The sequence below is a fragment of the Zootoca vivipara genome, chromosome 2 (genome assembly GCF_963506605.1).
Source record: "Zootoca vivipara chromosome 2, rZooViv1.1, whole genome shotgun sequence".
NCBI lineage: Eukaryota > Metazoa > Chordata > Lepidosauria > Squamata > Lacertidae > Zootoca > Zootoca vivipara.
The window spans coordinates 18,940,332-19,081,920 of NC_083277.1; the positions used below are offsets into that span (position 1 = coordinate 18,940,332).

At 47.5% G+C, this 141,589-nt stretch overlaps 7 protein-coding genes and 1 long non-coding RNA gene across 9 annotated transcripts in view; 2 read left to right on the plus strand and 6 right to left on the minus strand.

Annotated features, from left to right (window-relative positions):
- Positions 1–6,043: 6,043 nt before the first annotated feature.
- On the minus strand, positions 6,044–11,143 carry LOC118077425 (kyphoscoliosis peptidase-like). The gene is made up of 6 exons (XM_060271019.1): positions 11,134–11,143; positions 10,003–10,085; positions 8,348–8,456; positions 8,060–8,177; positions 7,241–7,426; positions 6,044–6,167 (listed from the first exon to the last, which is right to left on the minus strand). The coding sequence occupies exons 1-6, from the start codon at positions 11,141–11,143 to the stop codon at positions 6,044–6,046; spliced, it is 630 nt and encodes a 209-aa protein (XP_060127002.1).
- Positions 11,144–18,731: 7,588 nt separating this feature from the next.
- Positions 18,732–25,608, minus strand: LOC118080075 (kyphoscoliosis peptidase-like). Its single transcript, XM_060271020.1, has 7 exons — positions 25,602–25,608; positions 23,217–23,299; positions 22,473–22,581; positions 21,456–21,573; positions 20,104–20,238; positions 18,865–18,955; positions 18,732–18,743 (listed from the first exon to the last, which is right to left on the minus strand). The coding sequence occupies exons 1-7, from the start codon at positions 25,606–25,608 to the stop codon at positions 18,732–18,734; spliced, it is 555 nt and encodes a 184-aa protein (XP_060127003.1).
- An 11,053-nt stretch (positions 25,609–36,661) lies between these two features.
- Positions 36,662–41,302, minus strand: LOC118080905 (zinc finger protein 501). The gene is made up of 2 exons (XM_035106924.2): positions 40,832–41,302; positions 36,662–38,801 (listed from the first exon to the last, which is right to left on the minus strand). Exon 2 carries the CDS (start codon positions 38,736–38,738, stop codon positions 37,716–37,718), a length of 1,023 nt encoding a protein of 340 aa, XP_034962815.1. The 5' UTR covers positions 38,739–38,801; positions 40,832–41,302; the 3' UTR covers positions 36,662–37,715.
- A 7,140-nt stretch (positions 41,303–48,442) lies between these two features.
- On the minus strand, positions 48,443–60,720 carry LOC118080073 (zinc finger protein 883). The gene is made up of 4 exons (XM_035105005.2): positions 60,705–60,720; positions 59,521–59,564; positions 57,004–57,432; positions 48,443–55,328 (listed from the first exon to the last, which is right to left on the minus strand). Exons 1-4 carry the CDS (start codon positions 60,718–60,720, stop codon positions 54,291–54,293), a joined length of 1,527 nt encoding a protein of 508 aa, XP_034960896.2. The 3' UTR covers positions 48,443–54,290.
- Positions 58,683–69,675, minus strand: LOC118075978 (zinc finger protein 79-like). Its single transcript, XM_035098428.2, has 2 exons — positions 69,303–69,675; positions 58,683–66,315 (listed from the first exon to the last, which is right to left on the minus strand). The coding sequence occupies exon 2, from the start codon at positions 66,234–66,236 to the stop codon at positions 65,271–65,273; it is 966 nt and encodes a 321-aa protein (XP_034954319.2). The 5' UTR covers positions 66,237–66,315; positions 69,303–69,675; the 3' UTR covers positions 58,683–65,270.
- A 5,390-nt stretch (positions 69,676–75,065) lies between these two features.
- Positions 75,066–80,147, minus strand: LOC118075976 (uncharacterized). Its single transcript, XR_004691459.2, has 4 exons — positions 79,999–80,147; positions 78,392–78,447; positions 77,742–77,829; positions 75,066–75,249 (listed from the first exon to the last, which is right to left on the minus strand). It is a non-coding gene; the product is annotated as an uncharacterized LOC118075976 (long non-coding RNA).
- Positions 80,148–80,556: 409 nt separating this feature from the next.
- Positions 80,557–95,209, plus strand: CCDC51 (coiled-coil domain containing 51). Of its 2 annotated transcripts, none has more exons than XM_035106917.2 (4): positions 80,557–80,678; positions 82,692–83,043; positions 84,184–84,348; positions 94,384–95,209. In XM_035106917.2, the coding sequence occupies exons 2-4, from the start codon at positions 82,774–82,776 to the stop codon at positions 95,152–95,154; spliced, it is 1,206 nt and encodes a 401-aa protein (XP_034962808.2). In that variant the 5' UTR covers positions 80,557–80,678; positions 82,692–82,773; the 3' UTR covers positions 95,155–95,209. The 2 variants fall into 2 exon arrangements, with proteins under 2 accessions (XP_034962808.2, XP_060127222.1); XM_060271239.1 differs by having other exon boundaries at positions 80,585–80,671.
- A 39,103-nt stretch (positions 95,210–134,312) lies between these two features.
- The window catches only part of PLXNB1 (plexin B1), a 136,585-nt gene continuing 129,308 nt past the window's right edge, over positions 134,313–141,589 (plus strand). The window contains 1 exon segment of the mRNA XM_060271238.1: positions 134,313–134,868. The gene's annotated coding sequence lies outside the window, so the exon portion shown is untranslated.

Consider the following 141,589-nt stretch of genomic DNA (forward strand, 5'->3'; position numbering starts at 1 on the left):
TGGCGTTAGGATAAGAATAGCAGGAAGAGCATCCATGAAGTCAAAACAAAGGGGAAACCATAACATGTTTTAGCAAACCAGCGCTGGAGTGTGTCAAAGTTCCCTGTGTGGGGAAGCGCAGATCCAGAAGGTGTCCCCATTGCTCATTTCCTTTCCTCTCCTGTGCTTCCCAGAAACTGGTATTCTTCAGAAGCATTTTGGCCTCCAGCTGTGGAGGCAGAGCATAGCCATCAACAGGGCCTTCTTAAGCGTATCTGGCGCCCTGGCGCCGTGGTGCGAAGATCCCTCCGGCGCCCACCCCCACCCCGTTTCGCAGCACGGCTGTCTGGCGGGCGCAGCACGCAGTGCGGCTGCCATGGGCGCAGCAGCACAGCGTCCCCCCTGGCGGCCCGGTGCCCTGGCGCATTGCGCCACCCCAGCCTTGCCTTAGAGCCGGCCCTGGCCATCAGTGCTAATACTGTAGCCCTCTCCTCCAAGGATGTGTCTAATGCTCTTTTAAAGCCATCCAAGTTTTGGGAACAAGTTCCATAGTTTAACTATGTGCTCCATGGAAAAAGTACTATCTTCTATCTTTCTTGAATCTAGTGTTATAAGGGGCGGGAGGCAGGGGCGTAGCTAGCTCCCCCAGTACCCGGTGCGGCGGGGACGGAGTGACCCACCCACAGGGCTGCCACCACAGCAATCCTCGCACAGCGCCAGAGGAGGGTGAAAGGTTGTTTTCTGCTGCTCTAGAGAAGCGGACACGGAGCAATGGATTCAAACTACAAGAAAGAAGATTCCACCTAAACATTAGCAAGAACTTCCTGACAGTAAGAGCTGTTCGGCAGTGGAATTTGCTACCAAGGAGTGTGGTGGAGTCTCCTTCTTTGGAGGTATTTAAGCAGAGGCTTGACAGGCATATGTCAAGAATGCTTTGATGGTGTTTCCTGCTTGGCAGGGGGTTGGACTGGATGGCCCTTGTGGTCTCTTCCAACTCTATGATTCTATGGGAGTGCCCGCCGCCTGTGCGACTGCACACCGCCCAGGGTGCAAGCACTGACCACCGGGGGTGTGTGAAAGCACTGCCTGCTAAGTGTATTTGCACAATCGTGGGCAGGTTTTCACGGCGGCGATCACGCTGATTGCGAAAATACACCCACCGGGGGGGGGGCGGTGTGAGCGCCACAACTCAGATCCGCTCAGGAGGGAGTGCACCGCTCCCCACGCCCCCACATTGCTATGCTCCTGGCAGGAGGGGGAAGGACTTTGTCCTATCCACTTTCTCCCAACCACGCATAAATTTTATAAACTTTTTCCAGATAGATTATGGTAAGTCTTAGTCTATGTTCCTGTGTCCTTGTTTGCTTTTTTCACACACACACACACACACACACACACACACACACACACACACACACACCTATAATTGCTATCTATACCTATAATTGCTATTAGGAAGAGAAAGTACTGTTTAATAATTTTGATAGTAAAAAAAGGTAATCCATGTTTATTCATTCATTCCTGCTTTTAACTCCACTATATTTTCAGACAGTCATGTTTATTTAGGGGAACAAAAAGAATTGCACCATTCCATGAAAATGTCAATGCAGAGACACTCTCCCCACCCCCCAATTTTCATGCAGAGTGAACATGTTCTGTATCATTTTAAAGATAAACTTTCACAGTTTCATTATCTGGCAAGGTTGTGTTTTTTTAATGATGTTTTATACATAAGTAAAAATCACTGAGCCTAGGGCTTGCTGATCAGAAGGTCGGCGGTTCGAATCCCTGTGATGGGGTGAGCTCCCATTGCTTGGTCCCAGCTCCTGCCAACCTAGCAGTTCGAAAGCACGTCAAAATGCAAGTAGATAAATAGGAACCGCTACAGCGGGAAGGTAAACGGTGTTTCCATGTGCTGCTCTGGTTTGCCAGAAGCAGCTTTGTCATGCTGGCCACATGACCGGAAGCTATACGCCGGCTCCCTCGGCCAATAATGCGAGATGAGCGCGCAACCCCAGAGTCGGTCACGACTGGACCTAATGGTCAGGGGTCCCTTTACCTTTACCTTTTAAAGCAGTCAGAAGCATGACATCCGGATGACTCAGAATTTATCTATTTTGCCCTAAAGTTTAGTTAAATATGTCTCTAAGAAAACAGACTAATGGACGTTTATTTGTTGATAGTTTGATTTCCTCGTTTTGTTAACTGACAAGAAATTATATGAAAATCCAATGAGCTTAATACAATAAAACTTAACATTGGTTGTGTGTGTTAAGTTGGTCACAAAACACTTTTTTCTCCCTCAGCAAAGAAGAAAAAACCTTCACGTTTTAACTCTTTCCTTTGAGTTTCTTAGCATTAAAAAAAAAGTGATGTGATGCTCTGTGAAATGTGTTTTACAGTCAACATTTATTATGACCAATGTAACAATACAATGCGCAACTCATATAGCATAAATGTTTTGTCATGTGTATCATGAAAGCCTCTTTTTAGGACAGTCCTATTTTCTTCCCTGAGAATCTGATCAGGCCTATTATTTGTACTATACCATCAATGTAGGCATCTTACAGAGTTTTTTTTAAAAAACAACAACAACAACAACAACAACACACAAGGCAGGTGCTTGCCCTCAACAATCTTAAAATCTTAAAGACAAGTCAGACAGGGGGCTTGGTGGTCGTAAGTTAATGTTTTTAGAATATATATTTAGTAATTGGATGCTTTTTTTAGGTTAGCTATCAGACACATCTGCCTTGATAGAATTTATATTTTGCTGCCAGGCCTCCACCCTATTTCTTGAAGCATCTAGAACAGGCATCCCCAAACTTTGGCCCTCCAGATGTTTTGGACTACAATTCCCATCTTCCCCGACCACTGGTCCTGTTAGCTAGGGATCATGGGAGTTGTAGGCCAAAACATCTGGAGGGCCGCAGTTTGGGGATGCCTGATCTAGAAGCTTCTACCAGCTTCTTCAAGCTGGCTTTCTCCAGCTAGGCTGAATAGGTGAGAAACCTTTTGACTTCAGGTGCCAGATCCTTATTGGGTCAAATTTGACCGGACTGCCCCCTGTCAAAATCCCTTTCACTACCAACAAAGAGAAATCAGGCTTAAAAGTTAGGAGGAAAGAGGACTATCAAGCCTAATATCACTACAGTTTTGGAGAGTCTCGCCCTTTTAGTGCAGTGAGATCAGGCTTAACAGGAAGGAGGGGAAGACTTTGGGAGCCCCCATCTCTCTCATTAAGAGCTCAGCAAGCTTGCGCTTCACAGGGAAGGGAAGAAAATTCTCCCTCCTTTTTTAGTGCTCAGAAGGATCGCCCCCTCTCCTGAAGGGATGGGCAATTCTACTTAGTACTGTGTTTCTGCTCACCATAGAGCTCTATGCCAGGAGTGCCATGGCTGCTCAGCCCAACTGAACGGGATGTTCTGTGTTGATATGAAGGGGGAGCCATCCTGCTTAGCAATGGGTCTCTGGTTTCTGCATTTCTTCAGAGGCTCCTGACAACTAGTCCCATGCTTTGAGGGCTGTGCAAAGCAGTTTTGGAAAGCCATGTCCTATCAGTCAAGCCTCACCCCTTACCTGATGTGAGAATAGCCTCATGGACCAAATGGGGAAGACTCTGGGAGGGGGCAAGATGTGCTCAGAGGTCAGACATTCCCCACCCCCAAAATTTTACCTCAGGAACTGATGGACTCTTACTTTGCCTCACAATAGTTTTGAATAGGGGCATCTAGATCAAGGGAAAGTAATAGTACCACTGTATTCTGCTCTGGTCAGACCTCACCTGGAGTACTGTGTCCAGTTCTGGGCACCACAGTTCAAGAACGGTACTGACAAGCTGGAACGTGTCCAGAAGAGGGCAACCAAAATGGTCAAAGGCCTGGAAACGATGCCTTATGAGGAACGGCTATGGGAGCTGGGTATGTTTAGCCTGGAGAAGAGAAGGTTAAGGGGTGATATGATAGCCATGTTCAAATATATGAAAGGATGTCATATGGAGGAGGGGAAAAGGTTGTTTTCTGCTGCTCCAGAGAAGCGGACACGGACCCAGTCGCTGCTTTGTTTTGCAAACACTGTTTTTATAAGCGACCCAAATGAGTCAGCATATTCTCTGTACCCAAAGTGGATTTCAAGACACCAGGATAACCAAGCAGACAAAAAATAAAAGTTCAAATCTTTATTTCCTAACCAAATGTTACACAACTTAGGATATTTTCTTCCTTGTGAAGAGAAACCCTGAAAAAGGGGGGTGGAAAGGGGCAGGGGGTGTACTCACACAAAAGAACTGGGCTATGGATCCTTACAGTATAACAAGCAAAAATTGGGAAAGGTGATGCCCTAGAGAAGGAGATGCCTCTTTGGATTTCTGCTGTTTAAGTCTTCCCCGGATTGTTGGCCTTTCTTCACATTGTGACCTTTCTCCAAATTGGTCTTCTCTTCCCATGGGCCTTCTCCTTCAAATTGCCTTCCCAAATTCCTTCTCCAAAAATGGGCCTTAATATGACACATGGAACGAAAAATCATCGTCATCATCATCATTTTAAATTTGTATGTCTTTCTAACTTACAATACTCAAGGCGGTTTACAAGCTGAAGAAACAGAAAATGTACATCTTATAACAATCTAATGCAATACAAAAATGTGATAATAAAACAAAACTTTAAAATAAGCAACCCGCATCAAAAAGTAACCTTTAACCATCATTAGAATAGTATAAAATAATATCAACATATAAAGGTTAAGCAGAAATCCACTCAACAGTTACAATAAATAATTTCTAAACTATAATCAATAAAACAACGGCACGCCACAGTACATAATACAATACAAATTGAGAAGCAAGGGACTAGAAGGTGGAGCGAGGCAGTTGGAAGGAGGCCTTGCTGGACAAAGTCTCTCCCCTCACATTTCTCCCTCCAGAACCAGCTCCCTTATGAGGACGCCTAGGGCCAGAGGGTGGGGCAAGGCAGGAGGAAGGAGGTGGAAATAAAGTTCTATCACACGGGATCTTAGAACGTCATCCCAAAACAAAGTTTGTCCTCAATACTGTCCTCTTCACATATATGGGGACATCCACCACCAGCACAGGCTCAAAGTTTCCACATATTAAAGTAGCAAAAGTCCACATTAGCAGTGAATGTGAATTGCCGAAAGCAATCTTGATTGCTTCTTAGCCCTCTCTAAGCAACATACAAACAGTACACTAATGTAATTATTCTGTTCTGGTTGGCAAGCGGCTGCTAAGGTCACTTTGGTTTGACATCAAGGTTTCTATATATCGGGGTGTGTGTGTGTGTGTGTATAAAGGTAAAGGGACCCCTGACCATTAGGTCCAGTCGTGACCGACTCTGGGGTTGCGGTGCTCACCTCGCTCTATAGGCTGAGGGAGCCAGCATTTGTCCGCAGACAGCTTCCGGGTCATGTGGCCAGCATGACAAAGCCGCTTCTGGCGAACCAGAGCAGCGCATGGAAACACCGTTTACCTTCCCGCCGGAGCGGTCCCTATTTATCTACTCGCACTTTAATGTGCTTTCGAACTGCTAGGTTGGCAGGAGCTGGGACCGAGCAACGGGTGCTCACCCCGTCGTGGGGATTCGAACTGCCGACCTTCTGATCAGCAAGCTCTAGGCCAGGAGACCCCAAACTAAGGCCCGGGGGCCGGATGCGGCCCAATCGCCTTCTAAATCCGGCCTGCGGACGGTCTGGGAATCAGCATGTTTTTACATGAGTAGAATGTGTCCTTTTATTTAAGGACCCCTATATATATATAGAATTATTTAAATTTTGTGTGTGTGTGTGTGTGTGTGTGTGTGTGTCATAAGTGCAATTGTCTCTAAAAACATTAACTTGCCAAATACACAGATTTCCCCCAGTGCTCCTGTTTTGTTAGGGTATTGGCTTGTGTGACGCAGTCCTTCCCTTTTGAAAAACGTGAGACTGATTGCCAATGCAACTGTGTTCTGGATAGACCCAGTCTATCTAGTCAATTTTACATGTTTCAGCAGGTGATGTTTCTGTGGATGTTCCAGGCAGTCAGTCCTACTGAATGAAACTCAGGCATATTTTAGCCATCACATCCGTCCCCCTTCAGCCTTAATGTCTGTTTCAGAAGCTGCCATCTGGGGTCATCTGGGAAGTGATCCTCAATAAACAGAGCAGGGTGGGTAAAGAAGTAAAACTCATTGTATCTGCAAAAGAAGACCGTGGGGGTCATGCAGTCTTTCATAACATTTCTGAAATCAGAACCGGGGTGAAGCAGGCAAAGCTGTCAAAGAATGAGTATGGAATATTTACATGCCCAATTCAGATTTCAAGTAGAACTATAATTTAGCACAGGCATCCCCAAACTTCGGCTCTCCAGATGTTTTGGACTACAATTCCCATCGTGCCTGACCACTGGTCCTCTTAGCTAGGGATCATGGGAGTTGTAGGCCAAAACATCTGGAGGGCCGCAGTTTGGGGATGCCTGATTTAGCATGTTGAGAATGAGCCATAGCGGGCCACAGGCTCACACTCTTCCCGCCCCCCCTCCATCCCTGCCCACCTGCAAAGAGTTTGGAAATGACCTCCTAGTTTAGATTAACCAAAGTTTGTTGTCTTACCCAAATCTGACAAACATTGCTTTATGTTAACTATGGTTTGACAAGCCATCTTCAAACAATAGCTGATCTATCTAGCTCAGGCATAGGCAACCTTGGCTCTCCAGATGTTTTGGGACTACAACTCCCATGATCCCTAGCTAACAGGGCCAGTGGTCAGGGATCGTGGGAGGTGTAGTTCCAAAACATCTGGAAAGCCAATGTTGCCTATGCCTGATCTAGCTTGTTTAAACAAACCATGGCTAACGTTAGTTAAAGGTCTGTATGACCCTTCCTTGATCTGATTCGCTCTAGATGTTGCCAAACTCTAAATCCCATCAGACCCAGCTAGGGACAGTGGGAGTTGTAGTCCAACACAGCACTAGGTTGACAAACAACAACCCAGCTTCCAGGATCCCCAAGGTAAACGTAACACTCCAGAACCACTCAAGAGGATAAATGGATGGTTGGAGGAGTTTACATAATCTCCCTCCCACCATGACACGCCATGCCAATGGCTTAATTCTAGCCACACCAGAATATAATAGTCAGCCCTGTGGCTGTCAAATCACCAACTCTGAGATGTGGTCCAAGGGGGGGGGGAGTTCTCTAGACGCAACAGAATCAAGCTATGCCTTTGTTGTGTCCCACACTATCGCTGGGCTTTCTGCCTAACAACATACCTGAAAGTGAAGTTGCCCTTGTCATCCACAGAGCCGCTTCCCCACGTACTGTCCAAAAGGTGCCACCTTCCATCGAGATGCACAGTGCTCCAGACATGGCTGTTATTTTCCGCAATGACCTCTTCTGCTTTGTATCCATACCCTATGCAGTAGCCCGACAACGTCTTGCACTGTATCCCTGCAAGACTGAGAAAGAAAGAAAGGTATTCAGGAACAGCATTGTCATCAAGGGACTGTGGCTGCTTTCACTGATTTTCTTTCTGAACAAGGTCCTCCTTCACCTTGCTGCTTTCAGAAGCAGCAAACAAGAAGCCTTGCCAGCTCATTGCCTTTCGCACTTGTTCTGTCTTCTCCGGTCTGCCTCATTAGGGATGTGCATTGAACATGAGTTTGACCAAACTGTGGGAGGCAGTGCAAGACAGGAGTGCCTGGCGTGCTGTGGTCCATGGGGTCATGAAGAGTCGGACACGACTAAACGACTAAACAACAACAACAATTGTGGGATTTTGATGGAGAAAATAGAATTATTTTGAGTGTCGCCTGGGCAGCGGCAGAGCAAAGCCGATCGGGCGCCTGGGGCGGTGTGCATTCCCTGTGTCCAAGGAGCGGGGCCAGCCACCCATGGGGCGGGGCCAGCCACCCATGGGGCGGGGCCAGCCGGGGCAGGACACTCCACAGGGCCTCCGAGGAGTCTGCCCTGCCTCCTCCAACTCAGCCACCCTACAGCTGTGAGGGAGGCAGCGGGCAGACTGTTTGGGGCAGCGCAGAGCCTGCGAGCACCCAAGCCACCGCGTCACTCCCAGGAGTGAAAGGAGTCACCTGCACATTTCTTTGAAGAGGCCACAATATCCTGTACAAATTCCTTTTCCTGACTGTAGGACATCTGCTGCCTCTGAAGCCCTCTTGGCTCCGTCATAGAAGGCTTCCATATCATATTCTGGAGAAATAAACACATTTGTGAAACATCACCCCAAAGCATGAAACGCATAGTGAACAAGGGTCTGCAAGAGTTACAAATGTTCAGAAGATCCGAGGGTTCAATCAAGTCAATGAACGTACTTATTTCTCCTTAATGAAATAACAAAAGTTTATTGTGTAACAAATCACCTATATGATGGCAAATCCACATCCAAATGGCTCTGACTTTCTCCAGGTCACTGTGGGCTTTTTGGAGCAAGACACTCACCAGGTTTTCCACGCTATCCTTGACATTTACCTGTTTCACAAAAGGGAAAGAGATTTGGTATGGTAGCATTTAGTGTGGGTCAGTGTCGGGATGCAGTGGTGGACTGGCTGGGGGACAATAAACTGAGTTTATTGGGGCGATGGAGTATCTTGGTGGGTTGTTCACATATTCCAGAAATTGACAGGTTTCCTATTCTGGATGGGGTTGCACCCCTGAATACCGCAGGGGTGGCCAACTCCCAAGAGACTCCGATCTACTCACAGAGTTAAAAACTGGCGGTGATCTACCCCCTTTTGGGGGGTTCAGGTCAAAATTGTTGAGCCTTTTTTTAGGAAGGAGGAAGGCCCGTTTCTTTGGGGTGCAGGGCAAAAATGAAAAATGTTGAGCTTTTTTCAGGGGAGTCAAAGTTGTTGAGCTTCTTTGGGGAGAGCCAGTGATCTACCAGTGATCTACCACAGACGTCCAGTGATCTACCGGTAGATCACGATCTACCTGTTGGATGTGCCTGAGTTAGGACATAGTTAGAGGTACTCCTGGATACATTATCATCATCATCATCATTTATTTATACCCCTCCCATCCGTGTTTCCCCAGCCATTCTGGGTGGCTCCCAACAAAATATTAAAAACACGATAAAACATCCAACATTAAAAACTTCCCTAAACAGGCCTGCCTCTGTCAGGAGAATGGGCAGGAGTCAGGCTCTGGGGCCTGTAGTGCTTTGCAGGACTGGGGTCTGCCTCAGCTTGTGCTGGAGAAGCAAGGAGTGGCCACTCAGGTGAAGACCTCAGCTTGTGCTGGAGAGGCAAGGAGTGGTCGCTCAGGTGAGGCCACTTGATACCTCACTGCACCTGGTGGCAGGAGCTGGGAGGGATAAAAGCTCAGCATTTCCTTTCAGCTCTTTGCCACAGCAATGCTATCCCTGCCTGGTTACCTCTGGCCTCTTGCTCCTTGCTCCTTGGACTCTTGCCTTGCTGACACCTTGATCCTCGACCCTTGGACCCTTGCCGGCGCCTTGTTCCTTGGACCCCTGCCTCGCCAACGCCTTGCTCCGTGGACCCTCGCCTTGCTGACACCTTGCTCCGTGGACCCTCGCCTTGCTGACAACTTGATCCTCGACCCTTGGACCTCTGCCTTGCCGACGCCTTGATCCTCAACCCTTGGACCTTTGCCTTGCCGACGCCTTGCTCCTTGACTCCCAGACCTTCGCCTCTACCCTGCGACTGCCTGCTGCTGGACCCTCAGCCCTGCACCTGTTCCTGCTTCTACATCACCATCTTGCCTCTGGTCCTGACGTCCTCAGTCAGGGCTACAACCGCCCGCCGACTGGACCGTGACAGCCTCCAAGTGTCTTCTAAAAGTCAGGTGGTTGCTTATTTCCTTGACATCTTATGGGAGGGCATTCCACAGGGCGGGCGCCACCACCGAGAAGGCCCTCCGCCTGGTTCCCTGTAACTTCGCTTCTTGCAGTGAGGGAACCGTCACAATTAAAAAAAAAACCTAATTGGCATCCTAGCAGATTCTTTGCAGAACTATTACTCCACTTGTAAATACATCACAGTAAGAGACAGCATACCTTCCTTGCATAGGCATCGAGTTCCTCGAACTGCGTCAAGTCTATTTCTATCGATTTCTCATTGGATTCATCCCAAGGATAATCTAGGAAGACACATGGAAGACGTTGGTTTTGATCTGTTCTCATAGGGCGGTTTTAGAGTAGGCAAATCTACCAAAGGGAGTGGTGTGGTTTGCACCTCACAACCAAACCTCTAGTTACTGGTAGGAAGCTGTGTTGGTCTGACGTAGTCGAAACAAAATATAAAAAATCCTTCCAGTAGCACCTTAGAGACACCTTAGAAACATACCATCTCAGGACTATTTAATTGCTCATCTTCAAACATTGTGTATGCCATCAAATGCCAACAGGGCCCTTTAGCTCTCTATATTGGACAAACAGGCCAAACCCTACGTCAAAGGATAAATGGACATAAATCTGACATCAGGAATCACAAGACAGAGAAACCAGCAGGAGAACACTTCAGTCTCCCAGGACATTCTATACAAGATCTCAAAGTAGCTGTCCTATTACAAAAGAATTTCAGAAATAGACTGGAAAGAGAAGTTGCTGAATTGCAACTTATTACCAAACGTAGGAGAAGGGGACGACAGAGGACAAGATGGTTGGACAGTGTTCTCGAAGCTACGAACATGAGTTTGACCAAACTGCGGGAGGCAGTGGAAGACAGGAGTGCCTGGCGTGCTATGGTCCATGGGGTCACGAAGAGTCAGACACGACTAAACGACTAAACAACAACAACCAAACGTAAACCCACAGAGAGACCGGTCTGAATAGGAGACACTGGATTCTTATCTCATTATACATGATAAAGCTATTTTTAGCTCTTGCTTTTTTCCTGTAAGACCAATTGCAGTTGTCAGTCGTCCACAGGTTTACCACTCCTATCAGCCAATCACCCATTCCCACCACCCTTCTGAGTAATGCCCCTCCCCACCCTCTCACTATATATAAGGGTCTGGTGACTTCTGTTTCAGTGTATCTGAAGAAGTGTGCATGCACACGAAAGCTCATACCAATCAATGACATACTTAGTTGGTCTCTAAGGTGCTACTGGAAGGATTTTTTTTAAATCATGATAGTGTAACAGTGACACAAACAGGGCTGCTTGAGGTGATGGACAAAATGTACCTGCCCACATGCCACATATAGAAACCCCATTTCACAGTGGTGATGGGACAGAATCCTTTACCATACCTGAGGAGAGCAGGCTAACCTAGTTGGACATAGGGCAAACAGCATAGTATGCAAGGATGTGCTTTCTCTTCCCTCTACCCGCCCGAGATGGCCCTCTCACTGCCTAACATTAGGGCCGGCCTTGGTAAATCTACGGTGCATCTAATTTTCACCATGCAAGCCTTGTTCCCAGAACATCTCAAGAGGTGTGGAAGGGCTCTCATGAAAACTGCTTTCTCTACTACTATGATATACAACTCCCATCATTCCTCGCGACTGGTCATTCTCACTGAGGCTGTTGGCATTTGTAGTCTAACAACATCTGGAGGGCGGAACGTTCCCCACACCTAATATATAGCCATATATAGCCATAACAAAGAAGTTATATTTACCGTACAGATATTTTTTCTTAAGCGCCATTGATCTTTCTCCTCCTCCTGGAAAGCCTACAAAATTGCTACTTTGGGGATGAGGCAAGATGCACATTAAAGCATTAATAATAATAATAGTAATAATAATAATAATAATAATAATAATAATAATAATAATTTATTTATACCCCGCCCATCTGGCTGGGTTTCCCCAGCCACTCTGGGCAGCTTCCAACAGAAGAATAAAATAATCGATTAAAGATTAAACGCCTCTCTAAACATGGCTGCCTTCAGATGTCTTCTAAAAATCTGATAGCTGTTGTTCTCTTTGACATCTGATGGGAGAGTGTTCCGCAGGGCGGGCGCCACTACCGAGAAGGCCCTCTGCCTGGTTCCCTGCAACTTGGCTTCTCGCAACGAGGGAACCGCCAGAAGGCCCTCGGCACTGGACCTCAGTGTCCGGGCAGAACGATGGGGGTGGAGACACTCCTTCAGGTATACTGGGTGTAGCCCTGAAGTAGCCAATCACGCAACGCCCATTGTGTAAATAATGTATATAAGCAGATGGTTTTGGGAAAGGGGCATTCTTCTCTTCTTCTCCTTGATGACTACGAGCTGAATAAAGAGCATGAAATTCACTCTCGACTCCGAGTATATTTCACCCCCCCCCATCCTGGAGCATATCCATTTTTATTAATTGGGTTTATGAAGTTTATATACCGCTTGACTGTAAAGGTAAATATCAAAGCCATTTACAAAAATGAATGAATACAGTGGTACCTTGGTTCTCCAACTTAATCCGTTCCGGAAGTCCGTTCCAAAACCAAGGCGCGCTTTCCCATAGAAAGTAATGCAAAATGGATTAATCCATTCCAGACTTTTAAAAACAACCCCTAAAACGGCAATTTAACATGAATTTTACTATCTAACGAGATCATTGATCCATAAAATGAAAGCAATAAACAATGTACTGCGGTCACACACACACACAATCAATCAATCAGTAGCTGAACTGGGTTCCGCACAGTCACAAAAACAAAACAAAAAGAGCCCCCAAAACAAAACACAAAATAAATAGCAAAAACAGACAGACCTCAGCCTAACACTCGAAACGGAAGTGTGGAACTTAAAACGGAAGTGTAACACTCAAAACGGAGCACGTTGGGCTTCTGAAAAAAGTTCGCAAACCAGAACACTTATTTCTGGGTTTGCAGTGTTTGGGTTCCAAGTTGTTTGAGTACCATGGCGTTTGAGAACCAAGGTACCACTGTACTTCTTTTTAAACAAAGCAGCACCCAAACACCTATTTTTCTTCCTATTGGCCACAAGATGGCAATGGAAGGTGGCCTGAAATCTTACGGCACCATCCCTAGGAGTGGAAACACCCTGCAAGCAGAAGCTGCAAAATGGGGTTTCTTCATTTGTGCAGGAGGGGCCCTAGAAACACCTCATGTTCATTCCCATGTCATTTCCCCCCTATGTTTCCCCCCCTTCTTATAAACCCCAAGCAGATGCGGAGTAGGGACTTTCTAGGGCAGGTCTAGAGAGAGGTCCTTCTTAACCCTTTCTCTCCTGGCAGTTTCCCTACTCAAAACGACCCCCTTGATGCTCTTCAATCCGTAGGGGAGTAGATAACAAGTGCATCTATAATTGCCCCTATGAGGCCAAAAAACAACAACACACCCCAGAAATAAATGTGGGTGCGGGTGTGAGTGTAGAATAACTGTGAAATGAGTTGAAAAGCTTCACTTTTCTTCACCCTGGTGCTGGTCTTTGGACTGCTGGTTTCCTGTGGCTACTTTAGGTACAAAAAAGGATGTTGCAGAGGGGAAGGCAATTGCCTGAGCATCGTGTTGTCGTCTGAGCCTCAGACACTGCACTGAATTCTGCCTTTAGGGAAAGGTTTGTAGCTTAGTGGCAGAGCAGAAGATCCCTAGTTCAGTCCCAAACAGAGAGGACAGTTGTAACAGGTGAAATTCAGAAGATGAAAAACACAACGATAAAACAGGCATGTAGAATGAGGAGTTGCGCGTGAGTTAAAATAACGAAGTCCAAGTAAAGGCTCTCGATTTTATCAGATCACCAGGTATTAGTTCCAGATTTACTAGGCTTGTGTCTTGAAAATGATGGTTTTGCTAGTCAACGTCATGAAAAAATGCCAAATCGCCTATGAATTTAATCATGTACGGTATAAGGTGCCTTACTTTCAGATATTTTATTTTGTATTAATTCCCACGAATTCCATTTACTATATAACATCAGTGTAAGTTCTACACCGTACACTCAAATATCATTTAATGATCCTATTAAGTTTTGTACATTAATAAGACAAGAGATTTGTTTTAGTTACAGTCAGAAGTCTGCTTTTTTAAAAAAAAATTGTGTAAGCGTCAACCCCTTTTCCACTGGGTTGTTACAAGGTGGTTGTCCCCCCCCCCCGGTCTGTGCCTGAAATCAGCTCCTGCCTAGAATCCCAGTCTTCAAATTTTACTAGTTACTAGTAATTAGACAGTTCCCAACCCCAGTCGGTTGTTGAGTTTCCCAAACCCTCTTTCTAAGAAATGGAAGCAAATTAAAATGCCCTGGTTACCTTTTTGGGGTGCAGATGCTGAGCGGAGACGTCCGGGTGGTTATTTTTCTGCTTTGGAGAAAAAGTATTGCCGCAGGACGAACAATTAAGCGCTTCCAGCCAGGAGCAAAGTGCCAAAGTGAGGGTGAGGGGAGAGCATGGTTTGATCTGAGGTTGCCACCACCAACCCCCCTCCTTGAGACCTTGGCATTGGGTAGAGGATAGCAGGAATAGCACCCGGGAAGTGAAAACAAACGGAAATCATAAGATGTTTTTAGCTGGAGTGTGTCCAAGCTCCCTGCGTGGGGGACCACAGATACGGCAGGTGTCTCGGTTGCTCATTTCCTCTCCTCCATAAGAACAGCATCTTGTTCTCACAGTGGCCCGTGGGATAGCAGCAAGCAGGATCCGAGCACAAGAGCCCTCTCCCCTCCTGTGATTTCCAGCAGCTGGTATTCAGAGGCATTGCTGCCTCCTTGGCTTGTAGCCATGGACAGCTCTCTTCTCCATGAATTTGCCTAACCTTCTATTAATACCTCTGTCGTCCCCTTCTCCTAGTGCCCTCAATCTTTTCCAACATCAGGGTCTTTTCCAAGGATTCTTCTCTTCTCATGAGGTGGCCAAAGTACTAGGAGAAGGGGACGACAGAGGACGAGATGGTTGGACAGTGTTCTTGAAGCTACGAACATGAGTTTGACCAAACTGCGGGAGGCAGTGCAAGACAGGAGTGCCTGGCGTGCTATGGTCCATGGGGTCACGAAGAGTCGGACACGACTAAATGACTAAACAACAACAACTATTAATACCATCCAAATTGGAGGCAATCACAATATGTTAGTTACAGGTAGGTAGCCGTGTTGGTCTGACGCAGTCAAAACAAAATAAAAAAAATCCTTCGAGTAGCACCTTAGAGACCAACTAAATTTGTCATAGGTATTAGTTTTCGTGTGCATGCACACTTCTTCAGTTGATCTCTAAGGTGCTACTGGAAGGATTTTTTTTTTTATTTTGTTTGGGCAATATGTTAGGTTAGGTTAGGTTATGAACCAACTCAGATGAGCTTCCAGGGTTCAGCAAACTTTTTCAGCAGGGGGCCAGTCCACTGTCCTTCAGACCTTGTGGGGGGCCGGACTATATTTTGAACAAAAAAAATGAACGAATTCCTATGCCCCACAAATAACCCAGAGATGCATTTTAAATCAAAGGACACATTCTACTCATGTAAAAACACACCGATTCCCGGACCCTCCGTGGGCCAGATTTAGAAAGCGATTGGGCCGGATCCGGACCCAGGCCTTAGTTTGCCTACCCATGGCTTAGGGCGACCAATAACACTAATTATAATTATGAGCTGATATATTTAGTAATTAGATACCTTATAGGCTTAATTAATTACAGCAGGGATGGGGCATCTTTTTGGTTCTGTGTTCTAGATCCTTATCAACATCTGTCTGTGGGTCAAAATTCCTTTCACTTCCATAAGGTAAAAGGTAAAGGTAAAGGACCTCTGGACGGTTAATTCCAGTCAAAGGCAACTCTGGGGTTGCGGCGCTCATCTCGCTTTCAGGCCAAGGAGCGGGCGTTTGTCCACAGACAGCTTTCCAGGTCATGTGGCCAGCATGACTAAACCACTTCTGGCGCAACGGAACACCGTGATGGAAACCAGAGCGCACATAAATGCCGTTCACCTGCCCGCCGCAGCTGTACCTATTTATCTACTTGCACTGGCATGCTTTCGAACTGCTAGGTTGGCAGGAGCTGGGACAGAGCAACGGGAGCTCACCTCCAAACTTCCGATTGGCAAGCCCAAGAGTGAGTTCAGCACCACCCGCCTTCCGTAAGACTTAAAAGGGAAGAGGGAAAAGGACTATAAGGACCTTTTAGAATTGCAATTAGATCAGGCATAACAGGAGTGGGGGAGAAGCCTTTGGGAGTTTCCACCTCTCTCTTTAAGAACACAGCAAGATTGAGCTTTAAGGGGAACAGAAGAAACTTCTTTCTCCTTCCTCTTTAGGGCTCAGTTCAGGAGTGCCTGAGATCTCCCTGCAGGGAGCCTGGCATGCCCAATCTCTCTGCTAGCACCAAGAGGGATCTCCGCCTCTCCTAATGTGGGGTGGGGACAAAATCTTGCTTAGTTTTGGCACACCAGAGAGTTCTCTGCCAGGAGTGCCATGGGTCAGCCGTACACACCAGGCTTGTTCTCCGTTTAGATCAGCTGATATGAAGGGGGAGCAATCCTGCTTAGCAATGGGTCCCTGCTTTCTGCATTCCTTCAGAGGCCCCTAACAACCAGCAGGCTGTCAGATGCTTTGGGAGCTGCACAAAGCAGCTATCAGTCAAGCCCCACCCATACCTGCATCACAGCAGGTGTAGTGGGGGGGGGGGGTTGGCCATGGCTTGCCAAGAATAGTCTCATAGGCCAAATGTTGAAGGGGGGGCAAGATTTTCCCAGGGGTCGGACGTTCCCCATCCCTGCGCTAAAGATACAAAATGTGACCTTAGGTTTCTTGCCTTGCCACAGGAAACAAGCACCCAATACTTCTGAAATGTGCCTTTGAAAACAACCGTGTTCTTAAGGCCTCCCCACGTGAATTTGCCATTCAAGCAAAATTCAAAAAATGTCATGTGGGTCTTTAACACAAAAATAAACCTTCTTTGGGAAAATATAAGCACCTTTGATCTCTTAAAAGAAGCAAAATTTTATCTTGCTCAATTTCCTTTTGGGGGAAAAGCTCTTGAAGGTAAGAAAGAGCAATATACAGTGGTACCTCGACTTTATATGCCTGTTGTCTTTGTCCATGGAGTTTTCTTGGCAGGGATACTGGAGTGGCTTGCCAGTTCCTTCTCCAGGTGGATCACGTTTAGTCAAAACTCTCCACTATGACCTGTCCATCTTGGGTGGCCCTGCATGGCATAGCTCATAGCTTCTCTGAGTTATTCAAGCCCCTTCGCCACGACAAGGCATTGATCCATGAAGGGGCCGTATAGTTAAAGCTATGGTTTTCCCAGTAGTGATGTATGGAAGTGAGAGCTGGACCATAAAGAAGGCTGATCGCCGAAGAATTGATGCTTTTGAATTCTGGTGCTGGAGGAGACTCTTGAGAGTCCCATGGACTGCAAGAAGATCAAACCTATCCATTCTGAAGGAAATCAGCCCTGAGCGCTCACTGGAAGGACAGATCGTGAAGCTGAGGCTCCAATACTTTGGCCACCTCATGAGAAGAGAAGACTCCCTGGAAAAGACCCTGATGTTGGGAAAGATTGAGGGCACAAGGAGAAGGAGACGACAGAGGACGAGATGGTTGGACAGTGTTCTCGAAGCTACGAACATGAGTCTGACCAAACTGCAGGAGGCAGTGCAAGACAGGAGTGCCTGGCGTGCTCTGGTCCTTGGGGTCACGAAGAGTCGGACATGACTAAACGACTAAACAACAACCTCGACTTACGAATAACTCTACTTACGAATGTTTCTACTTACGAACAGAGCTCCGTCTGCCAACTTGGATGCGATTTTTTCGACTTACGAATTTTTAGATGGGGTTGCTTTGACTTAGGAATTTTTTCTCCCAATGCATTCCTATGGGATTCTAATGTGCGTTCGGAACGCATTAAATTCGTAAGTCGAGGTACCATTGTATATACCCCATAGATATAGATATAGATATATCAAAGGTAAGAATATTACCCAAATACAGAAGCCATTTAAAAAATGTGAGGAGGGGTGGATATTCCCCTGCTGACTTCTTAATCATCATCATCATCATCATCATCATTTATTATTTATACCCCGCCCAGCTGGCTGGGTTTCCCCAGCCACTCTGGGCGGCTCCCAACAGAATATTAAAAACACAATAAAACATCAAACATTAAAAACTTCCTTAAACAGGGCTGCCTTCGGATGTCTTCTAAAGGTCAGATAGTTGTTTATTTCTTTGACATCTGATTGGAGGGCGTTCCACAGGGTGGGTGCCACTACTGAGAAGGCCCTGAGAAGGTCTGGTTCCCTGTAACCTTACTTCGCGCAGTGAGGGAACTCCCAGAAGGCCCTCGGTGCTGGACCTCAGTGTCCGGGTTGGAAAATGGGGGTGGAGACGCTCCTTCAGGTATACAGGCCGAGGCCATTTAGGGCTTTAAAGGTCAGCACCAACACTTTGAATTGTGCTCGGAAACGTACTGGGAGCCAATGTAGTTAATTTATTATTACGGTTCTCAACCAGCACAGATCATAGAATCATAGAGTTGGAAGAGACCACAAGGGCCATCCAGTCCAACCCCCTGCCAAGCAGGAAACACCATCAAAGCATTCTTGACATATGCCTGTCAAGCTTCTGCTTAAAGACCTCCAAAGAAGGAGACTCCACCACACTCCTTTTACTGGAGTTAAACATGTGTCTGTTATGAATCCATGCTTATCCTTATTGTTGTGCCTCAATAAGTTCATACACAGGAGGAAGAAAGAAAAATTGGTTTATTGCATGAAATGAAAATGAAAGGATGATAAGACAGCAAGATTTACAAGTCGAAGAGGGCAGCAAATTGTACAGTACAAACACACCTTGATTTTAAAGAGTAAAAAGGTCCCTATCAAAAGCCCAGAGTGTTTCTTCTTTCACCTATTCGTTGACCTATGATCCAGCAAAGCACAGGGCTTTTCTTCAAGAGCATCGGAAAATTATCTGGGGATTTCCAATTTACTTAATTTTGCGTATTTCTTTTGAAAAGAAATGCAGCGGCTGCACATGTCACCCTCTGTTTGAGAAGCAGCCATTTGGGGTTATCCGGGAAGTGATCCTCAACAAACAGAGCAGGATGCGTAAGGAAGTAGAAGTCGTTGCATCTGCAAAAGGACAAGGAGCAGCGTTAGAATGCTTACAGGCCCAGTTCAGGTGGCAAGTGAAACCACAGTTTGGCATTGCTGAGAATGAACCAAAGTGAGTCTCAGGCTCACACTTTCCCCCACCTCTCTGGGCTATGAAAGGTTTGGAAACCAGCTCCTGGTTTCAAGCACCTACAACTTCTCTTCTCACCCACTGAGATCCAGCACCGAGGGCCTTCCCTCACTGCGAGAAGCAAAGCTACAGGGAACCAGGCAGAGGCCCTTCTCGGTAGTGGCACCCACCCTGTGGAACGCCCTCCCATCAGAGGTCAGAGAGATAAACAACTACCTGACATTTAGAAAATACCTAAAGGCAGGGGAGAAGAGGTGACGGAAGAAGAATGGAAAGACTTTAAATTATATTTGAAAAAACACGGTAAAGTTACATTTTGAGAATAGAATTAGGATACAGTGTTTTTCAACCTTTTTTGGGCAAAGGCACACATGTTTCATGAAAAAAATCAGGAGGCACACCACCAGTAGAAAATGTTAAAAAATTTAACTCTGTGCCTATATTGACTATATATAAAGTAATTCTCCCACGGCACACCAGGCAGCATCTCGCGGCACACTAGTGTGCCGCGGAACAGTAGTTGAAAAACACTGGGATTGAAAGAAGCGGTGGAAGGAACGAAGTATGTTAAATGAAAGAGTAAAATAAGTTTTGACAATGTGAGTGAAATGTATAGAAATTGCTAAAATGTAATTGTTAAATGAACCGCAGTTGAAGGGAACCCGAGGGGGTCCTAATAGACAATGGGACTTGAAAAAAGGAATATTTTTGTTTTTTGTTTTCCTGCTTTTTGTTTCTTTCCTATTTTTCTATTTTGTTGTATTTTCTATGTGTTTTGTGTGTTGTTGTCATTTTTTGAAAATTAATAAAAATTATTATATATAAAAAAGAAAATACCTAAAGGCAGCCCTGTTTAGGGAAGTTTTTAATCTGTGATATTTTAATGTATTTTAATGTTTGTTGGAAGCCGCCCAGAGTGGCGGTGGGGGGGGGGGGAACCCAGCCAGATGGGCGGGGTATAAATAATTTATTATTATTATTATTATTATTATTATTATTATTATTATTATTATTATTATTATTATTATTATTATACCTGCCAAGGTTCTTGCGTCTTCCCCACGTGCAGTCCAGAAGATGCCACTTTCCACCAAGGTGAACAGCATTCCAGGCGTGCTTCTTCATCCTCTTTGATCTGCCGACCAAATACTCACACCGTATCCCTGCAATACTGAAGGGAAAAGAACGGTATTCAGGAATACCATTGTTGCCAAGGGGGCTGGTTGATTTCAGTGCTTTTTTATTTTTTGGACTGGAATGGCCATCCTTCATTTTGTTCCACATCAGAGATGTGGAGAGGGGGGATTTTTATGGAGAAAACAGAATTATGTTAAAGTTCCGCCCCGGGACCACTACTTTCCTTTGCAGAAAAGCCACGGCTCTAAGTGCTAACAGCCCCAATTGTGGCTGCAGCCTCTCTCGTTCATTTGCATATCACAGGTATTTGGCTCTCCGGACGTTGCCATTAGTCAAACTTTCTAGGGCTGATGGGACTAAGCAACGTCTAGAAGGCCCAAGGTCCTCACACTCCTGCTATAAAGGCACGATAGTTTGTATGTTGCACTGGTGTGCAACTGGTGTGCGCTGGTGTATAAATTCATGTTACAAGCAGAATCAGGCGCACCGAAGATCTCGGCTTATATTTTGAAAAGAGGGAGAGAGAAACGGAGCTGATGCTTTTAAGGCAGCACGAAAGGGGTTTTAAAATTTACACACAGTGTTTGGTGGGGAGGGACCAAGCAGGATTTCCAGTGATTGTGTGTGTGTGGGGGGGGTGCTTTCTTCTAGTCCAGGAATATGCAGCTGCCCCATATGGTAGGGTTGATGAGCTTTGGGGGAGGGGGCAAAGTTGTTCAGCTTTTTTGGGAAAATCTCCAAATAATCAACACTTCCGAAATGGGCTACCATGCAACCGGGTTTCCCCAGACCACTTCCCAAAAATTCACCTGGACGCCATTTTCGATGGATGAATCCTGGCTATGTCTGGGAAATTTCAAGCATATGGCAGCCCTACCATGCAGCGAACAAACCTGCAACCTGTTTTCAGCACCATGCTCTAACCCAGGGCCAACTCTAAGGCAAGCCCGGGTGGCGCAGGGCGCCGGGCCATCAGGGGGGTGCCTTGCGGCTGCGCCTGCCCGCCCGCCGCTGCGGTGAGAAACGGGGCGGGGGGCGCCGTAGCGATCATCACACCACGGCACCCGGGCGCCCGATGTGCTTAAGATGGCCCTGCTCTAACCAACTGAGCTATCAAGTGACAGATCAAAATTTGCTTCAGGAGCATTCATAGTTTGGTGCTGGGGTGGGGAACCTGTGGCTCTCCAGATCTCCCACCGTCCCTGCCAAGTAACACCTGTTTGCCATGATGGCTGAGGCCGAAAGTGTTACCTGCACATCTTTGCAAAGAGTAGAGCATATCCAGCGCAAATAGTCTTTCCTGACTGAAGGACATCGGATGGCTTCAAAGACAGCTTCTCTCTGTCATGGCAGCCTTCCGCATCATATTCTGGAGAAATAAAGACATTTGTGAAATGTCACCCCAAAGTTTGCAATGCACAATGAAAAAGGGGCTGCAACAGTCACACTTGGTGTGGGTGTGGCAGGGATAACAGGTATTAAAAAAACAGCTGAAGCAACGTAGTCCAGGTGGAGGGTTATTGGAAAGCTATTTCATTGCATCTTCATCTATACCTTTAAAGCACATCTGAAGCACGTTCTTTCCCTCAAAGCATTCTGGGCACTGTAGTTTACCCCTCACAGAGTTACAATTGCCAGCTACCCTTAACAAACCACAGTGACCATAATTCTTTGAGGGGAAAGAATGTGCTTTGAATGTGCTTTAAAGGCATGGTGTATAGAAGCCTAACTGACTCTGCAGATTATCCAAATAAAAGCAGCAGCAACTACCAACACAAGGGACCCAGGTGGCGCTGTGGTTAAACCACTGAGCCTAGGGCTTGCTGATCAGAAGGTCGGCGGTTCGAATCCCTGTGACGGGGTGAGCTCCCGTTGCTCGGTCCCAGCTCCTGCCAACCTAGCAGTTTGAAAGCACGTCAAAATGCAAGTAGATAAATAGGAACCGCTACAGCGGGAAGGTAAACGGCGTTTCCATGTGCTGCTCTGGTTTGCCAGAAGCGGCTTTGTCATGCTGGCCACATGACCTGGAAGCTATACGCCGGCTCCCTCGGCCAATAATGCGAGATGAGCGCGCAACCCCAGAGTCGGTCACAACTGGACCTAATGGTCAGGGGTCCCTTTACCTTTACCTAACTACCAACACACAGCTTTGCTGCTTGTGTTGTAGAGCACTGACTTTTATCTACAATTAGGTAAGGGATGGGGACTTGTGCGCAATTGTCAGAGGCAAAAGAACGCCAGGATGCAAAAGGTGGCACCTCCACCTACCTATATGATGGCAAATCCACACCCAAATGGCTCGGACTTTCTCCAGGTCACTGTGGGCTTTTTGGAGCAAGACGCTCACCAGGTTTTCCACAGTATCCTTGACATTCACCTGTTTCACAAAAGGGAGATAGATTTGGTAGGGTTAAACCACAGAGCCTAGGGCTTGCCAATCAGAAGGTCGGCGGTTCGAATCCCTGCGACAGGGTGAGCTCCCATTGCTCGGTCCCAGCTCCTTTCAACCTAGGACAGGCATCCCCAAACTTCGGCCCTCCAGATGTTCTGGACTACAATTCCCATCATCCCTGACCACTGGTCCTCTTAGCTAGGGATCATGGGAGTTGTAGGCCAAAACATCTGGAGGGCCGCAGTTTGGGGACGCCTGACCTAGCAGTTCAAAAGCACGTCAAAGTACAAGTAGATAAATAGGTACCGCTACAGCGGGAAGGTAAACGGCGTTTCTGTGCACTGCTCTGGTTCACCAGGAGTGGCTTAGTCATGCTGGCCACATGACCCCGGAAGCTGTACGCCGGCTCCCTCGGCCAGTAAAGCGAGATGAGCGGCGCAACCCCAGAGTCGTCTGCGACTGGACCTAATGGTCAGCGGTCCTGGTTACCTTTATCAGGAGTGGCTACTTGAAAGTACTCTCAAATTCCAAATGCACATTAAAAACCTGAGCATCCTAGCAGATTCTTTGCGGGACTATTATTCCACACTGGGAATATATCACAATAAGAGACAGCAAACCTTCTGTGCATAGGCATCCAGCTCCTTAAACTCTGTCAAGTCTATCGGCATTGATTTCTTATCGCATCCGGCCCATGGATAATCTAAGAACAAACGTGGAAAATTCAGTCGAGAAAGTCCTACAAGTCCGGCAGAAAAAGGGAAGAAGTGAGAGAAGGAAACAGTGAGATAGCGCTGGAGCAAACAGGATTTTGATCTGATCTAACAAGGGTACAACCACACCTTGGATCCCAAACGCCTTGCGAGTCAAACATTTTGGCTCCTGAACACCACAAACCCGGAAGTGAGTGTTCTTTGGAACCCGAACGTCTGAGGTGACTTCTGTGACTTCCGATTGGCTGCAAGGGCTTCCTGCAGCCAATCAGAAGCCATGCCTTTGTTTCCGAACGTTTTGGAAGTCGAATGGAATTCCAGAACGGATTCCGTTCAACTTCCGAGGTACCACTGTATTCCATTTCCTGGATACATGTAGACAGAACTTGCAAGGGGAGTGGCATGGTTTTCACGTCCTCCTGCAATAGTTGCTACCTCTTTAGGGATGCTCCATCCACACAGAGATTTCTTGTTTTTAACCCCAGCAGCAAATGCCATTGCACCCACCTCCAATATCCATTCATCAGAACATAAACCGTAGGCTTTTTTGAGAACTATAATGGCAACATAACAAGTGATGGAAACTGGACTGATAGGTGATGGGTGATACCTCCAGATATTTGGGGCTACAATTCCCATCATCCCTGACCACTGGTCCTGTTAGCTAGGGATGATGGGAATTGTAGTCCCAAACACCACTAACACTGGTGATGGGACAGAGTCCTGCGGCACACCAGAGGAGAGCAAGCTGACTTAGATATACAGCAAGTGTGCGGGATCTTTGGCCCTCTAAATGCTACTGAACCACAAGTCTCTTAATCGTTAGCCACTGGTCATGCTTGCTGAGGCTGCTGGGAATTGCCGTCCAACAATATATGGAGGACCCAAAGTTCCCTACTCTTGATATACAGGATCCAGGTCAATGGCCACATATAAACATAGCAAAGGAGATTCTGACTAAACATCAGGAATAACTCTCTGATGGTAACATCTGTTCAACTCCCTTGGAAAGCCCTCCTTCTTTGGAGGTTTCTAAGCAGAGGTTGGATGGTCATCTGTCACGGATGGTTTAGCTGAGATTCCTGCCATTGCAGGGGGTTGGACTAGATGACCCTCGGGACCCTTCCAATTCTACAGTTCTGTGATTCTGTGAAAGAACTGATATTTACCATACAGATCTTCTGGAGGCAGCTTTGATCCTTGTCCTCCTCCCATCTTGGAAACCTATAGAATTGTTATTGTTGGGATGAGAAGATAATAGAGGTACATTAAAGCATATATTGGCCATGCTGACTGGGACTGATGGGGGAACGGACTCTATATAGCCACAGATTCCCCCTCCCCGATATGTTGCTCTTACACCAGTGTGACATGCATAGCTGCCCTTAATTTATTTTATTTATTTCATTTTTTAAAAAAAATCAGTTGATGCTTCAGGGAAACCTTGCAGCTCAGTTGGTTAGAGCGTCGTGCTGATGACACCAAGGTCACAGGTTCGATCCCCATATGGGACAGCTGGGTACTCTTGCGTTGCAGGGGGCTGGACCAGATCATCCTCAGGGTCCCTTGCAACTCCACAATTCTGTGATTCTATCCAGCATCCACATTCATTGAGGGGGAAACAGCGCCTCTTGAAGCACATCCCATGTATGTATCTGCTATATCAGGCATAGGCAAACTCCAGCCCTCCAGATATTTGGGACTACAATTCCCATAATCCCTGACCACTGGTCCTGTTAGCTAGGGATGATGGGAATTGTAGTCCCAAACATCTGGAGGGCCGCAGTTTGCCTATGCCTGTGCTATATAGTTGGGAAAGTGGTTTGCCTGTCTGTCAGTGTGTTCTCTGTGCATTCAGATGCATTCAGCCACCGCCTGGTGCAGGGTGGATAAAAATCGATGATTTTTAAAAAATAAAAAATAAAAATTGGATTTTTTAAATTTAAACTGGATTTTTAAAAAATGTAAATCAAAATTTTTATTTAAATTGGATTTTTTAAATAAAATGCTTTTGAAGGAAAAATCTTTCTAAAGATAGTTTCCTATTTAAGTTACATTATAGTCCAAAGGCTATTCATCAGGAAATAAAGATTTGTTTTAAGTTTTTCATGTGTACTTAGTTTGTTTAAAAAATATATTGTTTAACCACATCAGTTAACAAACATGGAGAAATATGCTATAATATTATTGTTTTAGTTAAATAAATTCTTTAAATTCTTATTAAGGAAATGATCATTTATCTCCTTCCAATAAAGTCCAGCAGAAAAGTTGTCCAAATAATTTCATAATTACCTGTCATTGTATCTAATAGTATAACCAAATCAGTAATTTTTGATATCACTGTAAAAACTACTCTGAAAATTTATTATTCCAAAAATGAAACCTTCATCTGGTTGTAAATGTTAAGATTATACCAACAAGAATGAGTCTTTCTGTAGAAAAAATGGTTTAAATCAAGTCTTTCTTACTAGTGATTTAAATCAAGTCTTACTGATTAGTGATTTAAATCGTGATTTGATTTAAATCAAATCCACCCTGGTCTGGGGTCTACTGTAACTTAGCAAAAAAAAAAAGCCTGCAAGTTACTAGCCCTCAACATTTCACTTGCTCACACTGACCTCATGAAACAGAGAGGTGTGCTAAACTGTTGCTTTGTGGCTTGCAAAGTTACCTCCAGGGATTGTTTCTGGAATGAGCTCCTGCCTGCTAACTATCCTAGAATTTCAACCTGCAAAACTTACCAGTTACCAATCATTAGACAGTTCCTGGACTCAGCTGTTTCTTTCTTTTCCCAAACCCTGTTTCTAAGAAATCGGGTCCTCCCTAACAAGAGGTCATGTGTTGCGGTGTGACCTGGCAACCAGACCTGTGTGGTGGGTGGGAACGTTTGGATGGCCACAACACCCTATTGGAGGTCCCTCACTGCTGGGTGCAATTAGACCAATGGGATGTCAGCTGAAGTCCATTGAGGGACCTCTATTTAAGCCCATGCACGTGTCCCTGAGCTTCCTCTTTGGGGCCAGTGCATCGGAACACCCACCCACCTCTCCCTCTATTTAGGGCTTGTGCTTGACCTTGCTATGCCGGCCTGTGTCATGTGTCATTGGGACAGGGGCATGGCAGGAGCTTGGCTGATTGGCTGGTGCCATTTGGGTTTCGCCTGCCGCGTAGCAAATCGTCACAACTTGTAAGGTTGCGGATATAGGCTCTGGTTCAGGTGATAGGGGTGGCAGAGCAGTCTGGCCATCCCTATGCGATGGGTATTCCATTAAGGCAGGCATCCCCAGACTGCGGCCCTCCAGATGTTTTTGCCTACAATTCCCATGATCCCTAGCTAAGAGGACCAGTGGTCAGGGATGATGGGAATTGTAGTCCAAAACATCTGGAGGGCCAAAGTTTGGGGATGTCTGCGTTAAGGAATCCTGGGACTCATTGGTTGGTCAGCCCTGTGAGGGGTTGTGCCCTGAGCTGGAGTCCAGGGGGGGGATGCTGGCTGGTGTACTGGCTTGACCCCACCTTCCACTTTGCCTGGTGTTCACCCAAGGCTGACTTATGGTGTGCCCTGGGTCAGCGCTGCCTGCAAGGGTGCATGGAGCTAGTCGAACCAGAGCCTATGCAACCACTCACTTGATTGTAATCAATAAAGTTGTGGCCTAAATTCTGCCAAAAACCCAACCAAAAATTTGAGTCTTGTCTGAATTTATTTGGGGGTGGTCTACACACACAAATGCAAACAAATTAAAGATGCTCTGGTTACCTTTTCGTAGTAGATGCTCAGCGGAGACGTCCAGGTGATTATTTTTCTACTTCGGAGAAAAAGTATTGCCGCAGGACGAAGAATTAAGTGCTTCCAGCCGGGAATGAACTGCCAAAGTGAAGAGAGATGAGGGAGGAGCATCGCTTGATCTCAGTTTACCACCTCCGCCACCCCTCCTTGAGACCTTGGCATTAGAGGATAAGCGTTAGCAGGAAATGCACCCATGAAGTCAAAACAAAGGGAAACCAGAAGATGTTTTAGCAGAGCAGGGCTGGAGTGCGTCCAAGTTCCCTGCGTGGGGAACCACAGATACAGCAGGTGTCTCAAATGTGGAGGCAGAGCCTAGCCATGATGGCTCAAAGCCCTCTCCTCCCTGAATATGTTGAATCCTCTTTTAAAGTCATCCAGATTCACGGCTATCCCTACCTCCTGTGGGAGCAAGTTCCATAGTAAACTGTATGCTGCATAAAGAAGTATTTACTTTTACGTGTCCTGAGTCTTCCAACAGAATCTTCTTTTGACTTTGAATCAATCTTCCAGCTTCATTGGTGTTCACAAGATCTAGTGTTATGAGAGGGGCAGAAAAACTTTCCTCTATCCGCTTTTCTGCACGCCTGGCATAATATTATAAACTTCTCCCAGATAGATTGTTGTCATTCATAGTCTACATTTGCATGTCCTTGTTTTCTTTTTACATAATGGGTGGGGGGTGGGGTGGGGGGTGTAGGGCCGGATTTAGGTTTGATGAGGCCCTAAGCTACTGAAGGTAATAGGACCCGTTATATGTCCAGCTGTCCTTTGTCAACAACAAATCGTTGCTTTTTTGTGTGTTGAATATATGCTACAGGGGTGCCTCACAAGACGAAATTAATTTGTTCCACGAGTTGTTTTGTATTGCGAAAATTTCGTCTTGCGGTTTTCCAATGTAAACAAATCAAAACAAAAAAAATGCCCCCCAAAATCGCCTTGCGAAGCACGGCCGTAGAAAAATTCATCTTGCGAGTCAACAAAAAGATCGCAAAACGCTTTCGTCTTGCGAGTTTTTCGTTGCGCGAGGCATTCGTCTTGCGAGGTACCACTGTATATGGTAATTTATGGCTCTAATAGGTACAGTGGTACCTCTGGTTCAGAACTTAATTCGTTCCGGAGGTCCGCTCTTAACCTGAAACTGTTCTTAACCTGAAGACCACTTTAGCTAATGGGGCCTCCTGCTGCCGCCACGCTGCCAGAGCACAGTTTCTGTTCTCATCCTGAAGCAGCGCTGTCTGTGCTCGCTGTGACTTGAAGGAGTGTGGGCGGGCGCTGCCCCACAATGCTCTGTCGGCAAACCTTCTGTCGGGGTGGCAGCTAGGGCTCCCTGGACTGCAGTGCCGCTCCGACCGTGCAGACAGAGGCGGAGCACAGCGGGCAGCGTCCCTGCCTGTCACGCTGCGCCCTTCAGCTGCCCGCTGTGCCTGGCCCTGCCTGGCGGAGTGCGAGGGGCGCCGGAAGGATCATTGCACCATGGCGCCCGATACACTTAAGGCGCCCCTGGCTCCCGCAACAGGGATTCTGTTTCCGTTCAGATTCTGCAGGCATTCAACTCCAAACGCTACCAGTATGGAATCTCTCAGCACCCTGGACAAAAAAACAGATCTTGAAAAACAAAGAGGTGAGTTGTGCATGCAAGCTGGAAGCTAGAGGCTGCAGGCTGGGCAGCTGAGAGACAGAGCAATGCCTGATTTTGACTGTGACTATGGGAGAATCAAGACCCTCTTGGGGTGGTAATGCTGTGAGCCCCTCCATCGTAGGCTCAGATTGTATATATGTGTAAATAAACCATGAATCATTTAGGCACTGCACTCTTCACTCTCCCTCATTCCAAGGAAACAAAACACTGGCTAAGCGCCTGGAACCCCTGGAATTCTGCACCGCTCAGAGATCGGGGTATCATGCAACAGTACTTTGGGGGACACCATGACTGTTTAAAGTGGTATAACATTGCTTTAAATGTATAGTCCAGGTGGGCTCCAGCTTTTGCTCAGAGCCAATCCATTGAAATTAATGAGCATGACTAAATTAGGTCTTATCGATTTCAACAGCTCTACTCTGAGTAAAACCTAGTCGACTACTACAGATTATCTCCTGATATTATGGGGTGGAGCTAAGACTCCACTCTTGAGCTTCTTCTTGTGGTCACCTTCATTTTCATTTATGGATGTGTGGTTAACTTGTTGTTTTTGAGTCTGCAAACGTGAAGTTAACAAAGCCTGTTCAGCAAACTTGTATGGCGAACGCCCAGTTAATCAGTTCAGCATTCAAGTCATTAGGTTAATTAAACAAAACAGGATAATTGGGAAAGGGGCTGTAGCTATGAATATTGGGGGTGGAAGACAGTGTATAACTCGATGGCAGAACAAATGATGCCGCGCTTTAAAAATTAGAGGGTGTTCTACCAGGGTGTCAGAAATTACAGGGTGCCCCTTCTGGGAACAGTGATGGCAATTAAAGCATCTTCTGAGAGTCTGCACTAGAGGATAGAAAACAATCCCCAGGCTACAGCATTTCCTGCAAGATAATAACGAGCCATCTGCCGACACCACAAGCATCGCAAGGACGGCCTTGTGTCAGCTTCTCTTCCCCGTAACTCCACGATCCTGTATCCACAACACAGCAGCGGGGAAAAGTATTTCTTTGGAGGCCACTATTGATGGTGCGTCAGCCACAACTGGGTGGTCCTGAAAGGAGAGACACCAAAGGGAAGTAACCCCTTTGGGTTTCTCCTGTTATGAGAATTATAAGGTCTAAGATATAAAATAAACGTACCAAGCAAAACACATACACATATAAACCACATGTCTGAAACAGTACAGGGAAAAGTCTGAAACAATGCAGGAAAAAGCGTTCCGGTTTCCAAACATTTTTCGGAAGCCAAACGTCCGACGTGGCTTCCGCTCGAGCACATTAAGCTCCTGCAGCCAATCGGAAGCCACGCCTTGGTTGTTGAACATTTTGGAAGCTGAACGGGTTTCTGGAATAGATTACGTTTGGCAACCGAGGTTTGACTGTATACTTATTTTCTGTTAGTATGCTCTTCACCACTTTGGGGGACTTTGGACCTAAAAGCAATATATAAATAAACCACAACAGCAATATGGTTATCATCTGAACAAACACAGGCTGCAGACACTGTCTTTTTTTTTCTTGATCTGCTTATCCTGAATTTTGTATTCTGCAGGGACGGGGACTATCCAGGCCTGCAGTTGTCGTTAGGCTCCAAATCCCCAGCCATAAGAGGACCATAAGATCCCCATCTCTGCTGTGTGCCAAAATCCTTCATTCAGCCAATAATGCTGCAGATCTCACGAGTTACACATGCTTTTGTGGAAAGAGCAATCTCCACTGAATTCAGACTTTAGCCACATCTTCATTTCTGCGTTCACAGAGACCATTAAATGAGGAAAAATTTGAGTGACTCTACCTGATCCCTAGTCACTTTCCTGCCCCTGTTTTATTATTACCGGTATTATTATAACTGGATCAAAGGCATAGGTACATTTCTTTTACTAGGGCAGTTTCTCTCGGAATATGCACACTTTCCTGTTACACAGAATTCTTCAGCACCCAGAGCAACAGGTAAAGGTGGTTCACCCCATTGTTAATTTTTTTTGGGGGGGGGATAGATAGTGTTCATGCTTAAGCCTGGTGGGAAGCTCTGCCATTCTTATCTGAAGCTGCATTTGCAGATACCCCAAGAACCATCTGCACATGCTCAGAGGCACACATTTTTCCTTCGCATCTTGCCGGACTGAACACTGGTATAGAAAGTTAAGTTGGAGAGCATTGAAACGTGAGCTAGATTAAGCCCCAGATTCCACATCTGCTTGGCCTGCAGAATTATTATTATTATTATTATTATTATTATTACTAATACTAATACTAATACTAATACTACTATTACCCCGCCCATCTGGCTGGGTTTCCCCAGCCACTCTGGGCGGCTTCCAGCAAAATATTAAAATACAATAATTCATCAAATATTAAAAGCTTCCCTAAACAGGGCTGCCTTCAGATGTCTTCTAAAAGTCAGATAGTTGAATCCCAGGTTCAAACACCAATGGCATTATCAGGTAGAGGTGTAATAAACCAGTCAATGTAAAAATAAAATAAAAAAATAAAGATAAATAACTTCGTATAATAAGACCATCTCTGGTCTACGCTGGTGGAAAGAGTTGTGCATGGTGCTGTCGGGTGGGGGAGAAATGGTTTTTCCCAACCGTGTGACCACTAGAGGTCTCTGGTTATTGATGATGGGAGGGAAAAGTGGGGAGACCACACTCTATGTCCCTTTCTCTCTCTCCTTTTCCCTTGACCAGGATATCAAGAATTGAACTTCCTGGGTCAAGAAGTCCCCCACCCTTCTATGTCCGCTTCAAGAAGTGGCTTCTGCTGGACAGATCCCGAGGTGGGTGTGAGGAGGGGAAGGAGGGAATCCTCATTTGTTGCAAAACTAGGGTTTCTCTCAAATGTGCTCTAAACTGTGCAGGAAAGGCTGTAAGGGATCTGGGGTTAAGCAAGCGAATGAATCTCAGGGCGCTTCTCTTCCATCACACAGCTGTTTGCCCTGCATGCTGAAATGGTCCTGGGGCTCAGAGTCTCCCCATCGGCCGTTGCAGGTTGGGGAACAGCAGAAGAAGTGGCTGAGATAGCAAATGATAAAGGGGAAAAAGGAGATAAGAAGAGCAACACTGGATCAGGCCAGTGGCTTGTCTAGTCCAGCATCCTGCTCCCCTCAGTGTCCAACCAGATTCCGGAGGGGATCCTGCAAGCAGGACCCAAGCGCAAGAGAACTCTCTCCTGGTGCAGCGATAAAGCCACTAGTGCATTTGCAACGCTAAGCAGGGTCTGGTATGGTTTCAAACTGGATGGGAGAACGCATGTTGAGATTCCTGCATTGCCAGACGTTGGGCTAGATGATGCTCAGGGTCCCTTCCCATTTTACAATTCCATGATTCCTGCGATATCCAGCCACTGGAATTCAGAGCTATGCTTTTGGATTAATGTAGCCATCAACGCAGGTGGCGCTGTGGGTTAAACCACAGAGCCTAGGGCTTGCTGATAAGAAGGTTGGCGGTTCGAATCCCCGCAATGGGGTGAGCTCCCGTTGTTCAGTCCCTGCTCCTGCCAACCTGGCAGTTCGAAAGCATGTCAAAGTGCAAGTACCGGTAGATAAATAGGTACCACTGCAGCAGGAAGGTAAACGGCGTTTCCGTGTGCTGCTCTGGTTCGCCAGAAGTGGCTTAGTCATGCTGGCCACGTGACCAGGAAGCTGTACATCGGCTCCCTTGCCAGTAAAGCGAGATGAGTGCCGCAACTCCAGAGTCGTTCCATTCAAACACCAAACTATGTCCCTGGAGAAATGGGGGGGGGCATACCTTTACCGCTTGGATCCGGTGCTTAGTGGCAGAGCTAGGCAGATGCTCCTGCCCACCTGGGGTGAGGAGTCCACTAGGACGTTCCCCAGAGAAAACACTTAGCACTTAGCAGCAATGAACTCTCCACTCACTAGCTGGTGAAGGTTCAGTTCTGCTCTCTGAAGGGGTCTGCTTTGCCAGTGTGTTCCCCGCAGAAACATGCTGGCCGAGCATCACCCAGCAAGATTTAACTCTGTCCCACGCTCATCACCTAATGTTCCTTGGAAACATCAGCAGATCAACCAGTGGGTTTGGCTTGGGGGAAATAGCCTCATGAGCCAGATTTGACCCCATCTTGGCCCATGGGCCAGAGTTCCCTCGCCCCTATTCTGCATGGTTTAATACAGATGTTTTGTACTGGTGGGAAGCACTGAATATACTCCAGCGAGCTTCATCTCTTGTGGCATAATGACGTCCCTAAGGAGTTCCACAAACACAAGAGACATCCAGGAAGTACTCGTTTAAATAAACGTTATTCTGCAAAACACAGGTTTGATCACCCTATCCGGTGATCTGCTGCATCTTTCCATTTTGGAGACTCTTCACTTTTTGTTCATTTGTTTCAATTTGAAAAAGAAAAAAGATGTTTGTAGCCCCTTTTAAATGGTGTTTAACTGGAAGCTTCCTCAACGAGACAAGCAGTAATGAATTCTACACTTTGTGTGTACATGAGAGCATTCTGGTAACCAGAGATTGTACCATGTATATGGCCAACAAGTTGATTACGAAAGGCAGTGTGGGGTAACTGTTAGTGTGTCATACTAGGACCTGGGAGACTGGGGTTCAAATCCCCACTCTGCCATGAAGCTCTCTGGGTAACCTTGGACCAGTCACTGCCTCTCAGCCTAGCCTACCTCACAGGGTTGTTGTGAGGATAGTGGGGAGAAGGAGAACTGGGTCCACCGCCTTGAGCTCCTTGGCAGAAAGGTGGAATAGAAATTCAATGAACAATGACATGAATATGACCCTGCTGGTGGCAGAGGGACCAAGGGACAACTTACATTTCCGAGGCCCTAGAATCATAGAGTTGGAAGAGACCACAAGGGCCATCCAGTCCAACCCCCTGCCAAGCAGGAAACACCATCAAAGCATTCTTGACATATGCCTGTCAAGCCTCTGCTTAAAGACCTCCAAAGAAGGAGACTCCACCACACTCCTTGGCAGCAAATTCCACTGCCGAACAGCTCTTACTGTCAGGAAGTTCTTCCTAATGTTGAGGTGGAATCTTCTTTCTTGTAGTTTGAATCCATTGCTCCGTGTCCGCTTCTCTGGAGCAGCAGAAAACAACCTTTCTCCCTCCTCTATATGACATCCTTTTATATATTTGAACATGGCTATCATATCACCCCTTAACCTTCTCCTCTCCAGGCTAAACATTTCAATATGCTCCAGTGGAGAACTGGCCAGGCAAAACAGTAATGGGATAATGGGATAAGATAGGGTAGGAAGCCGGAAACACTCCTGGAGGGGAGATCCAGCGGTGGTATCTGCATTTGCTTTGCAGACTCTTTAAAAAATGATGATGATGAAAGTTTGTGCTCCAATAATGGAGGTAAAAATAAATAAGGAGATGCCAGATCCCAAGGGGACAACAGATATTCTAATCACAATCATCTGGTTTTATTTTTTATTTATTTATTGGGGTCACTCTGATGTTTGCCCAGGAAATCTTAATAATAAAGCAGTTCTCGCTTGGGAAGGTGTGCAGCCTGAACCTTACAGAGGGAGAATCTACTGGCCAGACCATCATCTCTATTCCAGGCGAATTCCCATACTCATGAAACTTTGCACAAGGAAGGGTGTTTTTTTTATTTAAAAAAAACCACCTATTTCCTACCCCCTCACCCACTCCCCGTTAGCTCACCTTATTGCTGTGGGGCATCTTCTGTTGCTATAGCTGAGGAACACGGTGCTATTTCCACAATAGCAAATGCTCTGCAAAGACCGGATTAGAAGGAACAAACTTTCCTCAGCAGTTTGATGGTGGCCCAACAAATACAGCACAAAACTCAAATTTTATCCTCTTTCGGTTCCACTCCAATGTGTCCCCCCCCCAAAAAAAACAAAAAAAAAAACCATGCAGCCATTTCTTCTCAATTCCTTTTGTTCCTGCTCAGGTGGCAAGTGGGGAAGGGGGCTTTTTCGGCCTGAGGGTGGCATTCCCTCAGGAGGCCAGTGTGGTGTAGTGGTTAAGAGCGGTAGACTCGTAATCTGGGGAACCGGGTTCGCTCCTCCGCTCCTCCACATGCAGCTGCTGGGTGACCTTGGGCTAGTCCCACTTCTCTGAAGTCTCTCAGCCCCATTCACCTCACAGAGTGTTTGTTGGGGGGGGGAGGGAAAGGAGAATGTTAGCCGCTTTGAGACTCCTTCAGGTGGTGATAAAGCGGGATATCAAATCCAAACTCTTCTTTTTCTTCCTCCACGGGCCATCTCCGCAGAGGCAGGAGCAGAGGAAAGAGTGGGTGGGGAAGTAAATGTTTAACAGGCCGCATTTCAGCCATGCAAACAGCAGTTTTATACACTTACACACCCCAGCACATCTCTCCCTGCCCCCTCTATCCACATAAGAGCGAAACAGGGCCAAGCCTACAGTAGGCAGACGGAGGCAGCTGCCTCAGGCAGTAGATATTGGAAGGCAAGGGCACCAGCTCTGGCGTGTGCCACACCCTGTGTCTGCCCCACCCGCAAGGTAGCCCTCAGGCCGAGGCGCTGAGGGACTTCCCCTGCAGGCAAAGACAAGGCTCTGACAGATTGAGCAGACGAGACCAAGAGTGGGCCCAACGGTCAGGAAGGCGGTTTCTTCACATGCTGTAAAAGGAAGTGAGGGGCAGACGGGGCTCATCAACCCGAGAAGGTAGCCCTTCTAGGAGAAGGAAAACTCTGATCCTAAACCTCTTGTGAAGGTAGCCCTTCTAGGAGAAGGAAAACTCTGATCCTAAACCTCTTGTGGGACATCTTCAGAAGAAGAAAAGGCTAAGGAGTAAACCCTAAACAAATCTAGAGCGGAGACACTGGATGGCGCCTACTTTCCAGCCACTCCTGCAGCCAGGGGCGGAGGAAGGGGAGTGCGGTGGGGGCGGGCCACCCCGGGTGTCACCACTGAGGGGGGGTGACGAAATGCCAGGTGGCACTCACCGCAGGGCCTGCAGCGCGCCCGAGCCACGCGTCTCTCCTGGGAGTGACGCGGTGGCTTGGGTGCCTGGAGGCTCTGCGCTGCCCCAAACGGTCTTCCCGCTGCCTCCCCCCCAGCTGTAGGGTGGCTGAGTGGGAGGAGGCAGGCAGAATCCTTGGAGGCCCCGTGGAGCATCCTGCCCCGTCAGGCCCTGCCCCCGCGAGCAGCTGGCCCCACCCCTGGGCACAGGGAACACACGCCACCCCAGCATAGCTGCCAAGTACCCCGTTTCCCCGGGAAACCCCCGTGTTTTCTTACCGTTTTCCACAGGTGTCCCGAATGGCAAAATACCCCGCATTCCGCCCAGATTACGGAGCTCCTGCCGGCGGCCATGTGTAGAAGCGACTTCCAATGCCGCTGTGCCCATTTCCAAAATGTCCACAGTGCCAGAAGTCGCTTCTATGCATATCCGGAAGTGCATAGAAGCGACGTCCGGTGCCGCGGCGCTGCTGATCCCGGATTTTTCAATCCGGAACTTGGCACCTATGCGCCCCAGGTGCCCGATCGGCTTGCTCCACCGCTGCCTGCAGCCAAGCTATTGCCCAACATATTGCTCTGCTTTCCTTTGGAGCACATCAGCGAGGACAAGAGATTGGGAGTCTTGTTGTCTGGGCAGCCCAGGGCCTCCAGACACACTGCTCAGGCTTGTGCCTCCAGGCAGCCACTTTGGTGCTGCTAAGACAGCTGTTTGACTTCACCCCCCGGAGGTGGACTCCATTGCCTCTCGAGACAGATGGAGGCCAACAACTCAAAGCCACTTAAGCATTAAAGCAGCAATGTTAACCCACACTTTGCACAGAGTAAGTCCCATTGAGTTCTATTGGGGTGGGGGAAAGACACATGTAAGAGGGCATTGTAAGTGAACCGCTTTGCAGAAATTCTTCATCTACTTCCTACGCTCTTAATAAGCTCACCAACAAGATGCTGCCTGTTCAGGACTGTAACACTGGTTATAAATATGAAAACCACATGCATCATGACTTCTTTATTACATTGCAATAATATTGCTATTAACTGAGTTTTTTATATTAAAAAAAACCTATAACCTGCACATCTTGGTTGATATTAAATAAAAAAGGGTACTTAAAGAAAGGACCCGATAGCAGGTGGCCCTTTGCAAAAGAGAAGTATGAAAGAAAAGCCCTTATGAATGAGCTCCAATCACATCCACCAAATTACTTGAGACAGATTTTTGAGTTGGGAGAGCTGGGGGTTGAAGTTCGCTCTTGGTGCTCTTGTGGAATGTCAGGGATCAGCTTGGCAGGCCAGGGTGGGTCTAGTGATCCGCCTCGAACCACTGCAGGAACAAGTGAAGGCGATATCAAAAAACAGGGAAGTGTTGATGTTGCGAGGTCACAGTTGGGGTGCAGCCGGCCTAGAGATCCCCCCCAAAAAAATTTTGTCTGCGTTAAACGACCATAGCTGCCAAGTACCCCGTTTTCCCCGGGAAACCCCCGTATTTTCTTACCGTTTCCCGCTGGTCTCCCGAATGGATTTATATCCCGTAAATCCCCCGGAAAGCAGCTCCTGCCGGCAGTCATGTTTCTGGTGCCGCTCTGCCCATGTATGGGCACCGGAAATCGGGTGGTGCTGGCATCGGAAGTCGCTTCTACGCATGTCCGGAAGTGCGTAGAAGCGACTTCCGGTGCCGCTCTGCCCATTTCCAAAATGGCCGCAGCGCCAGAAGTTGCTTCTACGCATGTCTGGAAAGGCATAGAAGCGACTTCTGGCACCACTCTGCCCATTTCCAAAACATAGAAGCGACTTCTGGCACCGCTCTGCCCATTTCCAAAATGGCCGCAGTGCCAGAAGTTGCTTCTACACATGTCTGGAAGTGCATAGAAGCGACTTCTGGCACCGCTCTGCCCATTTCCAAAATGGCCGCAGTGCCAGAAGTTGCTTCTATGCATGTCCGGAAATCGCACAGAAGTGACTTCCGGTGCCGCGCCGCTGCTGGTCCTGGATTTTTCAATCCGGAACTTGGCAGCTATGTAAACGACACGCAGGCATAGTTAGAGTCACCGTCAGTACATTTGGTTAGGGTAAGGCCACAGGGGCAGGAAAGAGACGGGGTTCTCTCCGGCGTGAATCCGCTGGTGCCTCTTGTGGTGAGAGCTGCGACTGAAGCTTTTCCCGCAGTATGTGCAGGTGTAGGGCTTCTCGCCCGTGTGGATGCGGTTGTGTTGGGTGAGGGTGGACTTGTCGGTGAAGCTCTTCCCGCAGTCGGAGCAGGTGTAGGGCTTCTCGCCCGTGTGGATCCTCTTGTGGCGGATCAGGTTGGAGCTGACGTTGAAGCACTTCCCGCAATGGTTGCACTCAAAGGGCTTCTCCCCGGTGTGGATGCGCATGTGCTTGACCAGGTCCGACGTCTGGTTGAAGCTCTGCCAGCACTCGGCGCATGTGTGGGGGATTTCAAAGGGGGAGTTCTGCTTCCTCGAGGCCCTGGCCTTCTTGGCTTTGCCGGGAGGCGAGGCCTTGTTGGCGGGGGAGCCCTCCGGGTGGCTGCATTTGCCCGGCTTCTTGCCCGGCGGGCTCTTCAGGTGGCGCTTGTGGTGGGAGCTGCGGCTGAACGTCTTCCCGCAGTCGATGCACTGGTAGGGCTTCTCCCCGGTGTGCGTCCGGACGTGCTGGACCAAGGTCGACTTGTCGGTGAAGCTTTTCCCGCACTCGGAGCACAGGTACGGCTTCTCGCCCGTGTGGATCCTCTGGTGCCGGCTCAGGTTGGAGCTGACGCTGAACATCTTCCCGCAGTCCAGGCACCTGTAGGGCTTCTCCCCCGTGTGGATCCTCTGGTGGTTGATCAGGTCCGAGCTCTGCGCAAAGGTCTGCCCGCACTCGGTGCAGATGTTGGGGTTCTCTCCGGAGCAGGTCCTCTGCGGGGCAGCGAGGCCTTTGCGCTTCCTCGCCTTTTTATCAGGGGGGCCAGCCCCCTTTCCCTCCAACAGGAGGCGGCTCTGCTCCTGGTCATCCGACGGCCGCCGACCCTTCGGCCGCCTATTCTGACCTGAGGTCTGAGGTGTTTTCCCTTTTGATCTTTTGGGAGGCATCTCACTTAGGTTTCACTGGAACGAAACAGTGTCCTCCTAGAGCCCGCCTTGTCGTTCCATCACCTGTTCAGATAAAGAGAGAGAGAGAGAGAGCTGTTCACATGTTACTTATGGCTCGCATCAGGGATGGAGAACCTGCTGCCCTCTAGATGTTCTGGGACCCCCAGACTTTATGGAACTCACCGAAATGACTGGGAGACTACGTGACCAGAAGGAAGAGACGGTGGAAGAAGATTGGGGGCGGAAATAAAATATATTTGAAAAAATATTGCAATATTTAGAAAAGTATTTCCTTCGTGGAGATTTTATAGGCTATAAGCATTAAAATAAGATTTTGAAGTAGTGTTAGCAATCGTAGAATTTAAATATTTGGTTAATAGAATATGGAATATTTAAATTAAGATTTGGTTTTTAAATGATGGAGAATAAACCGCTAAAAATGTACTGTATTATAATGAAAGTCAGAAAGCAGGGAATGAGGGAAGTCATTTGAGATGTGAAAGAAAATAAGATTTATATAAGAAATATTTTTTAATGAATTTTTTAAAAAAATTATTAGTTTGTTTGTACTATTTTGTTCATTTTTTGTTTGTTAGAAATGTTATTTGTTTGTTGTAGTTTCTTATAAAATGAATACCGTAAATTAAAAGAAAAGGAAAAAAAGATGTTCTGGCACCCCATCTCCCAGCAGCCAGCAGTTATCAATGGTGTTAGGAACAATGGGAGTTATAGGGACAGAGCTAGTTAAAATGTATAGAAACTTATTCATGTATGCTACTACAGCGGCAAGAATGTTACTCGCCCAAAAATGGAAAGAAGCAGAAGTCCCAGCAAAAGGAAGAATGGATACGAAAACCTATGGAATATGCAGAAATGGCGAAACTTACCGGAAGCCTAAGAAATCAAGATAACATTTATATATTTTTTTGCAAAAGAATGGAAATGGTTTATTGAATATTTTCTGATAAATTATAAACAGATAAAAACATTGGTAGGATTATTGTAATAACCTGCCGTTCCATAAGAGTATATATTTAAAGAAGATGAATAAATGAGTGGATTAAGTTAATTTGGATGTGCAGAAGCTATTAAAAAACAAATTTAAGGAACCGCAGAAAGAGGGGGAAGGAAGTCAAGATTTGAAATGTCAAAATGATTGTAAAATTAGTGAAATGTATAAAATTAGTGAAATCTACCGGTATAAACTTGAAAAGTGTAATTAAATAAATGAAAACAAAAACAAAAAAAGGAATGATGAGAGCTGAGGTCCCACAACATCTAATGGGCCACAGGTTGCTCACATCTGCACCTTAAAACAGTCTGTCTTTTCTCGAGCTTTAGCCAAGCCTTTCCCACTTTGACCTTACTGGACATTTATAGGAAGGTTACCCCTTTTATTTAAATGAGCACACCAAAAAAAAAAAATCCAGCTCCTGTACATTCTGTGGTTGCATGTCAGGGAGAAATCCAATGGGCACAATTTTCTGCCACATAGTAGGAAACTATCTTATTCCATTGGTCCATTCTAGCTCCGTATTGTCTACTCTGACTGGCAGGCGGCTCTCCAGAGTCTCCCAGTCTTTCCCAGCCCTACCTGGGGATTGAAGCTGGGGCCATCTGCATGCAAGTATATGCTCTGAGGTATGGCATTCATCTGCTTTGACACCTGCCCTTCACAGGAACTGTAAAAGACAGAGGGGCTTTGAAAGGGAAAAAATAAAACTGGTGGCAGCGATCAACCAACTCTTCCCCCTCCTTAAGACCCCAGGCCATCTGGTCCAAGCCACTGCCAGGGCTGCCACTTCTGTGCAGGTTACCCAGGCCCGGAAGAGGCTCCTGCCTTGTTTTGGATATTTCATGCCTCTTTAACAGCCCCGCAGAAGATGCACCAGCTGCTCCCGCGTGCCGGGAAAGCTGCACCTGACGGAATTCTGCCCTCCGTGCAACTCTTAAAGGCACAGCGACCCTCTATGGGCCTGAAGGAGACGCTGCGCCTCGGGAGGGACAGAGCAGAGAGGTGCCTTTCTCTCTGCATTCTGCACACTGTTGCGAATGAGGCGCAGCCCAGACGGGGAGAGAGAAGCCGCGCTTACTCTGACAGCCTCCACGAAAGGACAGAGGGACGTTAACCGGTCGAAAGGGACTAGGCGTGGCTTTCGCTTTCTGGGATGTCTTTTCGCTTTCTCCCGTCCTGATGTGGGCGGGCCCCTTTTGCAGGCGCCGTCAGCGGATCGGTGCCTGGAGCTCGCGGAAGGAAACCTCCGGGGGAGAGCCCTGCAGAGGCAGCGATCCTCCAGCCATCGATCCCGCAGGGGGCTGGGGTGGAAGAAGGCAGGCGATCGGGGCTGCGCCTTGTTCCTTGGCCCGGGCATCCAGGAGCGCAGCGGCGCCTCGGCGCAGCGCAGGTGCGGCGGCGAGATCAAGGCTTCTCCTCCTCCTCCTCCTCCCCTGCGCGCGCGATCGCTTCCATCCGAAGCGGAGGCGTAGCTCGGGTTTGGGGGTCGCCGTGTGGCGGAGGAGTGGTGACAGGAAGCAGCATAATCGCCTAACCTGGGAAGCCCCACCTCAAAAGCGAGAGTGGAGAAAGCAAGGAAGGAGAGCGGGACGGCGGGCGTCTGCAATAGCGAGAGCCATCTGGTGGCCGTAGCTGTGGATACCTCGCCCCATTCATTCAGCTGCTGCGGGCGCGCCGCGACGTCTGAAGCGCGTTCCCCGCGTCTCCTCAAGAGCCCTGGGAACTATAGTACTGGGAATTGTAGTGTAAACAGTTTTTTTTGTGGGGAGATGGGATTTGAACGTATGGCGTGTGTATGCAGCCGCAGATGCTTCCAAACAGTGCCCGCACACAGTCCAGTTTCTGGGTCCCCAAACTAAGGTCCGGGGGCCGGATGTGGCCCAATCGCATTCTAAATCCGGCCCGCGGATGGTCCGGGAATCAGCATGTTTTTACATGAGTAGATTTTTAAAATGCATCTCTGGGTTATTTGTGGGGCCTGCCTGGTGTTTTTACATGAGTAGAATGTGTCCTTTTATTTAAAATGCATCTGTGTTATTTGTGGGGCATAGGAATTCATTCATATATATTTTTCAAAATATAGTCCGGCCCCCCACAAGGTCTGAGGGACAGTGGACCGGCCCCCTGCTGAAAAAGTTTGCTGACCCCCTGCCCAAGAAAGTACAGTGGTGCAATCCGTACCTGAGCGTTTCCCTCTCTTGAAGAGGCAGTTCTGTTGCAGGTGTCTTCAGTGCTTTCAGACAGGCCCATCCTAGCCATAGAGGCTAGTGGCGCGGAGAACCACGGCGCCGGGCGCTGGAAGGGCGCTAAGTGAGCGCAGGGTTCTGGCGATCTGGCCAGGACTGCGCTCCACGAGCTGAGAGGCTGCACCGCGTCTCTCTCCTTCTCCGAGGACTCCGCGCTGCGCCTCCTTCTCGTTTCCCCAGCACAGCGCCCAAGCAGCTCTTGCTGGTCCCGCGGTGCACGCGCTGGTGGCGAAGCTTGACTGAGCGGAACCCAGCGCTGGAGAAACGAGGAGGCGCAGCGCGGAGTCCTCGGAGGTGGCCTCCCGCTGCTGCCGCGGTCCGCTTGGCACTCCCGGGTCCTTGGAGGGGCTCTGGAGGGGGGCGCTGGAGGGACCTTAGTGCCAGGGCGCTGGATGAGCTTAAGATGGCCCTGCTTTCAGACCCACCAAACATGCATTTGGGGACCCCTCTCTTAATCTTTCGTTGTATGTTTTGCATGCTGGGTAGTGCTCCTGTTGCAAACCAACTTGGATAAGGCCACCGCGACCCACTAGCAGGTCCTAACCCAGCAGTTGAAGACTACATGATACCAGGACTGCTGAGCTAGACCCGCTTCCCTAAGGAAATGCGGCTTGCACCCTGACCTAACCCCAAGTATTTGTTTGGTCGTGGGTTACCCAGATTTTCTCGCTCAGAAATTCATGGCTGCCTTGAGAGATGCTGGTTGTTCCAGCTATGGGCACTCAACCACCTCCCCCACCTCCACTGTGTGTGGCTTCTCCTCCACTGCCCCAGGAGGAAACTACTGAGGAAATAGATACAGTGATACCTCAGTTTACAAACACAATTGGTTCTGGAAGTCCGTACTTAACCTGAAGCGTACTTAACCTGAAGTGAACTTTCCCATTGAAAGTAATGGAAAGTGGATTAATCCGTTCCAGACAGGTCCGTAGCTCAGTTGATTAGAGCAGTGGTTCCCAGCAGGTGGTCCGCGGACCCCCAGGGGTCTGCGATCTATGCCAGAGGGGTCCGCAAGATGCTATTAGAATAAAAAATATATTAAATATATTTCATATGATAACAGATTTTTTGTTTTGGCCGCTTCCTGCATGAGCAGAGTCTAGCGCAGAGTCTGTTTTGCAAAGAGGCAGCGCGCACATTCTACTAACGCTCACCTCCCCAAGATGCTTTGCGCGCGTTGGCTTCATTTGTGCGCTACTGCGCAGGTACCCTGTCTTCTCCATTCCCCTCCCTCCTCCCTGGCGCGCGGTGCCTCTTTGCAAAACAGTAGTGTTTGTAAACAAAGCAAGCATTTTCTTCCATGTGTTTCATGAAAAGCAAATATAGGAATCGGCTCGACATGCGGTCGGATTTCAGAGTGAAAGTTTCAAGTTTGGAACCTAATATTTCAGAAATAATGGACTCAAAGGGCAGATTTAACTCATCTCATTAAGAACTGAAAATTAAAACTAACTGTATACTGATGGAGTACTCTGTTGTAACTAAAAAACGTATAAATATAAAATATAAAAAGATTCTTAATTTGGCTCTCACTTTTTAATTTTAGGATTAGGAATTAATGGGGGTCCTTGTCACAATAGCGGCTCGATGAGGGGTCCCCGAGAAAATTTTGTTGGGAACCCCTGGATTAGAGCATGGTGCTGATAACACCAAGGTCGCAGGTTCAATCCCTGCGTTGCATTGGGTTGGACTAGATGATCCTTCCCTTCCAACTCTACAATTCTATGATTTCGTGAAGGAAGCAACTGCAGCATTTTCTTTTGACCCAGGAAGCTCAAATCTTTGAGAAGCCGTTAAGGAGAGAGAAAGAGAGAGTGAAGCCCTCCCTCAGCAATAGCCAAGGCCCTCTGGTGGCAAATAAGGAATTATTCTCTCCCCTCCCTTTTTTGCGACCACCTCCCCCAAAGTAAATTCAACCTGGGGGGGGAAACAACAGAAGCAGAATCTTAGCAGAGCTCTGGATGGAGCCAGGAAATGCTGGGTATTTGTGGCAGAGGCTAGAAGCTACAGCAGCTTAACAGGCCAAACCAAGAGACAAGGCGGCCCTAATGATGAGGCCTGGTTTACAACACAGCAACATCAAGCACGGCCTGTGTGTTTTAAGGCCGTTTCAGGGATCCACATGCTTCTTATCACATTTAAACAGGGTCACTGGTTTTGTTTGGACAATTTTAGCATGCAGGGGCCTGAATGCTGAGAATACGCTATGCTGGAGCTGCAGCCATATGCGACGATGAGAACGCAGGGAGGACGGGTTTTTTATTTCATTTGTTTATTTTTAAAAAAAACATGTCGGCGTTTGCATTGAAAGCAGGCCTGAGCTGTGAACTGTAAGGAGCTGCCCTGTTATACAAACTCAGGCTGCATACAGGTGAAACTCGGAAAATTAGAATACCGTCGAAAAGTGCATTTATTTCAATGATGCAACTTAAAAGGTGAAACCAATATATGAGATAGATGCACGACATGCAAAGCAAGATATGTCGAGCCTTTATTTGTTGTAATTGTAATTATTTGCCGTTAGGCGGGTCAATTATGAATGGAATGTAGTAATTAACGAAATGTAATAGCGATCTTTATTTTTGTTTATTTTTGTATTATTGTAACTATTTGTTTTATTACTGTGGAATTTCCAAAAGAAAGCATTTGTAAAGTAAAATAAAAATAAAAAACAGTAAGTTGCTTTACTGAAATAAATGCACTTTTCGATGATATTCTAATTTTCCGAGTTTCACCCGTACATTTAAAGCATGTCACCCCACCCCAAAAATATTAATGGGGACTATGGTTTGTTAAGGGTCCTGAGAATTGCAGCTCCTTGAGGTGTGAACTATCACTCCTAGGTTTCGTGAGGTGTCTGTGTGCTTTAAATACATGGGGTGTGTACACACAACCACTGTCCGGCTCAAAATAAATACCATCCACCTGGATTCCATCCTCAGACACTGGCCCTCTCCTCTAGTCCTGTTTACTTTCCTGGCCCTCCGAAGATTAGCAGAGGTAACATTAACAGATTAAGTGGATGTTTGTGCGTTCCACAGAAGCCCTGGATTGGCCACTGTGAGATACAGGATTCTGGCTGAGGTGAACCTTTGGCCTGACCCAGCAATGATTTCCTTAAGTCCTTAAGATATTCTGACTAGACCAAAACTTTAATAAGGAATGGGGGGAATTTATAGTTTATCTTAAAAGCCATTGTAAACAGTTAAAATCGTTAGTGGGGTTGGAATAACACTTGTAGTGTAGCGATGAGCTTTGGACATAACGGAGATATTAAAAAGTTGGATTACTGTATTATAAAAGATGCGGAAGGAAAGGATTAACAATAAGACCCCCACAAAGGAGAAGAGGGAAGTCCAGGAGTTTCTTTGGAATCTCGCTTATATGTATATATTATGTTGTTATGCGAATGTAAATTCTAATCTGGAAAATCAAATTTGTTTATAAAAATAAAATAAAATAAGTAAGATATTCTGGTAAAATGGGGGGGGGGGCTTAAATCCTTGCGTTGATAGGACACGTTAGCTAGATACCACCCAAACGTAGCAACTTTGTCAGTTCATTAGAAATGTGCTTGATTTGAAAATCATCTCAAAACATGCGAAAAATCCCATACGTCACAGTTCTTTGATAAGCTAGAGTTTTGTTGACACACTTTAGCTCTATAGCAGGGGTTCCCAACAAAATTTTCTCGAGGACCCCTCATCGAGCCGCTATTGTGACAAGGACCCCCATTAATTCCTAATCCTAAAATTAAAAAGTGAGAGCCAAATTAAGAGTCTTTTTATATTTTATATTTATACGTTTTTTACAGTTCTTCCTCTTCATCTGTAGGCCTTTGTCGTTTTAACGAACCACTTTTTAACCAACGGTCCATTTTTAACTACGTGAACTGTAGCTTCCGCGAAAAACAACGCTTTGTTTAAAAACACTACTGTTTTGCAAAGAGGCAGCGCGCGCCAGGGAGGAGGGAGGGGAATGGAGAAGACAGGGTACCTGCGCAGTAGCGCACAAATGAAGCCGACGCGCGCAAAGCATCTTGGGGAGGTGAGCGTTAGTAGAATGCGTGTGCTGCCTCTTTGCAAAACAGTAGTGTTTGTAAAGCGCCACCTAACGGCATACAGCAGAACTACTGCCTCTATCTAATTCTAGTTTTGCGCTAGACTCTGCTCATGCAGGAAGCGGCCAAAACAAAAAATCTGTTATCATACGAAATATATTTAATATATTTTTTATTCTAATAGCATCTTGCGGACCCCTCTGGCATAGCTCGCGGACCCCTGGGGGTCCCCGGACCACCTGTTGGGAACCACTGCTCTATAGGGAACCTGCGGCCTCCATGCATTGCTGGATTTTTACCCCCCCCCCCATCATCACTGACCATTGGCCGTGCCGGATATAGGGCTGATAGGATTTGAAGTCCCAACATCTGGAGGGCCACAGGTTCCCCCACCCCACCCCTGGCTCTACAGTACATGGCCAAACCTGACAGATTCTGGCTCACCTAACTCAGGTACCTGGAGTGCCAGACCTCTTTGCTCAAGACTGAAACAGCAACCCTTGGGAAAGCTTGCAGAACTTATTATGACCCACACAGCCCGCCGGCCAGCTCCCCAAGCACTCGGCAGGCCACACTACACAGCTGTTGACATGCAGGACACAAGCTGCTCCCATCTGCGGGAACAGGAGCTTGTTCCAGCCAAACACTAGCCACCTCTTGTAAAGGGTTGCATGCACAAAGGCCAACCCGTTTGCTATTTCAGGGGACCCAAGATTAATTTTTTGACTGCATATGAGCTGCACAACACACAGGAAGGAGCAATTATACAGATGCAGACATGTGCACAAACCATTATGTCTTTGAGATGTCGGTCCTTCTGACAACAGAGGCATTGGGTGCTGAAGCCTATCTTGTTAAGGGTCTTGGCAGGAAAGCGATTGGTATACCTTGAAGGAGCGTCTCCACCGCCATCATTCAGCCCAGACACTGAGGTCCAGCTCCGAGGGCCTTCTGGCGGTTCCCTCACTGCGAGAAGCAAAGTTACAGGGAACCAGGCAGAGGGCCTTCTCGGTGGTGGCCCACCCTCCCATCAGATGTCAAGGAAATAAACAACTGTCTGACTGTTAGAAGACATCTGAAGGCAGCCCTGTTTAGGGAAGTTTTTAATGGTTGATGTTCTATCGTGGTTTTAATATTCTGCTGGGAGCCACCCAGAGTGGCTGGGGTATAAATAATAAATTATTGTTATAATTCAGGCTATGTACACATAACTCTCTTATTTCCATTTAGCTTCTATTATCATGGATGGCACCCTCATGGGGAAAGGCAAACAAGACATGCTCCTGCAAAAAGTTATTGAGATATGTTTCTACTTGATATTGTCCAGCCTATGCTTTGTTTACAGAAGCGCCGCCTCACACGTTGTATGAAAACATAGCCCCAAACGCTCATGCAAAAAAAAAAAATCCTGTCTCATCATCACGGTGGAGATCAGGGCCGCCTTAACCATATCTGACACCCTGGTGCCAAGATCCCTCCGACGCCCCCCGTGAGTGAGGCAGGCAGGAGGGGCGCGCGAGGAGCTGAGAGGCGCGGAGGAGGCAGCCCCAGGCTCCCGCTCCCCGCACGAAGCTCCGGAAGCGTGCGGGGAGCGCGAGCCTGGGGCCGCCGTGCTGCGCCTCTCAGCTGTTCAGGCGGCCCCAGGCCAGCGCTCCCCGCGCGCCTCTGGAGAGCTGCCTGAAGCCGCTCAACAGCAGAGGCGCGCGGAGGCAGACACCAGCATTCGGCGCCCCTTCCGCGCCCCTGATGGTCAGGCACCCTGGCGCCTTGCACCACCCGGCCTAGGGACGGCCCTGGTGGAGATATCTACCTAGGCAGAACTGTTGGCTTGCAAGTGTGGAGGTGTTGCTATAATGCAGGCGTGTGGAAGCTCTGGCCCATCAGACGCAGCTGAACGACAAGCGCCATCAGCCTCAGCAAGCGTGGGATGATGGGAGTTGTAGTCCAGCAACATCTGGAGGACCGCAGGTTCCCCACACTAGATGTAGCAGATGAGGCCACCAGAACACCCTGTTTTCTTGCTTTGTCCTGCTGCTATAGCCATCAGGGCTTCCACCATACCCCAAAGCAGACAGGGAAAGGGAGCAAACAGGAGGACCTAGCAAGAAAGGAAAGCTGGGAGGCCAATCTCCAATCTCCCGCTGCAGCAAAATTAAATATAAAGCAAAACAAAAACAGCCCTCCAGGCAAAAGAAAAAGTGACACCTACATACTCAGTCGAGAAGTAGGATTTCACGTTCCTCTTTAGGAGAGTTGATGCTTCCTATGTTTAAACCATGTTTAAAATAAATGGAGAAGTGAGCCATTAACAACACAACTGACCGAGGGATTCACACACACACAAATGATAAAACGGGTACAAAAAGGCACATTGCACAAGAGCAAACCTTAGTTTGTTTATTTTTTAATTAAAATTTCATTCACCAGGGAAATGCTTAGATACTATGTCGATTAAGTTATTAGAACTCTCCACTCACTTCCAACAGCGAGGCTTGCTTTAAAATCATTACACCACATCACCTATTTATTTAAAAGGGGGGGGTGAATTACATATAAACATTGCTGTGCTCTAAATAAACTGCTGTAACAGGATGGGGGGGATGAGATTTCTCTCTCTCTCACACACACACACACACACACCCTAATTCAGAGCCCCCAGATCCTCCACAAAGCATACTTGTGAGATCCCATCTGAGCAACATCCCCATTTAATTCATTGAGGAGGCAGGTGAGGGGAGCTTTTTGGTGTGTTGTGCTGTGCCTATCATCAAAAAATGGGGAAATCCTTGCATTTAGAAACGGGGCAGAGGGTAAATATACTCTTGATGAAAGTGGACAGGAACACAGGCACAGAATAGCAACGAAACATAATGGGAGCCTGGGCAATATATTCCGCCCATATTCGTCACTTAAAGCTTTGAAAGACCAGGTGAGAATCCTGGGGAAACAAATAATCCACTTGGCTGAACACAAGAGCATAAAGGATTGCCTTGCTGGTTCAGACGCAAAAGCTCATCTAAGTCAACACTCCTCTGCCATCATGCCCTCCCAGAGGCCCCCATGAAGTTCATTATCATAGAATTGTAGAGTTGGAAGGGACACCAAGGGTCATCTAGTCCAACCCCCCTCATCCAATCACAACTAAAGCATCCAATAGGCGGCTATGATGGGCGATGGCCATCCTTCTGCTTGTTTGGTGCTGCAAGGGATACAGGACCTCAGTATATGGAAGTTACGGTAGTGGCTAATAGCCCTTGACAGAACTTTCCTCCATTAATTTCTCTAAAACCCTTAAAAAACAGAAAGCTATCTACACTTAGTGGCCATGATAAGCCTGAAGGAGTGAATGAATCAGGACTGTTGCAGAGTTACTGCAACTTGCAAATGAACCTTTGGATGAACGCAGGATCAAAACCTTGACAGACGGATTACTGTGGCCCGATTCTAAAATGTGCCGTGTACTAACACAACTCTGCAGGGATTATTTTTGAGAAATACTTTCAATAGGGGAGTTGTGCCAACAGCTGGTTATAACCGTACACCCAGGAAAACCGGTGGACAGTATTACAGTGGACGCTCGGGTTGCGAACGTGATCCGTGCGAGATGCACGTTCGCAACCCGCAGTGGCACATCTGCGCACGGCGGGTCACGATTTGGAGCTTCTGCGCATAGCGCAATTTAGCGCTTCTGCTGATGCTCGAGCGCCAAAACCCGGAAGTAACTCATTTGGGTACTTCCGGGTTCAGCGCAGGACGCAACCTGAAAAGACGCAACCTGAAGCATCTGTAACCCGAGCTATGACTGTATAGGGGTGATCTAGTTGACATTTTGCACTTAAGGCTTTGGGAAAGCTTTTGACAAAGTACCTCACCAAAGACTCCTGGCGCCAAGTGAGCTTAGCAGTCATGGGAAAGAGGACGACGACCCCTGGTAAGATCAGTAACTGGTTGGAAAACAGGAAGCAGAGAGTTGGGATTAATGCAAGTTCTCCCAGTGAAGAATGTATGTTTCCGAGCACAATTCAAAATGTTGGTGCTGACCTTTAAAGCCCTAAACGGCCCTGGCCCAGTATACCTGAAGGAGCGTCTCCACACCCATTGTTCAGCCCAGACACTGAGGTCCAGCACCAAGGGCCTTCTGGCGGTTCCCCCATTGCAAAAAGTGAAGTTACAGGGAACCAGGCAGAGGGCCTTCTCGGTAGTGGCGCCCGCCCTGTGGAACGTCCTCCCATCAGATGTCAAGCAAGTAAATAACTATCTGACTTTTAGAAGACATCTGAAGGCAGCCCTGTACAGGGAAGGTTTTTTAAAATTGTGTTTTCAATATTTTGTTGGGAGCCACCCAGAGTGGCTGGGGCGACCCAGTCAGATGGGTGGCCTATAAATAATTTAATTTTTTAAAAATATATATATATTACGTAGAAAGTGAAGTCTCCCAAGGATTGGTATTGGGACCTGTGCCTTTTAACTTGTTGGTAATTTAGTTAGGGATGTGGTAGCCAAACCGGCTGATAGTATCAGATTAATGAAGAGCTCCAAAACGATCTCTCCAAGCTGAGTGTAAAGGTAAAGGTAAAGGTAAAGGGACCCCTGACCATTAGGTCCATTCGTGACTGACTCTGGGGTTGCGCGCTCATCTCGCATTATTGGCCGAGGGAGCCGGCGTATAGCTTCCAGGTCATGTGGCCAGCATGACAAAGCCGCTTCTGGCAAACCAGAGCAGCACATGGAAACGCCGTTTACCTTCCCGCTGTAGCGGTTCCTATTTATCTACTTGCATTTTGATGTGCTTTCAAACTGCTAGGTTGGCAGGAGCTGGGACCAAGCAACAGGAGCTCACCCCGTCACAGGGATTCGAACCGCCGACCTTCTGATCAGCAAGCCCTAGGCTCAGTGGTTTAACCACAGCGCCACCTGGGTCCCTCCAAGCTGAGTGAATGGGCAGCAAAATGACAAATGCAATTTGATGTAAACAAGTGATATACATTGGGGCAACAAGTCTAAATTAAACATAAATCCTCATGGGGTCTGAACTGCCAGGGACTGACCAAGAGTGAGACTTTGGGCTCGTAGCGGAAAGTTTAGTGATGTCAATCCAGCGTGTGACAGCTGTGAAAAACGTGAATTCCATGCAAGGGATCACTGCAAAAAGAAAACTACCACTATGGCGTCATTATATGACTATTCCATCGCACTTAGAATACTGTGTACCATTCTGGGCACCTCACCTCAAAAAGAATATTGTAGCGTTGGAAAAGGCTCAGGAAACGGCAACTCAAACGATCAAGAGGATGGAGGAAAACTTAACGAAACCTAAGTCTGTTTTAGAGACGAGTAAGAGGAGCTGCGGTCGAAGTTTGTAAGATTATGCACAGTGCAGACAAAGTAGGTGGAGAACAGAGTTTCTCCTTCTCTCGTGATGCCAGAACATTAAATGAAGCTGATATTGGCAGATTCGGGACAGACGAAAGACACAGCAGAGAGTTAACTGATGGACAAATTCATTGCTAAGGCTACTAGTCACTGGCTCCTACCTTTTTCTCCCTGCTCTGTCCGAGGCAGTATGCTGGGAATCCCAGGTAGTGAAGAGTTAATATGCTCAGGCCCTGATTCTCATAGGCTTCTCATAGACATCTGGGTTGGCCAATCGGAGAACAGGATGCTGGTCTAGAGGCGCCATTGGTCTGATTTAGCAGGTCTCTTCTTATGAATGGACATACACACACACCCCGCAAAAAAAACCCAACCCTACAAATAATAGTGGGAATTTTCTAAATGCCTCTATATTAACCAAGAGTTTGCCTTCTGGAATTCAAAAAACTCATACAACAGAAACAAATAATGGATTCAGACAGAATGCAGCACTTAACGGGTGATTGAGAAATGCTGACTTGTTTTCTTGTTTCCCCCTGTATTTTGGGGACGACAACTGTCCCTTCTCCATCTCATTCAGGATGGCCAAAAAAAAAAAGAGCGCCAATTGTACAAAGTGTTTAATTAACCTGTAGAATCAACTGCTACAATAGGTCAAAGGTTAGGTTTCCTATCAGACACTCGATTAAATAACAAACATTTTCATAAAGGTTCACCTACGGAAAGGATAAAAGCTAACCACAAAAATTACTTGGATATAGCAAACAGTCTTCTAGGGACAGCTAATTCCAAACTCCCCCCCCCTTGTGTTACTTTTACAGTTTCGTATCAGGCTACCTCTGTTAGATCTAGATTTGACAGCCCCCGCTTCTCTTTAAAGCGCAGGGCGGATCGCGACATTTTGCCTTTCTTCTCGATAGTTAACCATCGCGACTACCCAGTTTAAGGAGCTTCCCTAAATTCTCAAGTTTTGCGTGTTTCGTTTTTCTTTCCTTTTAAAACAGAGGAGGAGCAGAGGCACAGAGGTGGCGACTCTGCCCACTTGGTCCATGGATGAGCTCAGATTCAAATAACTTCTTCTCCCACCTGGGTAGGGGGAGAGGGGACCACTGCACTGGCTGGATCAGAACAGGCGGGAACACCGTTCGGGACATGACAAAATGGGAACATACAGGGAAACCACTGCAGCCATCCTGGACCCCTCTAACTCTGTCGGTCGGGCTGCGGTACACTAAAACCAAACAGGAACTGGAATCCGTCAACAAACCTGATTTGAGGTTTCTCAGGGCTTGAATAAGGATTACAGATGGCTAGCTCTCTAAGGAAGCAAGACGGCCTTCCCATTCATGCGGTGTTGCGCTCATACCTTTCACTGGTCCACTAATCCGAGCACGTTGCACTACTTTCAGTACTCTCCTTGTTTAATTTGGTTTTTCAACTTGTGCGTGCATGCACATGTGTATCTATATGATATATATACATACACACGCACAAAAACACACACAGATAAACACACCACCTCCACCCTTTTCCAGCCCACTGTGTGAGCCTCCGATGGTGTCTGCTGCCACAACAAACCCCTTCGTCTCTTAAAGTGCCACAGCACAAATTTGTCTTCCTGTCGCTATAGGGAAAACGTGGCTCTTCTGCCGCCAGATGTCCATTTGTCGCAGCCACACTGTGGAGAATGAGCAGCAAAGGGCGGGGGGGGGAACCCCGAGGCCTGGGAAATGTGCCTTCTTATTACAGAGGCCTCAAGAGAACTTCAAACCTATTTGAGCTTACCAAAGAGTCAACTGTCAAATGGGTCCTCTGTAGAAACCTACGTGATTCCTACCAACTTTGGGGCATAGCTGCCAAGTTTTCCCTTTTCTCGCGAGGAAGCCTATTCAGCATAAGGGAATTTCCCTTTAAAAAAGGGATAACTTGGCAGCTATGCTTTGGGGCCCTCCTGATTTAGCGGACAAAAATACAGTGTGATCCAGTGGCTGGGAGCTACCACCCGAGAAAGTGAAGCCCTGAAGCAAAAGGCTACTGAGGTTAATTTGCGACCAGCATTACCTTCCTAAGGGAAGATTCTCCATCACTCAAGAGTCTTTGCATAAAGACATGGAGTCTTCTCTTCAAAAGGACCTGCGGCCTGGTTTGTGTAGGTAGTTAGAAGAAACTAAAGGTTTCGGCCCAGTGAGCCAAAGCAACAAAAACCACCTGAAGGTTCGCTCGCAGTTACTGGATATCAATAAATAGTCCTATAGTGCCTTTAATAAAACTAAAGCGCAGGCATTGCCAACGTGCTGCCCTCCAGATGTTTTCGGACAGCTTCCATGCGAGTCGCTCAAAACATCTTGAAGGCACCTGAGCAAGGGCTGCAGGAGGGTCACATGCAATATTCCTAAGAACTCACAATATTCCTGTTTGTTGATACTGAACGTTGACGACCTAATACATTTTCTGACAGCCCGAGGGAACAGCCACTAATTCTGACAGCCCGAGGGAACAGCCGCTAATTCTGACAGCCACATAAATCTGCCTGCTTTTCAACGGTTTATATCCCCAGAGCGGGGATGTTTTCAGAAAAGCACCAAATTTATCTAGGATTATCGACATTCGCACCGGAGCCAACCAGATTTTGAGCATTCACTGTAGCCTATCTTACTGAAGATCCTATAAACTATGGCATTGATATCCAGTACCTGCCACGAGTGGGAAACCTTGCGATGGTGTTTGAAGTCAGACTGGCGAAATCTTTTAAGACGGCTCCTGCGCTCTTTCTTTAAACGACAACAAAAACCCACTGGTTAAGTTTCCCGAGGCACAGAGTTCCCTATCTACCCGCTCCGGCTGCAAGGGCGACCCTGTTAAAACAGCGGGATGGGGTAGGCGAACAAGGGGTTCTCTCTGTTGTGGATCTTCTCGTGTCTCTTGTGGTGGGAGCTGTGGCTGAAGCACTTGCCGCAAAACCGGCAGGCGTAGGGCTTCTCCCCGGTGTGGATGCGGTGGTGCTGCACCAGGGTGGACTTGTCGGTGAAGCAATTCCCGCACTCGGAGCACACGTAGGGCTTCTCGCCCGTGTGGATCCGCTGGTGCCGGAAGAGGTTGGAGCTGACGTTGAAGCTCTTCTCGCAGATGTTGCACTTGTAGGGCTTCTCCCCGGTGTGGATGCGCATGTGCTTGATGAGGTCGGCGTTGTGGTTGAAGCTGCGCAGGCACTCGGTGCAGGTATTCAACACCTCCGGCTTCTGCTTGGCCTTAGGCTTCTCGCCGGCGGAGTCCGCGCCGCCTGCCTGCGGGGCGCAGGGCTCCTGCTGCTGCTGCTCCTCCTCGGCCGAGTCCCGCAAGTGCTTCTTCTTGTGGGAGCTGCGGCTGTAGCTCTTGCCGCAGTCAATGCACTCGTAGGGCTTCTCGCCCGTGTGAATCCTCTGGTGCTGCGTGAGGTTGGACTTGTCGTTGAACCGCTTGCCGCAGTCGAGGCAGATGTAGGGCTTCTCCCCCGTGTGGATCCGCTGGTGCCGGTTCAGGCTGGAGCGCACGGCGAAGCTCTTCCCGCATTCGGAGCACTTGTGGGGTTTGTCGTCGGGCTGCAGCGGCCAGGGGTCGATCAGGCTCGAATTCTGGATGAAGACCTTCCCGCACTCGACGCAAATGTCGGGGATCTCCTCGGTCTGGGTGCCCCGGTGCACCAAGAAGACCTTGCGTTTCTTAATGGCGTGCACCGGTTTCACCGGCCACGTCATCGAAGGGATTTTCTTCTCCCGCACTTCGGTTCCGCACGCTTGGCTGCGCCCGGGACTTAAACTCAGCATTTTAAGGAGCTTACGCTTCGTCACCAGCTGCGACCGAGCCTCCTCAGGGCTGAAGTTCTCCTCCATGTGGCTCATAGCGTCACTTCCTCTCACCTAGCAGGAAACCAAACGTGTTGCTCTTTTAAGGACGGGAGGCAATGCTCACAGTAGCAAAGGGTCAACCCTTTTAATCCCACCCCCAGTAATCCAAATGTAAGCCCAGAGCAGGTGATTCCAATGTACTTTATATGTGTCATTATATGACATATAATCAAAGAGTAATGCAGGAACTGACTCTCAACTGCAGGTGGGCAAAAAACTACTTTGGCCGATTGCTAGTGGCATCACGGGGGAAGGGAGATCAGGAATTTAGCAAAGCAAATAAACTATAGGACCCCAAAACGGGCTTTGAAGATCGTATGCCAACTTATGTACAGCTGCAGGACATCTGCGTGCCACGATTACACAGAAGTATAGAAAAGCTGCAGATTGTGGTACTGGCTTCGCTGTTCACTTCCTTTGGAATTCTGAATTCCTTTCGGAAGCAAATTTCTAGTCCTTAGGGCCAGGAAGGAGAGGCACGCTAACTTGGAATCCCCTGCCTCCAACCCCCAAGTCATTTGTGCCATTGAAAAGGCTCAGAAGACTCCTGGAAATGGCACACAAATCGGGGTGCTGTGCAACCAAAACCATTGCATGCCAGCATCACTGGGCACTTCTGACCCAGTTGCCCAGCCCAGCAGCAGCACCCCATACAGTACAATGGCACAAAGGACTCGGGGCGCATTTCAGTGTTGCACACTGTGCCTTGCTGATCTCTGAAGAGAGAGGGGGAGGACAGTGGGCAGAAGCAGCAGATAGTGGAGGCAGCTTGGGGAAAGAGGCAGGACACAGCTCCCAGGCTGCCAGCTTCTGAATTTGGCTTGAAGCTAGGCGCCACACTTCCAGAGCCAGCCTTATTCGTGACTTTTTGATTTTGGAATCTTGGATGGCCCTTAATAGGAGAAAAGGCTTGGCCTGCCCTTAGCTCCACAGAGTGATCTTCCACTACCAACCATCATCTGCATTATTCCTCAACCTTTCCCCCAAGCAGTTAATGTCTCAGGAGATCTAATCCAAAACACAGGAGAGAGAGAAAGAGAGTGAGGGAGGGAGGGGATGGTTTACTCAAGGCCCCTCCATATGCTGCCATCTGTTCTGGGGAAGAGACTCCTCAGCACAAAATAAACGCAAACAGCAGCATCATTGTTTGTGAAAGTTAAAGCCATTTATAAACACACACGCTGCCCCTCGCACGTGCATGTCATATTCCAAACTCAAACCGCAGGCAGGCCTGCCACCCGCAACAATTCCACCGTTTGCCTGTATTTTGCGCGCGGCGGAGCAGGAACCGGGGTGTCCCTGGGAACACGACGAGCAATGCGTGGCGGAAGCGCACTCTGCACATGCTCAGGCCCACTCTCGCCCCTCGACTCCCCGCTACCACCGCCACCCCAGAGATCAGCCGCCCCCACCCCATGCGAATTCGAGCTGCAGTTCATCGGGATGCGCTCACCGTCCGTGCGCTGGCAGCCAGGCCGGAGGCGGCTGCAGGAGAGCGGCCAGTGCCCGGGGGCTGGTTTCTAGTCCAGCGGTCCGGATCAACCCTTCTGTCCGGCCCGCGGCTACTGCCGCCCGAGGAGGCGCGAGGTGAGAAGCAGACCCGAGCGATCTGGGGGGCCCCTCTATACACACCCCGTCGCCCTGCTTTAATCTCTGGGGTGGGGTGGCGGGTTTTGCTCATCCCTACCTTGCGATCAAGGAAGCCAGAGCTCATGCTGGCGGCGGTGGTGGCGGGGGATCGGCAAAGGTGGCGACGGCGGCGGGACCCCCCACCCCCACCCCCCTGTCCCACGTCGGCCAGAATCGGAGAGGGCGCCTTTTGTGCGGCCAGTTCAATGGGCTCCTGGGCTCGGGGCGCGATGGCCGAGAGGTCTGCTCCAGATCCTGCCCGCGCCGGGTGCGCCTCGCCTCTCCCCGCTTCGCCTAAGGCGCCTGCAGGAGCATCGCGAACTGGGGGGGCCCACCCGCGCGCCCCCCAGGAGCGGCTGCAGCCGAGCGCGGGCTCCGCGTCCACAATGGAAGAAGAGCCGGAGGAGGCGGAGAGGAGGAGGCGCGGGAGGGAGAAGGAGCGGAGCAGGAGGAGGCCGCACAGCAGCAGCAGCAGCACCGCCAGCAGCTACCTCTGACCCAGGAAACTCAATGCTGGAAGGCTGACCCGACCAGACAAAGAAAGGAGCCTGGCGCCGGCGATGCCAGAGCCCCCTAGTGGGCGCAGCCTTGGCAGCGATGGTCCGTGGCGCCTTTCCTCGTAGGGGACGCGGCGGCGGCGGCGGCTGCGCCACGTTCCTTTCCCTGCCTCTTCGCTCCCTCCCTGCAGACATTCTCCCGCCGCAGGAGCTGCTGGGGCGTGAGCGCCCTGCTGTTGCTGCTTTTGGAAAGGTGAATGCAAGCCTCTCTTTGCGCTCAACTGTCATCGCGTGGCCTGAGGAAGAGGGCCAAAGGCTGGCTGGGACGTGAGCAGCCGGCGTGTGTGTATAAGAACAGCCCGGCTGGATCAGGCCAGTGGCCCATCTATAGTCCGGCATCCTGACCTCACAAACCAGATGCCAACAGGAAACCAACGAGCTGAACGTGAGCTCAAGGTCCTTCCCGTGGATTCCAGCAACTGGTCTTCAGATGCATGGCGGATGCAAAAGGCAGCAGGACTCCTGCACCTCCCACACAACTATTAAGGGTGCAGGCGCCCTGTCTCCTTTTTCACCTAGTCTCCTTTGCACCAAGGATCTCCTTACAGCGCCTTGCATTTCTCCTCTCCTCCTTCCCACCTTCCGTTCAAGACGTCAAAGGCCTCCGGCTCCAACTGCTTTCATCACTCCAGATGCTATCTGCTCACACATGATAGAAGTTTATAAGATTACACGCGTGGCATGGGGAAAGTGGAGAGAGAAATGCTTCTCACCCTCTCTCATCACACTGGAACTCTTGAACGTCCAGTGGCAGGATAGCTCAGTTGGTTAGTGCGTGGTGCTGATAATTCCGAGGTTGCAGGTTTGATCCCCTTAAGGGGGTTGACCCTCGGGGGTCCCTTCCAAGTCTACAAGTCTGTGATTCTAGAAATGTCTATGGCTGGAAGATAAAATAAAGTACTTCTTCACACAGCGCATACTGGTAGTTAAACTGCGGAACTCATTGCCCCAGGAGGCACCGATGGCGGCCAATTTGGGTGGCTCCAAAAGAGGATTAGAAAAATTAATAGGAAGAGTGGGCTATCAATGGTCCATGCTCTGCCTCAAAGGTCAGAGGCAGCAATGGTTCTGAATACCAGTTGCTGGAAAACCACAGGAAGGGAAAGTGCTCTTGTGCTCAGAACCTGCTTGGTGGTTCCCCACAGGCATCCAGTTGACCACTGTGAAAACCGGATGCTGGGCTAGATGGGCCACTGGGTTCTTACACATTTTTGGCATCTGCCACTCAAATGACAAATTAGCAAGAGGTTGATTGATTCTCTCCACAGGTCAAACTTTATGTTACTTGCAGAAACATGTACCAGCAGATGTATGGAGGGTGGATACTTGTGACAGGGCCTTTTCAGTAGTGGCACACTCAAAATCTAAACAGCATCTCAATAAAGGTGCGATTGGTAGCTTTGTCAGTGAACAGTGTGCATTTTAGCCTTTTTAAGGACTTTGCCATTTATTTATTTTCCTTGTGTTGTTTATCCTTTTGTATACAGTAGCTGCCAGCTGCCTTGAATACAACAGATCTGGGATGGGGAACCTGATGGTCCTCGAATATGGCCCAGTGATCAGGGATGATGGGAGCCAGAGTCCAACAACTTTCAGGGGCTACAGATTCTCCTACCCTGGTGAAGAAAGCGGGGAACAAATGAATGCCACATTGGGAGACTTTGAATGGAGGAGCAATATTGCAAGAGGCCAGTTGTCCACTAAAAAATTGCCTTCCCTTAGGGCTCCCAGTCCCTTTTATTCCTCAAGAGGATTTCCAAAACAAAGGCGTGTTTACTGAATCTGTTTACTGCAAGATTCCTTTACTAGGTATTGATAATGGCCAATTTCAGATTCCACTGGTGTATATGTGAAATCAGGATTCCTCCCCCACCTTCACACAAACACATACACATTGACTTCTCTTCTACCGTTTTGTTGACAATTCACTATGCTGTGGGTGCTGGTCTGTTAGGGCACTGCCCCACCAACCTCAATCTGCCCTCAGCCAACCCCTACTTCCCTGCCTTCTTACTTACTTGGCTGTCAAAATCTTCATCCTCCGTCTCAGTTTTGTTGAACTCTACAGGAGGGAGGGGGGTAATAGATCTAGAATCAGTTGAGTTTGCCTGTCGTTGGCTCTGGCTACATCCATCGTTGTCTCTAGCTCCACCTGCTGTTGGCCTCCCACCCTGCATTTCACTCTGGGCTGCAGCTTCCACTGTAGGTTTTGAGTTCTTCACAGGCCGATAATTTCACAAGACATGTAGTTGCAGGTACCTTTTACGTAAGGCCTGTTTTTAAAATCAAACTCATAATGGCTCTCTCTCTCTCTCTCTCACACACACACACACACACACAAAATCATGCTCTCTCATTCCCCTGTGGGGAGAAAAGCAGGTGTATGTGGTTTTGAGTGTAAAACCCTTAACAGCTAATTACAATTTCTAGGTTTATCCAGAAACTTTCTGCTATCCCTGGGCCAGGCAAAATCCACTCGTTTGTTAGATTAAGGACATTGATATGCAGAAGGTTTGTCCCCCCACTCTGTCCCAAGCAAGCCATGTTAGATACTTGGAGAATTTAACTATCCCCATAGTTTTCCCCTCACAGAACTACAATTCCCAGCCTTCTTAACAAACTATCATTCCAAGGAACCTTTGGAGGCAAGAATGTGGTTGAAATGTATAGGGAGGAATTCAATACGTATAATAATAATACCCCTTTGGATATTTAAAGACAACTATCAGGTCTCCCCTCAATCTTCTCTTCTCCAAGCTGCACATTCACAGTTCTTTCAACCCTTCATCATAGGACTTGGTCTCCAGACCTCTCCCCTAATTCTGGTCAACCTCTGGCCAACTTCTTCTGGACCACACTCTAGCTTGTCATCTATCGAGATGAATGGAGTTCAACAAGTCGCAAAAAAAGTATGACAACGACATTCTCCAAGGATCATAAGCTTGTTTATTTTTTAAAAAAATACCTATTCGATTTATGGCAAAACCTAAAGCTCCTTACCTTGGATTCTTAGAAATCTGAGCTAGATTGGAAAATAAACCAGCTCCATGTATTTTTACAGTATTTTATTTGAAGTTTCCACCTTTTAATAAATAAGTATACTCATGGAGAAAACAGCTCAGAGGAAAATTTGTCCGACACATAGTGTTGGTTACTGAAAGTAAGGGCCCATTTGCACTATATATTTAAAACAGCATTATACCGTTTGCAACAGTCATGGTTTCCCCTAAAGTTCCTGGGAGTGCTAGTTTGTTCAGGATGCTGAGACCCCCCTCACAGTGCTACAATTCCCAGAGGTTTATGGGCCAATCCCCCTTCCTAGGGATCCTTGGGAACTGCAGCTCTGTGAATGGAATAGGAGGTCTCCTTAAAAAAACAAAAACAGTTCACACTGCCTTCATAATTTTAGAGAAATTATTTCATCGTGTCAAACGGCTGATTCATAGCAGTCTCTTAATCTAAAATGTAAAGCTAAATTTAAAAACAGCAAAATGTGGCGGGGGGTGTTGGTCTTATCATTGATTTTCTTACAGCTGGTCTAAAACCCAAAATGCATCAGGCCATTTATTTTATTTTATTTTTTGATGCTGCATGGGAAATGCCAGCTGCTTGGTTGCTACATATGGGCACATAAGGCATGAACCAAAAAAAGGTCAAAGGTAAAATTTATTGGAAATTTTATGCCACAGAAGGGTCTCTTCTTATAGAAATTCCTATATGAATGCCTGAGTAAAACATATAAGCATTGGCTAATTATGGAGGAAGGATAAATGGTTAAAGAAAACCATTGATCAGGCCCGCTGGAACAAACCCAAATAAATACTGTACATGCCTGCCATAGAGTTTACCAACTGAGCGGCAACTCCATTGAGGAGGCAAAACAACAGAACTTTCGTTTCCCACACAAAAATGGCCAAGCCTCCCTCCACAGCGCCACCTTGTGGCCCCTGTGAGTATACCACTAACACCGCCCACTGTTAGTTCACAGCCCTTGTACTTGATGGCAGCATTTGCACTCGTGTCTATACTCCAGTGCATTAAAATACAGTCATAACTCGGTTTAAGTACGCTTCGGTTTGAGTACTTTCAGTTTAAGTACTCCGCGGACCCGTCTGGAACGGATTAATCCACTTTCCATTACTTTCAATGGGAAAGTTCGCTTCAGGTTAAGTACGCTTCAGGTTAAGTACGGACTTCCGGAACCAATTGTGTACTTAAACCGAGGTACCACTGTACAAGGCAGAATACAAGCCCTAAAAAAAAACAAAGTAGATTTATAGACAGGGCAGTAGAATAGTTTTTAAAAAAAATCTTCAAGTTTAAAGCCTACAGCAGGCATCCCCAAACTGCGGCCCTCCAGATGTTTTGGCCTACAACTCCCATGATCCCTAGCTAACAGGACCAGTGGTCGGGGAAGATGGGAATTGTAGTCCAAAACATCTGGAGGGCCGAAGTTTGGGGGTGCCTGGCCTACAGACATTACTTACTGACCACTTGTCCTTTGGGGATGCTGAATTGCAAAGCACGGCTGCAGATGGAGCGTAGGGGTTCTGCTTGCAATAATCCTCCTTGCTGCAGGCATGAGGAAGCTGTGCCCCCCCCCCAAGATGTTGCTGGGCATCACCTCCCATCACTCCTGACAATTGGCCATGTTGGCTGGGGCTGATGGGAGTCTGAGTCCAACAATACTGGGTGTGCCATCCATGACTCTTGCAGCTTCAGTCCGGCTAAAACAGGGGAAATAATCTGCCGTGCCTTTTTGTTATTCTCTCACTTTTCACCAAGGCTCACTTGTTTCCAGGCTCAGTTCAAAATGCTGGTTTTGGCCTCTAAAGCCCAAGTCGTCCCCTATATCTAAAGGACCCCCTCCTTTCTATGAACCTGCTCAGACCCTGAGATCATAATCGGAGGTCATTCTGCATGTCATTTCCAAGGGAGGTCCAGAGGGTGGCTATGAGAGAACAGGCCCTCTCGGTGCCAACCTTGCCATCGTTTCAGCAGCAGGCAAGAGCATTTTTGTTCTCCCAGACATTTGGGCCAAGCCGATGATATGGCGATGCTCTATTGTTAAACCTGCTTCCGATTACATTTTATTATCATGCGATTTTATCGTGGCACTTTTTACTTGGTTGTAAATCACTTCGGGACTTTTTGTAAGAGGGTCGCGATACATAAAATTTAATAAACCCAACGCTAAACCAAGTGGCAGTGTAAAAACGGAGACCGCCGCTAAGTACTGATTGTCTGCAAAGAATCTCGGAGGCCCAACGCCGGAAACTTAATCGGCAGCGCAAGGGAAGAAGTGCAACATCCAACTAAACCTATTAACGAGCATCCTCTGCTTGTTGTTTTTATGCACATTATGTTAATTGCATGCAAATTAAATACGAAGAGAGACAAAAGTTCCTCCAGCCCTATTATACCCTGCTGGCATGTTCACTGGAGCTGGGAAAAAACTGTCGCAACTATGCTTTTGAAGAAAGGGGGTGGCGAAATAACTGAGGTATGGTAAGTGCTTAACTGAAATAACTGAGGTATGGTAAGTGCTTAAGAGGATGAGTGGAGCATATTGGTGGACAGGACACTAAAGGGAACCAGGAGACAAGATACAAGGGACGCAGGTTTGCCAATCAGAAGATCAGCGGTTTGAATCCATGCGACGGGGTGAGCTCCCGTCGCTCAGTCCCTGCTCCTGGCCACCTAGCAGTTCGAAAGCACATCAAAGTGCAAGTAGATAAATAGGTACCACTCCGGCAGGAAGGTAAACAGTGTTTCCGTGCGCTGCTCTGGTTCGCCAGAAGCGGCTTAGTCATGCTGGCCACATGACCCGGAAACTGTACACTGGCTCCCTCGGCCAGTAAAGCGAGATGAGCGCCGCAACCCCAGAGTCGTCCACGACTGGACCTAATGGTCAGGGGTCCCTTTACCTTTAACCCGTACACTGCAGCGCTCTATTCTGTGGAGAGCAAAAGGGTCAGCTTCATCAGGCTTTGAATGACATTTATAAACTATGACTTACAGAAAGGGGGAAATGCAGAGCACACAATGTCCTGATATAACTAACAATATTCTCCAAAGAACAGGTAGATCAAAACCTTGCCTCTTCCGGGAAGCTTTTCAGAGCACGGTTTCAGTCCTCCTCATCGGATGCGTAAGTTTTGGATTGGTGGGATCAAAGGGGGCCCCTCCCTACTTTGAAAACTACGCTGGGAAAAGTGGCAAGAGAAAATGGGCACGGCCGTTTCAAAGTCTAAAAAGCAGAATCACAGTCTCTGTGTCACTCTAAGAAGAGTTGTTCTTTTTACGGTATATAGTAGGAAGCTTTTGAGCTTAGCCAAAACCAGCAAAGGCTTCAGCAGAGAGACTCACTGTAAGAGCTCTGTTTTTTAAGTGAGGTTGTTTCACCGCCAGAACCGGTTCTGGAGGAAAAGGTTGAGACTCTGCGCTGAGACCAAGAGTCGATCTATGTCTGGCAAACTCATGCCAAACAGTTCTTCACAGACTGGACCACTTTAGACTGCAGGTGTGTGTGGGAGGGGGGTTGTCACATTTTTTCATATCCTCCCGCATTCCTTTGAAACCCTTCCGTTTGCAGAAAACTAGCACATCAGAGGAAAAGGTTGCCGCTGATACTCTTTGGCTACTAGCCAAAATGCCCAGGCTCTACCTCCACTCTCAGAGAGGCACTGTGCCTCTGAATACTAGGGGCTGGGGAACCCAGGTTGGGAGAATGGCTTGCTCTCAGGCACCTGGGCTGGCCACAGTGAGAACAGGATGCTGGACTAGATGCGCCATTGGCCTGATCCAGGAACCTCGCCTTGTGTTCCTAATGTGCTTTTTTCAATAATAAAAAATAAGCAGGGCATTTGATTAATGTGGAGGTCTTTAAAATATGCAAACCCACTCCCACTTGCAGTCTGGAGCAGAGCCATCGAGAAAAATCATTGCCATACGCTTTTGCCGTTTAGCCCAGAAATGTCCCCTTTGGGATCATAGCTGCCAAGTCTCCCGTATTCCCCGGGAAACCCCCGTTTTTCCAGCTGCTCCCAGCCGGAAAATGGTTTTTTTTTCCCGGTTTATTCTGGCGCGGCAGCCATTTTGGAACTGGGCAGAGCATGCTCAGAAGCTACTTTTGATGCTGCTCTGCCCAGTTCCAAAATGGCTGCAGCGCGACTTCTGGTGTGACGGCCATTTTGGAACTGGGCACAGCAGCATCAAAAGTCACCTCTGAGCATGCTCCGCCCAGTTCCAAAATGTCGGCAGCGCTACTTCCGGTCCGATCCCTTATTTTTCAGGCAGGAACTTGGCAGTTATGTTTGGGATGGAAGGCTAGACGTATCTAGATCTAAAGAAGCGGAATTGATCCCAAAATCGCCAGCTGATGTGCTGATGAGCTGGCAATCGGTGACATGTCTAGGGGGATTCCCCTCCCCTCCCCTCCTGTTCCATTCCCACCACACCAGGCTGTTTTCCAAAGGGGCTTGTGTGCTTCTGAAAACAGCTTCCCCAGCAGAGAACGCCCTCCCCCCCCCCCCACAGCAGAGCTTTCCAAACTTTTCACGTTGGCGACGCACTTTCCAGGCAGGTGTCATTTCGTGACACGGTAATTCAGTTCTGCTAGCAAACCGGAGGTTAAACGGACCCGATTTCCATCCCCGAGAGGATGGAAGTGTGGGGAGCGTCTGTGGCGACACGCCTGCGCACTGCGGCCGACAAACTTAACGTGCCGAGACGCACGGTTTGGAAAGCTCTGCCCTACGGCGACCTGCTAGCTCAGGGGGGTGGAGTAGGCCAGTATCGGGTAGTCCGCCTTGTGGATCTTCTCGTGTCTCTTGTGGTGGGAGCTGTGGCTGAAGCTCTTGCCGCAAAACCGGCAGGCGTAGGGCTTCTCCCCGGTGTGGATCCTCTGGTGCTGCACCAGGGTGGACTTGTCGGTGAACCTCTTCCCGCAGCTGGAGCACACGTAGGGCTTCTCGCCCGTGTGGATCCGCTGGTGCCGGAAGAGGTTGGAGCTGACGCTGAAGCTCTTCTCGCAGACGCTGCACTGGTAGGGCTTCTCCCCGGTGTGGATGCGCATGTGCTTGATGAGGTCGGCGTTCTGGCTGAAGCTCTGCCAGCACTCGGTGCAGGTATTCAGCACCTCCACCTTCCTCCTGGGCTTGGGCTTGGCGCTGGCTGTGCAGGCGCCGTCCGCCTGGGCGGCGACGGCAGGGCCCCCCTTGCCCAGCTTCTTCCCCGGCGGGTGGCGCAGGTGGTGCTTCTTGTGGGAGCTGCGGCTGAAGCTCTTGCCGCAGTCGATGCATTTGTAGGGTTTCTCGCCCGTGTGGATGCGCCGGTGCTGGGTCAGGTTGGACTTGTCGTTGAAGCGCTTGCCGCACTCGCCGCACTTGTAGGGCTTCTCCCCCGTGTGGATCCTCTGGTGCCGGTTGAGGCTGGAGCTCACCCCGAAGCTTTTCCCGCAGTCGGGGCATTTGTACGGCTTCTCGTCGGAGTGCGTGCGCCGGTGGTTGACCAGGCTCGAGTTCTGGCTGAAAGTCTTCCCGCACTCGATGCAGATGTTGGGCTTCTCCTCCGCCGGAGCCCCCTGCTGGCACACCACAAAGTCCTTGCGTTTGCGGATGCCTTGGGCGGCTTTCGCGGCGGGCCGCGTGCGAGGAGGCATCCCCTCTTCCCCTCCTCTAGTCTTGCTGTTGCTCTCGCGGGGCTGGCTGCCCTCGGGACTGGGTGTCAGCATCTCGTGGGGCTTTCAGAGGAAGGGGCTTTGCAAATCACCTTCCATGGCACTGTATCCTCCTCCGCGTGACTCCCTATACCTGCAGAAGCATCATAATAAAATATCAGTCAGGGTCACTTATGATGAATGCTCATGTTATGCATATTGACACAGATTTAGAGACCTTCTCTGCTCGTACCCAGATCAGTCCAATACAATACAAGCAGCACGCAAGGGCACAAGATTCAATCAAGTTTCAATCAAATATTATTAGTACAAAAAGAAAACAATAAGAGAACCATATACAAACACTGACACAGAAGCCAAAACCAAACGTCAAGCAAATAGCATATACAAATAAATACCGAAAGGCAAACCAGTCTTTATGGTCTTTGAGGCTATGTAGCGGTCAGCAAAGTGGCAGCAGGTCGAACGAAGTGTCAATAATAGACAGGCTGCTGGCGTTTTTCACCTGCTTCGCCCATATGACGGGCTTCTTCAGTAGTTTCTCCTTCTGCTTTCTGCTATGTTTAATACGTTCAAATTCGTATGAAACCACTTATCTTGGCTTAGGCCACAATGCTCAAGTTCTTATTTCAAAAGGTTCTCTCATGTGGCTTTGATACATTTACATATCCAATTTCTTATATTCAGAGTTTTCTTAGTTTGAGCATGTATTGACTAAGCCTGTAGTCATACCCAGATCGGAGCTGCTCCACCGAGATGTGATCCCACGCCTCTGCAATGCAGCAAAAGTCAAACTGGGTGGGTTTCCCCATCTGATAATGATCATTATTAATTAAATTTATACACTGCCCTTCGCCTGGAAGATCTCAGGGTGGTTCACAAGATGAAAATACAAGATAAAAGCATAAAATAAAAGCAAAACAGTAATAAAAACACCTCCCAAAACACATTCATTCATTTTTAAAAAACACATTTAAAAGGCTGTAGAATACGAATCAGCCAAAGGCCTAGTTGAAGAGGAATGTTTCCGCCAGGTACCTAAATATCTATAATGAAGACGCCAGCCGAACCTTCCTGGGGAGAGCATTCCACAAACAGGAAGTCGCTGCAAGAAAGGCTCCTTCTCTTGTTGCCACCATCTGGACCTCACGTGGAGGAGGCACATAAAGGAGGTCGTCAGATGATGATCAGAGAGTCCAAATCGGTTTATATCACAAAGTTGGCCCTGGCCTGGTGGTTGCTTTTATCAACCATATGCTCCCACCGCAGGACACATTCCCCACACTGCGATGCATCTATAACACCGAGGGCCAGGTAGGGTTGTGTATACACTATACCTTTAAATTACAAATGACATTTCCCCCTGCTGATGAATTCTGGGCACTGTAGTTTGTTAAGGGTCGCTGAGCATTGTAACTCTGCGAGGGGTAAACTACCGCACCCAGAATTCATTGAGGGAAAGAATATTCCTTACAAGTAGCGCATGTGTGTGCGTGTGTGTACGCAGCTTGCAGCTTCATTTCCAAGTAAATGACACGTGTTTTTAGCTTATTGTCCATTTCAATTTTTAAAAAAATGTTTTAAATTGTTTGTTTCTAACTGTTTCATACTGGCAATTTTATCGTTTCGTTCTTTCTGCAAACCACGTTGAAGTTTTATTACATTCAAGCGGCGGAAAAATAAATGCTCCGATAATAAAAACTAAACATACCCAGACTTGCAGCATGAAATGCTTACACAAGTTCACTCATATGAAGCCAGATGCATGACACTTTTTAATTCCAGGTTAACTAAGACAGAATAACTACTGCTCCCTAGTCCTATTCCAGGAGTTATGCTCACAAATAAGTCAACAACGCAAGCAGCTTGCAGGAGTTACTCTGTGTAGCCGAAGTTCTGACATCATGCATGCTGATTAAACACTCTCCCCCCAACATCCATGCACACAGCGCAACATCTGCAGGGTTTTGGCACATGCAGATGTTTGCATACTGTGAATACCAGAAGATGGGACATTTTGATGGGCACAGCACACAGCATCCACGGCAAGGGGGCTATTCTGTACCTACTCGTGAGTATAATGCCTGAACACGGCTCCAGATTCATTTACCAATATTTCTAGCCTTCCTTTCATCCAGTAACAACCCCAGGGTGAGTTGCGTATAAAACCACCGAACAATACAATTCACAAAACAATGGGAGCAAGCGGAAATATCAGTACTGACGCAAACGCGCCCCTCACGATTCCAAAACCGCCTTGAAAAAAACATGCAGGCGGTATCACAATTTAACAATTCAGCTTATTGTTTCAGTAATGTTCTCAGGTGGGACCAAAGTGTAAAGTCAGCCCAATCAGTACCTGAGGGGGGCGGGCCTACAATAAATGGAGGGGGGGCACTCCTCCAGGGAAGGCCACTTGATGAATCTCCTCCCATAATGGGACTAGAAGACTACCCCTGAAGAGAGAGCGAAGAGGGAGGCTGGGATAGGGAGAGTTGCTTCTTCAAGTACTAAACATCAGGAAGAACTTTCTGACAGTGGAGCAGTCTCCCTTGGGACGCCTTGATGCGCACAGCATCCACGGCAAGAGGGCTATTCTGTACCTACTCGTGAGCAGTCTCCCTCTCCTTCCTTGGAGGATTTTAAGCAGAGGTTGGATGGGCATCTGTCATGGATTAGCACTGAGTTTCCTGGATGGCAGGGGGGTGCATTAGATGACTCTTCCAACCCTACAATTCTATAAAACCATCTCGACAGCAGCATGCCCCGAGGGGCCACCAGGCTTATCTGCGCCACAGTTGCCAAGCCTGTGCAGACGAGCAGAGAATCGCGCTCAAGCTACACCCCATGCACGCTGACCTGGCCGTCGTCAAGTCTCTTCTTTTTAACAGACGACGTGCACAAAATTGCACTGCGATGTTAAAAGCAAGCGTCACCAGGGCGCGAGGCCCTCGGACGCAGACTGACTTCGGAGTGGACCGCTTTCCAAGCTAGCTGCCCTCGCTGCATCGACTTGAGGCAGTGGGCTCCTCCGGCGTTTGTCCCCCTCCTCCCGCCCCCACCCCACCCGCTGACACCCCTTTTTAACCCACCCGCGCACCCGCTGCCGTGGCCGCTAACCTGCCAGTGGGAGATTCTCCCTCCTTGGGTGCCCAAGTCAAAGGGGGACCAGAGTGGCAGCAACAAACCGCGTCGCTTTCGGGGGTCACACGCGCGGGAACCCCCTCGGAGGGAGGCTCTTCGGCTTGCCTCCACCGCACGGGTGGGGGTCACCCCCAGCACCCACCCGGCGCGGCTCTGGGGGTCCCCGGGTGGCTTCTCCGGAGCGCCGCGTGCGCAAAAGGCGCCTTCCCTCTCCAAGCGGCGCACCGACTTCTCCGGGCTCGCAATGGAGGAAGCGGCTGCAGACCCTGACCTAGGAAGCGCAACCCCAGGCCTGAGCCGACGAGGAGAGCCGCCGCCGCCGCTGCCGAGCAGCCTCCGCAAGAGCCCTCTGGCGGCCGCAGAGCAAGCAGCCACCTCCGCCCGTCTGTGCGTCCCCGTCGAGCCGCCTCCGCCTCCTCCACCACCTCCACTCCGCCCGTTCCCGGTTTAATTTCTAAAATTAGAGACCTGAAGCTCGCGCTTTCGTAATCCCAGAGGAGAGGGCGCCTAAGGCGCTCTTGGCATGCTCAAGGGAAACGTTTTGCAGATCCTCCAAGTGTCCCTGTTTTCCAGGGACAGTTCCGGATTAACAGAAGCCATCCTGCTTTCTGATTTGATTCTGGAATGTCCCACTTTGCCTCTGGACGTCCCTATTTTCATCGGAGAAATGTAGGAGGGCATGGTAAAGGTAAAGGGACCCCTAACCATTTGGTCCAGTCGCGGATGACTCTGGGGTTGCGGCACTCATCTCGCTCTATAGGCCAAGGGAGCCGGTGTTTGTCCGCAGTCATGTGGCCAGCATGACTAAGCCGCTTCTGGCAAACCAGAGCAGCGCACGGAAATGCCGTTTACCTTCCCGCCGGAGTGGTACCTATTTATCTACTTGTACTTTGACGTGCTTTTGAACTGCTAGGTGGGCAGGAGCAGGGACCGAGCAACAGGAGCTCACCCTGTCCCAAGGATTCAAACTGCCAACCTTCTTGTTCTGCTGTGGGCTCCTGGCTGGAGGAAAAACCAGCAGCTGCCACTCAGCCCAGAATCTCATGATAGTCTGGCCTTCGAAGAAAATGACAGAAAATTCTCTTCCCATGACACACTTTCACAGATACATCCACGTCTTCCAATATGCTCTTGTGTACTCTTTCCCCACCATGCTGGAGAAACAGGGAGGATAGCCTGCCCCTTCACCTTTGTCCTTTCTCAGTTTTGGCAAAAACATTTTTTTAAAAAAAATCTTTATTGTTCATTCATAGTAGTAAATGTTGGTATCAGAACCAAAAACGGATAAATGTTTTGAAAGCCCTGCTTTCAAACCCTTGCACCTGAGAATACAACCATATTCTGGAAAGCAAAACAGTACTTGACAAAACAAAAGGCAGATCACAAAAAACTAGCTGAGAAACTTTGCAGCCTTTGAAGCAGCAAGTTGCTGGTGGGGGGGGGCAGTAAAAAAAGAGAGAGAGAGAGAAGAAGAACAATTTGGAATAACCAGATTTCCAAAGTTTTTTTTCCCTTCACCTCTGCTGAAGGCTTCTCTTAAAATGCTGAGCTAAAGCGAAATAAGGTGGAATCAATAGAATCTAATCCCCTCTTAAAGGCAGGCGGAAGGACAAAGGGAGTTGCTTTGCTCCAAATAGAACTTCATCCGCCCACTGCAGCTATCTCTGGCTCAATTTCGACTATGCATTTTTAGCAAGAACAGCACATCTGAGAGCACTCCTGCCTCTTCTCACCCAACTAAAAACTCAGCATCCAAATCAGTTGCACACAAATTTTACCCAGTACTGGGGAGCAAGGAAGAACAGAACAGAAAAAGGGAGGCAAATAATGACAAGAGCACAAATGAATGAATGTTATCTGTGCTGCTCGAGAACCGTAACAATACATTAACTAAATGTTGGAATGAATGTTATCTTGAGGTTTAATGTTACGGGGGGTGGGGGGGGAAGAAGTGTACTTTTCTTGATGAAAGAAAATGACTGTCTTCCCCCTTGGAATAATAAAGATCAGAATCAAAGGATGGTTTATTGGTAGATGGGAAGGGACCCTCGGGGTCATCTAGTCCAACCCCCTGCAGAGCCCTCCACCTGTAGTCTTCTGGGTGTTATAACGTGCCTGTTCTTTTGGCCCACGCAGCGCAGAGATGCATTGACCGGGGTGCGGGGAATGGGGGAATCAGCCCAGCGCCCCCCAACTCATGCCATTCTCGTGCTCCGCCAACGCTGCTGATCCTCCCCCTCGAACCCACAGTCCCGCCCCTCTAGCTTTGGGATGTTGCTTTTGGTAGGCATGGGCGTAGCCAATCCATCAAAATAAATACAAATCAATACAAATTTTGAGGTTCTGCTCTTCCCCTCCCCAAAGCCTGCCCCCAACAAAAATCCTGGCTATGCCGAGAGGCGTAGAAAGAGGGGGTGCGGCCCGCCTCGGGTGTCATCCCTGAGGGGGGGTAACAAAATGGCACACCGCGGTGGGTGGCAGTTACCGCAGGGCCTGGACTGCAGCGTGTCCGAGCCATGTCTCTCTCCCGAAAGTGATGCTGTGGCTCGGCGCCCCGCGCTGCCCGGAATGGCAGCGTGGGGCTTGCGTCTGCCAGGCAGACTCTGTGGGCGGATCGCTGCTCTGGGTGCCGGAGCAGGTAGCTACGCCACTAGCTACGCCCATGCTGGTAGGATTGCTGTAAGTCCTGCTTTTCTAAAACACCGCATATCCATCATAAAAAGTGCAGGTACAGTAGGATGAAAGGCATCCCACCCCCGAAGCTATGGAAGAGGTGCCGCCTGCAAGAGGCACAGCAGGGCCCACTGCAGCCCCAAACCCCGCCAAGGAACTAACCTGAGGAAGTCCAGAGAAGAACGTGGCCTGGCAAGAAAAAAAAGTGACCCTGTCCGAAGTGAATTAGCTCTTTGCTGACCCTTGCCCCAGCCCCAGCTTGTAGCCAGGTAAGCCCACCCACCCTCAGTGCACATAAGGGGGGGGATGTTATTTTTTTCCATCTATAATACTGTCGTATTTATTTTACAGTACATTGATTATTGCCTTCATTTTATGGATCTATCTATGGTCTCATTAGACAGTAAAATCCGCGTTAAATTTCTGTTTTAGGGGGTGTTTTTCATCATCCAGAATGGATCAATTCACTTTTACATTACTTTCTATGGAAAAGTGTGCCTCAACTTATGTACGTTTCTAGTTATGGCCGGACCTCTGGAACGGATTATGGTTGTAAGTAGAGGTTCCACTGTAGTTATCACTATGGAATCGCCTTTGCATGTTTTGCAACGCTGCTATAAATTGTGCCTGCAGATGAGAACAGGGTTCACCACACAACTCCCCTCCTCTTCCAAGACCCCAAGGGACTTACGAAAGATTGGGCGCATAGATTGTTAGGGGGTCATCTTGAAGAGGTGGGTCGTGTTGAACCAAAGGTGGACTGTTCCGGACGCTCTGCTCACGCCATGTTGATCGTCAAGATGACCCCATCCCTAATTGGTAGAATCTGTAACATTGAGCTCATACATTGCTTGCTTTGATATCCACTAATTGGCCAGCTGGGATGATACCCTTATCTGTGGGCCTGGGAGGTTGGGCGCAGAGCCCAGAAAGGGGAAACATCGATATTTGCCACCTGTGTTTCCACGTGACGTACACTGTTCTATTGTATTGTTTCCAGCAGCCTTTGTCCAGTTTCCAGACACATGGCTGCATGTGGCACACAATTTGGCAGCCCCAGGATTTTGCACAGACGCGTTCCAACGATTGGTTAACTGCACCAATCCATAATGGAGTGCCGTACAGGAGTTTTGGGGCTACTTTGGCATTAAAGACCTTTAGTGGAGCTGGGACAAACTGATTCCATGTTAAAGAAGTATCGGGTGATAGCCAGAGCTAGAGTATCTGCTCCGTTAAGTGCAAGCTTACAATGGTATTTCCAGGAAGCATTATATTGGAAATGGATGCCTAGGAATTTAAAGTTTCTAACCTGTTCCAACGGGCTTCCACCGATCTCCTACCTATGAGGCTTCCAAGATCTTGCAAAAACAAGCATTATAGAGGACGATCTGGCTGCCACATTTGTCACTGCATTGATCGCCAGGGTTGATTCGGCTGATGTCCCCTTCCTCCCTCGCTCCTCCATGTGTGTCCCTCCAGAAGCTGCACGCTCGGTGGAAGAGGACAACCATCCCAGATAGGAGCGTACCGTTCTTCGGTCAAGGGTATACGATAGCTGCGCTCCCCTCCAAACAAGCCAGATGTGAGCCTTCAGTATCGCAGTGCCAATCTTAAATGCTCTTGATAAGTATGAAGGCTAACTCAATACACTGAAATGAAATCAACCATAAAGTGCTGCGTTGGCTGCCAGTGAGCGGTGAGGCCCAATTCAAGGTGCTAGTACAAGTGGAGAAAACTCGGTTTAAGTACACTTCGGTTTGAGTACTTTCAGTTTAAGTCAGGCATCCCCAAACTGAGGCCCTCCAGATGTTTTGGCCTACAACTCCCATGATCCCTAGCTAACAGGACCAGTGGTCAGGGATGATGGGAATTGAAGTCGAAAACATCTGGAGGGCCAAAGTTTGGGGGTGCCTGCTCTAAAGGGTTTTGGACTCAAGTACTTGAAATAGTACGCTCGAACTCAGGACGAAAGGGAGAAATGTGTTAAAGAGGAAGGCACGTTTGGCAAACCCTCACCATGATCAACTCCCACCCAGGACCCTACGTCCCCTGTGTGGAAGGATGTGTGGATCCAGAATTGGCCTCCACAGTCACTTACGGACTCACTGTTAAGACTGTGTTCATGGAAGACAATCTTACTCGGCTACGAGTGATCGCCAAAGAAGAGGACCTGAAATAGTGTCTCCTCTAATATCAACCATCTCAGACCCTTGAAATCAGGCATAGCCAAACTTGGCCCTCCAGCTGTTTTGGGACTACAACTCCCATCCCTAGCTAACAGGACCAGTGGTCATGGATGATGGGAATTGTAGTCCCAAAACAGCTGGAGGGCCAAGTTTGGCCATGCCTACTCTAAATGGTTGGGGGGGGGCTGGTGGTGATGCTGCCCACTTTGCACTGATCCATGACAGAGCCTTCTCTCTGAAATTCACTGGAAGAAGACATCCACAGTATCGCCAAGTTTATCTTTTTCAGGCAGCCTGCGGAGCTGGATATGAAGCCTGCAGCTTTGCTTCTCCTGCGCTTGGTCATCTTCACAGAGACTTTAGAGAGCTGGGGCTTTGCTTGATATGAAGGGCCATAGCTCAGCATCAATCAGGGTCAACAATAATGAAGTACAGGTAGGTGGGCCAATGGTTTCAATGAGTAGAACACAACTTCCTATGTTCTTATGTTTTCAGAGAAGCCGACCAGACTTGTGCAAGCTCATTCTGAAGCCGTCTGATGTGAGCCGCCATGTCAATTCCATCTTTCCAAGTGCCTGTCATTTTCACATTTTTCGTATTGTGACAGCTCCTTGGAGTTCTCTGGGCTATCACAGACTTGACAGCTCTCTCACTTCTAACACAGTTAAGGACCTTAATAGGTCGTCTCTTTTTCTGTTTTGCATGCCGCTTCATTAGAAATCTATTTATTCTGCTGCTGAATATAAATACTCTGCACAGTCTCCGAAGCAGAATGATGAGGGCTATAGTCCATTAATATCTGGAGGACTTCTGCCTTATCTCCTGATCACCCACCACAGGAACCAAAGGACACAAGGAAAGAAACTCAGCGGACATTAACAAAAAAAAAAGCCATTTATTTTGTTTGAACGAAATGTACAAAGGTGCTCAAATCAATGTTTCCCACAACATCAGCCTGGAAATCCATCCTAGTGCCAAGCATCCAGTGAGAGTGAATGCTTTTCTTGCCATGTAGTCTCATCAAATCTGCTACTTTTTACCAGATTTCTTAATCCCACCTCCAGCTGCAAAAGGAAATACATTACTATCAGGCTTAGGAAAGAAAGAGAGTTAACATGTGGTACTGGAAGCAAAATCCAGAAGTCCATCTCTCATCCTGGACCTACTAAGGGTCACATTGGATATAATGCTTTTCTCCTCATCCAATGCATATACATAGAAAGAAATTGTCAAAAGGCAGTCTAAACTCTGCAAAATCAGGTAGCTGTCCAGTATGCATGAAGAGATTCTAGGAGCTCTGCAAGGCACTTGTCTCATTTACATTTAATTGAAACTCTATCTCTCTCATGAGTTTGACCAAACTGTGGGAGGCAGTGGAAGACAGGAGTGCCTGGCGTGCTCAGGTCCATGCGGTCACGAAGAGTCGGACACGACTAAACGACAACAACCTGTCTAATCAGGACTTGCCAACTACTCTTCATGTATTGGAACCACAAGGCTAGACTTCCTCGAGAGGTTCGGAGGGTGGCAACACGAGAATGGGCCTTCTCTGCAGTGGCTCCCCGTCTGTGGAATGCTCTCCCCAGGGAAATTCCCTTTTTAACCAGGCCTTTGGTTGATTTGACATCCTGTGCCCTTTTAAAATGTGGGGTTTTTTGGGGGGGGTATTGGGTTGTTGTTTGTATTTTGATTATATATTTTGTGGTTTTATATTTTGATTTTGTTCTGTGAACCGCCCTGAGACCTCCAGGTCGGAAAATTAGAATATCGTTGAAAAGTGCATTTATTTCAGTAATGCAACTTAAAAGGTAAAACCAATATATGAGATAGATGCATGACATGCACAGCAAGATATGTCAAGCCTTTATTTGTTGTAATTGTAATTATCTGTCGTTAGGCGGGTCAATTATAAATGGAATGGAATTAATGAAATGTAATAGCAATGTTTATTTTTGTATTATTGTAACTATTTGTTTTATTACTGTGGAATTTCCAAAAGAAAGCATTTGTAAAAAGTAAAAGAAAAATAATAAGTTGCTTTACTGAAATAAATGCACTTTTCGATGATATTCTAATTTTCCGAGTTTCACCTGTATATAAATTCAACAAATAGCAATAATATTAATAATAACAATAGACTACCCCAACACACAGTATATTGGGCAGCCCTTGATGTCTCTCTGGACACTTCAGTGGCCTGCCTCCATATGCTGGGATGGGTCAGCATCTGCAGTTTATTTTAAACTGTTTTTAAGACTGTGTTTAAATTACACAACAGCGATGGCTAATAGCATAGTTATTGTGAAGGGAACTGTATTCTATGGTGGGGGGGGGGGGTGTGAGAGCAGCAGCTGGGTTTCACCAAGGCTATGATAAATCCACACATTTATTCAGCATCAGCATGATACAAACTATTAGGCACAAGGTAGTGAATGGCAGCGAGACGTGGTCTTGTCCTTCTGTTTGAACACTGCCACAAAAAGTGCATTAAAAACAGAGAGGAGCCTGGATGAGGTCAATGGTCTATCTAGCCCAGCATCCTATCTTCACAGTAGCCAACCAGTTGTCTCTCAAAGCCCACAAGCAGGACCTGAGCTCAACAGCACTCTCCCAGCCTGCAGGTTCCAGCAACTGGTATTCAGAATCATTCCTGCCTCCAGTCGTGGAGACAAAGTACAACCAACATTGCTAGCAACCATTTACCTCCATGAATTTTATTTTAAAGCTTATTTTATGGTGCTGGAGGAGACTCTTGAGAGATCCATGGACTGCAAGAAGATCAAACCTATCCATTCTTAAGGAAATCAGCCCTGAGTGCTCACCGGAAGGGCAGATCCTGAAGCTGAGGCTCCAATAGTTTGGTCACCTCATGAGAAGAGAAGAATCCTTGGAAAAGACCCTGATGTTGGGAAAGATTGAGGGCACTAGGAGAAGCGGACAACAGAGGACGAGATGGTTGGACAATGTTCTTGAAGCTATGAACATGAGTCTGACCAAACTGCGGAGGCAGTGGAAGACAGGAGTGCCTGGCGTGCTATGGTCCATGGGGTCACGAAGAGTCGGACACGACTAAACAACAATTTTAAAGCTGTCCAATTTGGCAGTCATCACTGGACTGAATCTAGTGCTAGTCCTCCTCAATACAGACCTATTGAAATTAATGGTTTTGAATAAGTTGTGTCCATTAATTTCAATGGTTCTACTCTAAGTAGGACTAGCACTGGATGAAACCCATTGTTAATTGAGATACCAAAGACTCGAGTTATGAGGCAAGCTACATGTTTTGCTATTTAGTATCAACGGTGCCTTCAGGCATTTTGGGGTGGAGGGCACGGAAGAGAATGAAATTAAATAGGAAACACTGCAGGTTCCCCAGGCAAGTGTAAGCACAGGTTTCTAAAAACAGTGAACGACCTACCATGTTAGATCTGTTAGACTTGGCACATTAGCCATATTTCCCTAACCTTGAGCTCCTCCCAGTGTCTATGTCTGCCCAGCAGTCAGACTGCTCAAGATAATTCTTCATTTGCATACAGTTTTAGAGAAAGCCACTTACTAAGTGGGCCCTTGCCAGCCGCTTTCGCCTTCAACTCATCCAGTTTCTTCTGCTCCTCCTTCTGTTTTTGCTTGAAAGCTTTGTCTTCCTGTTGGGACAATTGTTAGTAACAGCATGAAACAGCAACGAACCGGAATTATAAATCCACAATGACAACTGAACAATGTCAAAATCAACTCCGCCTTCTTTCCTTCTGAAAGGAGAGAAGGGCACTCCTTTCAAAAAGCAGCTGTCGGCACAAAACACACAGTAGCCTAGCCGGCTCATTCTGGAGTGACCTCAGATAATGCTTTAAGGCAGGGGTCAGCAACCTTTTTCAGCCGTGGGCCGGTCCACCATCCTTCAGACCATGTGGTGGGCCGGACTATATTTTGGGGGGGAAATGAACGAATTCCTATGCCCCACAAATAACCCAGAGATGCATTTTAAATAAAAGCACACATTCAACTTATGTAAAAACACGCTGATTCCCGGACCATCCGTGGGCCGGATTGAGAAGGCGATTGGGCCGCATCCGGCCCACGGGCCTGAGGTTGCCTACCCCTGCTTTAAGGGATTAGACTCACCAACAATTTCCCCTCCCCATATTACAGTTTCTCCACAGCACCACCACCCCTCCTTCACTCTATACCCCCTTACACATTTCTCACCTCATCCATTTCCTTTGCTTGCTTCTTGGGCTGCTTCAAAGGTTTCTTCTTGCCACCTGCGGGAGAAGAGGTGATAAGAGACAGACTGTGGGGCAATGGCAGGTGATTAGAAGAAAGTCTTGTGGCATCTTAAGAAATCAACCTGTTTCATAACCTATCCCCAAACTGCGGCCCTCCAGATGTTTTGGCCTACAACTCCCATGATCCCTAGCTAACAGGACCAGTGGTCGGGGAAGATGGGAACTGTAGTCCAAAACATCTGGAGGGCCGAGGTTTGGGGGTGCCTGACCTATGCCATGCTCCCACTGTTCTTTGCTTGAGGCAAGGGGGGGGTCGTGGGGTTTTGGATATTAGTATTTTGGATTTTGCGGATACCATTGTGGGGTCTCAGGAAAAGCAACAGAGGCCTGTTCTTGTCCTGTCTTTTTTTGTTTTGTTTTTTTGTTAGCCTAACTCAGGGGTCCCCAGACTTACCGGGCTTTGGGCCGGATGGCAGGGGAGTGCGCGTGCAGCGGGCTGGAGGGCGGGGGAGTGCGCGCCCATGCGCATGCGCGCACACACTTGCTGGCGCGCTTCCAGGTCGAAAAAAATCGCCGAAAATCGCTTGTGCGCATGCGTATGGGCCTCCCCCGACCCAGAAGTGCACCGGAAATGACCTCTTCTGGGTCGGGAGAGGCCCATATGCATGCGCACAAAGGATTTTCGGCGATTTTTTCCGATTTGGAAGCTCGCCGCCGCGCTGCGCACTGTAAGAGCGAGCGGCGGCAGCGGGCGGCGGGGGTCGTCGCGGACCGCATCTGGCCCGCGGGCCGTAGTCTGGGGACCCCTGGCCTAACTGATGCCATTTTGTTTCTGTAAAAAACTGCCTCCTTTAGAATTTAGGAGGGTGAGCCACAAATATGTGAAGACCTGATAACATTCCTAGGCAATTTTCAGGAAAACCTCCCTCTGCCAGGCAACTCTCCCCTTAAAGATCTCCAGGCAGGGTGTCCTGTTTCGATCAGCGCAAGGAACCTCAAAAGGGGGAAAGGGAAAGGAAAGCATGCCTATAAAAAGTATGAACAAAGGCTATTTGGAGTGGCTTCACCATCACACTAGTGAGTGTGGCTCACCCGCTCTGTTTTACTCAGCTGAATAAACAAGTGATTATTATGGGAATCTCCTCCGTCTATGGCAGGCTTCCTCAACCTCGGCCTTCCAGATATTTTTGGCCTACAACTCCCATGATCCCTAGCTAGCAGGACCAGTGGGCAGGGATGATGGGAACTGTAGTCTCAAAACATCTGGAAGGCCGAGGTTGAAGAAGCCTGGTCTATGTCATTTATTGGCTTTTCTGTGACCAAGGCAGCTTGGGCCCGATTAACAGACCCCTTGCCGTGTGTGTCCCTCTGCTGCCAGGAGATGTGGCTGCTGTTATTTTTGGCTGGGTTGTTTAAAAGACGCGCAGTTGGCAGCGGGACCCGAAGCTACGGAGCCTCCCAACTAGCCCCTGCTTAACCCCACAACCTATGAGGGGCCCCCTCCCGCTGTCTTCCCACCAACAAATCCCTGCCGACTGCCGCCCGCAGTCTTCCCGCCATCACTGCCCGTTCACCGAGATTCATTACCGTCGCGTCCCGACATGATGCTGCCTCCTCGCTTGCTGGCTTGCTTCTCCCCGACCCTCCGCTCGTTCCGACACCCGAAGGCCCTGACGCCGGGGAGGAAAGGAAAAGGGGCAGCACCAATCAGTCGCCGGTATGACGCAGGGAATCACTTCCGCCCGGCCCGGAACCACCACTTCTGTCATAGAGACCGAAAGTGCTAGAGAGAAAGTGGAGATAGAAGGGGAAAGGGCTAGAGCGGCGTCTAGAAGGATATAGCGAGACAAAGGGGAAAGAGTAGAGCGACGCCTAAAAAAAAATCATACGGTCCGTTCGGAGAGTTGAGCGTGAATAACTGGTTCAGTTTGAAAGATGGAATTCCCTACAGAGAACACCTCTAGAAGGTTAAACTCTCACCATGGAGATATGGAGGGTGTAGAGTGGCACCGCTCTGCGTCCTTTAGCGAATCACGGCCTATGACTACTTCCGATTACCCGTCTTTCGGGATGCGTGTCACTCTAAAATTTTCCTATCTCTACAGACGCAGATCTTCTACGTCTATTTTCAGCGACCCCCATACATGACATCCGCCCGGACTTGGTCATTGTCTTCTAGCTTCCCTTTGCCCGGCATTTGCAAGTCCTATGGTAGACTGTGAGTTGGAGTTGGAAGAAGAGAGCAAGAAAGAGAGAGAGAGTGAGAGGTGCGGGGGGTTGGGGAGCGGGAGCAAAATCCTGCACTGCTGCTGTTGCCATACAGCAAAAGTGGGGCGAGAATGGAGGGAGGGGGGAGAGGAGAGGAGCAGCGCCCCCAAGGAAAAAGCGGGGCAGGAGCAGAGCGACTGCTGGGGGTGCCGAGTGTGCTGGGAATCCGACCATCACCCAAAGGTCCCCTCGCTGCTCAAAAGTGGGAACAGGGACGGCCACTTCTTAAAATGCTTTCATTAAATTTCAGAAACAAAATTTAAAAATCCCTTCCTGTAGCACCTTTGTTGTTGTTTAGTCGTTTAGTCGTGTCCGACTCTTCGTGACCCCATGGACCATAGCACGCCAGGCACTCCTGTCTTGCACTGCCTCCCGTAGTTTGGTCAAACTCATGTTCGTAGCTTCGAGAACACTGTCCAACCATCTTGTCCTCTGTCGTCCCCTTCTCCTAGTGCCCTCAATCTTTCCCAACATCAGGGTCTTTTCCAAGGATTCTTCTCTTCTCATGAGGTGGCCAAAGTATTGGAGCCTCAGCTTCACGATCTGTCCTTCCAGGGAGCACTCAGGGCTGATTTCCTTAAGAATTGATAGGTTTGATCTTCTAGCAGTCCATGGGACTCTCAAGAGTCTCCTCCAGCACCATAATTCAAAAGCATCAATTCTTCGGCGATCAGCCTTCTTTATGGTCCAGCTCTCACTTCCATACATCACTACTGGGAAAACCATAGCTTTAACTATACGGACCTTTGTCGGCAAGGTGATGTCTCTGCTTTTTAAGATGCTGTCTAGGTTTGTAGCACCTTAGAGACCAACTAAGTTTGTCATTGGCATGAGCTTTCGTGTGCATGCACACTTCTTCAGGCTTTTAAATTTCAAGTAATTAAATTTCAGGTTTGCAATGTGGCTTACAGCAGTTGTTGTTAGCATCTGCCTCAAGAAGCAATGGAGTGCACCTCCAGGGTGAAGTCAAACCGCTGACTTAGCAGCACCAAAGTGACTTCCCTGGGGTACAAGCCTGGGCAGTGTGTCTGGAGATCCTGAGCTGCCCAGATGACAAGACCTCTTGGCCCTACTGATGTGGTCCAAAGGAAAGCAGGGGAATATGTTGGGCAACAGCTTGGCTGCAGGAGTTGCCAGTAGGGCAGGGCCATGTCAGGTTTTCAAAGTCGCAATCTGGTGGATAAAATGCGACGTTGAAAGGGAGGAACAAGCTGCCTCGTCCCTGGCCCACGAGGTGTCAGAGACAAGGCAAGTTGTTCCTGCCACACTCCATTTGCAGGGCTCCCTCTGCCTTCACAGGTGGGGTGGGATCACCTCTTTCTCCAAAAGGGAAGAGGTAAAGTGCGAGCAGCTCCTTGAAACCGCTGCACTGAGGGTCATGCGGTTAACCTTACCTTACCAAAGCAGTTTAATGAACCCCCACAACCAAACTGAACATATAAATAAGACCTAAAATAAAGATACAAATAATTAATATCAATACCAGCAACAAACTCCTCCGCCAACAAAACCCTCTAAACTATACCCCCGCCCAATTTATTCAGCATTATTTGCCATTATTAACCAGGAATTGAAGTTTAAATCTTTAGGCCAGGGATGGGGAACCTAGTGCCCTCCAGCTGTTGCTGGACTACAGTCTGGTCATTCTTGATCATTGGCCAGGATGGCTGGGACTGATTTGTGTTGGGAGTCCCGCAAACATCTGGAAAAGAGGAGGTTCCCCATCCCTTGTTTAGGTGATCATTTGGACAATTGCAAAAGAAAAAATTATGATGCAAGACTGTTTTTGCTTTGGTACCTTCAAAGCATGCTATGGATCCATGTAATTCTCTGTGTTCAAGGGAAACACTTGCTGATCCTGGAAGTGAAAGTGACAATTAAATATTGCAAAGTCAATTTAAATACTTACCTAAATGGGCATTCTGCATCGAAGGGACATTGCTATAAGAGATTTGTTTATTGGCTCTGAGTGATTGCTTTTCTCCTTCTTCTTCACACCTGTATCCTTGCAGATATTTCCCACCATGACTGGAATCTATGGTCAGTTTTGATGACGTGTCATATGGTGTCTGTTGCCACCCATGAGCCAACAATATGCAACATCACCAATTGATTGCACTGAGGAATCACAAAATGCGCCTACATTTAGTGAGAGCCTACTGCTCTCCGGCTTCCAAGAGGCCTGAAGCCAACACAGCTGTGGAAGTGGCTACAAATGTTCTTTATCGCTTATCAGAAGCTGGGAAAGTTTTGGGAAGAAACGCCGTTCAGAGAATCTCTGCAACCTCCCAGAGCTGGTGGGACAAATACGAGGAATTTGTTGGACTTAATGAAGTCCGAGAGGCCCAGGGAAACGTGACGGAGGTAATGACAACATCGTTGGTACATATTGGATAAAATGTATCTGAAGGTCTCCTTTCTGCTGTACAGGCTTGCCTGCTTATTTAGATTTAGCATGTTCTCTGAAATACATCTGGCTGGGACTAAGGAGAGGCCCTTCTCAGTACCTGTCCACGCTGCTAATGCATTCCTTTTCTAGAATAGTCATCTTGCTACCCCGCTTAATGGCCTTTTGCCTTCCTTTTTTAGGCTTCTTGTTAAGTTTTTTAATACTTCTAGAAGCTTTTCGGTTGTTTTATTGGGTACCTTTTTATTCCAATGTTAACCCTGTGCTCTTCTAGCTTTTTATAAATTGCATTTTTATTCTTATTCTGTTGTTTTGATTCAGGAATGGGGAACCTGTAGTCCTTGCAAATGTTGTCGGACCACAGATCCCACTGACCTCAGCCAGCATGACCAGTGCTCAAAAAATCTGATTTAAATCCGGGTTTATTATTTTTTTTTAAAAAAAAAACAATCATTGATTTTTATCCACCCTGGCTAATAGCATCTGAGCAGCTGTTTCCCCGTCCATAAAAAGTCTTTTCTGATCTTTTGGAATGTCGGTACCTATAATTCCTAATAATGTTTAAAATGAATTTTATAGCAGTACATACAAAAAGGGCACCAGGACAAGAAGATAAACCCAGAGGCGGGGAGCTGTACAAAACATAAAATATATAATCATTTTGAAAAAGACTACTACAGAATAAGGGTACCAACAACTAATCCTAGCTGAACACAAAAGAAAAAGAAAGAAAAAGTCCAAAGGGCACAAGGAAGAGGAAAAGGGCCAAATAAATTGAGTAATCAGATTTGGCTGGAATGAGGCAGCCCATTGTATGGGTGTATAAAGTTAAAAAAAAAACACGGCCACCATGTGGCCAGAATTTTTTTTTTGTTTCATCAGAGACCTCGGAGACTTTAAATAAACACATTTTAATTAAATAAGAAAGCACATCCTTCTTTTACCGTATCGACTCCCCTCCTTTCTGACTTTCTCTTACACTCTGGCGCAGAGTGGATAACAATTGTTTGATGCAAGCACTCCAGCTTCAGTGAGTTAGGCTGCCAAACCTGTACATGGCAAACTCATCTTTCCCTTGCCCACCCATCCTATTCTAGGCTGAAAAAAGGTTCATGGTAGCTCGCGGGATTGTACGAGAATCCCGGGAAACCTGGGAGGCCCAGCAGCTCAAACTGAAGGAAGTCCGGGACCGTTTAGACAGAGTCTCGCGTGACGACATTCAGTATCTGGAACTGGCAACCCTGGAGCACAAATTACTGCAGGTAAGAGTGCCAAGTACCCCGTTTTCTCCGGGAAAACCCCGATTTTACTTACCTTTTCCCGGTGGTCCCCTGTATCACTTCGTCTCCCGTTTTTCTCCGTTATTTTCTCCTGCCAGCGGCCAATTTTTTCCTTTCCGATTTGCCCTTCTATGGGCACCAAAAATGGCATCTACGCATGTCTGGAAGTGCATAGACGCGACTTCCGGTGTCGGCGGCGGCCATTTTTGGTGCCCATAGATGGGCGGAGCGACACTGGAAGTTGCGTCGACGCACTTCCTGACGTGCGTACAAGCGACTTTCGAAGCCGGCAGCGGCCATTTTTGGTGCCCATAGAAGGGCAAAGCGACACCGGAAGTTACGTCGACGCAACATCCGGTGTCACACGGCTGCCGGTCCCGGATTCTGCAGTCCGGGACTTGGAAGGTAAGTAAGAGTGTCTCAGAGTCCAGGAATGGAGTGAAAGGGTTGGAATTCTGCTTGCAGAGGGCCTTCTCGGTAGTGGCACCCACCCTGTGGAACGCCCTCCAACCAGATGTCAAAGAGAAAAACCAATACCAGACTTTTAGAAGACATCTGAAGGCAGCCCTGTTTAGGGAAGCTTTTATTATTGTATTTTAATATTCTGTTGGAAGCCGCCCAGAGTGGCTGGGGTATAAATAAATTATTGTTATTATTAATGTATCGAAGGTACTTTTTGCCCTTCCTTTTAGACCCGCCTCAACGCAAGTTACAATAAAATGTAAAAGCACTAATGGTTGCTAAAACAGCAGGTGCAACGATGCTGATGGTTGCTGAATTACCTTTTGGGGTTTTTAAAATAAGGACGCTGGGCCAAAATCATTTTCTGATGGTGCTGTTTTTTGGAAAGCCTGCAAGTGTTTGGGTGATCAGCAAACCACCACGGGCATATTAGAACTCTGCATGCAGAATGACAGGAATCTAACAATAGGATTTTAGAAATATGTTTCGGTGGCATTATTTTCTTTTTATCTGTTTGTTTTCAAGGAAGCCTTTTTCAGTTGAACATTAGGCGGAACGACCCCAGAGCTGGCAGGGATGCAGGCTGACTCTCCTTCGCTGGAGGCATTTAAGTAGAGGCTGGATGGTCATATGTCAGGGATACTGTAGCTGCATCCTGCAAAGCAGAGCCTACACTGAGCAGGGGTTTAGAGTAGGCAACCTTTGTTCAGCCTGTTGTTTAGTCATTTAGTCATGTCCGACTCTTCATGACCCCATGGACCAGAGCACGCCAGGCACTCCTCTGTTTTCCACTGCCTCCGGCAGTTTGGTCAAACTCATGTTGGTAGCTTCGAGAACACTGTCCAAACACCTCGTCCTCTGTCGCCCCCTTCTCCTAGTGCCCTCCATCTTTCCCAACATCAGGGTCTTTTCCAGGGAGTCTTCACAGCTTCAGGATCTGTCCTTCCAGTGAGCGCTCAGGGTTGATTTCCTTCAGAATGGATAGGTATGATCTTCTTGCAGTTCATGGGACTCTCAAGAGTTTCTTCCTTTCAATCAGCTGTTTCCCCCTCCCTCCCAAGGCAGCTTACATTAATAATTCCCAAAAGTAGCACACACACACAGAAAGTGCCAAATCCTCTAGCTGATCATAGAATCATTGTAGAATCAGAAGGCATCTCAAAGGTCATCTAATCCAGTGGTTCCCAATTAGCTAATTACTGAGGACCCCCCCCCCTATTTTCAAAATCCAAGCCTCGGACCCCCTGCTCTTGAAAATTTTGATAACTCTACGGTAGTTACCTGTGTTGCTTTTTCATGGGAGGCAGAGGATGCCACACTCTGTGGCCCTTATTTCCCTGGCCAGTGGTTGGGGCCAAAGCATGATTCTCTTCTAATTCAGCTCTGGAGCCCCAGGGCAGTGAGCCCCTTTGGTTCGCAGGGTACGGAATATTTTAGCAAGGATTGGCATAATTTTATCATGTTATTATATATGTAGCACCAGCCATCTGTTTTACAAAGTAGAAGAGGACATCCTTCCCAGGGGTGCAGTCTGGTACTGGGCCAAAGAACAAAGAATGGCTTTGATCACCAGGAGAGCAGAAGCGTTAACCATGCAGATCCTAGGCAGCCGATTCGGCCCATTGGAGGACAAAACCCGAGCGCTTCCTTAGAAGGAGAGGCTGTGAATGAATCAAAGAATCATAGAGTTGGAAGAGACCACAAGGGCCATCCAGTCCAACCCCCTGCCAAGCAGGAAACACCATCAAAGCATTCTTGACAGATGGCTGTCAAGCCTCTGCTTAAAGACCTCCAAAGAAGGAGACTCCACCATACTCCTTGGTAGCAAATTCCACTGCCGAACAGCTCCTACTGTCAGGAAGTTCTTCCTAATGTTAGAATGTTAAGAGTGGAGACTGGGATAACTCTGTAACCAGGAAAACCATTTTGTAGGGATTCTGAAAGCCTATTGTGGCTCGCTGGTGTTTCATTTCCCATTCCCCTGACTACATTGTGCAAGAGCAGAAATGGGTGAAATGGCAACTCTGAAAACCCCAGCATTCAGCTTCTAGTATGTTTATAATCTTTAAACCAAGGGTGGGGAACCAGCCCTCCTTTGCACCCTCCTTGAGTGTTTTTTGCCCTGTCCTTGAATTCTGCTACTGCTTCTTTCTTGCCTGGATGGGCAGCAGGTAGAGGAATGGGCAAATGTGTGAAAAAACGAGCCTCTTGTACAAAGGTAACACTTTTTTTTGGTCTCTGACTCACCCTTCTTCTTTAAAACTTGCATTATTTCGAGCACTTTACAGTCCTGGAGGAAGCTGGTTTTAGGGACTAGCTGCACATATTTCTTTCTCAGGCAATGGGCCATTTCACACGTTTCTGTTAAGAATTCTTAAGCGTATGCCATCGCATGCAGCAGGCTGTTAATTTTTACCTTGCCGATTTGCCCTAGTACTTTATGTCTTGTCACTTCCATTTGACTTAGTCACTCAGGCTGGGCTGGTGGGGCTGGGCTTCAGGGGGCGAGTATCTTTCCAGCATATTGCACAGCGGCTACTGAAGCTTCTTCCTTTAGTACAGGCATGGGGGAACTTTTTGCAGTCCTCCAGGCAGACTCTAGCTCCCTTTAGACCCAGCCAGCCTGGCCATTGGTCAAGGATGATGGGACTTGCAGTCCAGCAACACCGGCAGAGTCCCTCATCCCTGTTGTCATCTAATGATCTGCCTGCTTCCTTGGCTGGTTTACAGCTTCGGACGTATTTAAAATGATTTGTTGTTGGCTTGCCTTAAAAAGGATACAGTGGTACCTCGACAACCGAACGATTCGACTTCCGAAGGTTTCGACTTCCGAAGTTGACACCCCCGGAAGTCTTTGTGCCCCACGCGCGCGGCCGACGCCTGCGCAAAGCGGTGCGCGCGGCCGGCGCATGCACAGAAGCACGAAATTGCGCTTCGCGCATGCGCAAAAGCAGCGCTTCGACAACTGAAGACTTCGACTTACGAAGAAGGCCGCGGAACGGATCGTCTTCGTAAGTCGAGGTACCACTGTATTGCTAAATGGGGACTGCTCGAAGATGGCTGCTGCTGGCTGTGAGAAGGATTTTTTCGATTTCTGGACGGACTTGGCAAGATACCAGCGTGCGAAGAGACAGTGCTAATTTATAGAGGAATCATAGGCATAAATTCACACAGAAATATACAGTATATGGTTTGCTCAAACTTGCTTGCTGGAAAAACTCAGGGGCTGGAAAGAAGATAGAAGGATTTTAATAGACTATTGGATAAGATCTGGATTTTATTGATTAGAAAGCAGTGACTATAAGAGGACTAGGCTTTCTGAGTCTGAAGCATGGGAAGTCAAATTTAAATTTGTATAATTTGGCAGAAGATTTGGATTACTTGTTTAATTGATATTTGTATGATTTGAAAATGGATTAGATATTTAAATTGGAAAATCTAATAAAAATGTTTATTTTTAAAAGAGCATATTGCTAAAAACGTTGCTTCCCCCTCTCCCCTGATTCCTGTGCCAGCTCGCCAGCCTTCTGCAACAAAACTCTTCTTTTTTTGGAAGAAACGTTTTCAGCGGGCCTGACATTCCTTCCCTTCCCAGAGTCTGTTTGTTTTAGCTCGGTTGATGTGCAGGCAGAGGGATAGTTTCAACAAGATTCTTTCATCCCTTTGTGCCCTGCAGCAAGGCGAAAAGAATGCAATACTGTTTTTAAAATTCCCTTTCTTCTTTCTGTGCTCGCATAATTCCAGAATGAGCCTCTCTTTACATCATAGTTGACGGCTGGCCAGGACTTGCTACACAGGTTGGGTTACATAACCCCTTTTCACTATAAATACACACATGCCATAATAATGATTAGGAAATTTAATCTCTCCCTTTCTGAAAGAGGATAAGCAGCATGTCTCTTTCTGAAATAAAGCCCTGCAGGATCAGACTAAGGGCTCTGTCGAGACCAGAATCCTGTTTCTTGCCATATCCGGCTGGGTACTTCTGGGACAAGTAAGACATGAAGGCACCAGAACTCTCCCAGTTTTACCTCTGCCTGCCCCCCACCCCAGCGACTGGTGTGCGGAGAGGTATGCTTCTAATAGACGTGGCAATTCCGCTTGGCCATCTTGGCCAACCCTAACTGCCACGAATTGGTCGTCGTTCTGAGCCTGCGATCCTAAACACAGCAGGTGTTGAGTCCCCTTGCAGACTGGACACAGTAAACCCACTGAAATTAACGGACCTAACTTAGTTACGTTAATGAATTCCATTGTGGGTCTCCTCTGAATGCCACCCAGTGTGACTTAACTTCTAGGGAGGAATGGCCTGCCAAGGCAGAACTCTTGGTCCATCTAAGCCAGGCATCCCCAAACTTCGGCCCTCCAGATGTTTTGGACTACAATTCCCATCTTCCCCGGCCACTGGTCCTGTTAGCTAGGGATCATGGGAGTTGTAGGCCAAAACATCTGGAGGGCCGCAGTTTGGGGGTGCCTGATCTAAGCTCAGCCCTGTGTCCACTGACTAGCAGCAGCTCTCCAGGATTTCGGGCAAATGTCTCTCCCAGCCCTGTCTGGGAATGCTGGAGTTCGAACCTGTGGCCTTTAAAGCATATCCAGTAACACTTAACTGGTGCCCCTCCCTAATAAACGTGAACTGGATCTCACAGTTAAAGCTGCCTATAAGCCCATTGGTCCTTACCACATCATGTGGCCGTGAGTTCCACAAGCTGGTTCAGAAGAAGTGTTTCTGGAATGTCAAAGGAAAAACGTTTTCCCCAGGAGCAGCTTTCCTCCTTATTGTTTGCGGCACTCGCCTCCTTGGCGATGTGGCTTTCATAGCCTGAGCCAGCGAGCCACCAGGCTGCGGGTTTCGGTAAATGGTTTCCTCGTGCCATGATGTTGCCAGGGAAAACTACAGAGGAAAACTGCAAGAGGGCATGGACCACTGGTCTGCCCAGGATTGCAGCCTGCCTTGCTTCTGTGTCATTTATGTTTGTGGTGGAGCCATTCCAACCTTTCCGTCGCTTCCATCTGTGCGTTGAGGTTGTTCTTTAAAAAGCCCAGGGCTGTGCTATGTTCCCTGGGGAGAAGACTGGTCATGAGAAAAGAGGGAAGAGCTAGGATCCCGATAGTCTAGTTGACATTTCTTTCTAGTCAAGCAGACACAAGTTCCTCTCCAGCTGCGCAGATCTATTTTTTGCAGGCATTCTGTATTACAGTGGTACCTCGGTTTAAGTACTCAATTGGTTCCTGAAGTCTGTACTTAACCTGAAGTGTACTTAACCTGAAGTGAACTTTCCCATTGAAAGTAATGGAAAGTGGATTAACCCATTCCAGACAGGTCTGCGGAGTACTTAAACTGAAAATACTCAAACCGAGGCGTACTTAAACCTAGGTATGACTGTATAGAGTTGGGAAGAAAAGAGGAGGGGCAGGAGAGAGGGGGTGGGGTGCTAACGCTTATGTTCCTTTACTTAGTGTATGCACGGGGTCTTTGTGTCAGCGTTACTTGGGTAGGTTCTCGTTCGGTTTGCGTGTTGTGTTTCCTTGGTGGTGAGAGAGGTTGGGGTAGCCTAAGTTGATTGTCTTTGGTTGGCTACAGTGGGGTCTGTTTGTGCGTGGGGTTGTTGGGTTAAGTTAGCCATATTGAATCGTATGCTGTTGGTGGGTTCATGTTGTTGACTTGTTGGGCTGTGTATGTGATAAAGGGGAGCCATACCGGGGTGAAGGCGCCCTCTTCTATTTCTCCCTGTGTCAGTTTCAGTCTATTGGTTAGCTTTTCTAGTAAGGCTGTTTCCCATACTACCTGATACCAGTGTTCCATGTTTATTCCTGACAGGTCCCTCCAGTATCTGGCTGCTGAGAGTAGGTGGGTTATGAGCTCTTTATAGCATGAGTGGGCGTTGCTATCTTGGAAGGTGTTCAGTAGGGCCAGTTCTGGGGCGAGTTCTATTACCGTATTTTTCGCTCCATAAGATGCACCCGGTCATAAGACGCACTTAGTTTTTAGAGGAGGAAAGCAAGAAAAGAATGTTCTGAATCAATGCTGCTGCTGGCTGCTCATCCCTCTGCCACCACTGGGAGCCATGGCTCCGGCAGCAGAGGCATCCCTCCCCTTGAGGGATCCCGCTGCCGTCCAGTGCCTTCACTCCATCAGACGCACAAACATTTCCCCTTCCCTTTTAGGAGGGAAAAAGTGTGTCTTATGGAGTGAAAAATATGGTACCTTTTGTAGTTATTTTGCTTATTTCTTGTATGACTGTTGTTCAGAAGAGTTGGGTTTTAGGGAATTCCCACTACATGTGGAGGTATGTGTTTGTGGAAGTGCCGCCTCTCCAGCATTTTGGTGAGGTTTCTGGGCATATTAGCGCCAGTTTCCATGGTATTAGGTACCATCTGTAGGTAAATTTCAGAGTGAGTTCCCTTCTTTTGGCTGATCTTTACTTAAAGGGAGGTTTGGACCACATTCTAGTCCAGTGGTTCCCAACAGGTGGTCCGCGGACCCCCAGGGGTCCGCGAGCTATGCCAGAGGGGTCCGCAAGATGCTATTAGAATAAAAAATATATTAAATATATTTTGTATGATAACAGATTTTTGGTTTTGGCCGCTTCCTGCATGAGCAGAGTCTAGCGCAAAACTAGAATTAGATAGAGGCAGTAGTTCTGCTGTATGCCGTTAGGTGGCGCTTTACAAACACTACTGTTTTGCAAAGAGGCAGCGCGCGCATTCTACTAATGCTCACCCCCCCAAGATGTTTTGCGCGCGTCGGCTTCATTTGTGCGCTACTGCGCAGGTACCCTGTCTTCTCCATTCCCCTCCCTCCTCCCTGGCGCGCGCTGCCTCTTTGCAAAACAGTAGTGTTTGTAAACAAAGCGTTGTTTTTCGCGGAAGCTACAGTTCGCGTAGTTAAAAATGGACCGTTGGTTAAAAAGTGGTTCGTTAAAACGACAAAGGCCTACAGATGAAGAGGAAGATAATGCATTTGATGTTCAAGCAAGTAAGTCAGTGACTCTCGAACCGATCTTGTCAGTGTCCATTGAACCTAAATCGTCGGCGTCCCTTGAACCTAACCCTTCCAAGATCAGTGTTAAGTTTACTGGAAAAATTAGATTAGGAATTAGATTTAGGATTAGGAATTAATGGGGGTCCTTGTCACAATAGCGGCTCGATGAGGGGTCCTCGAGAAAATTTTGTTGGGAACCCCTGTTCTAGTCCATTGGGTGGGATTAATTTCGTAGCCTATGTTGTCCTCCCATTGTTTTTTTTTTATTGCATCAGGCAAGTTTGTGGGGCTTCGGAGGGGTATTTTGTATATTGTGAATCCCACATTCTTTTGATAACAGAACACTGTTTTGTTCTTCCGTTCGCTTATTTCTCCATTTTGGAGCTTCACTGAAATAAAGGGAAGAAGACTCTCTTCACCCTGTTTTCGCTAACATCACGCAGTCTAGCTTAGCCTTATCTTGAGAACATTCCCTTCGCGAATGAAATGGGCGATGCCGAGCCATGTTAATGCTTGTGCAAACAGAACTCGTGGACTTGAGGATAAAGAGGCGGGGTATAAATGCAGCATTTTATATTGCTACTGCCTGGGATGGCGAAGATGTCATATTCCCCTGTAATCCCCCAGTATTCACTAGAGGAGGATCTTGCTAGCCTCTTTGCTGCCAGAGATAAAAAAGACTTAAGCCAGCTATTTCCTGTACTTGCACATGCGGCTGACCTGTAGCCACGGCTTTGACAGCAGTCTTGATTGGGAGAAATTGACAGGCGTGAAACCAAGAACGCTGTGGTGTTCTTGCGCACATCAAGCTCTTGTTAAAGGCACAGAAGCAGGGATTATGCCACATACAGCCTTCCTTCCTTTATTTATTTTGACAAAGTAATAATCATCTATAAATAAGAATAAAAAATGTGCACCCCACCACCGAGACCATTCCATTGTAACTATCCAACCTCCCAAAATTTCAACACCTCCAGCAATGGTTTGACCCCTTTCCGTTTTAACAGTTCAAGTTCTACAAACACCTTCCATTTCTCCTCAAAATCATTTCTCCTGCATATTCCCCCTCTTACCTTAACGGCACGTGTTAATTTATCATTAATAGCTGTATCCCACACCTCTTTATACCATTCTTCCATTTTATTTTCTGCTTGCCCTTTCCACTTCCTAGCTGTAATAATTCGTGCAGCTGTCAATAAATTTGTGAGCGAGTCCCTCATAGCCTGCGAACCTTCCACCCCATCGTAAATTGATAATAACGCTACCTCTGGACTTTTGGTCGGCTTTAACCCAGTGATTTCTGTTATCTCCTTAAACACCCTTTGCCAAAAAAATTGTACATATTAACACCCCCACCACATGTGGACATAATTCTCTGTTTCCTGGCATCCCCTCCAGCATAACACTGAACATTCCTTGCTTATTTGATTTAATCTGACTGGTGTTTAATACCATCTCCTGATTAATTCATAATAATTTTCTTTTATTCTTATAGACAACATTTTCAACATACGTTTCTCCCATATTTCCCCCCAGCCTTGACTATCTATTTGCCCTGTTGTCTCCTTTTCCCACACCTCTTTTAATTAATCTTCTTGATCCACAATTTCTAGTGAAATTTTTATAAATTTCACTGGTTTCCCCCGCATACCCGTCTTCCGAGATAGTTCCATCATCTAACATGCTGTTCTATTATTATTATTATTATTATTATTATTATTATTATTATTATTATTATTATTGATTTTCTTGATTTACAAAAATATGTCCAATGTCTCCCATAACATTTTTACAAATCAGTTTCATTTGTTGAGACATTGGGAAGAAAAGGGGGAAAGAGGTAAATGGGGGAGAGATGGGTGGGGGTGGGGTAGGGTGACAATGTTTCTATTTTAATTAATATATGTGGGGGGGGGTTGTCAGCGTCGCTTGTGCAGGTTCTCTGTTGTTTTTCTTTGGTTGTGTTTCTTTGGTGGTGAGAGATGTTGGGGTTCGCCTAGGGTCTGGTTGTTCATTTGTGGTTGGCTGTGGTGGTCTTTGTTTGGTGTGTGAGCGGGGTGGGTGGGTGTTTTGGATCAGGTTAACCATATTGATTTGTATGCTGTTGGTGGGTTTTTGTCATTGTCTTGTTGGGCTGTGTATGTGATAAAGGGGAGCCATACCTGGGTGAAGCCATCTTCTTCTATTTGTCCCTGTGTCAGTTTCAGCTTATTGGTTAATTTTTCTAGTTAGGCTGTTTCCCATATTATTTGGTACCATTGGTCCATGCTTACTCCTGACAGGTCTCTCCAGTGTCTGGTTATGATGTTTCTGGCTGCTGAGAGTAAGTGGGTTATGAGCTCTTTATGATGTGAGTGGGCATTATTGTCTTGGAAGATGTTTTAGCAAGGCCAGTTCTGGGGTTATTTCTAATGTTTGCTTGGTTATTTTACATATTTACGGTATCTTATGGTTGTTGTCCAGAATCATTGGATTTGGGGGCACTCCCACCACATGTGGAAATATGTGCCTGTTGAGGTGCACCCTCTCCAGCATTTTTTTTTAACCAGGCCTGTGCGTTTTCCTTGCAGGAAGAGAAGAGGTACCGGAGCACCTATCAAACGGCGGAGGAGTCTGAGCGGGAAGCCTTCTCCCTCTTCTCTGCTGCCGTGAGGGAAAGCCACGAGAAAGAGCGGACCAGAGCGGAGAAAACCAAGAACTGGTCTATCATTGGCTCAGTGCTGGGGGCCATTATTGGGGTCATGGGTTCTACCTACGTCAACCGAGTTAGGCTGCAGGAGCTGAAAGCCTTAGTTTTTGAGGCACAAAAGGGACCTATAAATCTTCAGGAAGCGATCAGGGAGCAGGCCTCCAGCTATAACTCCCAGCAGAGGGATCTGAGCGACCTCGTTGCCAGCCTGAAGGACATCCTACAAGCGGTGGCCGTGACCTCGCAGGAAGCGGCGGGGGATTCCTCGGCCAAAGCCATGCCTCTAAAAACAGACCCTCTCTTAGTTTCCGTCAAGGAGCAGCTGAGCTACTCCAAACAGATCAGCTCTTTCCTCGAGAGTTTGCAGCGGCAGCTTAGCAGCCTGGAAAAAAGTTTAGGGCAAATGGCCGCCGAGGTACAGAACGTGAAAAGGGTCCCTCAGCCTGCCTCTGGGAGGGAAGCACTGCTTGGTCCTTCGACGGAGGGGAGCAGCCAGACCTTTGAGGCGGAAGACGTGGTTCTGGAACTGTGCAACACGGAAAGGAGACTGGAGGCACAAATGAAGAGGAACTCGATCTACAGCACAGCCTTCACATGTACTGTCTTTGCTATCACGTTCCCCATGCTCTACGTCCTGCTCAAGGGGAATTAGCCTGCAGCCCAGCGAAGAATAATTTGTGGGAGTAATAAAGAGTCATCCCCCTTCAGTCTTGACAGTTTCTTCTTGATAATGTGCTGTTGTTTTTGAAGGCAATTTTCTGAAATTATACCTCTGACTAGAGCCGTGTGCAAATGTATTGTGGAAAAACATACAACCTGTGTCTCTTTCTCATGTGCATTTGCAGATTCCTTTTTGTGGGGAGACAGATGCAGGGTATCGCAGCTCCCATATCGTGTTATCCTAACGGGAGAAGCCTTTTGAACGGCTGCTGGTGAAATCTTACTTGGTGCACTTTTAAAGAACAAACTAACAGGGATTCGGGTTTTGCAATTACCCAGATTCTGCCTTGCAGTGTCTTCTGAAATTCTAACGTGGGTATCTTCTAAGATGAAATGTGCCAGGTGGTTAGTTGGATGTTTTGGGTTTTGCTAGGTATATGATGCCTCTTTTCTTTCTAATCTTCTCTGCAGACATCTTCTGTTACCTGCCTACACATGCTTCCTGGCTGTGCCGTAAAATACTTCTGCACACCACCCCGATCTCCAAGCGGTGCAAGATTCCAGGGGTTGGTTGCAAGCGCTTAACCAGGGTTCATGTTTCCTTTTGGAAGTGAGAGACAGCGGAAACTGTGGTGTCTTTATGATATACGGTTTATTTACACACATATATACGGCCTGAGCCTATGATGGAGAGGTTCACAGCATTAACACCCCAAAAGGGTCTTGATTATCCCATAGCCGCAGCCCTGGATTCAAACAAAAATCAAGCATTGCTCTCAAACATTGCCCTGACTCACTCTCTCTCCAGCTTGCTGCTGTACTTCCTAGGTCACATCGCTGCAACTCTCAACTCAAGCTTTGTCGTCCTTTCTCTGAGTCGAGGGAGGCATTACTACCTTTGTGGCTCATGCACCTTTCAAAAAAGAAGTTTCCTCCTCCCCTCCCTTCACAGCAGGCACACAAGCATGATTTTCCAGGTGATTTTCCTGACAGGGGAATGCAAGAAATGGAGAAAACCTCACCTGTGGGATTTCTTATCACACATCTTTTGAAACCGGAGAGTCTTTGAACCTCTTTTGTTGACCACCGGCATTACGCTTACCATTTTTAAGTTCGGAAAAGAATACAGTGGTACCTCTGGTTACAAACTTAATTTGTTCCGGAGGTCCGTTCTTAGCCTGAAACTTCTTAACCTGAAGTACCACTTTAGCTAATGGGGCCTCCCACTGCCGCTGCGCCGCTGCCACCAACCGATTTCTGTTCTCATCCTGAGATAAAGTTCTTAACCTGAGGTACTACTTCTGGGTTAGTGGAGTCTACAACCCAAAGTGTTTGTAACCCAAGGTGTTTGTAACCCAAGGTACTACTGTACAATGGTACAGTACATTGGTTCTCAAATGGCTTAGTTGTCGAACAAATTGGCTCCCGAACGCCGCAAACCCGGAAGTGAGTGTTCCAGTTTGTGAACGTTTTTCAGAAGTCGAATGTCCGACACAGCTTCCGCTTGAGTGCAGGAAGCTCCTGCAGCCAATCGGAAGCCGCACCTTGGTTTTCGAACAGTTTTGGGAGTCGAATGGACTCCTGGATCGGATTAAGTTCGAGAACCAAGGTACCACTGTACTTGCTTTGGAAGACGAAATGGCCCATTATCCAGGCAATCACCTCAACACAGGAATCTAGCCTGGCTTATATTTTAACACTAACCTGGGGTTAGAAGGATCCAGCATACAGATTACCTCCCCCCACCCAAACTCATAACAATGCCATTCTGAAGTCATCCTGCTGCCAGGATGTTGCCCGGGATAAAGATTTTCAGAGGGCACTAACAAGTACACTCGCTCTAGAGTCCTGCCCTAGCCACTGCTGTGGGGTTGGGCAGTGTTCAGCCCTACAGCTTAAACCCCAGGGACTTTCATTAGGCAGCTCAGCCATTTTTTCCCACAATGAGCAGACCTAACACCCTGCTTCCCTTATCCTACCACAAACAGCAGCAGAAGCTTGGGGTTCCCCCCCCCTTATAGCAGAGACAAAGGGAGACGGGGTTGCTCAGACCATTATCAGCTCTCGCAGCTAACTGATTTTTCTTGTGGGTCAACAGACCTTCATAGCGGGTGTGCTAAGCTCCCCCTGTGTCTTTTCCAGGAAATGGGGTTGAGTCATCGAGGTGCAGAGAGGCCAGGATGGAGAGAATGAAAGGGCCGTTTGCCTGGGTCAGAATGAGCAACTGCGATTCAGAATGGAGGCAGGGAAAGCTTGCGCTGTTCGTACCCAGAGATGTGCTGGATTGAAAGCCCATGTCCTGTCTCAGACACAAGTCACCTGACCTCCCCTAGCTTTTGTCGAACTCACACTCGGCTGCTACAGTTCATGGTTGACCAAGGCTTGGCTCTCTGTGTCTATGTGTCTTTAAAGCCCTAAACGGCCTTGGCCCAGTATACCTGAAGGAGCGTCTCCACCCCCATCGTTCTGCCCAGACACAGAGGTCCAGGTCCGAGGGCCTTCTGGCGGTTCCCTCACTACAAGAAGCCAAGTTACAGGGAAGCAGGCAGAGGGCCTTCTCGGTAGTGGCACCAGCCCTGTGGAACACCCTCCCACCAGATATCAAAGAGAAAAACAACTATCGGACTTTTAGAAGACATCTGAAGGCAGCCCTGTTTAGGGAAGTTTTTAATGTGTGACATTTAATGTATTTTAATCTTTGTTGGAAGCCGCCCAGAGTGGCTGGGGAAACCCAGCTGGATGGGCGGGGCACAAATTATTATTATTATTATTATTATTATTATTATTATTATTATTATTAATGTACAGCTGTGTGCTAAAAGGTTAAACATCTCTGCTGACTTTTGCCGATTTCCTCTCGATAGTCAATAATTGTGCCTGTATTGTTCGTTCCTCGGGCTTATATGCCATCCTTCTTCAAGCCCTTGATCCCATCAGCTGCCATTATGCCATTCAGCTCTCTTACCCTTCATGACAGGTTGCATGGATGGGTTTATTCTCCCACCCCTTTTATTTTCACCACCATTTTTGTAGGCTAGGCTAGGCGGAGGGGCCTGGGACCAGCTCTAGCACAGTGAGGCCAGTCCATGCACATTTGCAGGGGGAGTGTGTGCTGCCAAACCTCCATCCCTGCCTCGCACTCCCCCCCCCAATTTATTTTTCACTTCACATGGCACAACCTTTCCTGTGGTGCAGGGGGAGTTGTGCTTGTCTGCACCTACCATACCCCTTGCAGGACTCTGCCTGGCTGCATGCAAGTACAGTGGTACCTTGGTTCTCAAATGCCTTGGTACTCAACCAACTTGGAACCCAAACACTGCAAACCCAGAAGTAAGTGTTTGCAAACTTTTTTGCAAACATTTTTCAGAAGCCGAATGTGCTCCGTTTTGAGTGTCACACTTCCGTTTTGAGTGTTACGTTGAGGTCTGTCTGTTTTTGCTATTTCTTTTGCGTTTTTGTTTTTGCGGCTTTTTGGTTTTGTTTTCATGACTGTGTGGAACCCAGTTCATCTACAGATTGATTGATTGATTGATTGATTGATTGATTGTGTGAATGCAGTACATTGTTTATTGCTTGTTAAAATGCTGTTTTAGGGGTTGTTTTTAAAAGGCTGGAATGGATTAATCCGTTTTGCAATACTTTCTGTGGGAAAGTGCACCTTGGTTTTGGAACGCTTTGGTTTTGGAACAGACTTCCGGAACGGATTAAGTTTGAGAACCAAGAGCTTTGTAACAACTATTGTTTTCAGTTCTGCAACTCTGCAAAATATACCTATTGTAGTTTAATTGCTTTTTAACTACAGTGGTACCTCGGGTTACAGACACTTCAGGTTACAGACTCTGCTAACACAGAAATAGTACTTCGGGTCAGGGCCGTCTCAAGCAGGTCGGGCGCCCTGGCGCTGAGGCGCGGAGATCGCTCCGGCGCCCTCGCAGCACGCAGCACGGCTTCACCGCGGCTTCACCGCGCAGCGCCCCCCTGCCAGCCCGGCACCCTTGCGCCCCGCGCCACCGGGACTACACCTAGAGCCGGGCCTGCTTCGGGTTAAGAACTTTACCTCAGGAAGAGAACAGAAATCACATGGCGGCAGTGGGAGGCCCCATTAGCTAAAGTGGTACCTCAGGTTAAGAACAGTTTCAGGTTAAGAACGGTCCTCCAGAACGGACCTCCAAGGCAGGGCTGTCTTAAGCGCCCCTGGCGCCGTGGTGCGCCGGATCCCTCCGACGCCCCCCCGCCCCGTTTCCCAGCATGGTGGGCGGGCGGGCGCAGCGCGGCTGCCACAGGCGCTGCTGCGCGGCGGGTGGCCAGGCACAATGCGGTTGCCGTGGGCACAGCTGCGCGGCGGACTGGCCGGCCAGCGGGCGGGCGCAGCTCGTGGTGCCCCCCTGGCGGGCTGGCACCGTGGTGCCCTGCGCCACCCAGCCTGGCCGTAGGGCCGGCCCTGCTCCGAGGTACCACTGTATTATAGTTTACACGCTTTTAGTTTTATCCATTTTACCTGTACTGCTTTATATGTGTAAGCCGCCTTGAGTCATGATCTGGGTAAGAGGTGGGATAATAATGATAATAATAGTTAATGGGAATAATTAGGTGTTCTGAGAGAGAATTCCAAGGGAAAAGGGCAGCCTCTTTGCCTCATGGTGGAGCCAGTCGTACACAAGAGTCTCTATAATGCTCCACAGCAGCAGAAAAAGCTTCGGCCATGTTCTCTGCTGAAAGGCCATCCTCCCTCTTCTCCTATGATCCAAAGTAAGCAAGATTTCATTCATTCATTCATTCATTCCCCCGCTGCAATAGACAAGAGGGCAAGGTGACTGGACAGACGAAGGAGAGGAATGGGGCAAGAGCCACAACAGAAGGTACAACAGTCAAGGATGCCCTGCGGCACTTTAAAAGGCTTTAACGCTTCCATGAATTCAAGTCTACTTTGTCAGATGCATGAAGTGAAATCTTAGTTGGCAGGCATGTAAAGGAGAAAATTGCAAGGTGGGAATTGAATGACAATGAAATGCAAAACATTACAGTTGGTGATCACTGAGGGGAGAGCGGTAGCTCAGTGGCAGAGCATTTGCCTTCTGCACAGAAGGTCAATCCCCGGTGTCTCCAGGTAGGGCTGAGAAATACTCTCCGCCGCAATCCCTATGGAGCTGCTGCCAGTTAGTGTGGACAATACCAATCTAGATGGAGCAATGCGTCTGACTCTGTATGCGGCAGCTTCCTGTGTTCCTAATCCAAGCTTAAATTTATTTTATTAGATTTCTGTCCATCTGCCCTTACTCCCAAAGGAACAGAAAGCTGCAAAGAATAATCCCATATATATATATTTTAAAAAAACCAACACAGTTAAAAGCATTTTAAAACAGTATTCTTACAGATAATCAGTTAATGGTTGCCAGGATCAGTGGGTTGCATCCAGCGTGGTGCCAACTCGCTTAGTGGGATACTTGAAATTTTCTGCACCAGCTGCAGACCATTGCTTCACAAGACAGCGCATTAAACAGGGTTGCTGGTAACTTTCATAGAATTGTGGGATGGGAAGGGGGAACCAAGGGTCATCTAGTCCAGCCCCCTGCAGTGCAGGAACCGCAGCTAAAGAATCCCCAACAGCTGGCCATCCAACTTCTGTTTAAAAACATCCAATGAAGGTTTTTTTTAAAAAACACACACGCACACACTGATTGTGCGAGGAGTTTCTGCTTGCGCAGCTGTTTCATCAGATTCCTCTCGGTTGCCCAGCATTAAATCTCAACCACCCATTAACTCAAGAGCCCTTGTGTTAGCAGGCAGAGAAAGCTGGATGCAACCCAGTCTATTTCGTGTTTTAAAATTCCTCCCGAATGATTCGAGGAAATCGTAGGAAGCTGCCTCACACCAAGTCAGGCCATTGGTCTATTCTAGCTTATTATTGTCTACACACCAGGCATCCCCAAACTTCGGCCCTCCAGATGTTTTGGACTACAATTCCCATCTTCCCTGACCACTGGTCCTGTTAGCTAGGGATCATGGGAGTTGTAGGCCAAAACATCTGGAGGGCTGCAGTTTGGGGACGCCTGGTCTACACTGACCAGCAGGAGACTCCCCCCCCCCGCCCTACTGGGAGGATAACACGGATTGAACCTGCAACCTTCTGCATGCAAAGCAGGTGCTCTGCGTCTGAGCTACGGCTCTTCTATACTCTGTATAGAAGTACAGTATCGCCTGTTGTGGAGCTGGGAGCCATTCAGGAGGAACAGTTACTGATAGCACTGGCATCCTGGCATCAGTAAGCGAATGTGCAGCATGATAAAAAATATTGATTACATTGTTTACCCTTAATAAATTTTTATTACGTGTAGTGCAATAACAATATTTTTAATCTCAGTTTAATTTAAAATTGTTGGCACTGAACTGCTTGGCCCAGGTCTCTGTGAGACAGATTCATGCCACCCTGAGCGTTCATATATATCAAACTGACTTTTGCTTCTGTGCTCATGTTTAATTTCTTTTCTTTTCTTTTCAGGGTTGATACTGTTTTTTTTATATCTTAGCATTGGCTTTCCACCAGCCTTGCATTGACATGCCAGGAAAAGCTGCTCCTGGTGAATTTGCAGCCTGCCATTTAGAATCATAGACTCATAGAATCATAGAGTTGGAAGAGACCACAAGGGCCATCCAGTCCAACTCCCTGCCAAGCAGGAAACACCATCAAAGCATTCCTGACAGATGGCTGTCAAGCCTCTGCTTAAAGACCTCCAAAGAAGGAGACTCCACCACACTCCTTGGCAGCAAATTCCACTGCCAAACAGCTCTTACTGTCAGGAAGTTCTTCCTAATGTTTAGGTGGAATCTTCTTTCTTGAAGTTTGAATCCATTGCTCCGTGTCTGCTTCTCTGGAGCAGCAGAAAACAACCTTTCACCCTCTTCTATATGACATCCTTTTATATATTTGAACATAGCTATCATATTGTTATTATTATTATTATTACTATTATTATTATTTGGTCACCCACAAACCTTTCAAACTACCTCTCCCAAGGTTGTTTTCAGGAAACCCCTCGGTCATAACCACGGAGAAACTCGGATGACAAAGGACCTATTTAGAAACCCAAGGCCGCTATTTCAAAGCAGGCAGGCCCACAAAAGTTTTTTAAAGGGTTTGGCTTTACTAGAGCTCTGTATGCCAATTTCCTGAACGCTTCCTAGAAAGAAATTTTGACATCCCCCTGAAGGGCTCTAATTATTAATTTAATGGTGCCTTTCTTTCGACGCTTGCAACACTCTGGTCTCGGAGGAAGCTGGGAACAATCCCCTGTAAAACTCGGCCGGAATTGTGGGGGTTTATTTATAAGCTCTTTTTGGGGGGTTACTGAGCTGTTTCTTTTAGGCTAGCAAAGGTCACAATTGCCTTGTGACTGAGACCGGCGTTGGCCAAGCCAAAAGAATGCCCTGCTTGTTAGCGCTCGGCTCTGCAATCGGGTCGCACTCTGGCCTCATTCTGGCCTTCCAGCAGAAACCAAAGGCTCGAAAAGTATCCCCCATCGAGCTGTGGGAGAGGGCTGTGGACTCGCCTCTTATTCAGCACAGCAGCGGCTTTGCGGAGAAAAAAGCAACTATAGAAACAATGAAAGCCCTCTCCAGTTCCCAGGTGCCTGTAATGAGGGAACTGACTAATTTCCATGTTTAATTTGGGAGAGGGCAAGCTGGGAGAGGCTTTTTGTGGCTGCTGGAAGGCTGCCTGGAAGATATTCAGCCATCCTCCTATTTACCCCCTGATAGAAACCAATCTTCCCTGGGCTCGCCAAGAGTTCCCGCTAACTACCAGACCACATTCATCTTGCGAACCAGCAGGGGGAAGAACTCTCCAGCACAAAAGACAAGTTCTGAAATGAGGGTACTAATTCCCCTTCCCCCAACCTCACTCCCCAATAGGAGTGGTTCTGCAATTTTAATATCTATTTTGCGAGCAAGCAGATACTCAACAGGCAAAGTTTTTTTTTTCAAAATTGGGGGGGGGAATCACATAGCATGGGTGCTAGGTTGTGGAGAGGGGTTGCAAAACCTCATACTTGTATTGATTTTTCCTGATTTTTGGGTAGGGTTGCCAGACTCACTAGAGGACAGGACTTCTGTGCCTTTAATTGCCCTGCTCTCAACAAAGGGTCTGCTAGTTTCTCGTTAAGGCTTCAAGACTCAAAAGAGAGCAGGGCAATTAAAGGCACAGAAGTCCTGTCCTCTAGTGAGTCTGGCAACCCTATCGGTACATCATATCTGGAAGTCATGGCATCTGACCTAGAAGAGAGGGGTGCTTCATCTCTTGCATTCACATGTCATAGGGCTGCCATACGGGCATCAGTAGGATTTCAAAGGCAGAATTGACGCCCGATGCTTTGGCAAGTCAATCAAAATATTGTGGGGGTTTGGGCGTTTTTGTCTTTAAAAAACTCAATGACGTTTGGTGGTTTTTTTAGGTGGTCTTCCTAAAAAAAAGCTCCACAACTTTTGGTAGTTTTAGTAACACTACCATGTCAGGAAAAGCTGCACCTGGTGGACCCAGGTTGCTACATACACACACGTGGACAGCTTTTAATTTATATTCCTTATTACATTTGCATTCCACCTTTCCTTCGTGAAGGCAAGGTGGCTCCCCACAGAGGCAGTTTTAGGGTGACTGGACGCTGCGCCGAGGGGGCGCCACAACGATGCTGCAGAACAGAGGTGGGGCTGCCGGATTTTAGCGACGCACAGGGCGCCGCAGAAATGCGAGAGCCCGGCTTCGGCTGCTGCTCCCACACACCTCCATTTTGCCCTCACAACGGCCATGTGAGGTAGGCTCAGGCCTAGTGGGAGCGGCAGGCACCAGAACACCCAGGGAGCTTGAAGAGTGCAAATTTGAAGCCGGTCTGAACATGACGCCCTTCCCATTCTCCTTTTGGCGATTCTTCCACACGCGCAAAGCAACACCCCATGGCCCGTCCTTCTCCTCCATTTTCGGCCTCTCTCTTCTCCACTCCTTTCCCCACTTCGGCTCCTTTTCTCAGCCTCTCGTGGTCGTCTCCTGAGTTAAGCTGTATTCTGAGCCCGGCTCTGGCAGGCCGTGAATGGCATGCAGTGTTTGGGAATGAATGCTCTGAGCTGTGACAGACAGGCACTCGCTCTCAGTGAAAGCCCTGTCTTTACGCTGCTCCAAAGACACAGAACATACAAACACAGTTCTCCACTCCAGACTGAGATCGGGACAGGAAGAAAAGACTACTTTTTTCCAACCTTTCCTTTTTAATGTTCTCTCTCTCCCTCCCCCCCCTTTCCCTGCCCCTCCCTTCCCTTCCCCGTCCTTTAAATGAAGCTTGCAAGAAAACTCTGTACCCAGTTGAATGGGCTGCAGGCAAGGATTGGCTCCGGAGGAGAGGTACAAAGGGGATTAGTGTTTAAAAGTCATGAATGGATCGTAGCAAGGCAAAAAGTGTGTTTTTGGCTCCCGTCTCCTAGTTACCAGTTTGGGATTTGGGTGGGAGAAGGAAGGGGAAAGGAAAAAAATAAAAACCCTGCTTGAGTTTTAGAGTGTCTGGGGAGCAGAGAAAATGTTTGTGTGACCGGCGGGCAGGCCCAAAGGCCTTTGCTGTGAGATCAGTATGTATAACTTGGAACCCTTTGGGCTTATGAGAGGATGGAAAGCAAGCAAAGAAAAAAAGGGCTTGTCTTTCTCCTGCCTTGTTTCGCTGACATCCCAGGTTGGACAACTTCTGAATTAGCAGCCACTCTGACACACACATTGCAAACATGAGATGTAAAGGTAAAGGGACCCCTGACCGTTAGGTCCAGTCGTGACCGACTCTGGGGTTGCGGCACTCATTTCGCTTTACTGGCTGAGGGAGCCGGCGTACAGCTTCCAGGTCATGTGGCCAGCAATACAAAGCCGCTTCTGGCGAGCCAGAGCAGCGCACGGAAACACCGTTTACCTTCCCTATTTATACACCGTTTACCTTCCCTATTTATCTACTTGCACTTTGACGTGCTTTCGAACTGCTAGGTTGGCAGGAGCTGGGTCCAAGGTAGCTGTATTCAAAATCAAGCTGTGTCTGCTGTGTCTAGGCTACACACACAAAATACATTTGAAGCAAACCTCCACCCCAATCCCACCTCCGCAAGAATCCTGGGAACCGTAGCTACAATTCCCAGCACCCAAACTACAGTTCGCAGGATTCCCAGGAGTGGGTGGGAATGTGTAGTCAATTTATGGTGTGTATGCGGCAACCATTCTGCAAATTCCTGTTCTGCTCCCATATTTTCATGGAGGACAGTCTTAGGCCTGAAGTTTTCAAACCCTCCACCTCCAGGGAACCCTTTTCACACACATTTGCTGCTACAAATGTGTCAGCCACAAAAAATGGTGCACTGAGGTTACAGGGACCTGGAGGTGTTACTGGACTACAACTCCCATCACCTCCGACCGCTGACCACATTGGCTGATGGGAATTGTAGTCCAACAATGTCAAGCGGGCCACAGGGGTCCCATCCCACAAGTTAGGTAATTTTATACTCTTGACAATGTCTTGCTCCCTCCCCCTTTTAGATAATAACATGCTGTTATGTACTGAGCTGAATCATAGAACAATAGGATCCAGAATCAGCAGTCTGATTGGTCCGCAGGAGTCACCCAATCCAACTCCAGGTGGAAGTGAATCCGCAACCTGATTGGCCTGCAGGAGCAGCCAATCAGGCGGCTTATTGTTTTGAGGTGTGGAAACCTGGACTTCTGTACCAAAGTCATGCCTTCACACCACCACTGAGCAGCTACCAGCTGGTAGACATTACTCCACCCAAATCTCCCTCCGAATCTTCCTGGGAAGAGGGATTGGCTGTTAAAACACTCTGGGAATTATAGTTCCCTTGGCACCCTTAACAAACTACTGTTCCTAGGATTCTTGGGTTGGGGAGCCATGACTGTTCATAGTGCCATAATAACAACAACAACAACAATAATAATAATAATAATAATAATAATAATAATAATAATTTATACCCCGCCCATCTGGCTGGGCTTCCCCTGCCACTCTGGGCGGCTTCCAACAAACATTAAAATACATCAAATATCACAGATTAAAAACTTCCCTAAACAGGGTTGCCTTTAGGTATTTTCTAATCAGGCATCCCCAAACTGTGGCCCTCCAGATGTTTTGGCCTACAACTCCCATGATCCCTAGCTAGCAGGACCAGTGGTCGGGGAAGATGGGAATTGTAGTCCAAAACATCTGGAGGGCCGAAGTTTGGGGATGCCTGTTCTAAATGTCAGGCATTTGTTTATCTCTCTGACCTCTGATGTAGAATGTAGAATATGGATGTGGTCGGAGTCTGCAAACTGCAGCTTTAGGCAATTGTATCCCAAAGGACTGAGAAGCATATCCTCAGGTTACCAAGCCGCCACAAAAGGACACCACTTCTTTCCTGTCCCGATGGAATCGGCTGTTGTGATGGCGGTCGTGATTTGATTGCAAAGAGGGATCGTGGTACTTCCTATGGCCTCATTGCGCTGCTTATGAACACAGTGTTAAGCATCCCGTTTCTTTAAGATAGGAGGTTTGGCACATAAAGGGGCTGAGAGAAGAATGGAACTCCACGAAATGGGATGTTTTTGCTCTCTAAAATGCCAGCAATGTGTGTGGGAACAAGTTTCTGGCTCAAGACATTTTATTTTATCCTCACAGTGCCACCAGCATTCCTGTGTGTGAGCAGGGCATGGTCAGTCACACCAGACTATGAGGAAGAAGCCAGACAGCATTACGTTCCCACATTACGTTCCCACATTATGTTTGGCTTGGTCCACAGAAGAAGGAGAGGAAGTAGACTTCCCTAGCCTTGCAAGAAAGGAGATAACAACTAAACATCAGGAATAACTTTCTGAGGAGTAGGAGAACACTTCAATCTCCCCGGACATTCTATTCAAGATCTCAAAGCAGCTGTTTTATTACAGAAAAATTTCAGAAACAGACTGGAAAGAGAAGTTTCTGAATTGGAACTCATTACCAAGCTTAAAACCATGGAGCCACCTGGGATGAACAAAGACATAGGATTCTTATCTCATTATGCATGATCAAGCTTTCTTTAGCGCCTCAGCCCTTGCTTTTCCCCCGCAGGACCAATTGCAGTCATCAGCAGTCGTTAACAGCCATCAACAGGTTTACCACTCCTATCAGCCCATCACCCATTCCCTCCCACCCCCGCCACCCTCTGTATATACATAAGGGTCTGGCTCTTCTGTTTCAAGTGTATCTGAAGAAGTGTGCATGCACACGAAAGCTCATAACAAAATAAAAACTTAGTTGGCCTTTAAGGTGCTACTGAAGGAATTTTTTAACTTTCTGAGGGTAAGGGCTGTTGGACAGTGGAAGGGACTTCCTCTGGAGGTGGTGGACTCTCCTTCCTTGGGGGTTTTAAAGCGGAGGTTGGATGGCCATCTGTCATGGATGCTTTTGTTGAGATTCCTGCATTGCAGGGGGTTGGACTAGATGGCCCTTGTGGTCCCTTCCAACTCTACAATTCTTTGAAATGTTTATATTTGAGGGGGGAATTGCAGTGAAATGCTGGTGAATTTTCGTGAAGACTTTTTTTAAAAAAGTTACAAATCGATGTGAAAATGGGGAGAACTAAACTTTGGAAGAATGAAAAAAAAGAGGAAGGAGCACACTTTTTTGTTTACAAACCATGGTTTCTAAAGTGCCAAGGCTACATTGTGCACCAGGCCTTATTAAAATGATGTCTTTATTTACCCTTTTTTTTTTTACCCCTATGAAACATATGGCAGTGGGCACTGTTCAAATGTTTCTCTCACGCACCTTGATGCAAGACTTCTGAGTTTTGTTACACCGCAGTTACCATACCTGTAATGCCTGAACCAGGAAACTGGTTTCAGTTCTTAACTACAAACCCGGCTCGCAAACCAGGATCAAACTGGCTGCTGCCCCAAGAGCATGATTAATTATGTCACACAGGAATATTTCTGGATTCTGAAAGGCTTTAATATGACAAAGGGGCCAGATAAAACAAGACAAATTCAAACTGGAAATAGGAGCCCACTGTTTATTAAAGAGGATGAACTCTGCCCGGAGAGTGATGGATTTTCCAAAGCCTTGCGGCCTTGGAATCAAGGTTGGACATTTTAGCCAAACACAATGTAATGGGCTTGATAGAGTAAGGAGGAAATAGCAAATGTCAGGCTCAAAGCTCTTATGTTGTTTCATTTTCAAAGAGGTATGAAGTACGGTGGAAATCATATCTTTTATTGGATCAACTTACAGTAGATCATAGCGGTCGAAGCAGGCATGCAGTTGAGTAGTGTAGGGCTGGCTAGGTAACCCATAGCTATTAACAAAGAAGCAGCTAAAACCGAAAGCACCATCGTTTCAAATAAAAAGATCAGGAGGGGGCCAAATAAATCAGATGAGGCGCAACTGGCGCAGTTAGCTCCAATGGCAGTTTTTCTCCCCAATGCGAACAGAAGGAGCAAGTGGGTGGGAGACAATCCGGATTGGGATCACGGGGGCAGGGAAAGGTTTAAAGTCCCCTTACCTGCCGTGCCAGGAGGCGTTTGTTATTCCCTCTTGGCTTCAGGGAACGCTGGAAACGGTCAGGGTAGAGCCAGGATTTAGACAGCGGCACTTAAATACAGACCTGGACACTATCTCCAACGAAGGTGAAAGAAGCAGAATGCGCCGCTCTGCCGTGATGTAGAGGAGCAGGGGCAGTTAGCGCTTGGTCACATGTCACCGAAGGGATGGCGATGTCATCTCCTGGGGTGCTATTGGCCTATCCTCTGCATGCTGTATTCATCTATCGATCTCAGTTGGTTAGAGCGTGGTCTGATGACATTAAGGTTGCAGGTTCGATCCCCATATGGGGCAGCTGCATATTCCTTAATTGGGCATTCTCATTTGTTGTTGTTGTTTAGTCGTTTAGTCGTGTCCGACTCTTCGTGACCCCATGGACCATAGCACGCCAGGCACTCCTGTCTTCCACTGCCTCCCGTAGTTTGGTCAAACTCATGTTCGTAGCTTCGAGAACACTGTCCAACCATCTTGTCCTCTGTCGTCCCCTTCTCCTAGTGCCCTCAATCTTTCCCAACATCAGGGTCTTTTCCAAGGATTCTTCTCTTCTCATGAGGTGGCCAAAGTATTGGAGCCTCAGCTTCACGATCTGTCCTTCCAGGGAGCACTCAGGGCTGATTTCCTTAAGAATGGATAGGTTTGATCTTCTAGCAGTCCATGGGACTCTCAAGAGTCTCCTCCAGCACCATAATTCAAAAGCATCAATTCTTCGGCGATCAGCCTTCTTTATGGTCCAGCTCTCACTTCCATACATCACTACTGGGAAAACCATAGCTTTAACTATACGGACCTTTGTCGGCAAGGTGATGTCTCTGCTTTTTAAGATGCTGTCTAGGTTTGTCATTGCTTTTCTCCCAAGAAGCAGGCGTCTTTTAATTTCGTGACTGCTGTCACCATCTGCAGTGATCAAGGAGCCCAAGAAAGTAAAATCTCTCACTGCCTCCATTTCTTCCCCTTCTATTTGCCAGGAGGTGATGGGACCAGTGGCCATGATCTTGGTTTTTTTGATGTTGAGCTTCAGACCATATTTTGCGCTCTCCTCTTTCACCCTCATTAAAAGGTTCTTTAATTCCTCCTCACTTTCTGCCATCAAGGTTGTGTCATCTGAGGTTGTTGATATTTCTTCCGGCAATCTTAATTCCTGCTTGGGATTCATCTAGTCCAGCCTTTCGCATGATGAATTCTGCATATAAGTTAAATAAGCAGGGAGACAATATACAACCTTGTCGTACTCCTTTCCCAATTTTGAACCAATCCGTTGTTCCATATCCAGTTCTAACTGTAGCTTCTTGTCCCACATAGAGATTTCTCAGGAGACAGATGAGGTGATCAGGCACTCCCATTTCTTTAAGAACTTGCCATAGTTTGCTGTGGTCGACACAGTCAAAGGCTTTTGCATAGTCAATGAAGCAGAAGTAGACGTTTTTCTGGAACTCTCTAGCTTTCTCCATAATCCAGCGCATGTTTGCTATTTGGTCTCTGGTTCCTCTGCCCTTTCGAAATCCAGCTTGCACTTCTGGGAGTTCTCGGTCCACATACTGCCTAAGCCTGCCTTGTAGAATTTTAAGCATAACCTTGCTAGCGTGTGAAATGAGGGCAATTGTGCGGTAGTTGGAGCATTCTTTGGCACTGCCCTTCTTTGGAATTGGGATGTAGACTGATCTTCTCCAATCCTCTGGCCATTGCTGAGTTTTCCAAACTTGCTGGCATATTGGGTGTAGCACCTTAACAGCATCATCTTTTAAAATTTTAAATAGTTCAGCTGGAATATCATCACTTCCACTGGCCTTGTTATTAGCAGTGCTTTCTAAGGCCCATTTGACTTCACTCTCCAAGATGTCTGGCTCAAGGTCAGCAACCACACTACCTGGGGTGTACGAGACCTCCATATCTTTCTGGTATAATTCCTCTGTGTATTCTTGCCACCTCTTCTTGATGTCTTCTGCTTCTGTTAGGTCCTTACCACTTTTGTCCTTGATTATAGTAATCTTTGTACGAAATGTTCCTTTCATATCTCCAATTTTCTTGAACAGATCTCTGGTTTTCCCCATTCTATTGTTTTCCTCTATTTCTTTGCATTGCTCATTTAAGAAGACCCTCTTGTCTCTCCTTGCTGTTTTTTTGGAAATCTGCATTCAGTTTCCTGTATCTTTCCCTATCTCCCTTGCATTTTGCTTGCCTCCTCTCCTCCGCTATTTGTAAGGCCTCGTTGGACAGCCATTTTGCTTTCTTGCATTTCCTTTTCCTTGGGATGGTTTTCGTTGCTGCCTCCTGTATAATGTTACGAGCCTCCATCCATAGTTCTTCAGGCACTCTGTCCACCAAATCTAAATCCTTAAACCTGTTCCTCACTTCCACTGTGTATTCATAAGGGATTTGATTCAGATTGTATCTTACTGGCCCAGTGGTTTTTCCTACTTTCTTCAGTTTAAGCTGGAATTTTGCTATAAGAAGCTGATGATCTGAGTTACAGTCAGCTCCAGGTCTTGTTTTTGCTGACTGTATAGAGCTTCTCCATCTTTGGCTGCAGAGAATATAATCAATCTGATTTCGATGCTGCCCATTTGGTGATATCCATGTGTAGAGTCGTCTCTTGTGTTGTTGGAAGAGAGTGTTTGTGATGACCAGCTTGTTCTCTTGACAGAACTCTATTAGCCTTTGCCCTGCTTCATTTTGAACTCCAAGGCCAAACTTGCCAGTTGTTCCTTTTATCTCTTGATTCCCTACTTTAGCATTCCAATCCCCTGTAATGAGAAGAACATCCTTCTTTGGTGTCATTTCTAGAAGGTGTTGTAGGTCTTCATAGAATTGGTCAATTTCACTTTCTTCAGCACCGGTAGTTGGTGCATAAACTTGGATTACTGTGATGTTAAAAGGTCTGCCTTGGATTCGTATCGAGATCATTCTGTCATTTTTGAGATTGCATCCCATCACAGCTTTTGCCACTCTTTTGTTGACTATGAGGGCCACTCCATTTCTTCTACAGGATTCTTGCCCACAGTAGTAGATATGATAGTCACCCGAACTGAATTCACCCATTCCCTTCCATTTTAGTTCACTGATGCCCAGGATGTCGATATTTATTCTTGTCATCTCATTTTTGACCACATCCAGCTTACCTCTATTCATGGTTCTTACATTCCAGGTTCCTATGCAATATTTTTCTTTACAGCATCGGACTTTCCTTTCGCTTCCAGGCATATCCGCAACTGAGCGTCCTTTCGGCTTTGGCCCAGCCGCTTCATCAGCTCTGAATCTACTTGTACTTGGCCTCCGCTCTTCCTCAGTAGCATGTTGGACGCCTTCCGACCATTCTCATACCCTACAACATTTCTCTGATGAAAATAGGGATGTCCTATTCTAACAACAACAACAACAACAACAACAACAACAGATTATTGTATTTTATTGTTTTGTTGGAAGCCGCACTGAGTGGCTGGGGAAACCCAGCCAGATGGGTGGGGAATAAATAAATTATTACAACAACAACAACAACAACAACAACAACAACAACAACAACAACATTTATATCCTGCCCATCTGACTTGGTTGCCCCAGCAACTCTGGGTGGCTAATAATAATAATAATAATAATAATAATAATTTATTATTTATACCCTGCCCATCTGGCTGGGCTTCCCCAGCCACTGTGGACGGCTTCCAACAAAATATTAAAATACAGTAATCCATCAATAATCTATTAAACATTAAAAGCTTCCCTAAACAGGGCTGCCTTCAGAAGTCTTCTAAAAGTCTGGTAGTTGTTGTTCTCTTTGACATCTGGTGGGAGGGCGTTCCACAGGGTGGGTGCCGCTACCGATAAGTCCCTCTGCCTGGTTCCCTGTAACTTGGCTTCTCGCAGTGAGGGAACCGCCAGAAGGCCCTCGGCGCTGGACCTCAGTGTCTGGGTAGAATGATGGGGGTGGAGACGCTCCTTCAGATATACTGGACCGAGGCTGTTTAGGGCTTTAACGGTCATCACCAACGCTTTGAATTGTGCTCGGAAACATATACAAAAACATAATAAAACATTAAAACACTTCCTTCTACAGGCCTGCCTTCAGATGTCTTCTAAAGGTTGTATAGTTACATATCTCCTTGGCTTGGAGGGTCACATAACTCCATACCCTCCAACATTTCTCCGATGAAAATAGGGACATCCTAAGGAAATGAGGGACATTCCAGGATCGAATCAGAAACTGGGAAGGCTTTCTCTAAATCCGGAACTGTCCCTGGAAAACAGGGACACCTGGAGGGTCTGCACTGCAATCTTCCCCCATTGTAGTGCCTCTCAGATTTTTTTAGACTACAACTCCTATCAGCCCCAGTTAGCATGGCCAATAGCCAGGGATGATGGGAGTTGTAGTCCACCAGTGCCTGGTGATTGGGGAAGGCTGGGTTACGGCTTGAGACCGGATAATTCTTAGCACTCCCAAAATTTGTGGGAAGCCACAAAAGGTAAACTCGAGTGCTTGTAGTGTAGATGCTAGCACATACCTTTCCTTGATAGTGTGGTAAACCGGGAAGAGATACGGTAAGGAAACCAACTAGGCTGTGGCAAAGCAATAACATCAATATCCTAGAGAGGCCAGGAGGGGATCCTGAATGGGGTATGGACTGGTATGATTTTTATGCTGTGGATTGGCTGATAAGTGAGGACAGTTACCATGGATACTCTCAGCTGGGACCAGGAGGGGACATGCCTTGCTACTGCGTCCCTGTGTGACAGCAGCTTGCAAATATGCTCATATAAGATGTAAGTGCCTGAATCATTTGTCGTAATCCCTGTGTCTTTGTTTGATTTGTCATCTTAATTTAAAAAAGTGTTTGCTTTACGATTATTGCTAGTTATTTGGATACTGTGCTGTATTGTACTTCAGTTTTTCTTCTTAAGTTGCTGAGGTGGTTTATGTATTTCTATGTTTTGATGCATTAAGGGACACAGGTGGCGCTGTGGGTTAAACCACAGAGCCGAGGGCTTGCTGATCAGAAGGTCGGCGGTTTGAATCCCTGCGACGGGGTGAGCTCCCGTTGCTCAGTCCCAGCTCCTGCCAACCTAGCAGTTCGAAAGCATGTCAAAGTGCAAGTAGATAAATAGGAACCGCTACAGTGGGAAGGTAAACGGCGTTTCCCTGTGCTGCTCTGGTTCGCCAGAAGCAGCTTTGTCATGCTGGCCACATGACCTGGAAGCTATACGCCGGCTCCCTCGGCCAATAATGCGAGATGAGCGCCACAACCCCAGATCTTGAAGCCCTGACCTATCTCCACTAGGTACTGTCAGAAAAAAAGTTTTTTCCTGACCGCTTGGCAGCCCTGACTAGGAACCGTAATCTGATTTCTGACTCTCCGGCAAAGATGCAACATGTTCGTTTCTGTTCACCTTGAGTTCTAGGCCTGCATTTGCCAAGGCTGGGGGAGCTGCCTTTGATCTCCATACTCTGAGAGGAGCCAACTTTGCACTCCGACCGGCCGACTGAGAACGAGCAGAGGGGGAAGGGCACCAGTGCATCCCCCTCTAAGTCGCATGGCAACAGCTGATGCTCGCATGCAGCAGCCTCGCAGGGTGGAGGAGTCTGTGGGATAGTCATAGCGATGCAAAGGAGGGAGGAGAAGAGGGGTTGTTCCCTGATGAAAAAGGTTCCACGTCAGAAGTGTCAAAATGCATATGAGAAAGGCTAGGAAATGATATATAAGGAGTTGAAAAAGATGTTTATTTACACGCTTCCCAAAAAACCAAACTGGGACTAACGGGAGAGGAAATAGCAAAGGGGGATAAGAGACTATTTATGTATGCCACAACCGCGGCGAGGACATTATTAGCCCAGAAATGGAAATTACATGAGTTACCAACAATTGAGGAGTGGCAAACGAAAATGTTTGATTATGCAGAACTAGCAAAGTTGACCTGTGGGATCCGAAACCAAGGAGAGACAAAAGTTCCAAGGGGAATGGAGTCAATTTATTGACTATATAGAGAAGAACTGCAGAAGTTTAAAGACACTTGCAGGACTGAAAGAAATCCTACGAACTTTATTTATTTATGTTTGTATAAAGCAAGTGTGAGATAAGAGGGAACAAGAAAGCCGAATGAAGGGAGGGAGGGAAGTCGCAGCTCGGCAGAGCGAAATTGAAATGAGAGGGGAATATAAGATGGAATGTAAAAAATTTCTTTATTTTTTGTTTATTTGGAAAACTTAATAAACATTATTTTTTTTAAAAAAATGCATATGAGAAAGGCTGCTGGCCTTTCCTACCAGGAAGCTGGTGGGGTCTTCTTGATATGCAGAGGGTGACCGTTCCCCTTTTTGTGTGTAATTCCTTCTGGCCAAAGCCTTTGGCAGAAATGTTTGCGCATACGAAGCTGTGATTCCAGATTGGTGGCTCGGTTTGGAGGGAGTCTGTGTACTGCCACCAGTGGCTGCCGGTTGCCTAAATCCTTGCAATCTCCTTCAGGTATAAGAAGGGAAGAGCTGGCAAGTTTTGGTGGCTGTTTGGTTCAAACTAATGTAGGGTGCTGGAGGAGACTCTTGAGAGTCCCATGGACTACAAGAAGATCAAACCTATCCATTCTGAAGGAAATCAGCCCTGAGTGCTCACTGGAAGGACAGATCGTGAAGCTGAGGCTCCAATACTTTGGCCACCTCATGAGAAGAGAATAATCCCTGGAAAAGACCCTGATGTTGGGAAAGATTGAGGGCACTAGGAAAAGCAGACGAGGACGAGATGGTTGGACAGTGTTCTTGAAGCTACGAACATGAGTTTGACCAAACTGCGGGAGGCAGTGGAAGACAGGAGTGCCTGGCGTGCTATGGTCCATGGGGTCACGAAGAGTCGGACACAACTAAACGAATAAACAACAAACAATGTAGGGTGCACAAGCAAGACACAGCTCCTGGCAGAAGGCTGCCTCTCCAGCTTGTGTGTGTTTCTGTCACCATCTCGGAAAGTCCTTCGTACATTTGTCAGCACAAAACGGGGACGCACAGATTACACAACTGTAATTATTCACTGCGAGGCTGACAGTAAGCAGTATCACACGCGCTCCAGGGTCCGGCTGATAGCGGCCGTGTTTCAGTCATTAATTCTAGGACTAAAAAACTGCATTTCCCAGCTATACAGAAAACCCGTATCTGCTGTCCATGATAGGAAAGCCGATCGTTTATTTATTTGCTTAGAAAACTTACAAACCCTTCTGATAAAAAATAAATACACTCCCAGGTGGTGTGCTGATAAAATTATACGTAAGACATGGCCAAAATCACCAAGCAATTAGAAGCAGAGGCATGGTGGTAAAAGGTAAATGTAAAGGGACCCCTGACCGTTCTCCAGTCGCGGACGACTCTGGGGTTGCGGCGCTCATCTCGCTTTACTGGCCAAGTGACCTGATCGGCAAGCCCTAGGCTCTGTGGTTTAGACCATAGCGCCACCCGCATCCTCTCTAGAGTGGGTTATCAGGCACCTCCATTGCAGTCCTTCTAACACCTAAGGGAAAATGTTTTTGTTCATACAGTCCGGAGACTATTGCCGTCTGAATCTTTTATCGTTTTCTCTGTATTGCTGTGAAATATGAATTGAGATATCTAGGAACAATGAGTGGCTCTGCCCACGTTCATTTACATTCATAACACACTGTGCTATGTCCTTTTTTGGTGTTAATCCAATCATCATCATCATCATCATCCAGGACGGCTGAGCTTTGGTCCTAATCTGGCCCTGCGTCTTAAATCGATGAACAACGCAAAAAAAATCATGTTCTAGGCAGGGCCAGTTTCAATTTCAGGGCTGTTTTTGGACAGTGTCGGGGAGGGAAAATAAAGATAAGCGCAATAAAAACTTTGCAGGGCCTATTCTTAGCAATCAGGCCCGCCTGTTTTCTGTCTTGGGAGCTGCCAGGCCTCCTCTGGAGATAGCACATTCATATCTCTTGACAGAATCAAGTATGTCATACGCAGGGCAAGCCATTTAGATTCTGGCGCCAACTTCCCATGTCTGAGTGGATTTTGTTTCAACAGTCATTAATGTGTTCTGTTTGGGGGGGGGTGTTAACTCGTAAAAACGCAAAATCATCTGTAATCATAAGCCAGGGCTAGTTTAAAAAGCAAATAAAGCTTGCGATAATAGAATACGTATACCTACTTTGGGCCAATACAGACTTTTTCTTGGCGGGGGTGGGGGGTGGGGTGTATTCTGCAACATGTCCCTGAGGCAATGACAGTGCATTTTGTGGTGGGTTTCTAGGGGGATGTCCACGCATCAGTCTGCTTTATTAGTTGTTCTGTGATGAAACCGCCAATGTTACTATACATTATCGCTGTCTGGCAGTGCGCTCTTGCACCTTAGTGCGACAAAAGTGGGAGACACAGCGCGCCCCGAAATATTTGTGGAATTAAAAGTAAAAGAATTTCGGGAGGAAGCTGTGGGACACACACTGATTGGGAACGAACCAGTGTTTCTGTCCTGAACCTTTCGCAGGTGCAAACTCCTGAAAACAGGATCACCGGCTCAATATCATCAGCAGCAAAATCCACAATGAATGTACAATAAAAAGGACATCAGGCTTGACTAGAAATCGCAAAACCCTGGAAGCCACCAGTCAGCTTAACTTTGCAGCGATGGCTCCATAGACATTGGCGTAATGTACTCACGTAAAATTGATGTTCAGTATGAAATTGGCCAAAGGAAAGGCAAAACCTTTGGCTTTTTGCTACCTGGAGCACACTTAGGGAATACATTAAGGACATATACAAGGGTCTTACTTATGTTCCTCCTCCTCCTCCCCACCACGTTGGATACAGTCCTTTGAGCCTCAAATCCCCCCCCTCTCTTTTGTATGGCTCCTTCACATGTGGTAGGTGGAGAAGATCCTCTAACATAAGCTCCCTCCTGCACTTCCCTTCTTTGTTCTCAAGTAACACACAAGTAACACACAAGTAACACACAAGTAACACACAAAGACCCTGAGTTTGGGAAAGATGGAGGGCACTAGGAGAAGGGGACGACAGAGGACGGGATGGCTGGACAGTGTTCTCGAAGCTACGAACATGAGTCTGACCAAACTGCGGGACGCAGCGGAAGACAAGAGTGCCTAGCGTTCTATGGTCCATGGGGTCACGAAGAGTCGGACACGACTAAACGACTAAACAACAACAACAACACACAAGTTTCCCTCACACATCATTTAAGTTGCTTCCCCAGAGCACCTGCTTTCCCCATCGTTCTTTAACTTCACAGACAACACTGCTCCCAGACTGTTGCATCCCAGTGTTGTCGCCCTATTTCTTGGGTTACAAAGGTATGCACAATGTCTCTTTTTTCAAATTACATTTCCTGTAGGTCAGTTTCATTTGTTGAAACATTAGGGTTACATTAGCAAGAAAAGGGGGGGGAAGAGATGGAGAAGGCCATGGTGGGTTGGGGTCAGGTCGGGTGGCGATGTTTCTGTTTTACTTACTGTATGTGTGGGGTTGTGTCAGCTTCATTTGTGCTATTTGCTTGTGTTCCTTTGGTGATGAGAGAAGTTTTGGTTGGCCTAGGGCAGGCACCCCCAAACTTCGGCCCTCCAGATGTTTTGGACTACAATTCCCATCTTCCCCGACCACTGGTCTTGTTAGCTAGGGATCATGGGAGTTGTAGGCCAAAACAACTGGAGGGCCGCAGTTTGGGGAAGCCTGGCCTAGGGTGTGGTTGCTTGTTTGTGGTTAGCTGTGGTGAACTTTGTTTTCGTGTGTGAGTGGGGTGGGTGGGTGTTTTTGAATCAGGTATTATTATTATTATTATTATTATTATTATTAATACCCCGCCCATCTGGCTGGGTTTCCCCCGCCACTCTGGGCGGCTTCCAACAAATACCAAAATCCATTAAAATATCACAGATTAAAAACTTCCCTAAACAGGGCTGCCTTTCGGTGTTTTCTAAATGTCAGGTAGTTGTTTATCTCCTTGACCTCCGATGGGAGGGCGTTCCACAGGGCGGGTGCCACTATCGAGAAGGCCCTCTGCCTGGTTCCCTGTAGCTTTGCTTCTCGCAGTGAGGGAACCGCCAGAAGGCCCCCGGCGCTGGACCTCAGTGTCCGGGCTGAACGATGGGGGTGGAGACGCTCCTTCAGGTATATAGGACTGAGGCCATTTAGGGCTTTAAAGGTCAGCACCAACATTTGAATTGTGCTCGGAAACGTACTGGGAGCCAATGTAGGTCTCTTAGGACCGGTGTTATGTGGTCTCGGCGGCCGCTCCCAGTCACCAGTCTAGCTGCTGCATTCTGGATTAATTGCAGTTTCCGGGTCACCTTCAAAGGTAGCCCCACGTAGAGCACATTGCAGTAGTCCCAAGCGGGAGATAACTAGAGCATGCACTACTCTGGTGAGACAGTCTGCAGGCAGGTAGGGTCTCAGCCTGCGTACCAGATGGAGCTGGTAGACAGCCAGGTTAGCCATATTGATTCGAATGCTGTTGGTGGATTCTTGTCGTTGTCTTGTTGGGCTGTGTATGTGATAAAGGGGAGCCATACTGGGGTGAAGGCGTCTTCTTCCATTTGTCCCCATGACAGTTTCAGTTTATTGGTTCATTTTTCTAGTAGGGCTGTTTCCCATACTATTCGGTACCGTTGGTCCATGCTTACTCCTGACAGGTCTCTCCAGTGTCTGGTTATGATGTTTCTGGCTGCTGAATGTAGGTGGGTTATGAGTTCTTTGTAATGTGACAGTGGGCATTATTGTCTTGGAAGATGTTTAGTAGGGCCAATTCTGGGGTGATTTCTAATACTTCCTGCCCTATCTCCTGAGGCTCCAATACTTTGGCCACCTCATGAGAAGAGAAGAATCCTTGGAAAAGACCCTGATGTTGGGAAAGATTGAGGGCACTAGGAGAAGGGGACGACAGAGGACAAGATGGTTGGACAGTGTTCTCGAAGCTATGAACATGAGTTTGACCAAACTGCGGGAGGCAGTGCAAGACAGGAGTGCCTGGCGTGCTCTGGTCCATGGGGTCACGAAGAGTCGGACACGACTAAACGACTAAACAACAACACCTGAAATAACATCAACATTGGTCAATATTTTTATTTTTTTTAAATCCAAACAGCCCTCCCACAGCAGCTGAACCCAGCCTTGCATTTTGGGAGGGATGGAGGAGAGAATGGATCACAATTCATACTCACTACCTAAGTGGCACTTTCTGAAACGAAACACAAGCCAAAATGGAGCCAGTCTTCAAAACTGGCGCATCTCAAAACGTTGTGATGCATTTCTCTAGCCAATCCATGTGCAAAAAACGTGTAACTATGATAAATTGCGCATACAAATGCATACGTCAACAAAAAATAATATTAAAAATGTGTCGTATCAGGGGGTGTTTGCAAAAACATGTCCGTTAAGCATTTGGGGAGAATTCTCTGACTATTTTTTCCTGAGGGCTTAAGCAAAAAATTCGCAAGCCAGCTCAGCTCTTCACATGGAAACCAAACAGGCTGTTAGAAGAGGTGCGAAACCGCCCCCCTTGGCTCCGGCCATAAAAATGCAGCGAGCTGTTTCTGAAAGAGGCCTGAAGCTCTCCATCCTTTCTCTGTTGGCCCCCAGCAGGACTTTAAAAATATTTTGCAGGCCAAGTAACGTAACTCCAGCCTCCAAATGCCATCCCCCAACAAAGGATGTTTCAGAGAGATGCTTAGATTTGGGCTTTTGGAAGGAGCACGACATGCTCTAAGTTGTTGCCTGCACCGAAATGTTTGTCATTTGCGCTAAACTTTGGGGGTGCCTGATCTAATTTACAGTCCCCCATTATATACAATGTCTGTCTACCACTGCAAGAGTTATTTAAAACCTGCCAAAGCGCTCAAGTATTTACAGTGGTCTTTCAAATATAATATAAATTTGTCCCAGTCTTTACTGAAGTTTTGATCCTCCTGGTTTCTGATCTTCCCGGTTAGTCTTGCCATCTCTGCGTAGTCCAATAGTTTGATCTGCCAGTCCACCTGGTAAGGGTCTTCTCGTTTTTGCAACTCTGGGCAAGAAGCATCCTTGCAGCTGTTGTAACATACAGAAACAGTCTTTTCAGTTCCTTCGGAATCTCTGCACCTACAAATCCTAACAAAAAGGATTCTGGTTTTCTAACAAGTTATTTTACATATTTTTTTCCCCAATTCATTGTACTGTATTTCATTTCCCATAATTCCATAGGAAGCTACCTTGATCCATCCAGCTCAGTATTAACCTACAGTGGTACCTTGGTTCCCAAACTTAATCAGTTCCGGAAATCCATTTCAAAACCAAAGCATTCCAAAACCAAGGCGCACTTTCCCATAGAAAGTACAGTGGAACCTCGGTTTATGAACATCTCGGCTTACGAATTTTCGGTTTACGAACGCCGTGGACCCATCTGGAATGGATTAATTCACTTTCCATTACTTTCAATGGGAAAGTTTGCTTCGGTTTATGAACCAATTACACCCATGCTTCGGGTTAAGTACGCGTCACGTTGAGTACTCCGTGGACCCGTCTGGAACGGATTAATCCACTTTCCATTACTTTCAATGGGAAAGTTCGCTTCAGTTTATGAACGCTTCAGTTTATGAACAGACTTCCGGAACCAATTGTGTTCATAAACCGAGGTACCACTGTAATGCAAAATGGATTAATCCGTTCCAGACTTTTACAAACAACCCCTAAAACAGCAATTTAACATGAATTTTACTAACCTAACTAGACCATTGATCCATAAAATGAAAGCAAAAATCAATGTACCGTGGTACCTCGGTTTAAGAACAGCCCTGTTTACGAACTATTTGGTTTGCAAACTCTGCAAAACCAGAAGTAGTTTCCCGGTTTGCGAACTTTACCTCAGTCTAAGAATAGAAGCCAAACGGTGTAAGGGCACCGGCGGCGGGAGGCCTCATAAGGGAAAGTGCGCCTCGGTTTAAGAACAGTTTCGGTTTAAGAACAGACTTCCGGAACAGATTAAGTTTGTAAACCGAGGTATCACTGTACTGTACTATAAAATAAATAGATGATAAAAATACAAATTAATTTTTTCTCTCACGTGCACTGATAATAGTCATTGTTTGGAGGGGGGGGGCTTTTATCCATTTCCGCCGTCACACAATCAATCAATCAGTAGCTGAACTGGGTTCCACACAGTCACAAAAACAAGTCACAAAAACGAAGTCACAAGCCACAGTCACCGTCATAGAATCATAGAGTTGGAAGAGACCACAAGGGCCATCCAGTCCAACCCCCTGCCAAGCAGGAAACACCATCAAAGCATTCCTGACAGATGGCTGTCAAGCCTCCGCTTAAAGACCTCTAAAGAAGGAGACTCCACCACACTCCTTGGCAGCAAGCTCCACTGTCGAACAGTTCTTACTGTCAGGAAGTTCTTCCTAATGTTTAGGTGGAATCTTCTTTCTTGTAGTTTGAATCCATTGCTCCGTGTCTGCTTCTCTGGAGCAGCAGAAAACAGCCTTTCACCCTCTTCTATATGACATCCTTTTATATATTTGAACATGGCTATCATTATCACCCCTTAACCTTCTCTTCTCCAGGCTAAACATAAAACAAAAAAGCCACACAAACAAAAACGCAAAAAAATAGCAAAAACAGAAGCTCCAAATATCACCTCTGTGTTGGGTAGGTGCTTGGGACTCAACAGCTGACACACTCACCAGGAAGCCTCTGATTAGCAGCCGAAGACTCAATTTACACATGGAACACACTCAACAGGAATCGGAACGTATTCTGTTTCCAAGGCAAAGTTCACAAACCGGAACACCTACTTCCAGGTTTGCAGCGTTCTGTTTCCAAGTCGTTCACAAACTAAGCTGTTCTAAAACCAAGGTACCACTGTACTCTGATTGACAGCAGCATTCCCGACAGGGGTCTCTCCCCTCTCTACCTGGAGATGCAAGGTACTGAACCTGCGACTTTCCATGTGCAAAGCAGATCCTCTACCCTCTTTGCCCTTCCCAGGACATAATGTTCTCCTCGGCTGTCTCTTCTTTGAATGCCCTTTTTTTTCCACCACCCGAATGTTAATAATTGAAATGCCAGGGCATTCCAAATGCAACTGAATGATTGATGCATCTGGCAGGGTAAATCTTCTATACTTTTCCAATCTGTTCCCCAACTGGCCCACCATATGGTTGATAGTAAAAGGCAATGGTTTTTGATTTTGGCTTTAACGAAAAGAGGAAGAAGATTGCCCTACCCTGGAATCTTGCAGTCAAAAGCCACATGTTTTATGCAGGGAGGGAGGCGGCTGTTCAAGGACTGTTCTCTGGGCTCTGATGTTCCTGCCCGCATTCGGAATGAGCACATTCTGTCATTTAAAAGGCGTGATTTACCAGTGCGAAGTCATGGCAAGGACACTCCTCCTGAGGCCGTTTGAACAGGTGCTCCTGCTGTCTACTAGTGCAACCAGAGATTTGCTTGAAATGCGGGAAGGCGAAGGTTGCTTAGCTCACAGTGGAGTGGGGCTGAGATATAGTGCTTGGAGGAGCGCTGCCTTGCCAGGAGGACCCGAGTGCCAGACTGCAGAAGCCTTCTGGGCAAAGACTTCCATGGTCTGCAATCCATACATTATCTAGCAGTTTCTCAACAGCAAACAGGGCTGAGCTGAAAGTGGGTGGGTATTTCACAAACACTTTTTGCTGCATCGAGAAGCACACCTTCTTTCAAAGAGAGTTTTGCTCATCCTTTTAACAGGTGACCTGTTAACTGAGCATTCACAAAGTGAGGAGGGAGTTTAGACCCCGGCTGTTTATTATTTGTTTGTGGGGAGGTTACATGACATTGTGTCAAGCAAGCCTCATCCCACACTTTCCAGGGCATTTTCCAAGTCCAATTAGGAGGGCCGGGTGAGGATGCAGGAAGTGAATTTGTTGCACACCAGTTCCAAATCGAGTTTGACAATGCACCCTGAATTTGCTGGTATGTGATTAAATTCTGCCTGAAAATATCAGCAGTCTGAATTGCCCATGGATAGCAATCCTTTTGATGTCATGGGATTACAACTCCCACCATCCCTCTTGCAATTAGGCAGGTGCCGTCACTACACTTTTCTAGATACCTGCTGAAAACTTTTCAGTTTTCAGATGGGCCTATCCACTGAGACTTGGGCTTGTCGATCGGAAGGTCGGCGGTTCGAATCCCCGTGACAGGGTGAGCTCCTGTTGCTCCGTCCCAGCTCCTGCCAACCTAGCAGTTCGAAAGCACCCCAAGAAAGTGCATGTAGATAAATAGGTACCGCTCCGGCGGGAAGGTAAACGGCGTTTCCGTGTGCTGCTCTGGTTTCACCAGAAGTGGCTTTGTCATGCTGGCCACATGACACGGAAAACCTGTCTGCGGACAAATGTTGGCTCCCTTGGCCAGTAAAGCGAGATGAGCGCCGCAACCCCAGAGTCGTTCGCAACTGGACTTAACTGCCTTTACCTTTACCATTTTCATCCAGACACAAAATCTGGTTATTTCTATTTTCCGAATTCATTTTAAATGTTTTGTTGTGCTTTAATTGCTTTTAGATATTTTCAAATGTTTTCAGCATGTTTTTATTTTTTATTTTATTTGCCTTTTCTAATCACAGAAGTGTTTGCCGCCCTGGGCACCTTTGAGAGGAAGGGTGGGATATAAATTTAAAATAAATCTAATAAATAAATACTTGACCATTGGCCATGGTGGCTGGAACCCCTGGAGTCCAACATCTGGAGGGCCAGAGGTCCCCAATCTCTGTTTTGAAGAATCCGTGTAAGGGCAGATGTTGGAGGGGGGGCAGTAATTTGTCCCTTTTGACAAGACAAACGGGCTAACGTTATCTTATCTGAAGGCAGCCCTGTTTAGGGAGGCTTTTAATCTTTAATCAATTATTTTATTCTTTTGTTGGAAGCTGCCCAGAGTGGCTGGGGAAACCCAGCCAGATGGGCGGGGTATAAATAATAATGATAATGATAATATATTATTATTATTATTATTAGTATTATTATTATTATCTTCCCAAAGACTCTCAGCACCTTGAACAAACTACAGTTCCCAGGATCCTTTGCGGGGGGAGCCACAATTGTTTGAAGTTGTATAATAGTGTTCTAAATGTACAATGAAATGTGGAAATTGACAACAGGTGTGACTTGAGAGATTCCGCTTTGGATTTAAACCATGCCAATATTTTTTGTTCTGTACAGGCTATCTCATGCTATGTGAACATGAATGGGGCACGACAGGAGGGGCATAGGACCCTATCAGACAAAATACGCACCGGAAAATAAAAAAATGAGGGGCTGAGGTATTTTGATTCTTTGATGTCTGCAGTCAAAAATTCAAATGTGAAAATCTGAGGGCGAATTTCCACTTGTAGATTTGAGATTCGGGGGTGGGGTGGGGGAACACCCATTGATTTCAGCATCAACCAGATGTGGAAGAGCTGTTTGTGACTGCAAACCTGTACCCTGTTACTTGGGAGTAAGCCCTCTTGAATTCAATGGGACTTATTCTGAGCCGACCTATTTAAGCTTGCACCGTAACAATGTAATTCTATATAGCAGGGTTTGGGGGCACCTGTGGCCTCCAGGTACTGCTGCATTAAAATTCCCATTATCTCTGAGCACTGGCCATGCTGACTGGGGCTGACTCCACAGGCCACAGCAGGCTCCCCACCTCCACTGCGCACACTTAGACCTGGGAGTGAGTCCCATTAGACACAGTCTAGAATTGCACTTCACGTGCGGTTAGCTCAAAGTCAGAATTTAATTAAAGAGCAGACCACCGGCTGGGATCATACATGATTCCATTTCCTTTTTCCTCAAACATGTGAAGAGAATTAGGTTAATAAAGCGATTGACATAGCAATGACTAATACGATTAAAGGTACTAGAATAATTCTTCTGCGGCTGCAGGCCGGTCAGTAAATTAACTCATTAGATTCCCTCTTTCCCAGCCAGTCTGGGCGGCTTCCAACACAATATTAAAATACAATAATCTATTAAACATTAAAAGCTTCCCTAAACAGGGCTGCCTTCAGATGTCTTCTAAAAGTCTGGTACAGTAGTTGTTGTTCTCTTTGACGTCTGGTGGGAGGGCGTTCCACAGGGTGGGTGCCACTACCGAGAAGGCCCTCTGCCTGGTTCCCTGTAACCTCACTTCTCGCAACGAGGGAACTGCCAGAAGGCCCTTGGCACTGGACCTCAGTGTCCGGGCAGAAGGATGGGGGGTGGAGACGCTCCTTCAGCTTCTGCTCCATAAGCTTTTGCAGTCTAAAGTCAGACGATCGGATGCATTCAGTGTAATCCTTAGTTGCATATCCATTTAATAGGATCTAAAAGGGAGCCTACAGTTCTTCCTCCATGACAGACAATTTCCTCCTTGACCCATTTTTATTAGATTCCTGGTTTTGCCTTTCAGGAGGCATATTGATATTTCACAGTGTTTCATTTTTAAACTCAGCAGTTCAGGCGTCATAACTCCTATATCACTCTCTATTGTCCCTGAATCTTGCATTATGACCTTAATAATCTCGTGTTGTTGTTGTTTTTTAATGGTAGATTTATTTGTGGTCAACCAGTGGGGGAACCCCCCCCCCCCGGTCTGCCCTCTCTTTGCCTTTAGCTCTTGATCATACCGTATTTCCTTGGAACAGGACTCCTGAAATGTGACTTACCTCTTAGTAGACTTTCACAGGCTTGGCAGCGAAAGTCTTTTGCTAAGCCGTTTTAATGCTGCGCGATACGTTGCTTAAACAAAAGTTCAGCGTGGTGTGTGACCTTGGATGGCACAGATGGTTAATAAATTGTTATGTACCCGAGTCTAGCGTTGAAGATCTGGACCTGTCAGAATTTGACAGATTGCCTCTCCCCCTCCCCGCACCCGCCCGCTTTCCCTTCTTCCTTTGGGAAACGCTGGGCCCTGCACTGACATCTATCCTTGATTAATAGGAGAGCATCAAAATGCTAGGAAAAGACACTCTTTCAAAGAGGACGGTTCGAGAGGGTGTGCTTTTTTATGCTAAGAAGGGAATCTGTTAATTACCTTGATCAACGCTTAACATGACAGCAATAATAATAAACTATTAACTGGGCTGCTGTAAGGGGGCCAGCTTGAAAAAGTCTCCAGAAAACTCAGTTGCTACCCAAAAAGGAGAAAAAGTTGCCACCAGAGTTTTGACTGAGGCTGGAAGGATGAAACATTATTACTACTCATAGTAGTACTACTACTAGTTACACTACCCTGCATTGCAGGGGTTTGGATTAGATGACCCTTAGGGATCCCTTTCAACAAGTAAATTACAATATTAAAAACTCTGTTCTTATACATTTGTAGTAAAACACTGTATTCTTATCTAATGCTGTATTTATAAACCTCTGACTCATTAACAGTACCAGCGAAATAATGAAAACATCATATACTTATACGGCAACCATAAGATACGGAACAAGTGGCTGACATACATGATTAGCATGGGCTGCCGGTTTGTTTGCAGGATTTAAGCCAGTGTGGTGCATTTGTTTGGGTGTCAGGCTAGGAGGAGCGAGGCCTGAGTTCAAATCCCCACCTCCCGCAAGTTCATTTAGGCCAGTCACCGTCTCTCAACCTGACCTACCTCTCACAAGGTTGTGAGAATAAGGAGGAGATAAGTGAGGAGAATAAGTGAGGAGGTTCACGTGTGGTGCCTTGTGGTCCTTGGAGGAAGGGTGGAATAAATAAGGAGCAAATACAGTCATACCTCGGTTTAAGTACGCCTAGGTTTGAGTATTTTCAGTTTAAGTACTCCGCGGACCCGTCTGGAACGGATTAATCCACTTTCCATTACTTTCAATGGGAAAGTTCGCTTCAGGTTAAGTACAGACTTCCAGAACCAATTACACTCATACTTCGGGTTAAGTACGCTTCAGGTTGAGTACTCCGCGGACCCGTCTGGAACGGATTAATCCACTTTCCATTACTTTCAATGGGAAAGTACGCTTCAGGTTAAGTACGCTTCAGGTTAAGTACAGACTTCCGGAACCAATTGTGTTTGTAAACCGAGGTACCGCCGTACATAAATGAAAATCAGGTGCTGGGCCTGCTCCGAGTCTCTCCACTGGCTGAAATTCTTCAGGTGGCTAGGCAGGGCCTTTTGAATGGTGGTGCCTCCAAGGAGGCTCCATCACTGTTGGTTTGTTTTTTTATCACTTGGTCAAAACATGGCAGCTTTTTTCTAGTGGGTAGCTACTGTCCTTTTAATTTTAGGCTCCTGTCATAATTTGTTAGTTTCAGCTAAGGGGGTTGGGTTTGCAGACACTTAATTCACCACCGTTTAACTTTTTTGTTCTAACAAAGAGTTTCCATTTTGTTTCTTTCCAGCTCTGTGTTCTGCCGGCACCTCTGGGAAAATGCCGAGAAACATGCAGGACGGCCCTCAGCTCTCCTTAGGGTCCAGAGGTTGTGTGGCTGCTTTGAATTCCAACTGAACTGACTGCACTTTGTGCTTAGTGACTGGCTGGCTGATTGACAGTGATAGATTGACTGCTCTCTCTCTCTCTCTCTCTCTCTCTCTCTCTCTCTCTCTCTCTCTCTCTCTCTCTCTCCATCCCCACCAGATCCTCCTTTGGCCTCTCTCACTGTGGAAGCTGAAGTGGAGCTATTAATGTGTACATAGATCAAGATTTGCCAACCACAGGGAGACAGCGATGCTCTCCTTGGCATAGCTGTTAACTTTCCAGGTCAGTCTTTTCCTCCCTCCCCGGCAGGCTCCTGAGAATCTTCCCTCCTTGCAAATAAAAAAATCAAAAAAAAATCGGTGTGGTGGCAGCAATGGGGAAGAGATGAAGGAAAGGTTGGCTCTCTCTGGGCTTGCATGACTACCAGCCAGCTTAATTGCTTTTGTGTGCGCGCGAAATAAAAACGGCACGTAAATGGCACGTAAAAGGTCGCCTTTGTCTCTGCCTTAAAAATCGATACCTGCCTAACCCCGATTTCTAAAGTGTGCTTGGCTCCCACGAATGTTTTCTAGCATGGCAGGAATGCTTTGAAACACCTGGAGGAAGGTTTGCCCGCGACCAAGGGGCGTGTGGGAAGGGCAGCTATGTGCTGGTGCTGCTGCAGAGAGAAACTTTCAGAATTCTTATAAGCAAAGCTCTTTCCCCTCCCCCTTTCCTGCAGAGGACCCCCTCCTCCTGCCCATGCCCAGCCTCATCCCAGTCTGCCTCCTGCTCCCGCCCTCCCATTGAGAGAAGAGATTGCTGCCAACACGGTTTGGGAAAGAGGCAATCATGCAGTTGGCTCTCGCGCAGCCGTGCATAAAACTGGGCCGTCTATTTCTCAGGCAAGGGAGCAGATGGGCAGATGGCAATGCAGAACTTTTCCCTCGCCTTGGACAGGACTTGCCCTGTTCACTGTGTGTGGAGGAAAAGGGGATGCAAGGAATCTCCATCGTTTCTTGGTTTGGGAAGCAAGAAGATACAAAGGGCCACAGATCTGCCGCCCTGAATAAGCGTCCCAAAAACAGCAGCAGGTTTTTTTGAAAAGTTACCGTAGAACTGGTTAAAGATACCCAACAACCTGAAGCAACACTGATGCCTTCCACAAGATTGTACACTCTGCACAATAGCAAGCCAGCCAGTGTTTTGACTCAAGAACAAAAATAAATTATTAGGTATTATTATTATTATTATTATTGTTATTATTATTTTATTTGTACCCCGCCCATCTTACTGAGTCTCCCCAGCCACTCTGGGCGGCTCCCAATTGAATATTAAAACAATACAGCATTAAATATTAAAAACTTCCCTAAACAGGGCTGCCTTCAGATGTCTTTTAAAAATAGGATCACTGCTTATGTCCTTGACATCTGTTGGAAGCGTGTTCTACCGAGAAGGCCCTCTGCCTGGTTCCCTGTAGCTTTGCTTCTCGCAATGAGGGAACCGCCAGAAGGCCCTCGCTGCTGGATCTGTATCCGGGCTGAATGATGGGGGTGGAGACACTCCTTCAGGTATACAGGACCGAGGCTGTTTAGGGCTTTCAAGGTCAGCACCAACCCTTTGAATTGTGCTCGGAAACCTACTGGGAGCCAATGTAGATCTCTCAGGTGTTATGTGGTCCCGGCGGCCGCTCCCAGTCACCAGTCTAGCTGCCGCATTCTGGATTAATTGCAGTTTCCGGGTCACCTTCAAAGGTAGCCCCACATAGAGCGCATTGCAGTAGTCCAAGCGGGAGATAACCAGAGCATGCACCACTCTGGCGAGACAGTCCGCAGGCAGGTAGGGTCTCAGCCTGCGTACCAGATGGAGCTGGTAGACAGCCACCCTGGACACAGAATTAACCTGCGCCTCCATGGACAGCTGTGAGTCCAAAATGACTCCCAGGCTGCGCACCTTGTCCTTCAGGGGCACAGTTACCCCATTCAGGACCAGGGAGTCCCCAGCACCCGCCTGCCCCGTCCCCCAAAAACACTACTTCTGTCTTGTCAGGATTCAACCTCAATCCGTTAGCCGCCATCCATCCTCCAACCGCCTCCAGGCACTCACACAGGGCATTCACCACCTTCACTGGTTCGGATTTAAAAGAGAGGTAGAGCTGGGTGTCATCTGCATACTGATAATGTTATGAAGGGGTGTGCATGTCATTCTGGATAAAACCCTGCGTCCTCTTCCAGACCTGCGACCCTGTGTCTGTGAAGGTAGAATGTAATCGGGGAAGCTTGCAGTTCCTTTGTCAAGGTGATGGCTTTGGCTGGCTAGTAAGCAGCATGATTTAGCACAGGCATCCCCAAACTGCGGCCCTCCAGATGTTTTGGCCTACAATTCCCATGATCCCCAGCTAACAGGATCAGTGGTCAGGGATGATGGGGATTGTAGTCCAAAACATCTGGAGGGCCGCAGTTTGGGGATGCCTGCTAAAATTTAGCATATTCAAAGAAGTTGCGCTGTGCCATAGAAGCAAGCGGGGTTGGCCTTGCCCCGCTCCCATGTATGTAGGAGAACAATAGCCAGAGTCTGGTGTATCTGAGCTGGAAACTGGAGGTGGAAAGCCGGAAGCTGCATGTCTTGCTCTGTGCTGCTCTTTGGGGTTCCCCTGGAAACCTAATGAAGAGGCAAGATCTGTTGGGGTGTTAATGCCGTGAGCCCCTCCACCCTATGCTTGGGTTGTAAATATGTACAAATAAAACCATATATATCCTAAAGACACCACAATCTTTGCTGGCCTTCGTTCCAAGGAAACCAAACCTGGATAAGCGCAGGAACTGAGCCTTTCGCTGCTCTGAGATCAGGGTGGGGCATTTCAATATCATAGTGCCCTCTAGGCTGGTTAGTGTTTGCAATGGGGAACAAGTATTAGTAACTGCGGAAGCAAACAGGTCTGCAGTTTGAATGGGAAGCCATGTGCATTTAGGGCTCCTCCAGACATTCTTTTAAATTGTGCATTCATGATAGAATCAGGGCAATTATACACAATCCTGTCTTCAATACAGTTTGCATTTGCAAAAGTTATGGGGCAGTCATACTGCTTCATTTCCAAAATAACATAATACAGTCATACCTCGGTTTAAGTACGCCTTGGTTTGAGTATTTTCAGTTTAAGTACGCCGCGGACCTGTCTGGAACGGATTAATCCACTTTCCATTACTTTCAATGGGAAAGTTCGCTTCAGGTTAAGTACGCTTCAGGTTAAGTACGGACTTCCGGAACCAATTACACTCACACCTCGGGTTAAGTACGCTTCAGGTTGAGTACTCCGCAGACCCGTCTGGAACAGATTAATCCACTTTCCATTACTTTCAATGGGAAAGTTTGCTTCAGGTTAAGTACAGACTTCCGGAACCAATTGTGTTTGTAAACCGAGGTACCACTGTAGAGTGGTTGCTGAATCAGGCCAGTGGCCCATCTAGTCCAGAAACCTGTTGTCACAGTGGCCAACCAGAAGCCAATCAAATTTTCTGTTTCTTTATTTATTCTTGTTCCACTTTTGGCATCCTATAGTGCAAGAGTGTCCCTCTGGATGGCAATCATGTGGCAGCACGGGGGGAGCATCTCAGAACAACTAATACAGCGGCGTGATGTGTGGATGGTCCAGTATAAATTTGCCACCAATGCACTATTACTGTGCAACGATGTGGTGTAGAACACAGCCGTAAAAAAAAAAAAGTTGGGGAAAAGGGCATAAACCTCTCCTCTCACCATACCCAGAACGCAATGGATGTGTGACAGATACCTGTGGTTTCTCCATTTCAGGAGCAAAAAAACAAAACAAAAAAAAAAAACCCACATTTGCAGCTGTGAATAAATGTCCTGAACATGCACCCCCAAACTTCGGCCCTCCAGATGTTTTGGCCTACAACTCCCATGATCCCTAGCTAACAGGACCAGTGGTTGGGGAAGATGGGAATTGTAGTCCAAAACATCTGGAGGGCCGAAGTTTGGGGGTGCCTGGTCCTGAACATAGTAAGAGGTTTTCAAAAAAAAAGAGACGACTCCTTGCCTAGGATGTTGTGCAGTCAGCACAGCACCAACCCAGCTTGTGTTCTAAGGAATAAAGTTCAGGAATATCACATATTAATGCAGTTTAAGTCACTCCTTTCCCCACCGCCCCTCGGACACATAGATAAGATGTTTGTCCTTTTTTAAAGGAATGGGGAAGCAATGAGCACGAACAGTAGAATCCGAAATGGCCTGTTGCATGAAATAGCATGCACTGCAGTCAATCGAGGGCAAGCAAGCTGGCATGGCAACTCGAAAACCTGCAGGACGGGAAGTTGCCCAGTCAAATAACAACCTTCAGATCTCTGCTTCCGCTCCTCCTCCTCCTGACCTCCCTTTTTGAGAAAAGTGGCAGGTTCTGAAGTGGTTTTTAAGCAGTATGCTTAAGGTAATCAGCGGTTTGGTTCTCGGCAGAGCACAATGTACAATGTGAAAGATTGAAGTTAGTATAAGAAAGATAAGATTGTTCTTTGTTGGGCTTGCGGGGGGCAAACAAGACCTGATGCCATCCTTGCAATTAGCAAATGGTACAAAAGGCCTTTTTAAGAGTAGCAAAAAAATAATAATAAAGAGACTTGAGGCACCTTAAAAGACTAGCCCATTTATAATGCCCTAAACCAGGGGTCAGCAAACTTTTTCAGCAGCGGGCCGTTCCACTGTCCCTCAGACCTTGTGGGGGGCCGGTCTATATTTTGAAAAATATATATGAATGAATTCATATGTCCCACAAATAACCCAGAGATGCATTCCAAATAAAATAACACATTCTACTCATGTAAAAACACCAGGCAGGCCCCACAAATAACTCAGAGATGCATTTTAAATAAAAGGACACATTCTACTCATGTAAAAACACCAGGCAGGCCCCACAAATAACCCAGAGATGCATTTTAAATAAAAGGACACATTCTACTCATGTAAAAACACCAGGCAGGCCCCACAAATAACCCAGAGATGCATTTTAAATAAAAGAACACATTCTACTCATGTAAAAACATGCTGATTCCCGGACCGTCCGTGGGCCGGATTTAGAAGGTGATTGGGCTGCATCCGGCCCCCGGGCCTTAGTTTGGGGATCCCTGGCCTAAACCTTCGTGGACTCAAAGCCCACTTCGTCAGATGCATTAAGAGAAATTTTAATTGGCAAGCATATGAAGGAGAAAATTGTAAAATGCAGGATGGATGGCAACGAGATGCAAATAACTGCAGCCAGTGATCATTAGAGCATTATGCTAAATGGGCTCACCTTTTACAATAGCAAATTGGTGATAATTTACTCAGCGTTGCTGAGATGATTGTGGTTAATGAAGTAAGTCTACATATCTATATATTCCATATGCAACATTATACATTTGTAGAAGTGCTCTTTTCTCCACGCAGCACCCTGCATAGGAGACTGGGCAGGCTAGGGGAGCATGGCACACAGTGGGTTCCACCAGGGCAGTTTTTTGGGGCAGACATCCAGGTCCCCAGAATGCAGCTGGGCTGGCTTACCACATTTCAAAGCACATTTAATAATACACAGGCACACATGTAACTTGCAACTTAGGCACATTTAACATCTTCACCTTTATGTGCCTGGCAAAAAAATTTTTTAAGGGGGTGGAAAGGAGCCCGTCCATCTGGGGGGACTTTGGTAACCCCACCCACGCCATTGAACCCAATGTGTTTTGGCTATATGCGGTGTTGGTGCCCCGTGTAAATTGAGAGTCTCCTGCGCGTCCAGTTAAGTCTGCATCATTTGCATCCAACACTTGGGGAAGGGCGGGGGGCACCTGACCCGATCCTATCCACTGAACGCGGGCCTCGTCTTGGGTGGCGACGGGTCCCCTCTTAAACTTACAGTACCTACGAACAAAACTCCTAAGCCTGGCTTGGCTGGAGAGCTGGGCGAACGCATGGCGTCCCATGCGCTCCTGTCTTACCCTTTCTACGTGCCGGGGATTAATAAAGTCCCAGGCAGCGCGGTGGTCTCCTGGGTCCGCCTTATGTTGCCAAAGGGATCTCCCCACTTGGGTTCAGCGCTGTGTACCATTCCAGGCGGGGCGTTGCGGAGTTGTGGGGGTTAGAGAGAGAAGGAGCAGCTCTGGGGGCTTGGCTTGGCTTTTGTCCGCCCTTCATTCTCTCTCTCTCTCTCTCTCTCTTTTTGCAGTAGCCGCTCGCTCTCAGCAGGGGCTCCCTCGCCTTGCCTCCTTGTTTGCTTAGCGGCGGGCCGGCCGCAGAACTACTTTTGCGCACACAGCAGCAGCAGCAGCAAACAGCCGCGTCGCCCTCCCGGGTTTTTGTGCGCGTGTGAGTGCGCGCGCCGCACTCTCTTCCAAGGAAACCCGACGGATTGACTGGGGCGCCCCGCGGCAGCGTGCCTGGAGGAGCCGTGCCTTTTCCGCGCAGCCCGATCGCCCAAGGAAGAGGAGGGATAACCGTGGGGGGGCTTGTTGACACAGGCACGATCCCGGGAGTTGGAATTCCCCCCACATACACACACCACAGAAACACACACACCCAACGCGAAGGTGACGGGGGACCCTGGCGGCTGCAGCTGGTGCAAAAGAGTGCTGTGCGCGGAAGAGGCTCTGCTACTTAACTGCTTTAACGTCCCTTATTATTGTCCTGGATCAAGAAGGGAGAAGACGACTCGATCCACCACCCCTGCTCTCTTCCGCTTCTTCCCCGGTCCACTTTCGCCGGAGATGGCATTTTGGGTGAGTTGCTCACTTGCTTTTCCCACCTCACCCCCGGCTAAATTTGCGTTCTCTCTTTTGTTTGCACGCTCCCTCCGAGACCTGGTGGCTTCTGCCCGGGCTGGGAGAAGCGGCAGCAGCAGCAGAAAAGAAAAGAAAAGAAGGGAAAGTGGGCTTTTGTGGTATGTGTGCTTAATATTTTTTGCATTGAGAGTGGTGGAAAGGGGGATCGCGCAGAGCCCTTCCCCCTCCCCATCTTTCTCCCCCCCCCAGTTTCATTTTCTGCACCTCGTCTTCCCAAGTTTTCCCCTCCGGCGCTCATTCATTTTCCCCTGCCCTCCCTTCCCTTCCCTTTCCCGGCGCAATCGAGGCGGCGCACGCGGCTTTTGAATGCAACTTTTCTACGCCGCGCAAAAGGGCATCGGGTTTGGGCGGTTTGCTGGGCCGGGTCCCTCGGAACTTATTTGGGAGGCCGCCGATCTGGTTTGGGGGGTGGGATGGGGGGCCGGCGTCGCCTCCCTCGCCGGGCACTGAGGAGCACTTGTATACACATCTGTGCGTCTGTGTGTGAGTTGGCCGGCCGCTGCGTCCCCGGGAGAGCGAGGTGTGTTTACAAGGAGAGCCTCCGGCCTTCCAGAATGACCCTTTTATTCTTGCCTGCCCGCTCGCCTCCCCCCCATTTCGCTTGCAGCCCCACCCCGGCAGCTTAGCAAGAGGGGTGTGTGTGTAAGGGCGCCTTTCTGCCACTTTTAAGCCTTGCCAAGGGAAGATGGGTTTGGCTGGACTTTTCCCTCCAAAGAGACCAGCAGTGTTCCTTGGGAATCTCTCGGTTTCAGCCATCATAGCCCTCTAGAGTGGCCCCCATCTCCCTGTCCCATTTGTCTGGTGGAGGAAGAAGGGGGAGAGGAGAGCCATCCAGCAGTGGCAGCAGCAGCAGCAGAGACCCTTCCCCTCCGAGCACTCGAGGGCTGGACTTGGTCCCACCCCCTCTGCCTCCTTTGTTCAGATGGAGGTGCTTGTTTGTCCCACTGGGAGCTCTGGAAGAAACACGAAACCTGCTTACCAGAAGGAGGGAGAAGTGGGGTGGATGCGGGGAGAGCCCCATGCTCCTCTCTGAAACCTGTCTATATTATGGGGAGTTGGGGGCACGCAATGGGGGGACGACGACAGAATAGCTGGTGTACTTTTTTGCCCATGTGCATGCTTAGAGGGAGAGGCTGAAGGGCTTTAGGGAGGGAAAGTCCTGCTGAAGGGGAGACGGAAGATAGCCCTGCAAAAGTTCCAGCGATTTTTGCTCTGTGTTTTGAACAGGGAGTGTCCCTCTCTGTGTACATTATTACGCACATGCACACCCTTCTTGTGATCTGTTAGCAACAAGATTCTCGGAGATGTTCAGTGCAAGTAAAGAAGATCTCAGTTTGCACTCTCACCTCTTCCCAACTTTTAGGCTAAGCATGCCCAGATTTGATGGCGTGCAAGAACTTTGTCTGCAGAGTTGGCGGTTTCTGAGTAAAAAAAAACACCCAACAATCGTGTGCTTAAAATCACTTAATTGTTGGGTATAGTTCCCCATTTGACCATCCTTTTGTGCTCATCCCAATCAAAGAGGCGAATGGGATGATTCACCCTCTCTCCCCCTCTGTGCATGTTAATGAGGTAGTAAAAAATTTATGTACAGTATCCTGGGCAAACGGTAGTTATTACATGGCAATTAATTCGGAATCAAACCTGTGTGTGCTTTGCAAGCATGCTAGAAGTTGTTCATTAAAGACAGATTCATTTATCAACAGAGTTTATAATTCACACACAGGAGCTCCCCTTCTGGATTTTTTTATTTTTTATTTGGCGGGGTCGGGATTGTGGCTTGGGTTAAACCCCTGTCTCCCGCAGGCTCTGGTCCCAGTCTGGATCAGGTCCCCCCCCCCAGAGGCAGATGTTTATGGCTAAAAAAAAAGGGGAAGGGCATTTGCAGGGCCAAGCTGTTCTCACAGTGGCCAGCCAGGTGCCTGTGGGAAACCTCCAAGCAGGACAGGAGCACAACAGCACTGCTCACCTGTGATTCCCAGCAACCGGAATTCTGTGTCATGCAGCCTCTGACAGTGGAGGCCTTTGTGTTCATTCATCAGATGTCAGAATAAGAATATGGCTTTCTTTTTCTTTTTATAATTTGTTCTTGTAGTATTTGTTAGCGTTTCTTCTCTTTTGTTCATTTGCGATGTTTGTTGCACTTGCAGAAAACCCAATAAAATATTATCTTTTTAAAAAAAGGATAGGAAAGTGGCAAAAGCAAGCGGGGGGGGGGTCCTTCTTTTCCCCTGACCCCCGTTTGGGTCACAACTGAGGCTGCCATCCAAGCGCCACTTAACCTGAGAGTAAACCCCACTGGAACATAGGAAGCTGCCTTCTGCTGAGTCAGCCCAGTGGCCAGTTGAGCTCAGTGTTGTCTGCAACAAATGGCAGTAGCTCTCCAGAATTTCAGACGCTGGACAATCCCACTCTGGGGAGTGAACCTGTGAGTTCCTGGAGGCTGAACCTGGGACTTTCTGCTGACACTGCAGATGCTCTGCCCACTCAGCAACAGCCCTTCCTCCGATCTTAATCCAGCAGAGCTTCTGGGCTGGACGTGGTTGGGATTTCCCCGTAAAGGAGTCATTATTACCATTAGCGCACCCGGTGGGTATGTAATCTATCAATACGACAGGGAACGCTTCCCTTTCAGTTTGGAATAACTGGGCTTGTTTTCAGGGTGGGGGGTTAAGAAAACCAACTATCCCCTTGCTGGGACAGCTAGTGGGATTTTGCCTTTCCCACCGGCCCTCTAGCTACTGGATATTACAGAAAACCTGAGACGTGAAACCCTCCCCTCTTTTATAAAAAAGCCAATTCTTCCCCAAAAGGACCAGCCCTCCTCCTTTAGCAGTGTAGACTTGGGAATCTGCCCTGGCAATAAATATTACTAGTTGTGGACTCATAGTACAAAATAATTGTGTTTCTTTGGAAAAGTTGCCAAACTTTGCTGTGGCTGACCTAGAGAGAGGGGAATTCGTGCTTTGGGGAGGACAGCGTTGCCTGCGCTGTGGGTGGGTTGCCAGGAGATTTCCTTTGCAAGTGTGTCAGATGTGAATCAAAAGAGAGGGGGGAGAATCGAGACTCTCTTCGCCAACAGCTGTGGCAGACGGCCACTTTCATCACCTTGCGCTGCCTGCAGAGGAGCAAATGTAACACATTGTGGTGTGACCGTTTGCCAGCAGATGTCACCCCCTGCACTGGAGAAAAATGGGAAGAGTCCCTGAAGATTTGGGGAGGAGGGGATGCCCTCTCTCTCTCTCTCTCTCTCTCTCTCTCTCTCTCTCTCTCTCCCCCTCTCCTCCGGGCAGAGGCTGGGCTTGGTGGCTTTGTTAAACCACTGCCTTTTCTTTTAGGCCAAATCCTATTGTCGCCCCATCGTCTGTTGAGGGCTTTGGGGGCATCTGCGCCCCCAAGCCACTTAACTGCATTTCCAATCGAGCTGACAGCGCTGCTGGGTCAAAAGTCCAGAAATAATGGACCACTTCCATGGGACGCTGAGCCGGGTTGGCTTGGGGGAGAGGAAGGAACATTCCTTTAAATGAAGGACATCTGGCAACGCTGCTGCTGGTTGTTGGCTCTTGGATTTACTGGGGTCAAGTGGGTGGTGCCGAGATTTTGTTTCATTCGTTTAGCAGAGGCTAAGTCACTGGGTGCATGGGTGTGGGAAGAAAAGACAAGGAGCCCCAATATAACCATGTGTACGAATGAAGGCTTTGGAATACTATATTTGGTTCTGTGGTCTCCCTGCGTAGGTTTGCAATCACAGAGGGTTGCCGTGTTAGTCTCTTGCAGCAAGAAAGAAAGCGTCCATAGGACTAAGACCAGGTTTTTCTAAGCAAGTGTCTTCATAATCTGATGTGCAACATGGACATTGAAGGTTATGGATGCCCCATGCATCCATCTGTCCGGCTTCTCAAAAGTCCTTTTCTGTGACGCTGTGGTCTAAACCACTGAGCCTCTTGGGCTTGTTGATCAGAGAGTTGGCGGTTCGAATCCCTGCGACGGGCTGAGCTCCTGTTGCTCTATCCCTGCTCCTGCCAACCTAGCAGTTCGAAAGCACGGCAGTGCAAGTAGATAAATAGGTGGGAAGGTAAACAGTGTTTGCGTGCACTGAGGGCCTTCTCAGTAGTGGCACCCGCCCTGTGGAACACCTTCCCATCAGATGTCAAGGAAATAAGCAACTATCTGACTTTTAGAAGACATCTGAAGGCAGCCCTGTTTAGCGAGGTTTTAATGTTTGGTGTTTTATTGTGCTTTTAATTCTCTTTGGAGCCACCCAGAGTGACTGGGAAAACCCAGGCAGATGGGTGGGGTATAAATAATAAATTGTTGTTGTTGTTGTTTGTTGTTATTATTATTATCCATCACGGTGTCCCGTTGCGCTAGAAGCGGTTTTGTCATGCTGGCCACATGACTGGAAAGCTATCTGTGGACAAACGCCGGCTCCCTCGGCCTGAAAAGCGAGATGAGCGCCGCAACCCCATAGTCGCTTTTGACTGGACTTAACTGTCCAGGGGTCCTTTACCTTACCTTTTCCCTTTGTAGTGTGATCAGGGAACACCCAACCGTTGGCTTATGCGTGCTTGCAATTTATTCATTTATTTAAACAATTTATATGCCACTTAACTACAGTAGTCTCTAAAGCAGTTTACAAAGACACAATACAAAAATATATATAAAAAACAGTTAAATCGCCTGCTGGAATAATAATAATAATAATAATAATAATAATAATAATAATAATAATAATATAATGGCGCTGGAAGTTCAATAGGGAGGGAACCTGTCTGACCTCACCTGGAAAGAGTTCCGTAAAATTGGGCCCACAAATTGTTAAGAGCCTTGTAAATTGACCCAAGAACCTTGAACCTGGCCCAGTATCATATGGGCAGCCGGTGCAAACTTTTGAGCACATGGTGGTTCAGCATCTGCTTGAAGATCTCCAGCAAGAGAGAACGCTTTCCCCTCTGTTGGTTCCATTTTTCAACCTGTTCTTACTGCCAGATTGAGAGGGAGACTCTGCATGTTGTTGGACTACAATTCTCATCATCCCTGACCATTGGCCATGCTGAATGGGGCTGATGGGAGTTGGAGTCCAGCGACAACAGGAGGGTCATGAGGTGTGGGGTATACAGTGCATCCATAGTAGAGAGAAGAATTGCTTTCAAAGTTGAGGTTAAAAAGGTGAAAGCAGGAACACACACGCATGGGTGTTTTCCTAGGGCAGGCATCCCTAAACTTCGGCCCTCCAGATGTTTTGGACTACAATTCCCATCATCCCTGACCACTGGTCCTGTTAGCTAGGGATCATGGGAGTTGTAGGTCAAAACACCTGGAGGGCCGAAGTTTGGGGATGCCTGTACTAGGGCATGAATCCACAAAGGTTTATTCCACCAGAAATTTGTTCCTCTTTAAGGTGCTGCAGGGGTCTTAAACGTTTTGGAATACTTGGGAAAAAAGAATAGCTGAGAGGCTGGAGGTTTTGGTGTGTGCATTCAAGGCCAACATCTCTGGTTGTCATCCTAAAAAGAAAATTACATAACAGCTTTTTTAAAAAGCATGGGCATTAAAGATTCATGGCACTTCTGGAGCCCTGGCACTGGAAAGCAGCAAAGCCTTGTTTGTGCCGGAGAACTTTCACCTTCTGCAGGAAACCCAGGCCAGTTTCCCTTTGCATCGTTGGGTGGCCTTGAATGTGTTGGGTGCTCTCTAATGTTTGTAAAATAGGCCGCAGGCTACCCAAACACACGGCAGGTACTTGCAGCAGCTATCTGTACTGTTAAAAGTTCTGCATTGCTTTCGAGGTGTACAAATGGCCTTGCAGAAAAAGAAAGCACATGGCAGGTTTGTGTGGGAAGGTTTGCAGTGGTTCTTAAAGGGTGTGGCAAGTGCCGCGGAAAGATTCATGGACAATCAAAGGAACATGTAAACATGTCAGTGCATTGTAACAGAGTACAGTATAGCATAGTATCAAAATAATAATAAAAATTGGGTGTGTGTGTGTGTATACAACCAGAAACAGTATCCATGCCTCTCTCCAAGAATATTGGCTATTCTGCTCTCTGGTTCTCCACAACATATTGTTGTGAACAGGGATTTTAAACAAATACGAAAGATCAGAAAAGAGAAAGGCTTCTTTGTGTGAGAAGACGAGAGTATGTTTGTCTCAAATTAGACCTCACATAAAGGAGATTACTCACCTCTCATGGAGTTTGTATACACGCTTCATATTTAAGAGGCTGGTTTAGAATTATTTTTTGGGAATGATCCATGTTCTCACGTCGCTGTGTTGTTTGATACTTTTCTGGGTGTCCTGTGATAATAATACAAAGTAGTTGTGTTCTGTGTTGTAAATCAAGCCCAGCTAGGAGTTGCTTCTTTGTGTTTTCCAATGTATTTCTTATCAATAACTGGTCTGAATAGAGGGGAAAGCTGAAAGTTCAGAAACAGCTTTGAGGAAGACCTTGATGGAGGGTTGAGGCAAATGTGATGGGGCACCCACTTGTATTTTGCTTACCTGTGTGCCTTGTTCACTCATAATAAATCAGGCAGTGAGGTGGGGGGTATTTATTTATTTATTGTCTGAAATGGGCGAGGCGAGGGAAAACCCTCCTCAGCACACGAATGGGCCATTTTGGCCATGACTAATTCATGGGAGCATTAAAATAGTTAG

What these genes read in the sequence shown, in the direction of transcription:
- LOC118077425 (XM_060271019.1), bottom strand. An exon ending in TCGATGCCTATGCAAGGAAG is followed by an intron (nt 8,457 to 10,002) that starts GTATGCTGTCTC and finishes TTTGTGAAACAG; the next exon opens with GTAAATGTCAAGGATAGCGT. An exon ending in GTGGATTTGCCATCATATAG is followed by an intron (nt 8,178 to 8,347) that starts GTGATTTGTTAC and finishes TTATTTCTCCAG; the next exon opens with AATATGATATGGAAGCCTTC.
- LOC118080075 (XM_060271020.1), bottom strand. An exon ending in CTCTTTGCAAAGATGTGCAG is followed by an intron (nt 20,239 to 21,455) that starts GTAACACTTTCG and finishes TTTTCCCTTCAG; the next exon opens with TATTGCAGGGATACGGTGTG. An exon ending in AGACGCAAGAACCTTGGCAG is followed by an intron (nt 18,956 to 20,103) that starts GTATAATAATAA and finishes GTCCTTTTGCAG; the next exon opens with ATGCAACGACTTCTACTTCC.
- LOC118080905 (XM_035106924.2), bottom strand. Translation starts at nt 38,738, where the DNA reads ATGCCTCCCAAAAGATCAAAAGGGAAAACACCTCAGACCTCAGGTCAG.
- LOC118080073 (XM_035105005.2), bottom strand. An exon ending in ATGAAGATTTTGACAGCCAA is followed by an intron (nt 57,433 to 59,520) that starts GTAAGTAAGAAG and finishes GGTCAGAGGTAG; the next exon opens with CTGCTGGCGGTGCTGCTGCT. An exon ending in CTGGCTTCCTTGATCGCAAG is followed by an intron (nt 55,329 to 57,003) that starts GTAGGGATGAGC and finishes GTTTCCTGCTAG; the next exon opens with GTGAGAGGAAGTGACGCTAT.
- LOC118075978 (XM_035098428.2), bottom strand. Translation starts at nt 66,236, where the DNA reads ATGCTGACACCCAGTCCCGAGGGCAGCCAGCCCCGCGAGAGCAACAGC.
- CCDC51 (XM_035106917.2), top strand. Translation starts at nt 82,774, where the DNA reads ATGCAACATCACCAATTGATTGCACTGAGGAATCACAAAATGCGCCTA. An exon ending in CCCAGGGAAACGTGACGGAG is followed by an intron (nt 83,044 to 84,183) that starts GTAATGACAACA and finishes ATCCTATTCTAG; the next exon opens with GCTGAAAAAAGGTTCATGGT. An exon ending in TGGAGCACAAATTACTGCAG is followed by an intron (nt 84,349 to 94,383) that starts GTAAGAGTGCCA and finishes TTTTCCTTGCAG; the next exon opens with GAAGAGAAGAGGTACCGGAG.